Raw genomic sequence first — 110,754 nt, forward strand, 5'->3', positions numbered from 1 at the left:
AACACTGCGGGTTGTGAATGTGCCTCCCGCACGGATCACGTTCGCAACCCACGTTGTCCACTGTATATGTATTCAAACAATGAAATATAGTGGTACAGTCCACCTCTGTTTAGAGTTGGCACGTGTGAGCCATTCATGAATTTTGACATACCCACCAGAAAGCAATGCTTTACATTTCCTGTCCTGTGCCAGAAGGCAGGAAAACAAAGGTTGTATACACATTATGGGCTTAATGTCATTCTTTTTCTGAAGCTGGTTTTGGGGAAAACACATCAAAATGCATTATTTCACATGAAACAATGTGAAACATAAGAGAAAACACTGCTTCCCAAACCAGTGTTGAGAGTGCACTTGATCTAGAGTAATTGTATCTCATACATGTATAGTCTGTGCCAATGTTTTACATTTGTTTGACTACCTTATCTTCTTTTTCCACATTTGTTGGCATCAGGCTAATATTGTTTTTAAAAAGCAACCCTATATTATGAAATAACAATAGTAAATTTTAAGATTTTTATTGACTCACCAATTAATTATGCCAGTTGCTGTCCTTTTCATAAGACATTGTACCTCCATACCTTTAAAGCACATTAGAAGCGGATTTTCTCCTCAAAAAATTCTGGGCACTTTAGTTGGTTAAGGGCTGCTAGGAATTGTAACTCTTTGAGGGGTAAACTGCAGTGCCCAGGATTCTTTTAAGGGAAAGGTTGTGTTTTGAATGTGTTTTAAAGGTAAAAGTGTTTGTGCGGTAGTGTGCACAGGAGTACAAAAGCTGGGTCCGTTCACCCCAGAATGCCCTGAGGTAAGTGAGCAAGGCCCTACATTGGGAACAACCATCTCAGTATCCCATCCCATCCTGCACCCCAAAAAGACATGCAAATGGGCTCTTTGTGCGTAATCTGTGCCAGGGTGACTGAGGGTGGAGGTATGAAGCCAGACTGTCTGAAGAAAGAAAGGAAACTTGCCATCATAAAAGACTTGGTGTCGGTCTGGTTTTGGTCACAGAGAGATCCATCATTTACAAGAGCTCCCTTATGCTGCTTTTACACAACACTCAGGTAGGGTGTGTTGGATTGTGACAAGGCTGTTCCCATTTCAGTCACATCTTTCATACTACCCCTTTCCAGGCCTAGGCTGGCTTGTGTGGCTGGGATGTCCCCAGCTCTCAACAGTCAGTGACCTAACCAGCTGTGTGAGCTCCCTCCTCCCTGCCTCCTGCGCTGCCCTTTAAAGTAGGCAATCTGCCTTAATCCTCAACCGAGAGCTAGGGAACGAAGCAGGGAGAGCGACAGAAAGAGAGAGAGTGTGAGAGAGAAGCAGACACGAGCAGGGGCTCAAATCCTTTTCAGCGGGAGCACTGCTGTGGAAAGCAAGGAGCGCATCTACAGGGCTGGGAAGGCTCCTGCTTCTGCCCTCCCATGAGAGCACGTAGAGTTAATTTGGTCCTTCCTCCCCGCCCAGGGAGAAAGGCCAAAAGAATGGGAAGCTGCCCCTTGCAAGGGGAAGAGGTAGTTGGTCTAAAGTGCTAGCATCTTCTGGAGATTTCCTCATCTGCCCTCTCACCCCCTGCAACCAGTCAGCAAGATGTCCGAGTGCAACGGAGGACGTGAGTAGATGTAGATGCCTTTAGTTAACAAGGTAGGGACAAGCTGTTGGGAGGTGGGTAGGAGTCTTACAGTGCAATCCTAGACATGTTTACTCAGAAGTAAGTGTTACTGAAAGGAGTTTACTTAGTGCATTTGGGATTGCAGCTTTTAGGGGTGTGTTCAGAAGATACTGAGAGGAATAAGACAGTGGTAAGTAGGGGCTGGTAGAAGACGAATGATCTGGAGTCCAGCTATGGGGAGCATCAGGCAAACTTTTGCATTATAGTGGTTCTCAATAGTTAAACATTTGGTCCTAGGTTAGCAAAGGGGTTGAAGTAAAGGGTAGGAGGCTTGGACACTGTTTAAGATTGGAACAGCAGCTGAAAAAAACAGAGAAGTGTATGGCTTTGTTGTTGCAATCAGAATGAGGTGTTCTGATGTATAACTGGGACTGATAATGGAAATGAATGAGTGTGAAGTCCTGAGGCCAAACCATAGGTCCCAGGCAAACATCTGAAGTTTTATTTCAGCCTGAGCTCACAGAGGCCTTAGTCTTGGAAACGTCTCCCACAGTGGAACGTGCTCTGTCATATTTCTATATTAACCAACCTTTTTGTGTTTTTCAGAACCTTATTTCTTTTTTGTGCCTTTTCTAAGAAACAGGGCAGTTAGCCTTTAGATCCATCCTTAACTCCCCCTTGCCCTGTTTCCACCTTGCAGCAGCTGGCACCCCCGAGATCCCACGCTCGGCGGCCGAGGCTTTTGTGGAGGCAACAGGCCAGGCCCTGGCATGGACACTTGCTGGCGGGGGCTCAGATACACTGGGCTCTACAGGCAGCAATGCCCAGAAGAAGCGTCTCCAGCACAACAAGCATAAAACCCAGGGGACCAACGTGGTGCACCGTTCACCACGAGCCCTCTTCTGTCTCAGGCTGAACAACCCCATCCGCCGTGCTGCCATCAGCATCGTTGAATGGAAGCATCCTATTCTTACAATTTGGGAGACATCTGACTCAGGGTGGGGGTGGGGAGGCCCTCTTTTCTTCCTTGGGGGAAGGAGGGAGAAGAAATTCCTGTCTGTTGCCTTAACTGAATGTTCCCAGACCCTTTGATATCCTCATTCTTATGACCATCTTCGCCAACTGTGTGGCCTTAGGAGTCTATATCCCCTTCCCTGAGGATGACTCCAATGTCTCCAACCACAACTTGGTGAGTTCCTTTCCGCCTTTCCCAAAGCCTTGGAGGGAAGGGTGGGGAGTGGGGGAGGGCATAGTGCAATGGCAGAGCACATATTCGGCATGCTGAAGGATGCAGTGAAAAGGATTTTGGACAGCTGGAGACCTCAGAAAACTGTTGTCAGATAGTACAGGTACTGAACTAGATGGGTAGGCCCAGGGTCTGACACAGGAAGACAACATCATGTGAAGCTAGGAATATTGTCTCCAAGGTCTGCTTCCTTGCTGTAACCCACCACATGCCACCTTCCGGCTAGAGATACCCCAAATCCTGGATCACGCAGCTGCTCCTTATTTTTCTTCACCTTGTAGTCCAGTAAACTCCTTTGCCGTGGCCTCCTTCTTCCTTAATGATTCCACTTTTACATCTTGATTTCTGTCTGAGGCAACACGTTAATGCTAATTAAAACTATTATCTCTTAATAACCATTAATCCACCACCTGACTGGGGGCAGCTGAGGCAACAGGCTGCCCCCCTGCCCCCTCATCCCCACAGCTTCCTAGTTCACTCTGGTGACCGAGGGTCTTGCAGTGAGGCCACAGAAGCTCCCCTATGAATTTGAAGTCCTCTGCTGATTGCAGCTGGGGTCAGGGCTGGAGTTTGATCTCAGCTTCCCTGGAGTAAATCCAGAATAATCCATGACTGAAACTGGATGGGGGCCAGTTTCTGATCTCTGTTTCTCCCCTCTAGGGTAAATCCTGAAATGCTTGACACCAGAACTTGATCTCATTTCTCTACCAGACATTTTTTTAATAATTAATTTTTTTGTTACAGTTCACACAGTGCATATACTGTACCACTGGGGGAGGGCTTTGTTGTTTACAATGGCAGGACAGAGTCCAGAGATTCTGTTCTCATTGAAGGAGAGGATAACATTTACCGGTATAAAAGGAAAGAAGCAGAAAGTAGTGCTAACTGCACTGTGTTTCTGGTTCTCTTACAAGTGGGTCTCAGTAAAGATGTGATAGGGATGGCCTATTGATCGGGATTTCTGGGTTATGTGCTATAGCTCCACATATCTTTTCTTCCCTGTGTTATTGTGTTTGTTTATATTGAATTTTGCATGCTGTGAGTGACAAATGCACGCTCCTCTTTTCTGGGGAGTGTGTGTGCAAGTGGTCGCACTTATTCCTGTAGCCATGTATATGTGTGATACTCCCAACTCTTTGCTCTCCCTCCTATTTCCTTGCCCACTCTGTAAGCTGCTTGTGCTGGTGTTGGACTGAGATAATGCTAATCCAGAGAATTTTTTGCCCATTTCCCTTGATGGGAATTTCCAGTCTCTGTCTCTAGTGTAACTTTCCAGGACTGGAGCTTTCAAGTGGAGCTCTTTGGGATTGTCCTGACTTTGGAACATGTGACTGGTTTCAAATACCAAAACAGTGGTACCTCGGCTTAAGTATTTAATTTGTTCTGGAGGTCCATCTCAACCTGAAACTGTTCTTAACCTTAAAGCACCACTTTAGCTAATGGGGCCTCCTGCTGCTGCCGCATTGCCGGAGCACGATTTCTGTTCTCATCCTGAAGCAAAGTTCTTAACCCGAGGTACTATTTCCGGGTTGGCGGAGTCTGTAACCTGAAGCATATGTAACCTGAGGTACCACTGTAAAGTGATAGATTGCTTCTCAGGACACAAGCAGGAGAGGCTTGGAAGTATAATTTGGGCCTACTGGCCTTCTTCCTCCACAGGAGCAAGTGGAGTATGTTTTTCTCATCATATTCACGGTGGAGACTTTCCTCAAGATCCTTGCCTATGGACTGGTCATGCATCCCAGCGCCTACATTCGCAATGGCTGGAACCTTCTCGATTTTGTCATCGTTGTGGTGGGGTGAGTTTTTTCCGTGGCATAATGAGTGAGTGCAAATCACTTCTGCAGGTTGCCAAAAGTCCCAAGTAAAGCTCTCCAAATGGACTGCCTGGCAACAGAGAGAGGGGAGATTTGGGGAAACTGCAGTAGCACAGCTCTTCTGCAGCATCTTAATGCAAATAAGTCTGTATAGCAAGCGATTATTAACGAAGTTGAGGAATTAGATCCAGGTCCTGAGAAAAACCCTTGTTTCTGTAAAATGTGTGCCAAAGGATGTGTCCTTTCTTACCACTGTGATGGACAAAGCTGTCATAATTCTTTCAACCAAACAGTTAAAAGTACAGGAAGCCCTATTGGGGGTCTGTACCTGGCAATGTTAGTAGGAAGGGAGAGGCCCGTCTTGTGTTTGAAGGGACTTGAAATGGTCAACTAGCCAGAGCCAGTGCCCATAGCTAAATGCTTATGCTGTGAACATATGAAAAGGACTCTTATTGTAAATAGGCCATGCAGACACAACATCAAATAAAGTAGAAGGGAACAAGCAGAGCAGCACTAAAATGCGGATGAATTTTCATGAGGCCTTTAAAAAAATAAAGCAAACCGATGTTGAAATGTGAAGAGCTGTGCTTAAGCCTAGAAAATGAGAAACTGAAATAGACATTCACCCATCCCTACCTGTGACCTAAGGGGTGGTACCTGGTAGTTCAAAGTGTGGAGCCTGCTAAGAGAGGAATGAGGCCTATGATGGTCCCTAGCTGGGACAAGGGTTGACACCTGGCACCCTGGTGCCTGAAAGGGGAGTCTGATGGACATGAGGCAGGGGAAGGACATGCAAGTAATTGTAAAAGCTCTCAAGCAAAATAATGCACCACACCAAGCTGCCCATTTATGGAAGCCACCTGAAACGGGCTTCCCCAGATGCCTCTGCTGCCAGAGGTGAAGCAGCTGGAGAACATGGAGATGCTTGGTTGTGGTCCTCAGTTTGGGGAACATCCTCTCCAGTGAGTTCTGACTGGTACCTGCTTTGCTACCTTTTAGGTGCCAGTTGAAAACATTTTTCAATTATTCACCATGTCTTTTTTATATAAATTAATTTTATTTCATTTTAAATAAAATAAACAAAATGAGCAATTATCTTGCATATATGACCCAACAGAGATCATGTAGATAACACTTTATCCAAATTCACCGTGACTCTTAGATACAGTACATTTAAATTGTCTTATGCTGTTTTATTGTAGTTTTAATGGTGTTTTTGTGTGATTGCTAATTACCCTGGAATCAAAAAGTATTGGGTGGTATATAAAAGAGGACAATAGCCAGAACTCTTAATTCAGTGGGAGGGACCACACTTTGCACATGGAAAGATCCAGGTTCAGAACCAAGACCTCTGGTTGAAAGGATCAGGTGACTGGGGAAAATACCTTTGCTCAATAACCTAAAGAGCCCGTCTTGCACTGGGCTTGGCAGACCTACTTCAGGGCAGTTTCCTACACCCCCTGCCAGCCTGAGATCCTGCTGTACCTGGAGGTTTCTCTCCATCCCACTTGTTCATTTGCTTACAAATTAACCTATGACTGGTGTGGGGTATCTGTGGCCCTTCCGATATTGCTGAACTACATATTGGCCATACTTGCTAGGGCTGACTGGAGTTTTAGTTCGGCAACATTTGGAGGACCGAAGGTCCCCTACACATGGCCCATGCAATTCAGACTGTAATATGTGCTACATACCAAGCCACCCACTGGTGGAGGGGCGGGGGGATATTTCTCCTGGAGCCCTCAGGCAAGCCTTCTTTGCAGAAGTCCCAAGTAAAACCCCCTCCACCATCATCAAGGACATTTTACTACCCAAAATGGCTGCACGTCATTATATTAAATGTGCGCCCCAGGGCCTATTGCCATGGTGTGTCAGATGCTGGCATGGATCATGAGCCATCTGTTGAGCAGCAGTGTAGAGCAGTAGACAGTGTTGGGCATGGACCAGGGAGAGCTGAATTCAGATTTCTTCTCTGCTTAGCGGTAAAGCTCACTGGGTAAGCCCAGGCCACTTTCTCACTATTTTGAGGATAAAATGGAATAACATCGTATACGATGCCCTGAGGATTCAAGTGTAATTTATCAGATATGTGGAGGCCAGCTATTGTTGCTCAAAGGAGAGCAAAAGGAATTATGCTTAATTGCCTTTATTATACCCCACATTTTAGAGCCCAGCTCTGGTGTGTGTTTTTTTTGGGGGGGGGGAAGGCTCAAGCATCTCGCCAGACAATCCCCAAATCCTTAGTTCCCTTTGGGATTAGGTTAAGGGGAATGGTCTTGAAAAGGGGATAGTCCTTATAGCCTGAGGATCAATACTCTGAGTCCTCATCCAGGGAAGAACACTGATCTCTAGAATTAGAGAGGAGAGGAGAGACTGACCACCCCCTCCTTAAGGTAGTTTTAAAAAGGATTAAAATATAGGATTGGTCTATCAATGGCTGGCACCTCAACATTGTGTTTTAAATGTTGTAACCCACTCTGGGACCATAGAGTGGATATAATAATGATGATGATGATGATAACAACAATAATCCCCACCAGGGCCTGCTTCACACTGTTAACCCTAGAGAGTGAAGGCCATAAATGGGTCTGTCTATGGGGCTAGAAGCTAGTTTGTCTTTCTTTTAACTGTGTTTGGGTGGGCTCTTCATGGGAAGAAAGGTCCCCTGCCTGTCTCATCATGATCCTCTCCCCCCCCCTCCAGTCTCTTCAGTGTCATCCTGGAACAAGTTTCCCACAAGCCTGGAGAGGCTCATCACATGAGTGGGAAGCCGGGTGGGTTTGATGTCAAAGCTCTGAGAGCCTTCCGTGTCCTGAGACCTTTGCGCCTCGTCTCTGGTGTCCCTAGTAAGCATCTTTCTCTTTTACACACAGGGCGCCTCCGGACTGGTGTTTAATTGTTGGTGAACTTTCTGCAATATGTTCTTGACACAATAATCATACATGTAGTGGTTAATTGATTCTGCTTTAGTTTGTTGTGTGATGTCTCCCCAATGCTATCCCATTATTGCTAGGCAGAGGAGCTGTCAGCACAACAAATGGAGGACAAAAATAAACCAGAACATTTGGGGTATAAAAATTAAGGGGTTTCAGCTGGAAGTTACCGGGCATGCGCTGACTGGAAATGAAGCCATGTGACCACTACAAAACTTCTGCAGGTGCAAACAGTTTTGAAAGTGGGATCACATGTAACTGCCCCCAAAACATCAAGAGCGCAAATAATCATGATGTGCAATAAAAAGGATGTCTGGAGGGCCCCCCCTATGTTTCCTTGGTAGTAGTCTCTGAAGAGAGAAGCTGATAACAATCAGTGCACCATCCTTTGCACTGCTTTGGGTCAAATGGAGATGCCGTTGAGTTGATGCTCTGAGCTGCATTTATATACTGTACATATACACTACTGTATATGGTATTTCTGCTGTACCACATATTATGTGCCTAACTGTACATACAGTAATACCTCTAGTTATGAACTTAATTCGTTCCAGAGGTCTGTTCTTAACCTGAAACTGTTCTTAACTAGAGGTTTGCTTTCGCTAATGGGGGCCTCTTGCTGCTCTTGTGCCGCCGGCACATGATTTCCATTCTCATCTTGGGGCAAAGTTACTCGAGGTTACTCTTCCAGGTTAGTGGACTTTGTAACCTGAGGCGTTTGTAACTCGAGGTATCACTGTATTGGTTTTGCTGCTAGCTGCATAGTGGCTGCACTCTGCTTTGCTTTGCCAGAGTAGCTTATTGAGCAGAGAGGTGCTGTACCATGTGTTGTCGCAGTGTTCTTGTGATGCCATATCCACACTGCATTGTGCACAGTTGCACTGCTATACCATAGAGCAATAAAGACCATTCACAGCAATTTGGGGGCATATGCCACATAATGGTTGCCTTATTGCACCTCACTGCATGTCGTGGCATTAGCCAGAGTCACTTTATTTTGCCAAAACATATGCTATCATTCTGCACTAGATCACACTGCAGTATTATACTGCAGCTCATGTTTAATCTGCTACAATGCATACAGGTATTGCACTGTATGCAATCAGACCTGCACATCGAGCTTCATGTTGGCTTCCATGCAGACACACAGTATTACCCAGAGCATGCTACGTGCACAGATTTGCATGCTGTCTTGCTAGGCAGCACATTGACACATTCCATGTGATTGCATTATTGTGACTTACAGCCACTCTGCAAGTCTCCTTAAATACAGTTCCCACAAACTGCGTGCCTGCTGTGCAGGGCCACATTAAAACACCACTTGTATTTTAGTTCATGCTTCCACATTGTATTACATGCTATGTACAGCAGCACACAGCCGTATTCACCATGCTCTGCACTGCTGCAAGCACATTGCACAATGGATAGCAGGAGCAGCTCCTTCAATGTGGTGTATGAAATTTGACCCAGAGACAATTCATCTGCAAATGATTTAGCTTCAGGTTCTCTACAAATGTTCATTGTGCTGTGAAGGAGAATCCTCCACCCCTTCTGCTTGTATTCCGCTCCTGAGACTGAGCTCTCCACCTGCAGCCATGTGCCCCTGTATGCATGGCCAGTTGTGATTGCGCTGCATGCTGCAGCACTGCTCATCATGCTTCTGCAAAGTTAACACCATGTTCTGAATCCTCTCCACCAACTAGGCCTGCACATTGTCTTGAACTCTATCATGAAAGCCATGGTGCCCCTCCTGCACATTGCGCTGCTTGTCCTTTTCGTCATCATCATCTATGCTATCATTGGCTTGGAGCTCTTTATCGGCCGCATGCACAAGACCTGCTTCATCGTTGGTTCAGGTATAGTTCTGCAAGTGTGGGGGGAGGTATGTAGATCATTCTTGCCTCCTAAAATGTTAAATTTTAGGGAGAGAGACCAATCCAAGTGTGTGCAAATGAACTGCAGGGAATAATCCTACTCCTTCCTTCCAGAATGGGGCATAGCACTGCTGGGATGAATTTCTGTTGGATTCAGTTTTCAGTGTGAGAGCTGCAGTTCTGAAGAATGTGAAAGGCTTCTCTTTCAAACATTTTTTCATACCTATTTGCAGCTATCTTTTATCATCATCTGCTGCTTTGTTGCTGTTGTTGTTATAAACTTGAAAGAGCCTTTCACAATGTGATCAGGAGCTACATAGTGAGTTTCATGTGTTACAGGGAAATTGAATAGGAGAGGTTGAGAGACCCCTCCCCCGAGCCTTGCCTCATCACGAGGCAAGAACGGGGAGTCTTCACTGCACATTATCAAAACCTCATTCATTTGGGTTCAAAGCTCCATTCGCAAGGTGCCTGTTTGGTCAGAGGCTCCAGATCCCTGGCGGCAGTCCCTAATGTTGAGAAAAGGAATAACAGCAGAGTTTGCAGAAGGTGCCCACGACTCCTCACAGAGCCTCAGGCCTCCAACAAAGGAAAACAGGGGAAGTGTCAATACCAAATGTAGTAATTCACTGGTAAATGTATCTACGTACTGGCTCAATGAGAAAACTTTAGAAAGCCATAAGAAATTACTCATTGTATCAGTCTCAGTTCCAATGACATTTAGGACCCAGGGAAGTGAGGTATAAAGGGAGGGGTTAGTGAGCCCACCATAATCATGTCTGTCTGCAGGACCTTTGCAAGGAGTTTGTACTGTGAAAGAATATATTTGATTGACAGGTACATTCCTGGATCTCAGGTTCTACCTGTGACCACACCTTTTCTGTGATGTATCTACGATGTCTTGATGATGCTTCTGGAAATGTATTATGGGAAACTTTTAAGACTGACGTAACCATTGTTTGGGTCTTCTGGCTGCTTCGTCTTTGTGGTGGTGGAAAGTCTTGCAACAATAAAGATCAGGCCTACAGACCACTGTTTTGCTTCTAGCTCCTGGCTGAAGTCTCTTGCTTGTGACCCCTGACCTGAACCTATGGGAGCCAAGGTCAGGCAATTGTGGGTGCTCCAAGGACTCCCTTTACACATGCAACCTCTCTTAGCTCAGTTAGATAGTGTGTGTTGCTGATAACGCCAAGGCCTTGGGTTTGATCCCCATACGGGCCTCCTGCATATTCCTGCATTGCAGGGGACTGGACTAGATGACCCTCAGAATTCCTTCCAACTCTACAATTCTATGATTCTAACCCAAATAGCCAGTTTCATTTTCAGCAACATAAATGCATGACTGGATTTTAAAAGCTGTCTACTGATATGCTTAATTGCCTAAATGTTAAAAGAATATTGAACTATCAAGTGAATTTTTGGTGTGTGTATGTTTTAGTATTTGGGGGGTGGGGGGTGTTGGAAATACAGGGCACATTTTGAGAGATATGCAGATGTTTGTGAAACATAGTTTGGTTCAGCACTAGAATGAACCTGTCACTCTTCTCCCTGTCCGTCCACCCCCCCCCCCAAAAAAAAATTCTCTGCATCCCTTGCAGACCTGGAGGCTGAGGAGGACCCATCACCTTGTGCCTTCTCTGGACATGGCCGGGAATGCTTGACGAACAATAGTGAGTGCCGTGGGAAGTGGGAAGGACCCAATGGTGGCATCACCAACTTCGACAACTTCTTCTTTGCCATGCTGACTGTCTTCCAGTGCATCACCATGGAAGGTTGGACCGATGTGCTCTACTGGGTGAGGCAGCTTCCTCCACTAGTGGGGGCAGGGGGGAGCAGCACTGCCAATGGCTCATACAGAGCAATCCATATAAGTTTCTGCTTATTGTCCCTCTCTCTACTCCAGATGCAGGATGCAATGGGTCACGAGCTGCCCTGGCTCTACTTTGTCAGCCTTGTCATCTTTGGCTCCTTCTTCGTGCTCAATCTGGTTTTGGGTGTGCTGAGTGGGTAAGTCGGATTTGGAGTGAGTATAGCATGTGAATCAGCCAGTGTATTTCTGGGATGCCTTTGAGGGCTGCTTCTTGTGCCTACATACATGTGGTAATTGGATAGCTGGATAAATAGATAGCATGTAACCATTCACACAAAATGGTTCCACCAGCATTCAAATGGGGAGGTGACTTCTGTGAGAGATCCAGAATCTGCCAAAGGTAGCATGGGTTGCATTTGTACTTTGTAATATCTGTTGAATTGATTTTGCTCATTTGTGGAATTGTTATGATTCATTCATTGGGTGCTTAAAGTAATGTTAGCCCCACACGGGGTGTGAGGGGACAAACCCGTTCCCATGGGTTCACAGTCAGATAGGAAGAATGAAGCATAAGCAAAAAGAGGGTAGGAAGGACATAAAATAAAACCAGAAAATGTAATTATGGTATTGTGTGATGTCTAAATTGACAAACTATTGTTGGGCAAACCAAACAGAAAACTTGGTTTGAAGTACCGGTATTATATTTGTTAACTATGGTTTAGTATGATATCTGAATTAAGAAAGCATAGTTTACAATGGTTGCTTACCTTCTCAAAGACACACCTAGTAGAGTGAAGTTATAAACCTGAGTACTGATAAAACGGGAAATGGTAGCAGACCACCTCTCTAAACCATGACATCTCTTGTGTAGTTAACTGGTTAGCGTGAACCATGAGTTGGTATGATATCTTTTAGCCTAGCATATGCAAGTTAGTGTGTGCAATGATTGCTGGCAGTTGATGTGGTCCAGGTTCTATGCTGTACCCCCCCCCCCCAGCGAAGGGAGCAGAAGAAACTAGTGGGTTATGGATTTAGGGCCAGAATGACTGATGCCAGATGCCAGGCAAAGGGAAGAGCCATTCTGCTGAGATACCAACTTGTCAGGGCACTTTGATATAGTGTATAATAGTAGTGGTGACTGATTTTTTTTAGCAGGTGTGCACAGGTCCAGCCCTGCCATGAGGCAAGGTGAGGCGACAACCTCAGGCGGCAGGATCCACAGGGGCAGCAGACCCGCCCTCCAAGGAAAGCATCGCCCACTGTTGCCACTGCTGCAGTGGCAGCAACAGCTGCGGCACACTTCTTGGAGGGCAAAATCTCCTTGGCAAGCCCCCCCCACTGCCGCCGCCCAGTGCTGCCTCTACTGCAGCCTCTTTGCAAACAGGAGGTGCTGCTGGTCTCTTCCAGCTCTTGTTCCTGATATAGATCTCCCCCTCCCCATTGTTCCAGATGTAGATCTTCACTCACCCCTTCTTTCCTGGCCAGAGTGGAGGCACTATTTTGTGGTTCACTGCAGGTTCCAAAATGTCTTGGGGCAGCCTTGAGTGTGACACAAGCCATGCCCAAAGCATTAGACGTTATACTAGAGACCCCAAGTGGTATGGTGGTTAGAGTGTTGGACTAAGACCTGGAAGAGCAACAGTCTAGTCCCCACTTGGCCATGAAGCTCACTTGGTGACCTTGGGCCATTCACTGTCTCTCAGCCTAATCTACCTCACAGGTTTGGGATCCATGAGTGGGAAAGTGCTGTTGTGCTCATGTCCTGCTGTGGAATCTCCATAGGCATCTGGCTGGCCTCTGTGAGAACAAAATGCTGCCCTAGATGGGCCTTTGGTCTGATCTAGCAGGGCTGCTCTTCTGCCACCCTGTGCCTTGTTATGGTTTTGCCTCTAATCTATGGATCTGTAGAGCAGAGCAGTGCAGAACTAGCATATCAGGCAAGAATTCAGGCCTGACTCTCGTATGCCATAGCCAGGAGTGCTGCAGATTTCAGGAGTGGTTCAGAAGTGCCATGAACTATCACAACCCCATGTCACAGGTTGACCATCTGTGGTGTATTTTCTGTTCGCTGTCTGCCTGTGACATCTGTGGCCTAGCTGAGGTAGCCAGATCTGTGGGTAGCTGGCGTGTGGATGATCCTGACATTGGAGTGTATGTATTATATGTTTGTGGAGGTAGGTGGGAGCTTGTACTTAATTTCTCATTCCCTGCTCTGACTTTCTGATGTTTTGATTCAGCCCTGTGTGTCCCTTAAGCACCCAGAGAGCTTTCCGGCTGTGCCAAACACATGACAACCAACTGGATCAAAGGCTGTGCTACTGGCAGGCGGGCTTTGCACCAGTAGGTGTCTTTCAGCAGATGGCTAAGCTGGCCTGTGCGGCTAATTTGACCCATTTCTCCCCACAGAGAATTTTCCAAGGAGCGAGAGAAGGCAAAGGCCCGGGGTGACTTCCAAAAGTTACGGGAGAAGCAGCAGATGGAGGAAGACCTGAAGGGCTATTTGGATTGGATCACGCAGGCCGAGGACATCGAGCCTGACGAGGAAGGGGACGAGGCAGACGAGAAGCACACTCGTAAGGGCTCCGCCTGCCACCCGCTGCCAGCTTCCTAGCCCTGCTTTGCCAGAGACCAGTGCCCTGCTGAAGGAGGGGACAGTTTAGTCAGTGGCCTGGATGCTACCATCTGGGCCTTGTGGCAGCTCTGGGTGAGGGGATTAGGGAGGAATCAATCCAAGCAGCAGCGATGCAAGATTAGCGAGAACCTGAGCAAACTGGCAGCTGGGGAAGGGATCCTTCTTGTGGAGAGGAGGGGGGGAGTCGGATGCCGTGTCCCTACTGGGGAAGCAGGTGGATCTGGCAGTCGGGGGCACGACTGGATGGCAGGAACAGAAGAGAAGGGCAGGGCAGGCCGATCCCTCTGTCTCTTTATTTTTCTCCCTCTGCCTTTTGCTGAGGGAAGGGGTACAGGGGTTGTGCTCTTTCCTTCAGCAATGCCCAGAATTGGCCAATTAGTAGCATGCTTTTACTTGTGCGTACCCTTCCCCATGGCTATAATTTGCAGCAAGGGAAAATGGAAGAGAGTTCCAAGGGTAAAACCCCTGGCACTGAGTTAATTAGTTCATTGGGACCTCATTAGTTACTTTGGGGTCGCTGAGCAAGTGGTAAGAGCAACTAAGGTCAGCACTGTGAGTAGACAGATATTTATGAGTCTCCTATTCAGCTCATCTGTATTCCCTCCCCAGTCAGCTGAGGACAAATTTGGAGAATCTTGGTCCTTTCACCCTTCTGCCTCTCTGACTACCCTCTCAGGAATGGAGGCAACTTGAGGAGTCCCAGTTGGCTCCAACTGGGGCTTACCCACACTTACCTTTACCCCTGCTCTTTCCAGGCATAGGGTTCCTTGTGAAAACCTGCTCTTTAAAGCTGAAGCAATGCAGGTTTTCAGCAGATTGCCATTTACTCCAATTCAGCAGTAAAGAGTGGGTTTTCACAGGGAAAGCTTTGGCGCAAGAGAGAGAGAGAGAGCTCAGACACAGAGCTTTAAAGCACGGACCTATTGTAATTAAGGCAAAGTATATATCAGGGCTTTTTTAAAACCAGAACTCACAGGAACTTAGTTCTGGCACCTCTCAGGTCAGTGCCATAGCCATTATAAGAAAACAAGGAAAGCATTCATGGTGAGTACTAGCACCATTTTTTCTAGAAAAATAGCACAGGTACGTGTAATGAAAATAATCACAAGTGTTTCCCCTGCTTCCAACCCCCTCCTTTGTTGTTTCCTTATGTCTATTTTAGACAGAGCTATATAAATAGATAAATGAGGAAAAAGTTCTCTAGCGAAAATTTACTTTTTTAGAATTAAAAACGACATGTTGCCTTTTCAGTCAGCACCATTTTAGTGCCCCGTTTTTCCGTTTAACCCAGGTGCCCTGTCTTGGGGGGGGGGTGACAAGAAGGCGGGGGCTTGCGCTGCCGCCGCTGTGCAAGCAGCCATCACGCAGCCACAGCCACATGTGGAGGATCTTCCGTTTGCGGCTGCAGCCGCGAGCAGAGGATCCTGGTGCCATCCGTACAGTGCTGGAGCAGCACCGCTGGCAAACTGCTATGTACAGCGCATGTGCGGCATCGCTACATACGGTGCATGCGTCGTACGTAGCGACGCCACACATGCACCCGCTTAGCCCCGCCCCGGGTGTCCCTATGCCTTTGTTTGCCCCTGGATCCCCAGAAAGCACAGTATCAGCTGACGTGTGGAAAGCGCAAGTCTGCCCCTGTAGCTTTCAGTACTAGGAAGTGCAAATCGGGGTGGAGGAGCCCTTGCTTCTTTGTTTAATCTTGGCAACTTTGACATAAGAAAAAGCAATCTGAAGAGAACGAGAGAAACTTGTCCACTTTTCTCCATTGTCTTTGCTATGTAACTCACATTAGTTTGTTATTCTTCATTCCTTTACCCCTTTCCCTAAATTATTTCCTTTCCTATTCATCCCTCCATCCTGTCATTCATCCCTGCCTTGCTTATGGAAGGCGTGACTGTGGCAGACCTGACGGAGAAGAAGAAGAAGAAATGGTTCAGATACAGCAGTCACTCCACCGACACCCACAGTAATTTCCTCATTTTCTTCCATAAGTAGCCATGTTTCATTCTCTTTAAGAGCTAAGCAGAAAAATATATATTCAAAACGTATCATGTATTTCTGTCCAATCCCCCACCTATGCTTCATCCACAGCCTACTTTGATTTCATTCATATTTTCTTTTTATGTTACATCCATCTTCATGCTTAAGCTGGAGACAGGTTTTTGTCTTCCAAAGTTGAATGCAGTTTGAAAATGCTTAATATGGTTACACATTTCCTGATTTTTGCCTCTTGGGAAGCAGGTTTTTGAATTGTTTCAAACACCTGCAAAACTTGTTTAATAAGAGGTGGCAGTATGTGTACACCATTGGAAGAGAAGACCTTTTCAAACTACTTCTTACTTTAAAAAAAAAACATTTTTGTATTCAGCCTTAGAAGTACATTTGGGAACAACAAAAACAAAAACGAATTTCTTGTGTTGGGCTGAGCTCATGTTGTGGGATGTTTTGGAGTGCAGTGAATTTTCTGTCTCAGAGACGGACTCCCTCCTCCCTCTAGTCTGCATTATGCTGCTCCCAGTGGACAGCTGTTGGCAGATGCCATTCCTGCCCCCCACATGATGACATCCATCACTCACAAGGGCATTATGGGGAAAGCAAAATGCTGGCCCCAGCCAATGGCAACTGGGAATTTCAGCACCACTGTCACTGCAACAGAGGTGGTAGCCATGGAAACAAAAGGCAGTTTGCTTTATTTCATTAATTCAGCCAAAATTTTAACTTTTCAAACTTTCAACCTACTCTTATGATGATTGTGACCAATGTCACATTCATGACGGTGAAGGGAAGTCAATGTTGTGGTTTTAATGCCAGGCAGTGGGCCTGGATAATTATAAGAAATGGTGCAGAGAGGACTTTGTGCTGTTTTTGAAAATCCCACTTGCTTTTCTCTCTCTCCAGCCAGTCTCCCTGCCAGTGAAACCACCTCAGTGAATACAGAGAATGTTGGGGAGGAAGAGCATCACCAGAACAATTGCTGCGATGTGTGTTTGTGAGTTTGTGAGTTTCCTTAGTCAAAGGGAGGGAGGGCAGAATGGATTAGTACAGTAATGTTACATTTTCAGTTTCTTTGGGTTGGGGTTGACTCACAGGGGAGTTTACAAAAAAAAACAAAATAAAAAAAACCACCCACTAAATAACATAACGTATTAACAAACAAAAACAGTACCCGTCCCCAATTTAAAATGCCAAGGCCTAGGAGAAGAGGAACGTTTTTGCCTGGTGCCTAAAGATATATAATGATGACACCAGGCGAGCCTCCCTGGGGAGAGCATTCCATAAATGGGGAGCCACTGCAGAAAAGGTCTGCTCTCATGTTGCCACCCTCTGGATTTTCTGTGGAGGCAGACAAAGAATGGCCTCTGGTGATGGCTGCAGGGTCTGGGTCATTCATATGGGGAGAGATGGTCCTTGAGGCATTGTGGTCCTGAGCTCTTTAAGACTTTGTGGGTAAAAAACAGCACTTGACCCCAGGAACTCTCAGCCAGTGCAGTCAGGCCAGGATTGGCATTATTCTCAAATCGTCTTGCCCCAGTGAGCAACCTGGCTGTTGAATTCTGCACCAGCAGACGTTTCTGAACCATCCTCAGAGGCAGCCCCACATATAATGCATTGCAGTAATCTAACCCAGAGGTTACCAGAGTGTAGACAACAGAAGTTAGAGGCACAGCTGGGCCACCACCAGCTGAAGCTCATAGAAGGCACTGCCTGTTGCTGCTACCCTCTTCTTCCAGGTCTAGTCTGGGCTCAGTCACCTGGGCAGGTGGTCCTGCATGAAGTAAAGTGGGTGGGCTGACAAGCAAGAAGGCAGGTGGGCACTGCTGCTGAGATGCTCTGACAGTTCTCCTCTCTGCCAATGATTGTGTGCTGCTGCACCACTCTGCCGCCTCCTCCTCTGTTTCCATGCTGAATGAAGGAGGCTGAGTACCACAGTGACATCACATACTCTGTGTAAAATAGAAGAGATGGAGGAGTGGTAGAGCAGCAGTGGCAGCTAGGCAGCTGAGCGAATTAGCTCAGTGTGCTGAAAACAAGACTATGGGCAAATGTAGAGAGGCTGCAACTTTACCATCCAGATAGCTTTGATTCTAGATTTAAAATAAGCCTAGAAAGAGCTTCATAGTTTGAACCTAACCTACATTGCTAACCACTTCCTCCTGTTTACCACAGTGTGTTCTCTCCTTTCAGGCAAGAGTGCTTTGTAATGGTGCCCAAATCAGCACTGAAGGGCGAGTGTGTCTTGCCAGGAATGTAACCAGTCTAAGGCATTTTTAGGTCCTTAAGTTAAACATGACACAGTTCCTTTACCGCTGTGACTTAATATGGCACAATTTATCAGTGCTCTTCAGCAGCTTATATTCATTTTAGTAAGATTTGCACATGAGAAAGTCCAAGTGGATTGGGTCCCATATGTTGCTTCTTGCTGGGAGGAATTCAGAATAATGCTAAGCAGATTACTCTGTCAGTGCAAGCATTCCTGCTTGCCTGGTGGAATAATCTGCCCTCTCGTCCCCCTGTACACTGTTCTGGGGGTTATCCTGATCTCTGCTGAAGCCAATTTGGCGGGGAGGAGGGAGGAATGGGGGGAGGCGAGGGGAAGAAAAGCAGAAGCCCTTGCAGTGGCTTCGGTTGGCAGGACTAGTTACCTGCTGTCCCACGCTGTCTCCCTTGATAGCACTCAAAATATGCTTTCTCGGGCAACTGCCTCATCTTGCCTCATAGTAGGGGCACCCCTGGCAGCTAAACATGAGAAAATAATTGCTAGGGTAGGGCAGAATAGAGATGGGCAGAGGGGGAGACATATTGTTGGGCTGTCCCAACTCTTGATTGTTGCTTTAACCTCTGTGCACCATGGCTTAACCCAGTGGTTACAAGAGGTCAGATTCCAGCCCAGATCATAAAACTGAGCAACTGCGGTAAAGCTGAGACAACTTTAGAAGGTCCTATATTTACTATCTGATAGTAGAAACAGAAAGAGATAGGCTATTTTTTAGTGTTCTTGCCTGCAATCTTTTCTGAAGATGCAGTGATGGGAGACATTTTCCATCTGCTTCATTCTGCCTGTCAGGTTGCAGTTAAAGGTGTAGCATAAAGGCTAGCAAAATAAATCAATAAATAAAATGTCGGGGGTGCCACCTGGCAACCCTAATTTGGGTTTGGGATATCTGTGAAATGCTGACAGTGTCTGTGAGCCTCCTCTAAGAACTGCTGCCCCTGTATCCTTGATCAATTTGTAATTTCTCAGCTTTCAACTGCAGCTGAGAGAGAGTTGTGTTTCATTTTCTTGTTGAATTTCTCCTGTCTTCCACAGAGGCAAGCTCTCCAAGACCAAATTTGGGTGAGTAGGATGAAAGCTGCCTTTCCCTCTGCCCAGTGCTCTCCTGCTCTCTGGCTCTCATCAGTGATATCTGTCCCCCCCCCCCATCCCCCCTCTGCTTCAGCCGCCGAGTGCGACGCATCAACCGTCTCTTCCGGAAGAAATGCCGCCTGGCTGTCAAATCTGTCTCTTTCTACTGGATGGTCCTGCTCCTTGTCTTTCTCAACACTCTCACAATTGCCTCTGAGCATTACAATCAGCCTGATTGGCTCACGCAAATCCAAGGTAGGGTTGCAAGACACAGGGAATGTATACTAGCGCCAGCAAGGGAGTATTGTCCAGGAGTTAGCGCAGAGCAGGGAGAGCCTCTAAGGCCCATCTGCACTATGCATTTAAAGCAGTACCATGCCACTTTAAACAGAGTTCGCTGGGAAGGGGGATTGACTGTTAAACCACTCTGGAGATTGTAGCTCTGTGAGGGAACAGGGGTCACCTAACAACTCCCCACACTCAGTTCCCAGGATTCTTTGGAGCACCATTGCTGTTTAAAGTGGATAATGTATGGTATGGATGTGGCCTAAGAGGGTAGCTTAGTGATTGTGGTCAGGACTGAGAAGCAGAAACATGGTTTTGAATTAATTTTTAATATACAATTGGCTGAGGTGGGCGGTGGGGTTGTTGCCTCCCTTCCCCAACTATGGATTTTGGGGGGGAACAAAATTCGGTTGTTCCACTTCTCTTAAACAAAACCACACACTGGTTTAGAAATTCTTGACTGCCATCTACTGTTCTTGTTCTGTAGCAGGAGTGGCTGAACCATGATCCTCAAGGTGTTGCTGGACTTTTAACTTCCATCATCCGTGACCTGACACTGGGCAGCATGTGCTGGCTGGGGGCGGGGGGGGGGGTAAAGGGAGCCCACTGATGCCTCAAGGGGCACCGTTTCTCCATCCCTATTGTAAGGCAATTTTATCTGGCTCTTTCCTGCCCTAACAAACCTTTACCAAGACATAGCAAAAACTTTGCCCACAGTTCTATTTGCAAGTAAAAGAAAAACATGTCCAAGCCATAAGAAACACAGATATTCAGATATTTTACATTCCTCTCTTTAGATTTATGTGTGCCGAGTATGTAATATGTAACTGCATATGTTTGTATGCAATGCATTGCCTGCCCTGAGCACATGTTCTTCATAACTGGAAATCCTAACTGACACCAGCTTTGATGTGGAGCATGGCCGCTTACACATCTGTGCGCATTTCCTACCTCTGGATGGACTGATATCTGGGGAACAAATGATATGGTCCCTGAGAATATTGAAATTGCACATACTTGAGCTGATATGCATGAATTGTTTGGAAGTGCATAATATAAATCCTACAGCTGCTTGGTCAGTCTAGTTTGCGGGTTACCAGTTGACCACTCCTGTTTTGAACTTGTAGGCTTGCTGAAAAATACTTGGGCAGCTGATCTCATCCCCATCCATTCCAAAGTGCCTTGTATATGTGAGTTACTCTGTAGAGAAGGATCAACAGGGAAGTGCAGAAGATGGTCAAATGGAGAGCTGAGGAGTCTCCATTTACTCCTCTCTGCTCTGCCATTTTTGTCCAGCTCAAAATATTTTGAGTCTTCAACATATTATTCCCACTTTGCAGATGGAAACTGTGAAAAAGCACCTGTCCTCCAGTCTGTCTGACACCCAGTGTACAGTGTGGTACTTAATTAACATTGAGGACTAGGAGCATAAGGCTGTCCCATATACCTCTTGTTGACCCTCTACTCTTTCTTGCCACAGCTTATGCTAACAAAGTACTGTTATCGCTGTTCACCATGGAGATGCTGTTGAAGATGTACAGCCTGGGACTACAGGCCTATTTTGTCAGCTTCTTCAACCGCTTTGATTGTTTTGTGGTATGTGGTGGAATCCTGGAGACTGTCTTGGTAGAGTTTGAGATCATGCAACCTCTTGGAATCTCTGTGCTTCGCTGTGTCCGCCTCTTACGGATCTTCAAAGTCACCAGGTCAGGTGGTGGTCGTAGTCATGGGTGATTGGGTGGCATTGCTTAGGGCTGGGGCATGCACTCAGGGTTAGCTTAATTCAAGGTGGTTGCCTGCTAGAAAATTCAGGTTGATTTGCTTATGGCTTGAAGATATATTACTATAGAACCCTAGGCAGGTGGTCAGTATGTACTTATTGCACTTATATTAGCCTCTTCCCTCAGAAGCTAAGATCAATTTACATCTGCTTCCTCTACATCAGGGGAGGGGAGCCTGTTGCCCTGCAGATGTTGTTGGAGTACAGCTCCCATTGTCCCTTGACTATTGGCCATACTAGCAGGGCCTGGTGAGAGTTGGAGGCCAGCGAGGCCAGTTTCCCCATCCCTATTCTAGTAGTGCTGGTTCTTACCTGTGAGCTGAAGTGCCCCAAGTCCCTTGACCCATTTATCCATCCCTGGTTTGCTTTCCAGGCACTGGGCCTCGCTGAGCAACCTCGTGGCCTCCTTGCTGAACTCCATGAAGTCCATTGCGTCCTTGCTGCTCTTGCTTTTCCTCTTCATTATCATCTTCTCATTGCTGGGCATGCAGCTTTTTGGGGGCAAGTTCAACTTTGATGAGACCCAGACCAAGCGCAGTACTTTTGACACGTTCCCCCAGGCCTTGCTCACAGTCTTCCAGGTAAAAACACACATGGGGTACAAGTGGGGTGGCTGGGACCAGCCTTCAACAGGTTTGGGTACTTGCTGGGAACTGGGCTATGTAAGGGACAAATGGATGAAGCCCCTTATTTCCCACCTGGATCCCAATCCTGTCAACTTCCCCATCCCATCATCATCATCATCATCATTATTATTATTAAAAAAAACATTCAAGAGGGAGGGAATGGCAACAGCTGTCAATGCAGCTTCCCATGCCTCATGGGTGATCTTAGGAGCCACTTAGTTGTGTCCTTGAAACAGACTTAAAGAACAGCACAAGGAAGCAGTGTGATCCCTTCAATAATTGAAGGGTTGTTGACCCTGGTGCACAGAAGAAAAAAGAGCTTAAAGTTCCATAGAATCACATGTTACAGTTTCAATGGGTATCCATTACAGAACGAGAGGCAAAACTAGTATGCTCATAGCGGCTCTGTGGCCAATTGCATATAAGGAAGGAGCAGGTGTGGAGGCTGCCCTGCGCCAACCTGAGCTTTTAACCTTATTAACCTCTGCACCTCAGTTCTCTTTTTTCTTGGTTGGGACTCCAAAATGGGAAATATATCCCACCAGAAGTAAAACAGTTGGGGTGTAGTGGTTTCACAGCAAAAATAAAGAGTTCCTTTCAATCTCCATTAACCTTTCAATTCTTGCCCTGAGATCTGTATGCCATAGTCACTTCTAATTTAGCTGACCCTAAAATTCTAAAAATACAGGCCTTGGTTTACCCCACCTCATCACCACAATTATAATAATATTAATTATACATTCTGTGGGAGAAGCAACACAAAACTGTGACTGGTCCTAGCTTTCTGGGGGTTTTAAGTGTTGATAGGGAAAGAAAGACATGTATGGTGTCATGAATTTAGACTTTGTGTTCTCAGTTTATAATCATTTTTTTGGAAGCCCTAGGCTGCCAATTTACCACCTGTAGCTGATAAAAGCACTTTAACAAAACTGTGTCAGGTTCAATTTTGGTTTCGTATACAGTAACCAGGTACAAGAGAATATTTGCTTTCATCTTCTATTTTTATTACTAAACAAATACTTCTAATAACACATGGATATCAAAATATAAAGCATACCCACTAGGATAAGCAACAATAGTTCTGAAACATTTCTTACCGTATTACAGAGGCTAGGTATTGAGATTTCAGTAGTTGAAAATATTTTATTTTGTTATATTTTAAGCTCACAATCTGAACTATCTCATAGTCCCTAAATATTTCCAAGAATTTAACATAAATGATTACTGGTTTGCTCACAGTCATCCTAATTTTCTTGCTCAAAATTTACTTGGTGGTTAGACCAAGGGTTCTTCCACACTTCTGCTTATCCCATGCCTAGAAACATGAGTCCAACCGAGTGGTTTTCTCCTTGCCCTTCTTCCTTTCCCAGGGAAAACCCACTCTTTAACTTGGAGCAAATGTCAGTCTGGGGGAAACTTAGATTGCTGTTTGCTCCAACTGAGCACTAAGAGTGGGTTTTCCCCAGGGGAAAGCAGCAAGATGAGAAAGTATGAGCAAGTCTTGGGTCTGGTCTTTATGAAGCACATATTCTGATTTGTTTACGGGATGATTATATGACAGTGAGTATTTATCTTGCATTCATCTGGAGTGTCACAGGTTCCCCATCCCCGGAATACCACAAGGAACACTGCTGTAGAGTTGAGTGTTGTGCTAATTACATTATTTATTACCTCTAATTGATTTTATTATTGATTTGTTTTAAATTGCATTGTAATAAATGTATTGGGATAAATGTATTGGCGGGCAGCATATAAGTACTTTAAATAAGCAGTTAAAAAACAACAACATTTAATTGTGGAACTATCTTAATTAGATTTGCTGTTCCCTTTGCTCATGCCACAGATCCTGACAGGGGAGGACTGGAATGCAGTGATGTATGATGGGATCATGGCCTATGGCGGCCCCTATTTCCCAGGTATGCTGGTCTGTGTCTATTTCATCATCCTCTTCATTTGCGGCAACTGTATCCTTTGATTGGCGGTGAAGATCAATGGACCTTAAGTCCAAGAGGATTGATGCTAGGCTGCTAGATTGCTGATGAAAAATTGCTGAGTCTGCCCCCAAAGTTAATTCAGGTCCTCACCTTTCCAGACCCTGAAGTTAGAAATCAAGCTGACCTTCCCATGGTTACATTAGGATGGAATAGTGGTTGCTACTGCAGTGCTTAAATAGGGATCGGATGCAGGGCAGGTAGCAGGAGTAAGGGCATTTGCATCTGTGAATGCTGGGATACATGGTTTGATTGGGCAGCATATATTCTTTTTAAATGCTTATGAAACTGCAGATGAGGAGCATCATCTAGAAAGAGACATTCTCACTTCCCTGACACACAGGATGAAATGCCTCTCCTAAGAGGATGCTGACTAGGATACACTAGTGCATAATCTAACAGCAATTAATAGTATGCAACTTCTTTCAGAACTATTGCTTTTACAGTTTATATAGATTTGATTGCTAGAATGAACAAATAAAACTCGTATGATTAATCTGTTCACATGTCTTTAACGGGGGCACAGTGTGTTGGCTCGGGGTGGTTATTACCCCATTGCATCAAGTTACATTTTCCTGAACTTTCAACCCCAGATATTCTGCTCAATGTCTTCTTGGCCATTGCTGTGGACAATCTGGCAGATGGCGACAACATCAATACCTCCAAGGAGGGGGAACACAAGGAAAAGTGAGAACTGTAATCTAAGGGGAGGGGGGGTTGGCAGGTTGGAGAAGAAAGTGAACTGACCAAATGTTGCTCAGTTTCTAGCTTTGTTTTTATTTGTATTGTTTTTAAATTGCTCATTGTAAGGCTTCCTTCTGATGATCTTGTTCTGAAAGAAAGGGCACATTTAAAGAAACCCGCCTCCCCCTTGGGTCCTCCTCCCCCTGAGGCAGAGTCTAGATTTTCCTTTCTACCCTTTTCTATAACTCTCATCTTTCCCCCTCTTCCCTGCCACAATTCAGAGAGGCACCAGCAGAGGGGGAGCAGAGCAATGAGAAAGAAGAAGAGAAAAATGTGAAGGTGAGAACTGAAACCCTGACCTTCATTTCTGACCTTGTTGCTTCTAGAGATGCAAGTAGCCCTCCCACAGATCAGTAGGCAGCAATTCCACATGAGTAATAGATATATAACCGGGTAAAAGCCTCAGTGCCTAGGACTTGCCGATCGAAAGGTCAGCGGTTCGAATCCCCGCGGCGGGGTGTGCTCCCAGCACCTGCCAACCTAGCAGTTCGAAAGCACCCCCGGGTGCAAGTAGATAAATACGGCCAGTCTTGACAGACTCTAGGGTTGTGCGCTCATCTCACTCTAGCGGCCGGGAGCCAGCGCTGTCCGCAGACACTTCCAGGTCACGTGGCCAGCGTGACAAGCTGCATCTGGCGAGCCAGCGCAGAACATGGAAACGCCTTTTACCTTCCCGCCAGTAAGCGGTCCCTATTTATCTACTTGCACCTGGGGGTGCAATGGGAGCGCACCCCGCCACGGGGATTCGAACCGCTGACCTTTCGATCGGCAAGTCCTAGGCGCTGAGGCTTTTACCCACAGCGCCACCCACGTCCCTACCCTACTGAGTACCAAAAGTCGCCACCTGCAGAAGATCATTGGCACTTCAACCTAACCCTGTCTAGCAGCATGGACCAGATGTAAGGATTGCACTGTAAAGAAACACAGCCTGTTTCTGGGCTGTGCCACTTCAGGCAAAGACTTGCAAGACCAAACACCCCTTCATGCAACCCCCCACTCTCCATCCCCCACCACACACACAGCTATTATGACCCCCTATCCTCCACCCAGAGGGACGCGGGTGGCGCTGTGGGTTAAACCACAGAGCCTAGGATTTGCTGAACAGAAGGTCGGCGGTTCGAATCCCTGCAATGGGGTGAGCTACCGTTGCTCGGTCCCTGCTCCTGCCAACCTAGCAGTTCGAAAGCATGCCAAAGTGCAAGTAGATAAATAGGTACGGCTCTGGCAGGAAGGTAAACGGTGTTTCTGTGCGCTGCTCTGGTTCGCCAGAAGCGGCTTAGTCATGCTGGCCACATGACCCAGAAGCTGTATGCCAACTCCCTTGGCCAATAAAGTGAGATGAGCGCCGCAACCCCAGAGTTGGCCACGACTGGACCTAATGGTCAGGGGTCCCTTTACCTTTACCTCTATCCTCCACCCAAATACAGGCTTCCTCCAGGTACATAAAGCTCCATCCCCCCACCCCCACCCCTGGGGTTCATGACAGCTTCAGTGGAGTGGGGTCAGATCCAAAAATGGCACAGGGGAATGATAAACACCCAACACTTCACCTCTTATGATAACGAGCCATTGCTGTGGCTGCTTTTAAGGGGCTGGAGGACAAAGAAAGGCCTGGAGATTTAATTATGGCCTTTGCATCATGTCTGCTTCAGCCTCCGAGAGAGTGCCCTCCTCTGCCTATTTCTAGTAAGCACAGGCCTCAACCAGGTGTGCATGTGTGAACTGGCTAGCTAGCTCTTAGTCACATGGTGGAGAGCTGTAGTGGCTCAAGAGGTTGCATGGAGGTAACTTGCCCTGCTCCTCCCTAAAGGGCTTAAGCAAAGCGGCAGTGCAGCCATGTTTGCAGCTCACACGTCTGTTCTGTTTGAATCAAAAGCAGGAACTGGGAGGTCTAATTTTTACGACAAAAGGACCATGAAGGTGAGTTAGGCTCAGCACTGTTCTGATGGTAAAAGTGTGATGGGCTGAGGAGAAAAGCTCTGGTAGGAATGGAGTGGGAGTGTCTCATCCACACATCTATTTTGATATAAGAATTGGTGTTGCTTAAACTGCCCTCCCCCCAGCCTGCTTTAGACATGGATGGAGTAGACATATGAAGAAGGTGTGTTTTTCCTGTCATATTTTTTGTGGCTGACTCCTCATCTTTATTGCTTGGTGATAAAACAGACTCTGCAAGTTGTAGAAGACCAGGGCCTCTTTCTTTCTTTGCAGGCATATTGGTACAATAATAGTGCAGTAGTGGTGGATTTATACTGAACCACATCCTTCTGCTTTATGTGTTATTCTGGCACATTTTCCCAGTGTTACTGTATTATTGCTGTTTAGAGAGGCACTCTTGCCCCATAGCACAATAAAAGTGGGACAAAATAAATCCTAGAGCATTTATGGTACAAAAAATTACAGGATTTCAGTAGAAAGCTACTGAATCTGGCTAGAAATGAAGCAGTGTGTCTGCCCCAAAGCTTCTCCAGGCGCAGACAGGATTAAAAGTAGGATTGAGTACAACTGCTTGGAAACCATCATGAACACAGATTGTCATGGATCCCTAATAAAAAGGAGATCTGGAAGTGCCCCTGGCAGGAAAAAATGCATCCTGAATTGAGCTGCATGCTGCATGCGCGCACATGTACAAGGCAGAGGTGCTTGTCATGCCCTTCTCTGCACAGGCCCTCGTGCTAGCACAACAGTCAATTGTGCAATGGGTGACAGCCTGGAAACTTTTGAGAAGGATCTCTCTCTTTCATTCAGATCTCACCCCCACCCCCATTACACACACAAACACACACACGTCTAAGGCAGCCTCGCACTTGAACCCTCCTGAGGAAGTTTCCACCCCCCACCTCTAGGGTGGTGGCAGTCTGCCCAAGTCCAGGGTGGTGAAGTTTCCTGCCTTAGTCCTGAAGGTCAGAAAGGCTGAACTGGACACTCCTCTCGCCTCACTCTATCTGTAGCCGTAGCCAGCAAATACTACAGAAACTGTTGTATTAAGTCCAGTCTCTCCTGCTCTGCCCTCCATCCCACTCCAACGTGCATTGGTGATGCCCAGTCTGCTTTCTCCTCAGGTGGAATGTGGAGAGGAAGAGGAGGAGGAAGTAGAGGAAGGCAGTGAAGAAGCAGGTGAGGAAAGAAACGTTGTGTATGGTACTATGAGAATCACGAGGATTGTTACCTTACTGAGAGAAAAAGGCTATTTATGTTTTCACACATGAGACCAAAGAGGCTCTTGATTGCAGCCTGGTTTGTAATTGAATGTAAAACTTACAATTGACCAGGCTGCTTATTCTGTCTCTCCTCCTCCCAGCTTTTCTCTTCCACGTAAACAACTATCAGGCATCAACATAAATTGCCTTTGAGCTCCTCTGGGATATTTAAGCCTTAAGTATGAAAGGCAGCTACTGTATTGCAGTGAACCAGGAAGAGGATCAATGGCAACATGAGTTCAGGCTCTAAGCTTGGAGAACTGGCTCTAAACTAACACAATGGATTTCAATAGGGACAGAGGTAAGGTCCCTCACTTAGGCAGGAAGAATCAGCTGCAAAAATATAAGAGAAGGAACACCGGGCTTGCCAGCAGGGCATGTGAGAAAGATCTAGGGGTCTTAGAGGACCACAAGCTGAACATGAGTCAAGAGTGTGATGCAACAGCAAAAAAGCTAATGCTATTCTAGGTTGCATCATCAGAAGTATAATGTTCAAGGGACTTAATAGTACCGCTCTATTCTGCCCTGGTCAGAGCACACCTAGAGCCCTGCTCCTAGTTCTGAGCGTCACAATTTAAGAAGGATATTGACAAGCTGGAACGTGTGCAGAGGAGGACAACCAAGATGATGAAGGGTCTGGAAACCAAGCCTGATGAGGAATGGTTGAGGGAGTTGGAGATATTTAGCCTGGAGAAGAGGAGACTGAGATGAGATATGATAGCCATCTTCAAATATTAAAAAGGCTCTTGAATGGAGGATGGAGCAAGCTTGTTTTCACCTGTTCCAGAGGGAACCAAAGGCTTGATGTTACAAGAAAGGAGATTTTGACTCAACATCAGGAATAACTTTCTGGTGTAAGAGCCTTTTGACAGTGGAACGGGATCCCTTGGAAGGTAGTGGATTCTCCTTCCCTGGTGATTTTAAAGCAGAAGTTGGATGGCCATCTGTCTGGGATGATTTATTTGAGATTCCTGCATTGCAGGGGGTCGGACTAGATAACCTTCAGAGTCCTTTCCAACTCTGAAATTCTGTGGTTCTAGGCAGCCTCTTTCTCTCCTGCTGCAGCTCACTTTTTCTGTTAGCCTTTGCTTAGCCTATTGGTCCTCTTCCCACTACAGAAATGAAGACCTAAGTAGGTGTTTCTCTGCCAAACACATATTAATTCCTGTCTATCCTCCCCTCAACCTTCCTCCCTTCCTGTATCAACTGTTAAATTGTAAGTTTCTTGGGGCACGTGCACCTCTTCTCTGTTGTTACTCTGTAATGCACCATGCACGTTTATGGTACAGTCAAACTTCGGTTGTTAAACATAATCTGTTTCGGAAGTCTGCTTGACTTCCAAAAACTGAAAGTGGAAGCCTCAATACAATAGGGAAATTCAAAACGGAAGCCACGTAGCACGTTCAGCTTCCAAAAATCGTTCAAAAGCTGGAGCTGTTACTTCCGGGTTTTCGGCGTTCAGGAGCCAAAATGTTCCAAAATGGAGGCATTCGGGAACCAAGGTTTGACTGTACTATGTAATTATCAGATTGGTTCATAATAGATAGACATTATTCTCTCTCTCTCTCTCTCTCTCATTCATACACGCACACGCACACACTGCTGTAATGAATATGGCTCCAGAGAAATCCTTAAAACCAAATGTGGAGAACCTTTGACCTTCTAGATGTTCCTGAACTATAATTCCCATCGCCCCAGGCTATTGGCCATGCTTTCGAGGCTCATGGGAGTTGTAGTTCAGCTTCAGATGAGGGCCAAAGGTTCCTCAGTCCTTGCTTAATCCTACACCATGTCTTGTTTTCAGGTGAGGAGGAAGAGGAAGAAGAGGCAGAAGGAGATCAGCAGAGCTTGGCAGAGTCTCACCTAGACAAACTGGAGGAAACCCCCACAGAGAAGGTGTTACCAATTCCTGATGGAAGTTCCTTCTTCTGCCTTAGCAAGACAAATCCGTGAGTACAGAAAGGCATGAACCAAGGAGGAAGAAGGTGGGGCTGGCGTTCTCTTTCAGTGGAATGTGACCTCAGTTTGGTCATAATTCTCCAAGAGTTGTAGGGTAAGGTCCAGGATTTTCCTCTTCTGGTGCCAGGGCTGTGCAGGTGTCAGACCTGCAAGCAATCACTTGGAAAGGTGAAGGTGCAGCCTACTTTAGCTCAAGACCCAGAACATCAAACAAAGGTCACATACAGGTCCGTAGTTACGGCAGGCCAACGTGAAGGTACAGAACAGTGAACAGCCATCAGAAGGACTTGATGCAATGTAGTCTGCATGACTGTTCTAGCAGTAACTTTTTCACACTGAAAACCATGTTTGAAGCACCAGTTCTGTAAGGCCAGCCTGGCTCCTGTTGCCCCCACAGATTGCCTGGCCTGACTGGCCTGATGAGCTGCAGTACTCCTCTCTGGACATTATCTGGGTGGCACTGCAGCATGCCAAATACCAGGCCAGCAGGTTCCTCAATCTGCAAACAACCCTGGTAGTGCAAGGTGGCAGGGTCCCTGCGGCCAGAGTCCCTGGTGTGAGTGCCCTAATAACCTACATGTAGAAGCATATCTATGCTACCAATTTATATACCCATTTAACTGTTGTGTCTTCCACCCCAAAGAATCCTCGAAACTAGGTTTGGCAAGGGATTTCTAGTGCTGCCTGGATTCCTGGGGCAAGAGGGCATGACTAACCAGTGTAAGAATATGGTAAAAAATTGCCAGAGATCCTGTTTCATTGTGGTCCCACTTTGGGGACCCATTGGTTGAGAGCAGTAGGGGGCAACTCGAGGCACTGTCTGGCTATGCTTGGGCAGACCCAGACTTGCCAGGGTTCACGCTGGTGGTGGAGTTTTAGCCTTCTTCCCAGGTATCTCAACCCAAGGTCAAGGGAGTAGGCAAATCCCAAGGTCAACCTTTGCTTGGCTTCAGAGATTTTGCTGCTGGCTTTTCTCCCCATCTCAGTCCAGCCCACTTCCAAGGCACCACCCAGGCTCTTCCCTCTAATCTTGCCCACATCTGCCAGGATCGCCTTTTAGCTCCCCATCTCCACCTCCTGATTCGCAGGGGAGTCTGCATGTGCCTCAGGAAACTTGGCTACTGCGTGTTGCTGGCTCACTATGGTGGTCGCCTTTCTTTCTCTCGGCAGGCTTCGTGTTGGGTGCCACAAATTGATCCATCACCACATTTTCACCAATCTCATCCTTGTCTTCATCATCCTTAGCAGCATCTCCCTGGCAGCAGAGGACCCTATCCGAGCACACTCCTTCCGCAATAATGTAAGCCATGCCATATGGAAAGGTGGTTGGGTAGAATGGAAGAGAGAGGGCCAGAGGCAGAAGAGCGTCTCACCCTCCGCTCCGTCCTTTCTCTCTCTCTCACTCCGCTCTTATTTCCTCATTTTTCCATTCTCTTTCTTCCCCACCCCTCTCCTGTTCCCCCCTCTCGTTACACAGATTCTGGGATACTTTGATTATGCCTTCACTTCTATCTTCACTGTTGAAATCCTACTCAAGGTACCAGAAGATGAGGAAGGGGAGAGTAGCCAGCCCTCAGTGGATGTCCCAGTGGCCAAGTCTCTAGGGTTGCCCACACCTGCACGTGGGCCACGTCTGCAGGGTGGCACCGAACAACCAGACCTTAGCTGCTTCTGCTAGTACCCTCATAGTCCCATGGCTGGCAATCAGGTTTGGGGTTGGGGTGGAGAAGGGGGTCAGCAACTGCAGAATGAGCTGCAATTCATTGGGGAGTAGGGGGGTGGGAGAGAAGATGTGGCTCCCAGCAACAAGGAGGGAAGGGTCAGGGCTGCATTTCTCAGCTCCTGTCTAAAGGTCTTTGACTCTTACCACCCACCATGAATTTAGCTCCAACACAGTTGTGGACTGAGCAGAACAGTGGTGGGCATAAAGAGACCAAGATCTTTGGTAAACTGCAGACCGCCTCATGCCTGCTGGTTGCTGCGGTTCTTGCAAAAAGGATGGTCTTGATCGACCTTGTTAAGCATGAGTCACATAACTCAGGTTCACGTGACTCAGCTGAGTTATGCCTTAGCTGTTAAAGAGATCCTGAAGATGCAGCTCCGTGGAAGAGCATCTTCCCTTCACACAGAGCATCAATGCAGTAAGCCTGGGAATGCCTCCTTCCTGAAACTGCTGCCAGTCAGTGCAGACACAGGGCTGAGCTCGAGGGACCCAAGGGTCCAGCTTCCGGGGCCAGCTTCTTCTCTGGCTGCCAGGGAAAGAGGCCCTGGGTCCTCCCAATGTGTGTGTGGCACTTGGGGTGCTCAGCGCTCATTGTAGGCTGCACAATGTCGGCAGAGCCAGGGCCTCTTTTCCTGGCAGGCGCAGCAGCAGCAGCAGAAGGAGAAGGAGAAGCTGGCACTCAGGATGCTTGGTGCTTGTGCATGTGTGTGACATCACATCCAGGTGTGATATCAGCCCCCTCCCCAATCTGCCTCTTAAGGTAGCACATCTGCTCTTGAATATAAAGGGACTGAGCCTGGGTGGGGGGAAGGCAGGGTCACTTGGTTGGCGCAAGGCACCTGGGGACCTAATCTCTAAGCTTCTGGGTTCCAGCCACAGTTCTGAGAAAGAGGAGTTGGGTGGAGCCGGGGTGCTTAGCATGTCTCTGTCCTTAGATGACCGCTTACGGCGCCTTCCTGCACAAAGGCTCCTTCTGCCGGAACTGGTTCAATCTCCTTGATCTGCTGGTTGTCAGTGTCTCACTCATCTCCTTTGGCATCCAGTAAGTCTGACTGGGGAATGGTCAAGATACTTTGGGAGTAGGCCCCCAAAAGAAGAAGAAGAAAAGGATTGTGCTGGCCTGGTCCGGGATGAAAGGGCAATGTTGCGTAGTGATGCACCACCAACTGGGACCGTCTTCCACTTCCAGCCTCTGAAATACCACTTGCTGGGATTCACAAGCAGGGAGAGGGCTCTTGTGCTCAGGTCCTGCTTCCAGGCTTCTTGGAGGCATCTGGTTAGGCACTGGGAGAACAGGATGGTGGACTGATCCAGCAGGGCTCTTCTTACTAAGTTCTTGGGAGCTATTTTATAGGAAATGAAAAGAAGGTGTAAGCAGTTTGGTTTTTCAACCCCAATCTCTCCCACACCTCCCTTCCTCTTTCCACCTCAGCTCCAGTGCCATCTCTGTGGTGAAGATCTTGCGAGTGCTGAGGGTGCTGCGCCCTCTCCGAGCCATCAACCGGGCCAAGGGGCTGAAGGTGAGGGAGGTCTTCAAGGGCAGGTGGTGGATCTGGAAGGAGGTCCCACAGCATGGGGGCTATGAAGATGTGGTGCCTGTGTTCCCCAGCCCACTCAGGGTTGGCCCATCCATGAGGCAGGGCGAGGCAACTGCCTCAAGGTGGCAGGATCCACAGGGGCAGTGGATCCCAAGGTAGACCTTTATCCCCCCTTCTTCCCGATGTCAATCTTCACTCCCCGCTTCTTCCCTGGTGGGGAGCAGGACACCATTTTGTGGTTCACCTCAGGTGCCAAAATGTCTTGCACCAGCCCTGACACCCACAGGGTCGCCCTGTTGAGAACTGAAAAGTTCCCTCCTGGCCACCTCACATCCCTTGTGCCTCCCTGTCTGACAGCACGTGGTTCAGTGTGTGTTTGTGGCCATCCGCACCATTGGGAACATCATGATAGTCACCACCCTGCTGCAGTTCATGTTTGCTTGCATCGGTGTTCAGCTCTTCAAGGTAAGGAGTGCTGATTTATTTGGGGCGGTTTGGATTAAATGAGTGTGTGCAAGATGTGTATATGTGCTTGGATCAAGGACATGTTGAGTGTGGGCGTGTTTCTTTGGGGCTTGCACCCAAAACACTTCCAAATGCCATCACCTTAGCAACCAATCCTGTACCTCATTATAGACACTAGTCGGGTGGCTTATTTGCTTCAGCTGTAGGTCGTCACAAGGGGGGGAAATCAGCTCAAAGAGAAAGAAAGAAAATACACGTGCAAAGGCACAGTCATAGAAGTTACATGGGTAAACATAGTAATAATAATAATAATCATATAATGATATGTGGTAAATCATCTGCATCGCAAAGTGTTGCTCTTGTTTTTCAGCTAGTTGATTGGTAGCTCACCTCAGCACACACTGCCATATTTGATGAAGGTGGACAGTGAGCAAGAGAGGGAAAGAGAGACCGAGAGAAAGACAGAGAAGTATGGAGATCTTGTAAAGGAAAAGCAATGTGAAAAGAGCAGCTAGACATAATGCCCAACATAAGACTCTTGTGAACCTTTCTCTGTTAAGCTCAGGCAGGCTTAGGCAGGCCCTTCCCCACCTCCCACCTCCACTGGGCCAGCACGATCCCAATGACTTGGGGTGGGGAAGTACATGATATGATGAGGTTGAGGCAATTTTACAGGGAGATGGATGACAACCTGACACTGACCTGGGTTGAGCATAACATCTTGCTCTACCCTAAGATGAAAAGTCGATAGAAGTGGGTGTCTCATACAGGGCAGGGTAAAGGTAAGCCCTGACTGCCCCACCCTGTGTGAGGCCAGTTTGCTGTTTCCTCCATGCCCAGGGCCATGGGGGGCAGCACACAGGGTAGAAAGATAAGAATTCCCCCAGGAAGGATACCTTCCTTCCCCATCAGTGCCCGATCTCCAATCTCCTGCCACTTCTGTCTCCAGGGCAAGTTCTACAGCTGCACAGATGAGGCCAAGCACACTCCGTATGAATGCAAGTAAGTCTCAGCCCTGCCCTGCAAGAAGAGCAGAGCGTCCAGTTAACCTTCCCCAACCAAGTTCTCCAGGTGGCATTGGCATTTTAGCCTAATACCAAGAACACCAGCCAAGATGTCTAGCCACCCCACAGATCAAACTGGGGCCTGTTGTTAACATTGCTGCCTGCAGCTCTCTGGCCCTGCTTTCTTCTTGTCTTTTTCTTTTTTCCTCACTCCTGGACAGATCTCAACTGCCATACATTAGCATGGCAAAATGTTGCAGCAATGTAATGGATTCCCATGTATGGCTGATCTGAGATGAAAGCTAGATGGTCTAGTATCGTGTAATGGCCTGTGAATTAAGGGTTGTTTGTGGGTGTCTGTGAGGCCCAAACAAGACATCACATGGGAGATACAGTAATAACCTCCTACCTTTCTTCCTTCCCCTCTCCTGTTTCTTTTGCTGAAAACTAACCTCTGAGTCTGTGATTGTGACCCAAAGAGTAGCAGGGAGAAGGTGCTCCTTGACCCTTTCCTTTCCTGTTGTCTTTCTGCTTCCCCTCGCCAAGCTGCTGCTTCTCCCCCCCCTCCCAGAAACATAATTTTGAAGAAATAAATGGCAAAAGGGAAAGGTTAAGCAATCCCTGCTATTCTTCCGCTCAGACCAGCTGCCTCCATGTATCTGCTTTTCAGTTTAAAAATAAAGAGGCTTGTGAATTAAGAAAAGAGGAAGGTGGGAGACTATTAGCATCTAGTTTGTCCCTAAGATAGGAGAGAGGGGTCTGAGAGGCAGAAAGGAGGGTGGCTGGGTAGCTTTGCAGTAAAAGGAACTGTGGTTTTTGCAGCTGGGAATTGTGTTAGGGTTACACTCTGGGATCTGGTCTGCCTGTCTAAGTTCAATGACTCCCAGCTGCAGCCCATACTGATAGCTCCTTCTGCTCCTCCTTCCTTTCCTCTTCCTCTTCCTCCTCCTCCTCCTCTGCGCACAGGGGCACATTCATTGTCTACAAGGATGGAGATGTGGCTCACCCAATGGTGCGGGAGCGTGCCTGGCTCAACAGTGACTTCAACTTTGACAATGTTTTGTCGGGCATGATGGCCCTTTTCACTGTCTCTACTTTTGAAGGCTGGCCAGCGTGAGTTACTCTACTGGGGATTGTGCACGGGACGTGCACACACGTGTGTATATAATTGTGTTTGTGATGATTCTCACCATTCCCATAATTCTCTGGCATGTCACTATGTAAAACAAAAATGTGAACATGATAAAGCGTGACACAGCTCTTTTGCCACACGCAAGTTATCGTGTTGTTAGCTTTCTACCCGTTGTCTTCTGCCATAATAAAGAAGCTTGTGTGACTTATTGAAGACTGGAAAGGAAATCCACCCATTTTTCCACGCCTCTTCCTATGTCTGCCTTCTGAATCATCTCCCACACTTTTTGCAGTCTATAAAAATTCCTGACTGGATTAGACCAATAATTGGCATCAATTTCTGGGACTCCTGGGGCAACTTGGCCAAGTATTAGGAGGGAAGGCTCTACCAGACAGGTGGATCCACCAGAGGCAAGTGGCAAAGTCCAAAGCAGAGAAAGGCTGGCATTCTGAGAGGGGCAGCTGGGGAGCAGGGAGGGCAGGGAACAGGAACTTCACATTTGTGGAGGAGTTGCTCAGATTGGGCTGGTTCCTAGCATGAGGCTTTGTAGAGTTCGGTGGAGCCTCTGTCTCATGAACAGGGGCTGAGTCAACTGGGGAAGCTTGAATTGGTGCCTTGGTGGGAGTTCTGAGGAATACAGCTCTGCCTGCTGTTACTTGGGCAGGAAGACTATGCCTCAGTGGTATGGGAAGTAAGATGTAGGAGCCTGACTGCTGCAAGGGCTGCTTTGAGACACACTCACACCCTTAGCACTTTACATGAACAGAGAAAATGTATCCTGCACTGCTACCAGGAACTCTGAGGTGTGCTTTAACAGATCACAGGGCTTAGGTGTGCTGTCACTGCCTATCCACACCCCATGTCAAGTCACAGCCAAGATGGCGATCTTGGTCTTGGTCAGTGGGGCTCCTTTATGGGTGTTGGCCTGGAAATTTGGGTGCCAGGTCATCACCAACACTTTGAATTGTGCTTGGAAACGTACTGGGAACCAATGTGGATCCATTAAGACCAGTGTTTTATTGTCCTGGAGGCCGCTCCCAGTGGAACCACCGCATAACAGTGCCCCTAGCTCCCAACTCCTCTGGAGGGTCCAGAAGGATGTCATGGTCAATCGTGTCAAAGGCCACTGAGAGATCCAGCAGAAGCAGGAAACAGCTTTCACCTTTGTCCCTAGCCTGCTGGAGATCATCGGCCAGCACAACCAAGGCAGTTTCAGTTCCATGATGAGGCCTGTATCTTGATTGGAAGGGATCCAAATGGTCGTATATCCTGTCCACAGAATGGTAGTTCATGCTTTTTATGGGTCTGTCTCTCCTCTTCACTGTTATGCTCTCTGTTCATAGTTTCCCTCTCTTCACCACTTTGCCCTTGCCAGGCTACTTTACAAGGCTATCGATGCCAATGCAGAAAACGAGGGGCCCATCTACAACTACCGGGTGGAGATCTCCATCTTCTTCATTGTCTACATCATCATCATTGCCTTCTTCATGATGAACATCTTTGTGGGTTTCGTCATCATCACTTTCCGGGCACAGGGAGAACAGGAATACAAGAACTGTGAGCTGGACAAGAACCAGGTATCTCTTTCTCCTCACTTCATGCTCTGCTGGTGCAAATCACCATTCCCACTTATTCCCAACCTCACTGCCACCATGACCAACCCATCCTCATTGTTCTGCTGCCACATTAACTTCAGCAGTCGATTACTTCAAATTTGTGCAGTTCTGATGGAGCTGGTGGAGATTGTGGCTTTTTCCTTCTGTCTCTCTCCCTCCAGTGACTATCTCACAATTCCTTGTACTGGATAAAGCAGGGGCAGGGAACATTTTCTGTTGAGGGCTGAATTTCCTTGGCGGGGGGAGGGGGTGTAATCTCTCAGGGGATGGGACCAGAACCAAAAGTGGGTGGGACTATCCCTTCTCGCTCTTTTTCTCTCACCCTTATCCTTCACCCTCCACTCTCTGTCCCTCTTCTTCCTCCCCACCTAGCAATCTACAAGGGGAATAACAGGTTGCTCTTGCCAGAGGTCTAAACTGATTGCCTGCAGAGGCCTATGGTACTAGTATCTATTGCTCATGCAGCAAGGCTACTAGTCTCCTTGTGGCCTTAAGTCTATATCAAATGCCAACTTGGGCTCCAGAACCAATATCTCTGAATAAGACCTCCCTAACATGCCTGGGATCTGGAGAGCTTTCAAAGATACCTTGAAGTGGTGATGATGTTTATGGGGCAGTTAGTGCAGGGTTGTTCATTGTTTTCTAGCTAAAACTCTTCTACTTTCCACAGCGGCAGTGCGTGGAATATGCCCTGAAGGCCCAGCCATTACGGCGCTACATCCCCAAGAACAAATATCAGTATAAATTCTGGTACATGGTCAACTCCACCGGTTTTGAATACATCATGTTTGTGCTCATCATGCTTAACACCATTGCACTGGCTGTGCAGGTGAGAGTGAGCAGGTAACAATGAGAAGGGCAGTGAGGGTATGTGAGGGGGAGATTGGTGATGGAAGGCAGATGAGGCCAAAGAGACAGGACATTTGTCCTTCACTTGCTTGTCCTGTTCATGTCTAAAGCCAAAAAATCTACACAACAAAAAGAGCATGTGGACGAATGAAACTGAACCCTCTTCCCTTCCTTAGTTTCCTATGCTCCATTGCCTCAGCCTGGCTCCCAATATAGGAAACTGAGTGGGCTTGAAGCACAGTGAGATAAGATCAGGAGAGAAGAGGCACACATTACCTTCAAGCTCCTTTTGTTGTTTTTTAAAGAAAGAATTAGGCCCATCCACCTCACAATCCCCATTTTCAAACATCAGTGGAGCAGACACATGAGTCAACAAACAAGGCAGCCCCTGCCATGACTAGTTTGATTCTTAGTGAGAAAGGTGTGAGATGACAGGCACACCGTTCAGAATGTAAAGAGAAGTGGAGAGACCAAGAAGCTCACTTGGCAGAATAGGGCTCACTTTGGTGTGGGAGAAGTCTGTGTTGTGGGGAAGGGAATTTATGCTTAAACAACCCATACACAGGGTAATATTTTGCCTATTGTATAGAGGGACCTATTGTACATGCATAGTTTGATACTTGTATCATTTTTAAAACAACAACAACACACCATTGTCTTTATTTTAAATAGAGAGAGAAAAGGACTGAGGTGTTGGAGTACCAAGGCTTGTAGTGATGGCAGGAATCAGAACTTTGTCATGAGAACAAAGGGAATGTGATGCACAATGGCAGTGTTCAATGGCTGTGAGGTGCCAGGGCTTCAAGGGCAAAGAAACGCTGACTCTGGGGGAGATGTTCATGTGGACAGCTATTTTTGGTATTAAAGGAGACCATCCAGAAGAGCAGTGCTATTTTTTTAGAAATAGAGATGCTGGAACTCACCATGAACACCTCCCTCATTTTCTTAGAATGGCAATGGTGGCCACCTGAGAGGTGCTGGAACTGAGTTCTTTCAAGTTCCAGCTTAAAAAAAAGCCCTGCAGAAGAGTGAATATGAGCCAGTGGGACTTGAGGGTAGATCAGGATTCCCCCCACACATCCTGCTTTCTCAAAATACCTAGGACCAGTGAAGTGCATGGCATACTTATACTTTGGGATTTTGACCCCCAAAGGCAAGCATACTAAAGGAGACAGGCATTCTGAAGCTGAGGCAATATTCACTCCAAAGGGAACAACCCTTGAGTGGAACATGGGATGCTGGAAACGATGGGGAGAAGGCAGGAGAAGCATAGGTCACACCTAGCAACAAGGTAGAAAGATAGGTGATGGAGACAAGACAGAGTCCATGGTACAAACTTGCTGAAAGGTGTGTGCACAGACAGTGTGCCATGGCTGATCAGTAAATCAGGACCAGAGGAAGGGCCTCTGGCTGCCAACCAACAAATGTGTGGTGTGGTAGATAGGAGCCCAAAAGAACCTGGGAATGCTGGGTGGATTTTGAGAACAAGGTTGCAAAGCACCAAATCACAACAGCTCCCAGCTTGAGGACCACAAGATCCCCAAGGTGCTCCTACATGCTTTGTGTATTTTCTCCTTTTCCAGCACTACGAACAGTCCCAGCCCTTCAACTATGTCATGGACCTGCTCAACATGGTCTTCACAGGCCTCTTCACTGTCGAGATGGTGCTGAAGATCATTGCCTTCAAGCCCAAGGTTTGGGAGCTGGGGGTTCTACTCAAGAGATACTTTGCTTAGAGCAGAGGTGGGCAGCCTGCGGCCCCCCCAGATTTTGCAGAGCTACAGCACCCATCAAACCTTTATAATTGGCCATGCAGGCTGGAGCCCAACAATACCTGGAGAGTCACAGGTCCTCCACACCTGGCTTAGAGTCTCACCATAAACAACCATATGTTTTCAAGTTAATTCTGGAGCTTGGCAGGAATCTTGGCATTATGCCAGTATTCACAAGTTTCCAGCTGAGTGATAATAATCCCACAGGGTCTGAGGCTCTTAGTTTCAATCCCCTGCATTGATAATGATCATTTGCTCCAGCAACTAGTGTGACATGCAATTCTGACTCCAGGATGTTGTGGAGTATCAGGCAAGGCACTCTCAAGGTTGCCCATTATCCTGGAAGAGACAGGACATGCAATCCAAGAATTTCCTCCCACTGCCTCCTATGCTCTTTGGTGCCTGTGCAAAGTGAAGCCAGTGGCCATTTATCAGTTTTCAGGCCTCAGCAAATGCCTGACCTTACCGATCTTTGGATCCAGGCACTGGCAAGAGAGGTTCCAGAGTAAGTGAAGCCTTCTCTGTGAAAATGGCCTTTCTTGGTAGAAATCTACATCAGGGATTTATTGTATCTGCAGAGAGCCTCTTTGCATGAGATCCTGAAGCATATAAAAATATTGCAAAAGGAGCCTTCTGCATTTCAAGGTAACACTTCCAAAGAGTCTGAAAAAAATGTATGGTGAATGTCATTAGATACATAGCCCAACTCACACCAAAGGCCCAGAGTGCATAAGAAAGCAAACCAGGATCAAGTTTCATGTTCATTTCACTCCCTCCTCGCCCTCCACCTGTTTCCAACTTACTCCTGAGCTCCAAAGGCCAGCCCAAGCAGGTAGGTCTTGCAGCATTTCCCAGAATGCTGTTCACACTTGGAATTCAGCAAGTCTACAGTGGGAGGAAGCCAACCATAAATCAGGCTTTTCACTCTGCCTTTGACATTTGAACGGCCATTTTCCCCTTTGTTATACTTAGAAACAGAAAGCAGTTTTTACAGGACTTCAGATTATATTATTTTTTCACCAGCAGACAGATAAATATCTCTAAGACAGTTTATCTTGTCCCATAAGTATTTAAGAAGGAACCCACAAGGGGTTCTTACGTAGATGTCAGCTCCCCCACTTGCCTGCTCATTCTAACCTGCAGCCAAGCCCCAGGTGCAGACAGCAGAGATCAAAGGATTTGAGGTTCCTCCCATTCAACCCCTCTTATCTTCCAGAGTGATTACAAAAGTTTCTCCTCAGGGTCCCTTGCAACTCTTCAATTCAAAGATTTTATGATTCTGTATAATTCTAGAAACTATAGGAAAAAGAAGTGCATGTGGGTCTAGCTCTGGCTGCTTTTCCACAAGAATCTATGCAGGATTTGTTCCCGAGTGGTCTTTTCTCTCTCTTTCCCCCAGCACTACTTCTGTGACGCATGGAACACCTTTGATGCTCTGATCGTGGTTGGGAGTGTAGTTGACATCGCAGTCACTGAAGTCAATGTGAGTCATTCCCAACATGAAATGTGTCCTCTGAAACAACCTCAGCTTTTTTCTTCTGCTGGGAAATGTTAGCACACCTGCAGCAAAGTTGCTGAAAGAGTTTGGATGTGTTGCAGCACTGCACATGTATGGAATGAATACCCTGAATACTTGTATCTTTTTGACAGCATAACTCAAACATAGTACCCTGAGGTCTGGAAATCTGCTTTTAAACAAAGATATAAATTTTTTTGCTAGATCCCAGTTTAAGTTTCTAATTTTGCATATGCATAATGCAATAAACCAAACTGATTAGATGGTTTAAATGCAAAGCATCTTTTGGAGTTCATTTATTCATCCACCTTTATAATTGCCCGTCTCTTTGCCTTTTGTCTATCCATCTATGTATCCCTTCTGCTATTTCTCTCTCACTTTCTCACCTGTTCTCTGCCATGCCGCTGCTTCCCATTGGATGTTATGAACCCTCGTTTCGTCTTTGCCATCATCATTCCCTTCATTATCCTGCATTAGAATGGAGGTCATGTTGGAGAGGTATTGCACGTGTATTTAATACCAAGAAAGTTTGGAAAGGGGTGGTGGAAGGGCTAGCTGCATCAATGCTAAGTGTATGCAACAAACAGGTTCCTAAGAGAGCCGGTATGGTGTAGCGATTGTCAGACTAGGACTGGTGAGGGCCAGGTTCAAATTCCTACTCAGCCATGAAGCTGGGTGGCAAACTCTCAGCCTAATCTACCTCACAGGTTTGTTGTGAGGATAAAAGGGAGAGAGACACCACATATAGCTCCTTGGGGGAAATGCAGTATATGATGTAATGAATTAAGTGTTTGCAGATGGTGTAAGCTTTGGGGTAACAAGCAGTCTTGTGGTGTCAGGGTAGGGTCAGATATTGAGAGTAACTGGATGTCATGGGGGTCGCAAGTGATAATTTAAGGGCCTCCAAATTCAGGCAACTGTGTGCAAATGCTGTGTGTGTGGTGTGTGTGTATAGCTGTGAGTGTGCTATGTTTGAGTAATTGCACATATGATTCACCAGGTGTTGACAGCTGATGTGTTGCCAGACCTAATGCCCGTCAAGGTGGGGGAAGGCAAAACTGCATAATTACAAAGCAAAATTGCATATTAATCAGCACAAGGAGCAGCAAAGCCAGCCAGTCTGCCCCAGCTCTGCTTTCATAGGGAGTCAGGGACCAGTATCAATTGGTTCATTCTGCCTTTTGGCATCAGGGGGCTTTATTTGCAGGCGTGCTTGGTCTTTTGTAATCTTACGCTTTGGCTAGTGCTGGTTGCTGGTGCTCAGGCTGAACCCTCCCTCACCTGACACCATTCATCTACTGTGGCCCTGGGTCCTCCTGACACACCGTGCCTGCCCTTGGATGGGTGAACATGCATCTGGCATGCGGTTTCTGTGTGTGCAAAGGCAGCATTGGCCTGATGTGTGCAAGCATTGACAGGGTTCATGTGATGGAACTTCATCAAGGTAGTCCTGAGTGGTGGGCTGCCTGGATTTGGGGCTTTTGCTTCACCTTCGTTCTTGCTGAATCCAACCCCACTGCTGCCACTTTCACAAGCAGGCACTTCCTTATGTCACCCACAGCAGCAGAAAGGTGCCCAACAAAGGAGATGGCACAGTTGCCTGGCAACAACACAACCCTCTTCCCCTTGATCCTGGGCCGGGGCAAAGCAGGCAGCTCTGAACCTGGGAGAAGTTGCAGCAGGCCTTCCCATCAGATTGCTCTGCCTTCAGGGTGGATGCTAAAAGGGCTTTTTGTTTCCTTTGTCTTGTGTATAGGATGCCCTGTGGTTGTGTGAATATGGGTTCCCAAGATGCCTATGTCTTGCCTATGACAGCTATGTAGAGCTTCCCTGTGCAGAGGCAGTGTTCCTCCTGGCACCAGGTGCTTTAGACAGACAGCAGGGGAGACTATCCAGGCTCTGCTTATGAACTCCCACAGGCTGCTGCTGACCTGTGGATTGCTGGGGAAATGACCTGACCTGAGCCAAAAGGATCTTCCATACGTGGGTGGGTTCAGTTCAGGAGTGAAGAACTTCAGGCTCAAGTGCTAAGCATTCCCTTCCAGACCTCTCCTGGCCATGCCCCCTGCCCACAAGCAACCCCCCCCCCACACTGGCCTTGCTTTGCACCACAAGCATTTTTGCCTGTCTGGAATGTGTCCTTGAGCTCTGATCATGCCTCTTGCTGGTCTGGATGGAGGGCAGAAAGGCATGCCCGAGTGTGTGCAGAAACTAATCTACTGTACAAAAGCAAAATTTACATTTGTTGCCTTCCCAATTTTGCTCTTGATACAGCATGCGCCAGCATGCAGCCCCTGGAAGGTTGCCTAGAACAGAATGTGGCCCTGGGCCTGAAAAGGCTCCCTGCCTTTTGCATCTGCTGTGCACCAAGTTGCATGTAGCATGTCTATACATCAGACAGGAGTGGTGGGGAACCTGTGGCCCTCCAGATGTTGCAGCCCTCCAGCTTCTATCATCCCTGAGCTGTAGCCATGAGGACCAGGGTTGCTGGGAGTGGAGTCTATCAATATCTGGACGGCCACGATCCCTCATGCCTGACTTGCATGGAGTTCTTTGTTGTCGTCATGTGGGTGCTGCCAACCTGACTTCTCTCTCTGCCTCCACAGAGCTCGGAGGACAGCTCTCGCATCTCCATCACCTTCTTCCGCCTCTTCCGTGTCATGCGCCTGGTCAAGTTGCTCAGCAAAGGAGAGGGCATCCGCACCCTGCTCTGGACCTTCATCAAATCCTTCCAGGTCAGAGGGATTTCCTGGGATGTGGCTTTTCCCTCCCACAGTAGATCAAAGCATGCTGTGCTCCATCCAACACATAGGGAGGAGAAGAGCATGCTAGAGAAATGCTGAGCACAAACAGAAGCATCTTTATAGGCTGTGCTGTGTAGTGGGCTAAACCAGGCATGTTTGAGCCTGGTAGCTGGGTGGGTGGGTCCAGTACTCCCAGTTCACTCTGTGTTTGTTCCACCTCCAGGCTTTGCCATACGTTGCCCTTCTTATTGCCATGATCTTCTTCATCTACGCAGTCATCGGTATGCAGGTGAGCAGACGGAGCCTCCCCTACTGCTCTCCAAGCTTGCCAAGAAGCAAATTAATTCATGCCACAATTTGTGTGCTATGAGTGGGCTTTGCTAGAACTGTGTGCCTTTATTGTGCAAGGGGCTCTGGGTGCATCATGTGTGTGGGTACATGCTTTAAGAAAAGGGACACCCAGCACACTTACTTATACATGCACAAACACATGTGCATGCCTGCTATTCCAGCCGGAGTACTGCATAGGATTCTGTAGCATGCAGGCTGAATGAGTGATGTCTGTGAGAAACATTAAGTGGGCTTTCGCTTATCACCACATACAGGAAAGCCTTGGACCTGGTCCAGTGCTGTAAGCACCATCCTGCTTCCTGTCATAGTTCTAGCTGTGTGGTGCTGGTGCAGTTTCATTCTCCACTAGTTCATAGGAGAGGAGGGCTTAATGGTTTGTATTCCAGTTCGCTTCACAGAGATTCTGCAGCTGGAATCTGTTCATGACATCTTGGCATGGCTCTGAGAGTGCTTTCCTTGCCTTTCAGACCTTTGGCAAAGTGGCCATGCAGGACGGTACGCCAATCAACCGCAACAACAACTTCCAGACCTTCCCGCAGGCGGTGCTGCTGCTCTTCAGGTGCCTCTTTGCCTCCACAAAGCAAAAGTATTTCTGCATTTAACAACTTAAGCCCATTTTAAGACCTTCTGGTGGTCCCTCGGTGTGTGGAACCAGTGAGCTGACTGGAGAAAACAGGAGCCCCTGAGGAATAATAACATCTTCCTAAGTGCCCCCCGCAGCAAAGCTTCTGCCCCTTTCCCACAGGGTGCCTTGGTCCTTAGCCCCAGTTGCTGGCTTTCACCATGTTCTTTCCACCTCTCTCTTCCTCCAGGTGTGCAACAGGGGAAGCCTGGCAGGAGATCATGCTGGCCAGTTTGCCTGGCAAACGCTGTGACCCCGAGTCCGACTATGAGCCTGGCGAGGAGTTCACTTGTGGCAGCAACTTTGCCATTGTCTACTTCATCAGCTTCTTCATGCTCTGCGCCTTCTTGGTGAGACTCTGCAGCAGACTTCCCTCTGCTCTCTTCCACCTCAGCCAGTTCCAAAATAACAGATGCCAATCCTGCTTTGCAAAGTCAGGCTCCCAGTTGTAGCCAACATGTGAAAGCCCTTGTTTGCACCAGGCGGGGGGACTGCGGTGGGCCATTTCCCAGCCTTGGTCCCTGAAAGCCAAAGTGGGCATTGCATCGGGAATGGGCAGAATGTTTTTGGTTTCCTTTAAGGGAGAGCTCCTGCTCTCCATTAAAGTTTAACCCTTTACCTCCCTGCCATTTGTCCTCTCAAAATTCTCCTCCTCATCCCTTGGTTGCGTTCTTACCCAGAGATGTTTCTGCTACGGCTCTGCTTAACCAATGTGCAAGAGAACGACAGTGCAGGAGGAACAGCAAAGTGCCTGAGTCTGTGCCTTACACCATCCCTGTACCAGCACTAAATCTTAGGCAGATGGTCTGTGCCAGATTTAACCCATTTTTTTCACCACTGCCTCTAGCTGGCACTGGGCATTCCCATGCCATGCTTAATTACTAACACTATGACTCATCATAACCATCTTCTGACATGAAGGTTTTCCTCGCCAATCCTAAACATGTGGATTGACGGAAATGGGCTTTGCCCGTGCTCTCATGAGCTCTCCTCATAAGAACAGAAGAACCTGCTGGATCAGGCCAATGGCCCCTCTAGCTCAGCATCAGCAGGTGCCTGTGGGAAACCAGGGAGCAGAACGTGAGCATAAGAGCAGCCCTCTCACCTCCCGTGGTTTCAGAAGCATTGTCATCTCCAGTTATGGAGGCAGAGCATGGCCACGTTGGCTAGTAGCCATTGATAGCCCTCTCAACTGTGAATTTGTCTAATCCTCTTTTAAAGCCATTCCATCCAGGGGAAGTGAGTTCCATAGTCCAACTGTCTGAAGAAGGACTTTCATTTATCTGTCCTCAACATGGTCTAATTGTGCACATTCCAACATTGAGTCAAAGCCCGGAAAGCAGTTTCCGTAAGAGTTTATGAGCTCTGGTTCATGGAAAGCCTTCCAATGGTGGCTACAACTCAAAAGACACTTACTTGGGAGTAAGTCCTAGTGATCTTGATGGAACAGGCTATTTGCCTCTGAGGTCTGGCTCTCCTTGCCTCTCATGGGCTCTTTGGGTGCATTCACTGACCTTCACTCCATTTCACCTCTTCTAGATCATCAACCTCTTTGTTGCTGTCATCATGGATAATTTTGACTATCTGACCCGGGACTGGTCCATTCTGGGTCCCCACCATCTTGATGAATTCAAGAGGATCTGGTCAGAGTACGATCCAGCTGCCAAGTAAGAGACACATGTCTTTTTTCTGCAATTACAGTAACTACTTACAGGGAAACGCAATGGAATGTTCCGATCATCCAGAAATTCTGGAACTTTCCACTAGGGGCAGCAGAGAGAAGTTTTGTCCTTCTCCTGGTTTATAGCTTCATTTGCAGAGGTCCCGTGATACAATATCTTGAAATCTCAGGCAATAAGAGGGGTGTTATTTTAACATTTTTGCCAGTGTAATTGTGTGCCACAAGGGGCCCTAAACAGCAGGGCCATCTTAAGCATATCTGGCGCCATGGTGCAATGCTCCCTCTGGTGCTCCGCTGGCGGGGCTGGAGGAGGCAGGCAGCGGCTGGAGGGCGGCTTCTCCGGCGGGGAAGAGGTGGAGGCTGGACACGGCACCTCCCGACTCAGCTGGCCGCTTCGTGCTGCGGTGGCCACGGCAGACGGAGGCTCCGGGCGTGGCGCTGCTTTGGCGTGGCATGGCAGAGTCAGGCGAGGGCGGCGAGCTGATGCCAGGAGGTGCCGTGTCCAGCCTCTGCCTCTTCCCTGGCACCCTCCAGAACTTGGTGCCCTGGTGCCCCGCGCCACTAGCCTCTATGGGTAAGATGCTCCTGCTAAACAGTGTACTTGGATCTGTCACTTCCTGACCCAGAGGAGCAGAGCTGGAGGAGAGCAATGGTTTTGCTTCACATAGTTCACATAAGGAACAGGGGTCTTTTCTAGGCCATGGCTAGTCTGCCACCACTCATAGTCCCATTGAGGGAAGCAGCACCCCACCTATCCCACAGCTCCTTACCACCCACTTGAGATGCCAATGTGGTGCAGTGGTTAGAGTGTTGGACTAGGACTTGGGAGACTAGGGTTCAAATCCCCATTTGGCCCTGAAGCTCCCCTTGGAGTCAGTCACAATTGCTGTGGGGATTAAATGAGGAAGGGAAGAACCACGTACACCAACTTGAGCTCCATGGAGAAAAGAGTAGAATATAAATGCAATAAATAATAGAATCACAGAATTCTAGAGTTGGAAGGGATCCTGAGGACCATGTAGTTCAACCCCCTGCAATGCAGGAATATGCAGCTGTCCCTTACAGGGATCAAACCTGCAACTAATAAATAAGTTCTCTTCCCCAGGGGCCGCATCAAGCACCTTGATGTAGTGACTCTACTACGCCGGATACAGCCCCCGCTGGGCTTTGGGAAACTCTGCCCCCACCGAGTAGCTTGCAAGGTAATCTCAAGGGTGCCCACCTGAGTGTGACTCCTGGGTTCTCGCTTCCTAGGAGAACATTGTGGCCGGGTTCTAGCTCCAGAGCCTATCAGTCCTCATGGGTTTCCTTGGAGGACTTTATGAAGGGAATGAGGTGGGTGGGGCTACAGTAGAGAGGTAGCTGGGGAGGACAGGTGACAAGGATTCTTGCTTTTAATTCATTTGTCTCTGCAGAGGCTGGTGGCTATGAACATGCCCCTGAACTCAGATGGAACTGTCACCTTCAATGCCACTCTCTTTGCCTTGGTGCGGACATCCCTCAAGATCAAAACAGAAGGTGAGGTACAAGACGGTTCTCATGGCGCTTGTCCTCAGTATATGCAGAATTGTTACTAGCTGATGAGAAAGAACATTTTATACTCTCCGGGAATGATGTTTTTTCTCCAAGCACGTAACTGGATTTATGCAAATCCACTTGCCCAGTTGCTAGTAGCAACTGCAACTCCCATCTTATGCCACACACCTAGCTGAAATACTCCTTCCCTGGAAATCCACAGAAGAGAAAATGGAAAGTTAGAAACTTCTCTCCTTTCCTGCTAGGCTTTTGCAGGATTGTGGAAAGAAATACCTTGAAAGGGTCAATGGTGGCCACAAATAAAGCAGGCTATTCAGCCAAACTCTGCAGACCCTACATTCCAAATTCCAGGACTAAGACCCAGCATTAAAAATACGATCTGGTCCCAAGCTTCACTTCTCCTTCCCCACCTCCTGCAACTGTCCTTTGGGTCAGACCAGAAGGCCTTGCTTCAGCCACCTCCAGTTTCCACTGCCCCACCTTCACCCCACTCCGCTTTGGCTTGGACCCCCACCCACCCACCCTATGCGCACCTCGTTGTTCACAAGGCACCCCCAGTGGTGACCCTGGGCATTTGTTTGTTCGCTTGCTTGTTATTCATTATCTTTGTATTGGGATTGCTCATCCAATCAAATTTCTTACATAATTCATAAAGGTAAAGGTACCCCAGACTGTTAGGTCCCGTCGCGGATGACTTTGGGGTTGTGCGCTCATCTCACTCTATAGGCTGAGGGAGCCAGCGTACAGCTTCTGGGTCATGTGGCCAGCATGACTAAGCCACTTCTGGCAAACCAGAGCAGCGCACGGAAACGCTGTTTACCTTCCCGCCAGAGTGATACCTATGTATCTACTTGCACTTTGATGTGCTTTTGAGCTGCTAGGTGGACAGGAGCAGGGACTGAACAACCGGAGCTCACCCCGTTGCGAGGGTTCGAACTGCCGACCTTCCGATCGGCAAGCCCTAGGCTCATTGGTTTAGACCACAGCACCACCTGCGTCCCTTTACATAATTCATATAGACAACAAAATACAAAACACAATTTAAAAAAACATTTAAAGGCACAAAAATGCAGCAAGAAACATAACTGACTAGAACCCACTGCTCATATTCCACAGAACATCTGCCTAACCACAGAAGCAGGCAATAGGGGTGATCTGTGGGGGGCATTTGTCACCTCCCCACCCCAGTCATATGTATAGATGGAGAGAATCATGTAAGCGGGACTAGTTCAGTGGAACAGCCATTGCAAGGACTTGGGCTTGAGCTGCAGGGTCCTGAGAAGTCACAGGCAAACCCCAGAGTAGACTGCAAGGGCACGGATTGGTGCCAAGGCATTACTGTAACCCCCTAGTGCAGGAATCTAGAAGAGGGGTTTTGTTCAGATCCACCCCACAAACCTAAAGCACATTTAAAGGATTTGGGGAATTGTAGCTCTGTTGGGCGTAAACTATACTTCCTAGGTTTTTGTGGGGGAGCCATGTGCTTTAAATGTGTGGTGTGGTCCTCATTCTCCCCCCGCTCTTGTAGGAGACCTGGATGTGGCAAATAAGGAGCTTCGTGCTGTAATCAAAAAGATCTGGAAGCGGACCAAGCCCAAAATCCTGGATGAAGTTATCCCTCCACCAGAAGGTCAGTGCCCCTTTGTCCTAGCAACCGGACTCTGTCCCATCCCCACTGCCCAGAGATAAAAACTGAACTAAGCACTCTTGGCTTTCCATCCAGAACCTACTCTGAGTCCCATTTAACAGGGTGCTGGTTTGCTCTCAGGGCTGGTCCAAGCACTGAAGTAATCTCTAGGTTGCTTAGGGCAATTTTGTGTAGCAACCAGAGGTGGCATCTGCTTCACCTTCTGAGGGCCACCTTGGCAAGTTCAACAAAGGATAAGGAAAGGAAGCTTGGAAGACATGATGCCGTAGTGATACTTGGGATTCCTGCAGCAATGACGCAAGGAGTTCAGTGGACCTAGGGGACTGGGAGAGCACTGTAGCTTGGCAAGCATCCTGGAGAGTATTGAGTGTTTGCAGAGCACCAAGTAAGTGATCTACAGCAGGCACTGGGCAAAACCACACCATGCTTTAATGTGTCCTACCCACATACCTCCAGAGTATCAAGAGAAATGGGGAAGTCAGAGGCTGTGTTGGCTTGATGGGCACTTTCAGCAATCATGGACCTTGGAGCAGGTGCCAGTCTTGCCCATTGCCAGCCCTGTTTATGAAGGATCTTGCATATATAAAGAATTTTGCAATAATAATAATAATAATAATAATAATAATAATAATAATAATAATAAATTATGTATACCCAGCCCATCTGGCTGGGTTTCCCCAGCCACTCTGGGGGGAAATAAAGACATATTGTATTTGGTGCAAGATGGAGATCATCTTTAGGAAAAATAGACCTTCAGATCTGCAGAAGAGCCATGTTAATCTGTTTCAGAGGAAATAAAGGGGCTCCTGTGGCACCTTCAAGACTGCCACCATAAATTAAGGTTGTACTCTTTAAGATGCCATAGGACACTGTGACCTTTAAAAACCAGCCCACCTATTCCATGGAGCTTTCTGGAAATACAGATGTTCCCCCAAACAAGCCACAGATTCCTAACAAGAGTGCACTTGACGTCTTCCCTTGGCAGAGGAGGAGGTCACTGTTGGAAAGTTCTATGCCACATTCCTGATCCAGGATTACTTCCGTAAATTCCGTAAGCGGAAGGAGAAAGGAATGCTTGGTCCCGATGGGTCCCCAAGCAACTCTACTGCCTTGCAGGTGAGTATCCTTCTTTTGCTGTGGGCCTCTTAGCGGCTCTAATGAACAGAGACTGCAACATGGATACCAGGCTGGCTGATCCTGCTGCTTTGGTGCTTCTCTCCCATTCAGGCTGGGTTGAAAAGTTTGCAAGATCTGGGGCCTGAGATCCGCCGGGCCATGTCCTGTGACCTGGAAGAAGAGGAGGAAGCTGAGGAAACTGTGTGTGAGGAGGAAACCGTGACCTATAAGGTGAGCCTTTGGTCTAGTTTTCTCCATCTGGAGTGCACCACTTTGGACTGAACATATGGAAGAATCATATGACTGAATGCTGCTCCATATCAAAACATTCCCTGCACCTGGAAAACACATGTTAGGAAGAATGGTAAAGTAGAATTCTACTTTCTGGACATACTAGTTTTCTACCTGTTGGGATTTCTCTTTTTAACAGAGCAGAATTCAGTCATGGCAGCTCCCATGGTACAGCCCAAATATAGGTTCATCACCTCAGTGATGCCTCCTCTTTGCCCACTAATTGAGCAGGGCAGAAAAGCAGACAGAGTATTGGCTATCATGGACTACTACCATAGGGATAACTGATAGCTGGGAAACACTGGCCTGCATGCACTCCAGCTGGAAAACAGCCTTGACTAAAGGTGTCATGGACTTTGAAGAAGCTTGAACTTAGGACGAAAAGGAGAAATGAGCTAAGAGGAAGGCACACTTGGCAATCCCTCACCTTGATCAACTCCTGCCCAGAAACCTCTGTCCCCACTGTGGATGGACATGTGGATCCGGAATTGACCTCCACTTACAGACTCACTGTTAAGACCGTTTTCATGGAAGACAATCTTACTTGGCTACGAGTGATCGCCAGAGAGGAAGATTACCATAGGGCCAAGAACATTGTCCACTGGAGTTCAGAAGGGACATTTCACTCCACGTTCACAGTAGTTATTATCAAATCTCAGGTTGGGAAATAATTTTCTAGAGGTGGAGCACATGGAGCAGCTCAGTGAGGAAGGCAGTGGAATAATAACCACCAGGGGCCTCCTTGCCAGTTGCCAGGAAATCTATAGAAGAGATAGATGAAGTTAGACAAAGCCTAGACAATGTGAGAAATCCATGGCCTTCCGGACATTGATGGAATGTGCCTCCCATCACTCTTGTTTATTAGGCCCTAATGGCTGGGGATGGCTGCTTTAACTCAAGGCACTGCATAGTCTCTTGTTTCCTCTTGGTTTTAATTTTGTTTGCTACCACCCTCCATTCAAACTAAAGGATGCCAAATTAATATTTACTGTATATAAACTTCCAGAACTGTATTCTATTCAGTTATTATGATAGAGTGTCATAGTATATCTAATTAGCAGATTTGAAAATAATTTACAGAATCATTTTACGTAAAACGTGATGGAGAGCAAATTCTTTTGAAAGGTAAATCCTGGTTTCTGCTCTTTCAACCATCTTCCCAGAGATCTTAGTGTGGAATGCCAAATTGGAAATGTTTCCACTAACCAGTTCTCCGCTGCTTTTCCACGCCCCTTGTTCTGTTCCCAAATTGGAAAAGGCTGCAACTGAATCGCTGAGAGAACAGATGTGTGTACAATATGTTGTTCCAAATTCCAGAAGAGAAGAAATTACAAAGGTTGTGAGAGATTTGGAGGAAGGAAATAAGAATTATTTCTGCAAAGTTGTAAAGTGCTCCTGGCTTGTCAATACCGACTCCAGAAGCTCAGGCACTTTTGTGCTGACAGAAACCTGTGACAACCCCAGCACTTCCACAGGCGCAATGGTATTGAAAGCATGGTTGCATATAATTGCAGCAATAGCATCATGAGAACAAATCATGATGAATGCTCAATAAAAAAAGATGTCTGGAAAGGCACAGAGGTAGGAAGATGTTAGGGTTGCTCATAGCCCAAATTCCCATTATAAAAGGGAAGCTGCCTCTGGCTGGAGTAGCCAGAGAACATTAGCCTTGTTCTCAGCATGGGATCTCTCTGGCATCCCTATATCAGGGCTGGAGATTTGCACTGGAAGTCATAAAGAAAGCCAGTTCAACTTCATATTAGAGCTGCAAGTAAGGATGGTCCAGGCAGAGTAGTGAAGGAGAGAACATCGGAGGGCAGAGGAGCCTCAGGAGGGAAGGACTGGCAGAATGCAAATTTGAGGAAGAAAGAATATGCATAAGTGGTCAGGAGCCGGAGAGATGAAGGAGATCAAAGTTCACACATTCATATTTTAAACAAGCAGCCAGATTTTGTGCTGCAGACCTTCAGTGCTCCTGCAATGTGTGAAGTGATCTGAGGGCAGCAATTGACGGTTCAGAAGCACTGTTGGTTTTTATGACATGCCCAGGCTTCTCTCTTCCCACAGAGCTCTGAGGCGTTGTATGGCAGTGCACCTGACCACCACGTCACAGCTGCTTCACCAGACGGGGAGAACAAGACTCTGATGAATGGCCTTGTGGGCTCCCGGCACCCCTCAAGCGTCAGCCTCTCCCACATGACTAATGGACCAACCCACTATGAGGAGAATGTTGGGGGCAATGATGAACCTGCTGAACTGCCCAACATCCCCACCCGGCGCAGGATGAGCAGGTGCTGGCCGGGATGAGGTCCTGGGCTTGCGGGGGAAGGAAGGGTGTGGTGTGGCTGAGTGGGGAGGCAGGAGCCAGGATTCCAGAGTTCCTTACAGCCCTCTGTACCTCTTCAGGCGGAGCTCTGACAGCAGCGGCATCCCACCTACAGTGCATGAAGAAGCCACACACACCGAAGACTACAGGGAGGACACCTCAGTGGAGCAGGGATACTATAGCCGGGAAGAGGACTCTGAGAGCCTGGCCTCCCGTGACAGGTAAGAGTCAGGTCCTAGGACAGAACAGAGCAACTTTGGACATGGCCCTGACCTTATTTGCAAGTTGCCATAACAAAATGACTGCTTCCCTGTTGTCCAGTTCCACATTGTTCCAGTTAACATCTCAGTGGAGGAATAATGTGTCTCCTTCTGCTGCAATCCTGCTCCTTCATGCAGAAGTCAAATAGTAAAGAATCACATAATTTCCTCCATCCGCAGACCATAACTACGTGAAAGGGGCATCCGGACCCAATGTCGCCACTGAGGGACAGCACAGACATTGGTGTCTTTATGATATATGGCCCTCATTGTTGAAGGGCCACACGGTATGTGGACAGTAAGTGATTGTGGCAAATCTCAACACCAGGAAGAAATTCCTCACGGTGCAAATTGAGGGTGGAACAGACTGCCTCGGATGGTAGTGGTGGACTCATTTGAGGTTTTGTTGACCACCTGTCTTTTTTTATATATAAATAATTTTTATTATTTTCCAATACAAAACAAAAAATACAGTTGTACCAAATTTTCGCAAATTTTCACAAATTTGTTGCTTTTTGGACTTCCTTCGGATTCTCTGAGAATCATCCATATTTACTTCTCAGTTTACGCATTTCTCTGTATATATTGCCATTCAGCTTCCCTCCCACTCCTGTTTGTGTTTTTAACAATATATCTCTGTTTTCACAGTGCTTCTTGAAACCCCACCAGTGTTGTTTGCACATCACATGTTCTTTTCAGATATTCAACAAATTTCCCCCAGTCCTCGATGAACTTTTGGTCTTGAAGATATCTAATTTTTCCGGTTAATCTGTCCAACTCTGCATAGTCCATCAGCTTCATTCTCCATTCTTCTGTTGACCACCTGTCATAGTGAATTTCCCGAACTGGCAGGGGGTTGGATTTGATGGCCATTTCAAATCCCTTCCAGGCCTTTGCTTCCTTGGGGGCGGCATGCTCACTCAGCGCTGAGGCTGCAAAGAACGAGGGTTCCAGGGCCATTAGGAACGAAGGCTGTTTTGTCATTCACTGATTTGTGTGCTTTCTTCCCTATGCAGGCAGCCCTGTCTTCACACTCCTCAGCCCCATCGCCGTCGTTGGGACAACAGCTATGGCGGCTCTTTGCCCCTCCCCTCCCGGCGCATCAGCAATGGGATGGTTAATGGCATGCTGGACGGCAGGCAACCCAAGCGCAGGCGCCTCCTGCCTCCCACACCCACAGGTCAGGGTGACAGGGAACTTGGGTTACCTGGGCAAGTGACTCTGGGAGTGCGTAAATGGAGGAGGGCTGGATTGCATGGCTCCCCTGGGTCATAAATACACCCCCTTTTTAAATACAGTGGTACCTTGGGTTACATACGCTTCAGGTTACAGACTCCACTAACCCAGAAATAGTACCTCAGGGTAAGAACTTTGCTTCAGGATGAGAACAGAAATTGTGCTCCTGCAGCGCAGCAGCAGCAGGAGGCCCCATTAGCTAAAGTGGTGCTTCAGGTTAAGAACAGTTTCAGGTTAAGAAGAGACCTCTGGAACGAATTAAGTACTTACCCCGAGGTACCACCGTATATGCTGCAGAGTCAAGCAGAAAAGCTTTTCATAGACAGTACTTCTTCAGACTTTAGTTCAAACTTTGGTTCAAAGTTCTCCTGGGAGTGGGTGGGTAGCTTCTTGCAGACAGAAAGCTAGCAGGGAGAAGTCTTCTGTCAGAATGCAGCTATTTTATGCACAGGGAGTTTTCTTCATGAGAGGAGCATTTAAACACTGATAGAGTTACATGCTTGATGCATCAGGGGAATGCTGTGGACATAGAGAATATGGATCAGTAAGGCTTTTGAAAAAGTTCCCCATTATATTATTGCAAGGAAGCTGGTAAAATGGGGGCTGCACAAGCTAACTGTTAGCTGAATTTGTAGCTGGTTGACTGACCAGTGCTCATTAATGGTTCCTCAGGGTTCGCCTTGGTACTCGTCCATTTTGGCTCCCGAACACTGCCAACTGCAGTTTGCGAATGTTCTTTGGAAGCCGAATGCCTGATGGGGCTTCCGCAGCTTCCGATTGGCTGCCGGAGCTTCCTGCCTTGGAAGCCGTGCCTTGGTTCCGAATGCTTTGGAGGTCAAACGGACTTCTGGAATGGGTTCCGTTTGACTTCCAAGGTATCACTGTATATATGTAGAGAGAGACGGTATTGCATGACACTCCAATCGCCAAGCAATGTGAGATTCCAGGGATTCTCAACACTTACCCAGGGTTCAATTTATTTGGAATGAGGGGCAGCAGACATATATATCTTCTAGCCAGATCTCACAACTCTTTTCCCTTCTCACTACCACTACCAGACAGGTGAGGGAGCAGGGACAGAGCAGCTTCCTCACTTATACTAATGACCCATACTTAGGTGGCCATTACAAAGAACCTGGCCTTGCTATTCCTTGCTGGATCCAGGAATTGGAAGAGACTCAGCAATACGGCATACTCACCTCCGCCCCCCCACAACTCACACTACCTCCCTCCTACAACAAGACATTTCCCCCCAGATATACAAACAAACAACAGGCCTTTTAAACCACTATAGAGTTATTGTCTCTGCTGTGTGTTTTTGTTTTTTTGTCTTTTGTTTGCTTTGCTGTCCTTCTGTGTGTTATTGTGGTGTGAGAGTTTATGTTTCTTGGTGTGTGCTTGTTTTTTAAAAACCTTTTTAAAAACATTGTGAGCCCCTCTGAAAACACTGGTGTGTAATATATCATATGAACAAACAGTTTGGTGGTCAGTGGGTTCAGCCAAATGCGCTGGTGTGGCAGAGGGCAGCCACCCCACACTTGTGGCCTCTTATACCTCCTCTGGCCTTCCTTTCCCCACCTCCCTGCTTTTGGTAGGCCGCAAACCAGCCTTCAGCATCCAGTGCCTGCAGCGTCAAGGCAGCTGTGATGACATCCCCATCCCAGGCACCTACCACCAGAATGCGCCACCCTGCCGAGCACGTCCACAGGTAATTCTTGCACAGGGTGTGTGTGTGTGTGTGAGAGAGAGAGAGAGAGAGAGAGACTGACTTAGTATGTACCATACTTCTGTTCTACTGCTGAGGCCATCCCATCCACTGGCCATCTCACCAGCTCTCTCCTCTGTACCAGGCCTATGGCAGCTCTGACTCGTGGCACAGTGGCAGCCACTCCTCAACAGCATCCTCACAGTCGTGGGCCACACCACCTAAGCGGGGCCGGTTGCTCTATGCCCCACTAATCCTGGTGGAGGAGGATGGGTTGCCAGGGCACAGCTGGGAGAAGAACAGCAACAGCCTTCCGCCCATGTCGCGAGCGCGCTGGTACATGAATGAGCCTGAGCTGCCCTACCGCTCTTATGGCCAGCTGCGTGTGCCCGGCCCACTCAAGCACAGCTACAGCGACAAGCCTGGCAGTGCCGACAGCCTGGTGGAGGCGGTGAGTGCAAGGCAGACTTCTCTGTCTCTGGGATGCAGCTCTTTGGGACCCACCTTCCACTGCCCCCTCATCCCTCCTGCAAGAATAGTTTTTGTCAGCCTGATTGGGGTGGGTATGGGTGAATCAGTGTTTCTCAAACTTGGACCCCCAGCTGTTGTTGGACTACAACTCCCATCATTCCTGACCACTGATCCTACTAGCTCAGGGTGATGGGAGTTGGGGACCCAAGTTTGTGAAACACTGGTATGTATTTAAATCCTTTTGTTTTCCCTTGGTTATTCAGCCTCATGCAAGTGTGCCTACAACCACACATAAATACAATGTGGGGGATGGGGGTGGCAAGTTGTGCCTTCCCTTCAGCTTGTGAACCTTTCTTACTTAAGGATATCACCAGCCCCAGTATGGAAAGCTCCTCTGGTTTAGTCCTCTGGTATGCTGCTTAGGGCAGAAGAGATTTTATCGCTAGGAGGGTTGTATGTGTGCTGCACTGAAAATTATTTCAAATTACATGCCAAATAAAGTCAGATTTTGCAGCCTAAAACCAAAAGTGCACATCAGCTGGTGTCATCCTTATTATGCAGAGTTTGTTCTGGTTCTACTAGCAATGGCAGAATGAGAAAGAGCCAGAGCCTCACTCCTGGCTGCCTTCTAAGGCTGTACTGGGCACAGCTTTACAAGTTTTTTTAGCGCATCCCCAACACTGTGCAGGCTAAAATCAGGCATTTGCTTTTAGCAGAAATATGTGATTCTCAAATTACTGGATTTGATATCCATTCTAGTGTTTTGCTTGTGGTATTAAATGTTGGAGGACGGGAAATGAGCAACAGTTTCACCTATGAAATCCACTGGCTCTTTGGGTCTCTCACCTATGGAATCCACTGGCTCTATGAAGACAGCATGCCAATCCATGAATTGTGTTATCTATAGTTTACAATCCAAACCATGGTTTGAACTTCCAAATATACAACAGGCTGGCCATGGTTGCTTATCTGGTTTCATAAGTGTGCTCCCACCTCCATTGTGCAGCAGCTTCTTGAGGCAGAGTGATAACCATAACTATGGTTTGTCAGTTCAGGAATCATCCTAAGCCACAGTGAGCACAAACCATGGTTTTCAAGGTCACTTCAAACCATGATTTCTATTTCCAGTTTGCCAGCTGACTGAAACTAGTTTACCAATTTAGACAACATAGGTAAGCTTACTTAACCATGATTTGGTGTGATGTCCAAACTGAGCTACTGACTTGGTTGGTTGTGTACTGCATAACTTTGACTAACAGAACCCTTTCATCTTTCTTCTTCCAGGTGCTCATCTCTGAGGGTCTAGGCCTTTATGCACGGGACCCAAAGTTTGTGGCCTTCACCAAGCGGGAGATTGCTGATGCCTGCCACATGACCATTGATGAGATGGAGAGTGCTGCCACAGACCTGCTGAGTCGCAAGGTCCCTGGTAGCGAAAGCAGCAGCCGAGGTGGTGGTGGTCACGCCTTGTACAGCAGCGACGGGGAGCACAGTGGGGCTGGGAGCCTAGGTCCCGTTTACAGCGATGAGGAGCCCTTCCGCTCCCGTGAGGAAGAGGACTTGGGTGACGAGATGGCCTGCGTCACTTCTTATTGACCAGGAAGTGCCCCCTGGCGGGGCACAGGAATAGAACTGCTGCAGCGAGATACCAAGCACTCTGCAACCTTTTTAGTCTAAAGGCATAGGCTTGCCCAAAGCTGTGCTATGGTGGGATTGACTGCGGAAAAGAGAGGCCAAAGGATGGGAGACAAAATGCTGCCCTCCCATTGGCTGATATAAAAGCAGCTGCTAGAAACGTTGTCCTACTACTTTCCTGGTTTAGGCAGTCTGCTCCTTGCTGCCCCTTCTCCAGGCTTTTGACTCCTTCCCAGTGGTCCAGAAAGAGAAAGGGACCTCTGGAGTTCTTCCTCTGAGCAAGGATTGTGGATTTTGAAGAGGTTGGGGGGGCGGGGTTCCAAGGTGATTAGACAATGTCTTTTTCTATCAGAAGCAATAAAAAGATGCTTTGAAAGATGCTGCTGCCTCTTTATATATATATTATTTTATTCTTATAAGACTATGTGATGCACATCAACCCAAAAAGAAGAAGATAAGAGAGGCATCACAACATGTTTAGGATTGCTCCCCTATTCATACCCTATTCAGCCATAGTATCACATCCAATATGGGGGCTGGCCTAGTGACCAGGGGCTGCTGTCGTTTCATCCCATTGTGTCTTTCCACAGAAGTCCAGGCACTGAGGGGGTTGCCAGTCATGTTCCTGCCAGCTATGTACATAATAAATCATAGTTGCAGCTTCTAATAGAGGGGGGGGGGATTGAAAAAATAAGGTGTTCTTCTCCCTGAGTTTCCCACTTTTCCTTTTCTTTAACCTCCACCAACTCTTTGTAGAATAAGGTGTTTCATAAATGCGATCAAAATTTAATCAAGTATACTTTATGGGGCCCTTGTTTTGTACTCACGTACATGGAGAGCAGGGAGGGTCCACCACCCACCTGAAGGGATAATCGAACAGGACACATTAGTGGTTTTCAGTTATATGGCTAAAGGTTGGACAGAATGCCTTCCATGAGTCACCTACCAATACAGACAGATGTTCAGTGGACTGACCACCACCACCAATCCCCACAAGGAAATTACACAATTCCCCTTAGTAGTGGGGTTTTGTTTTGGTTTTTTTTTTTTTTTTTTGCTAAACTGCTTTGCTGGGGAACAATCCTCCCATCAGCTCCATATGCAGTGCAGCCAGTTTGGGTTTCATGCCAATTTCTTAATTAGACTAGCTATAATAACAAAGGTGGGTTTGTAAGTTACACTGCGACTTTGTAAGTCCACATTTACTCATAAGATCCCACCCAGAAGGCAGAAGATGCAAAGCAGGACCACTTTTCTCAATGTAAGACTGCCTGGAAATCTAAGATTGCTGACATCAAAACTCCCAGAGTCAAAGAATTACTTTGAACGCATATATTCGTAAACAGCCAGCCTTGGCTGCTGCCTCTATAGGACCCCGCTGGGTTTTATTAAACTTGCGTAACTCTTCCTAGAAATGTCTGAGGCATCAAAGACACCTTTGTCTCTGCACTAATTGCTCCACAATGGACTAAATTGGGCATCTGTGTAATAGTACAGGCGCCTCTGAAAGGAAAGGCTACCTGCTAAGTCCTGTTTCCCTTTGAAGTTCTTTCTGATACGCAGAAAGAGGATGATTTGGCCTTCCCTTTAGGTATGGTTGAACAAAACCCCGAAAACTGACGTCACCAGAAATATGGAAGGTATTGTACAGTGACTGGCAGAAGTGGTTTGCTGTGCCACTTTATTCATCAGTTTTCCTATTATTTATTCTTTTTATCCTACCCTTCCTCCAAAGGAGCTCTGCGTAATATGCACGATTTCTCCCTGCTCCCCAGCACATCTCCATGCTAACAGATTGGAGCAACCACATCCCCCTGCTCAAGTTGTGCAGCTGATAGTTGTAGTCCAAAACATCTGGAGGGTGCCAGGTTGGCAAAGGCTGAAGGTAAAGGACCCCTGACAGTTCAGTCCAGTTGCGAACGACTCTGGGATTGCAGTGCTCATCTCACTTTACTGGCCGAGGGAGCCGGCGTTTGTCCACAGACAGTTTTTCCGGCTCATGTGGCCAGCATGACTAAGCCGCTTCTGGCAAAATCAAACACCGTTTACCTTCCCTCCGGAGCGGTACCTATTTATCTACTTGCACTTTGATGTGTTTTCAAACTACTAGGTTGGCAGGAGCAGGGACCGAGCAACGGGAGCTCACCCTGTCACGGGGATTCAAACCACCGACCTTCCGATCAGCAAGCCCTGGGATCAGTGGTTAAGACCACAGTGCCACCCGTGTCCCTCTGGCAAAGGCTAATGTAGAATAAATAGACTTCCCCCCAATGAATTTAACTAATGGAAGCAAACAAATATGAAATAATAATAAATAATAATTTATTATTTATACCCCGCCCATCTGGTTGGGTTTCCCCAGGCACTCTGGGTGGCTTCCAACAAAATATTAAAAATATATTAAAACATCAGTCATTAAAAAGTTCCCTAAACAGAGGTCCCTTCAGATGTCTTCTAAAAGTCAGATAGCCATTTATTTCCTTGACATCTGATGGGAGGGTGTTCCACAGGGCAGGTGCCACTACTGAGAAGGCCCTCTAGCTGGTTCCCTGTAACCTCACTTCTCGCAGCAAGGGAACCGCCAAAAGGCCCTCAGCACTGGACCTCAAAGTGAACAAATAATGAAGACATAAAACCCTGTTTCTCCTCTTTATAAGTTTGTCTCTTTTTCTGCTGTTGTTATCACTCCTCATAAAGTTACAGCCAAGTATATTCATAAATGCAGACTGAAGAGTAGCACTCTGGCTTATGGGCTGCCACATAGATGGTGGAGCAAATTGTTCTCTTTTGCTCCAGCGTGTAAGACCCACACCAACAGCTTCAAATGGCAAGAAAGGGAACTTTGCCTGACAGTACAAGCTGTTCAACAATGCAACAGACTCCTGGTTTGGAGGGCTGCAGATCAAGTATGCTCTAGCAGTGGATCTACTGCATTAGCAAGGTGTCTGGATTACATGACTTCTGAGTACTCTTCCAACCCCACAGTTCTCCTCTGGGTTACCTTCACAAAAAGAGATAATGCAGCCATGTTGAGATAACGTTCTCCAGCTGTTGCTGATGCAACATTTTCTTGGCAATAAGAGCTTCTTCATGGATCAAAAGATCCCAGAATTTAGAGAGCCAATTCTCCACTCCATTGGTTGCTTCAGCTCTCAAAATCTAATGTTCTGTCCCAGGCAGGGGTCAGGTTTGTATCCTAAGTGGTGGGTGAGTGTGCTAGGCACATACTACAGAGAAACAAGGTCACATGGCTGGTGCCTGTTCAGGATCTCATAACAATGTCTGGTCAAGTAGAGGTCAGGTTCTAGCAGGGCAAGGTCAAAAGAGCTGAGGTCAGATTCCAAAGAGCAGGATCAGGTGAAACAAGAGGCCAGAACCAGTTCCAATGTCAGTCAAGCAAAGCAGAGAGCACGTTCAGGTTAGCAAAGTCAGGCAAAGTAGAGGGCAAGGTCCACCTAAGCTAACAAGCAAAGAGGGCAGCACCCTGGATAGCTCCCAATGGAATCGGCCGGGGAAGTCAGACAAGAAAGATTTGAAAGTTGCTTCAGCAACCACCAAAACCTGGCTGAACCGTAAGTAGAACTGCAGCTCCCTCTAGGCAGCTAGAGCAGTCTCCTCAACCTGGTGTCTTCCAGGTGCTTTGGTCTACAACTCCCATCAGCCCCAGACAGCATGTTCTCAGGGGTTTATGGGCGTTGTAGTCCAACAACCTCTGGAGGGTGTTGGGGAAAGCTGAGGTCTCCCCCCAACAGAAATCGTGGCTATGCTCATGCAGACACAAGCAATCATGTCAGCCCTCTGGCCATTTGGGGGGGGGGGTGGCAGAAAGGGTCTCAAATGTGATGATCCTGTTCCACCCATCGCTGGCTTCCTCATCGCCTGGAGGCAGCATGTGGCTCCTGCCAGATTCCCTGCAAGGGAATAGGTATGTCCCTTGACCAAAGAAAAAGGTCAGCCAAACTGCAAGTCTGACCATGTCTCTTCACTTCTCTCCTCTTTTGTACAATGGGGGTTACTCCCAGGTAAGTGGAGTTAGGATTGCAGCCTCAGAGTGAGTATCAGCTCCCACCTTCTTGGGAGCAGGACTGGAAATTACAAGTGAAGCAGCTTCTAGGCTTGCCATATTTTAGTCTAGCAAATCACGGACCATTGTGCAGCTCACATCAGTGAAGCAAAATGGCACCCAGGGGCCTGTGTAACCCCAGTGCCATCCTGGGCAGGTCACATATAGCTGGAAAAGAGGCAACCGATGCCTAACAGTCGCTGTCGCCCTGTCATTTCCTACACAGCACTGTTGCTGCAATAGACAGAATGAATGCACAGCATTTCCATACACCCTGCAAAATTCCTCCAAGCTAGCAAAAAGACCTAGAAAACAAATACAATGTGTGATGCAGCATAGTTGTCTTTTTATAATTTTAATAAGCCGCCAGTCCATTTTGCAGAGAAACTGAACGGAACAGAGCACCTTTCCCCGTTGACCTTCCCTCGCAGCTCCCTCCATTGCCGCCCCTGGGACTGTAAGGGTCTCGGGGCACAGACCTGCTTCTTGCTCGCCGCTGCCTTCTACATATTGAGGGCTCTGCATCAAGCACCACGAGGGTCCTGCTCCTTAGGGACACGGGCCAAGACAGACGCCCCCCCCCCGCCAGCCTCCATTTCCCACGGCCCTCTTCTCCCTTTGCCCACGAAGGACATGGCTCCCGCTCAGCTTCGCCCGCCCGCCCTGTGACGTCAGCCTCCGGCTCTCCAGCCCCCCCGCCCCTCGCCCCGCCCTCCCAGCTGCCCCCCCCCCGCCCCAGCCAACCTCCCCGACGCTCTGCCGCGTCGCGCTCGCCTTCCCCGCAAAGATGGAAGTCGTCAACCAGGTGAGCCTCCAGATCAGACCCCGCGAGCAGCTCCCCGACGCCCCCCCGGACCCCCCCGGCCGGGCTGCTCGGGGGCCGGCGCGGCGCCGCGGGCAGGAGCCCCTTGATGGGGGGGCTAAGCCAGCCCCCCCCCCGCGATTTGCAGCAGATGCGCGGAGCTCAGGGCGGGGGGGGGCTGCGGAGCAATTGCTGCAGTGAAGGCGGGGGGCGGAGGCTGCTAGGATGAAAATGCCCTCGAAATAGCTGGAGTCCCCCCCCCCCCGCTTCTTCCTCCGCAATGGCTTCGGAGAGGGGGCTGCAGTATCGTCGGCGCGGCGAGGCGAGAAGATGCTGCCGTCGGTCATTGCAGCAGACCGGAAAGCGGGCGGGGGGGGCAGGAAAATGGCTGGGCGATGCAGTAAAGCTACGCCCGGGGGGACGGCGCTGGGGGAGCCGAAGGACGCGGGGGGGGAGGGCGGGATGCTCTCCGTAGCAGTAAACAGGGGCGGGGGGAGGGCGATCGCTGCCCCCCCCCACGCAAGACCCGCCGCCGGCAGAAAGCGGGGGGGGGAGGGGTATGCGGGCCGCAGCAAGTGTACCCTGCGGGGGGGGCAGGAAGGCAGGTTGGGGTGGGCAAGGGCTGGGGGGCACGTGGAGTTGTTTTGCAACAGAAGGGGGGAGTGCAGGTTAGGGGTGGGGGGCGGCCTTTCACGGCGGGGAGGCGTCGGGCAGAAGGGCCCCCTCTCCGGCTGCTGCAGCGGCAGATGGTGTTCGAGAAGCATCAATATGGCTGCAGAAGAACCTCAAGGCGCAGCGGGGGGGGAACGGGGGGGCTCTCTTCTCTTATTTTTCCAGGATCTGTGGCAGGACGAGGTGGGAGGCGGCTGTCGGGCAATCAAGAAGGTTGGAGGGTCAGGGTGCAATCTGGCCGCCCCGTGCTGCGAGCCCGAGGGGGCTGGCAAGGAGGAGATGCCGCGGAGGGGCGTCTTCTCACGACTCTTCCCCAGAGCAACCGCAGTCAGATGCATGGGGGGGGCGATTTTGCATAGGATGGGGGTGTCGCTTTCAGAGCTGCGGGGGTTGCTGCTCACTCGCTTGGGCAGCTGACCTGGGGGAGGAGGTGCAGTGATGTATAAGTTGAGCACAGGGAGGTGGCATTCATGTTTGGGGAGGGCACCCAGAAATTAGGCTGGACTTTTGGCTTTACAGTGGGGCTACTAGTCAAGGAGTCAGAGGGGTGGGGTGTCTGGTGGTGGCCATTTGCAGAACTGCTTGGTAAGGAGAGTCCAGAAATGGGGAGTTGAGATGTCAGTTTGTGTTGCATTGGGAGAGGCTGCGATCCTGGGCAGTTTCTTTGCATTAAGACTCTCACAGCTCAGTCTTGTGCACATTTACCCAGAAGTCAGTTCCTCTGCATTTTGGAGGGTTTACTCCCATACATGGGTGCTTAGGATCACAGTCCCCCTCTCGCTTTTCTCACTTAGAAATTTCACATAGCAGACGAAAAAGAGAAGACATCTCCATAGACCTCAAAAGGTGTTTGGTCAGTGAATCTCAAAAGCTGCTTTGGGGTTTGGGCAGCATCTGGTAGATAGAATGTACCCAAATTTGGTATTGTTGGGCTTGTTTTGTCTTTTAAACATGTGTTAATGTTTGTGTGCTTTAAGGTGTTATGATTTCAGATCTGGAACTGCTTGATGTGCCTTTGCTTGCCAAACTGGCCCAGCTAGAGAGGCAAAAGTGTGCAGCCCTTTAAGGGTGTCCAGGAGCATCTGACTCCACTATGTTAACGTCTTGGGAGGGGGAACTGTTAGCTGTGCTTCTGACTAGATCCACTTTCTCAGTGGAGCGTGATATATGTCAAGCAGGGGTGCTAATTGAGGTTACTGGTGATGGTGCCCAGGATGGGTTGTTCTGAATGTCTTTTTAGGGTTAGGGGGGATGATTTTGTGCAGGTGCAGCGTTGTGCTGGGTCATGAGCTGGCTGTTAATTGCTCATGGCAAGAGAGTTTTTTGCTCTGTTTTGCAAGGAGAAAATATAGACCGGTGGTTGGAGGACAGTTTGGGTCTTGGGCGAAGTGCGTAGGCAGTGTTGTCGCATTGCCTCTGAGTGTGCAAATCAGGGATATGTGTGTCATAACTAGAATGGAGCTTGCCAACTGTGAACCAGTATATAAGCATGAGAGATGATGCATGGTGGGGCTACGGGATGCACAGACTTTGAAGTTAGTGGTGATGTTTTTGTGGGTAGAGGCTGAGAAGGGGTTTATGGTTTATGTGGGCGGTGCTTCTGTTGTAGTTCATTTGACTTTCACCCCCTCCACTGGAGTGTGCAGATCATAGAACCTTATGGAGAATGGCTGTTTTGGATGGATATTGTTTCAGCCTATCCCAGAACAGATAAACTCTCGAGGTGGCTTAATTAAATCACTGTCCCTTCAGCTCTGATCTGTGCTATGGGGACAGTAACACTGGCCTACCTTACATAGTTGTTGTAAGCATTACTTTTATAAAATGCATGAACACATGGAAATGCTAAGTATTATTTCAGTAGATTGTGAATTGCTTCCTTCAGAAGCGCAGAGTGTTTATTGTTGCGCAAGGGAGGAGAGACTGATCTCTCTTACAAGTTGGTTTTTTCATGGGTGTCCTGCAGGAATAATTGCGCCAAGAGAAACATCAGGGTAGAGGATGCATCTTGCCTTGCTTTTTGTGGAAATAGTTCTCTGTGGCAGCCTTCCCCAACCTGGTGCCCTCCAACTGCTTTGGCTATGATGGCATAGTGCTTGGTATGTGGTTCCCTCAATTACGGTGGTATTAGAATCAAATTGCTTGTTCCTTGAGGGCATGTGTGGACAAAGTTCAGGAGAGAGCCAGAGGAAAATATGGCCAAGTCAGGGGCTAACCCTGAAGCATACCAGGGCAAGTAGATGCGGTGGGAAAGAAAACGGCGTTTCCTTGTGCTCTGGCATTTGTCACAGTGTTCCGTTGCACCAGTAGCTGTTTAGTCATGCTGGCCACATGACCCGGAAAGCTGTCTGTGGCCAAGCGCAGGCTCCCTCAGCCTGAAAGTGAGATGAGCACCGCACCCCATAGTCAAATTTGACTGGACCTAACCATCCAAGGATCCTTTACCTTTAACCTTTTTACCTAACCCAGGAGGAAGCTGGTGGATCATTGGGTGGAATCCGACAGATAGAATCAAAGCCAATCAATTCAGAGATTGAGCTCGGATATTACTGGCTTTTTAAACACCAGCACTGGTGGTTACCTGACAAAACTCAGCTTCACTGGTCAGGCAAATAAAAGGCTAACAGGTTAGCAACCAAAGTTATTTTGGTAAGAAAATATTGTTGTCTTTGAGTCCAAAAGAGGTTATGTGTGATATGGTTAAGATGTGATACATTAGAGAAGTGCTGCGCTAGATATTGGTGGTAAGAATGGCTGAATATTCAAGACTTCTGTATTCCACAGGCTTTTTAATTGGATTCTTGATTTTATAGTCATAGCACATTTTTTGTTCCATTGTATTCCATATCTTGTACACTGCTTAGAGGCAACTCTAATTAAGTGATATAGAAATTGTCAAAATAAATAAACATAAGGTGCAAAGGTTTGGTTTTAGAGCACATAAGAGGAGCTCACCTTCTTATCGCTCCTCATGAGTCACTGATTAAAAGGGGACAGGCCAGAGCAGAGACTCACACAGAGACATGAAAGGGAGTTTCATCTGAGAGCTGGTAAATGTGCTGCATCTCTGTGATTTGGGAAAGGTTAAATGCTTCAGTTCAAACTGTGCCAAGGTGGGATAAAACCATTTGCCCCCAGCACCGCAACCCCAGAGTCGGTCACAACTGGACCTAATGGTCAGGGGTCCCTTTACCTTTACCTTACTGGTGGAGGTTAGTTGGAAAGCCAGTGCAGTTAAGAGGCAGCCTCTTTGGTGGCTTGGTATTTTGGGCCCAAAGCAGACTCAGGGCTATGTTGTTTTTATCACCTCCCCTTCCTTGATGCTGCTGATTATGCAGTGAAGGCCAGGACTTCTGGGATATGGGTAGTGCCATGATTCAGGCATGATTCCAACTTAGCTGAATTCCTGCCGTTCTGTGCCCAATTGCCGGTGGGGTTCCAGCAACAAATTCCTTTTTGTATGCCGCTTCTGTGAAAAATGTAACCAAGTTAATTATTGTTTGGAGAACGTTTGTGATAGATCAGTCTTCACCAGCCTGGTGTGCTCCAGACGCTTTGAAGTGCCTCCACAGTTGCACTCAGATCCTTTTTGGGATTCTCCCAGCATAGCCAGATAGCCTGTGACCCTGGAGGGCTCATTGAAGTAGACGGGACTTGCCCTGATCACTAGAAGGCAGCAGCATCATATACAGCTCAGTGAGAGAGCGTTTGCATCCAGGCCCCAGCATTTCCAGATGAGGCTGGGAATCCTCTGCCATAAATTCTGGTGCTCAGAGTAGACAGTGATGACATAGGTGGAACACCGCAGAAGGCAGCTTTCTAGGTCCCTAGGCAGTTCCTACAAGGCAACAGCTTCTAAACCAAACTTGTCCTTTCTCTCCTCACAGCTGGTGGCCGTCGGGCAGTTCCGGATCTTCAAGGAGCCTCTAGGCTTTGTGAAGTTGCTAGAATGGGTGAGTCCAAGTCCTCTACTTAGTCACCTTCTGTGTGGGCCAAAGATGGGCTGGGAAAGAGGCTGTCCATTCTGTTCCTCCCATTCTTTGCTGGATTCATCATCATTATCATAATTTTATTTGTATGCCACCTTTCCGTAGTTAAAACCATGCTCAAGGTTGCTTACATCATGAAAAGATTTTCATAATTACAAACACAACAAAAGGAGCTATAAACAATAAATGAAACACAACCAAAAGTGCATAACCAAATTGCACAATTTCCACATCAGTCATAATATCTAAAAATAAAGGTATGAAAATTTAATATCCATAACAGCAAGTTCTCCCACTTTTTACTATCTGTCAGTCTTTAGGTTGGTTGTCCCAGCAGGATTAAGCTGCTTAATGCAGAGTGCTTTGAAGTATGGAACAAGGACCCCATCTTGCTTTACCCCCCCCCTCTGTCCCAGCAGTAAGAGCAACAGAAGGAACTTGTGGCGCCTTAACATCACGTGAGAACAGAAGGATAGATAGCAGTAGGCTTCCTCTCCACATTTCAGAGGTAAACTACTTTGCTGGCAGGCTGCTACAGGTCCAGCTGTCCTTAACGGCACAGGAGCAGGCCAGGCTCTTATTTACCTGCTCAGCTGGCATTCCCACATGCCACAGTCACTGTGGCAATCTGGCAGGAGGCATGGAAAAAGCAAAGGGCTGCATCCTGGAAATGATGGTGGTTTTGATGTAAAGACAGGGTGCATCTGTTAAAGTGGTGTCACAAGAGGCACACACCTCAGGCTCAGATAGGAAAGTGTCAAAGAACAACACTGTGCTGGGGGAGGAATGGAAGTCCAAGCAGCTCATTTCACATGGTGGAGAACAGATTGTAAGACTTGAGGGGGGAAGCATTTACCTTGTTCCTTGGCCTTTTGATCTCAAGTAGAATTAATGTTGGGACCAGCCACAAGATGTTCTGCCACTTCCTCTGCAGCAGCCAGCTTCTATAATAAAGCTTCTGCATTGCCATTAAGCAGGACATTCCATACCAGGAGTGGGGACCTCAGGCCTAGTGGCCAGGCCTGTCAGTTTGGGCCCTAGGACTTTCCCAAGGCCTCCACTGGCCCTCCACTCTGCTCCTCCAGTTCTCGTGCCTCCCCGGAATGTGTCTGTGGACTGCAATGCTGCCTTTTGCTTGCCTGGATAGAGAGATGTAAGAAAACTGGGATGGTCTGTATGAAAGAGTCACATTCATTGCCCCTCTCACCACAGACGTGCACCCCCTTGCCCCACCCCAGCTTGCCTATGGGGGAATGTGCCACCAAGCTGTAAAAAAGCTTTCAGTTTCTCTTCTATATGATACAATGAATGTCCAAAATTTGACTGCTGATATTCACATGTGTCAAGAGTCCCAGACAGATTTTGCAGGTGTCCAAAAGCTCAAGATTAAAATGTGATTGTTGGAACCCAATGATATATGTGCTTTAAAAAGAAAAAAAAGACACACTTCCACCTGGTTTGGAACATCCTTGTCACCTGAACTCCCCATTCCGTTGTCCTCTCCTCTCCATTGTTCAAGCAGAGATCTGACATGAGCCTGTGGCCTCCCCCACGGGTTAGGGACTGGCTGTCTGCAGTGGAGAGCCTGCTGTGCTCAAGTAGGCTCCCAGCACAATTTATTAAAACCCTGATCTTTCTGGGTTCCAGATCATGCAGAGAAACTCATTGAGTTCAGCCCCCAACATATAGGGGACTGCGGGAATGGAGATGTGCAGGAGTGGGCAATGGACACATCCTGCCCTGCTCTATGCCAAGGGAGTCACAGGGCTGTGGGAAACCCAGCACATGGTTTAGTGCAATCTCCGGTCCAAATTTCTGAAACAAAAATGTCTCCTTCATGCAAGAAGGGAAGCGCTACACAGCTTTTACCTAACCTACTTTAATATTTGGGGAGGACATCTGGGGCTGCTCCTTAAAATCATGCTTGAAAAAGAGCTTTCCTAGGCAAGGCCGGTTCACTTAAGTGCAATGCATTCAAGCGGGCAAATGAGATCATTTCTTTATATAGCACTATCTATGCATATCGGAGGTGGGGAATCTTTGATGTCCAGGTGTCATTGAACTCCCCGGTCAACATGTCCCCTGGGATGTGGGAGTGGGTGTCCAGCAACAACTGGAGGTCTGTATTTGCAACAAGCAGGTTTGACAGGTCCTTATCCCTGCAACACTGACTTCTGAGCCAGTATTTGATTCATCAATCTATACATCTGTCATTTGGGTCTCAAAGATGGGCTCACCTTGCAGCTTGAGAGGTTGTTGTGAGCTCTGCTTTCACACTGCCTCTGTCTTCACCCAGAGAGAGAGGTTGCACACTCCCATCTCTTATGGAAGCTGCCCACCTTCACCTTCAAGTATTCCTAAAGCTTTTCATAACCAGTGGCACATCTAGACTGCCTTCTTGGCTGTGTGGATTTGAACAAATCCTGATTCTGGAGAAATACTTGATCCTTTCCCCAATAAAAGATGGAGAGGGCTTTTTAAAAAATTCATTCTTACACACATGTCCTGGAGCATTTGCAGACAACAAGCACAATAACTATTTTAAACAATATCAGTATTTGAAGAAATAGTCTCTTATCCACTGTGTATGTGGAGAGAGAGAGAGAGAGAGAGAGAGAGAGAGAGAGAGAGAGAGAGATGATGCTAACATGCCTTCTTAGGATTACTGAAAACAGATTTATTCATTTACTTATTTTTGCTGTTGGCACATACCTGTCATGTTGTTTTCCAAACAATGAAGCATGCAGTACCTCTTGTGCAGTTCCTGTTCATTTGTACAAAACAAATTTCTGGTAGATTTTGCCCTCTGCTCAGCATTTATTTATTACATTTATATGCCTCGTTTTGTCTGAGGAGCTCAAGACGCTGCATGTGGTTCTCCACACACTCCCCCCCCCCCCAAGTTTAATCCTCGCAAGAACTTTGTGAGGGAGTTAGCGGAGAGTGACTGGCCAAGGCTACCCAGTGAGATTCATGGCTGAGGGGGGATTTGAAGCTGCCTTCTCCCAACTGTGGCCTGACAAGGGTGGCTTGTTAAGCAGAATGATCATCAGTAACCAACAGCAAAGTATCATCAATGTAGAAACAAATGCCTGCAAGAACAGCCTTTCAAAAAGCTGGGAGGAGCTGGAGTGTTTTGGTGTATGAGATGGAAAATCCAGGTGCTCCTCCCTAATTGACAGAGGACACAATCCTCTGGGAAGTAACCTTGTCTGCCTGAAAGGAAGGGGAGCTGTGCAAGAGCATAGCAATAGGTCTTGTGCAGGATAATTTCCTGATGGCTGGCACCTGTGAAGGGTCCATTCTGTCTGTGTCTCTCTGTCATTCCAATTCCACTTGCTGGGGCCTCATACCACTGCTGCCCTGGTCCAGTTTCCTGGGTCTTTTGTTGTGCTGGTGTTAATCTGCACATAGCAGCTCTTTTGCCTCGTCAGATCAGCTTGTTTGCCATGCAGAGGAGACCAGAGAATCAAGCTTCAAGCATGCTGTGGATTAACTAATCTGCCTTAAAATAGACCCAAGCAGTATCTATTAGCAGTAATTCTGATCCAGGAGCTCTAACCATGAGAACAGAACTGGTGGTAGACTAATTACATTAAGGTGAAAATACATATGTAATTTTATCTGGAATGTTTTCTTAGCTACAACAAAAGGGGTTCAAACCCCTCCTGTAAGTACAGGATTTGCAACTGTGGTGCAAGAACCAGCCATTTTAGATCCCAAGGAGCAGAATCAGGAGTAATATCATATATTTTCCCCACTATGCTTAGAGTGATCTTAGAGCTCAACACAACTGCAATTCATAGCCACATCTGATACAGATCTGATAAAGCTAAAGCATTACCTTCGTTTACAGAGTCATGGTCACAGTTTGTTAAATAGGTAAACCACTGAAAAGGGAGACAATAGAAATTGCTTTTAAAGGCTTAGAACAATCCACAAAATAATGAAATAATGCTACAAGCCACAAAGAACAGCTGTGGTCGAGGCATGTGGGTCCTGTGGCCTCTCTGGGTCTCCTTGCAATGCTGCTCTCACCAGCCTTAGCCAGATGGCCAGTCATGGGGGGGGAGGGGAGTTGTGGTCCCCCAACAGCTGGAGGACCACAGGTTCCCCAGGCCTCTCCCTCTCAGATAAAGGCAAGATATAATGTAATCTCAGGGTGGTTCACAACACAAAATTACAATATGAAAAAGACAAAAGACATAATCAAAATAAGAACAGAAACAAATAATCCCCCCTTCTGACAACACATTTAAAGGGACATTGGCTGTCACTGAGCCAAAAGCCTGGTTGCAGAGGAACCTTTTCTCCTGGGGCCTAAATATGTATAATGAAAGTGCCAGCCAAACCTCCCTGGGGAGAACATTCCACAAACAGGGAGCCAGTGCAGAAAAGGCCTCTCCCTGACCTCGTGTGGAGGAGGCCCATGGAAAAGGGCTTCAGAGGATGATCTCAGGGTTTATATGGAGAGAGGCGGTCCTTGAGGTGTAACTTGAGGTTGTTCAAATTAAACAAACATGCACAAAGAATCAAGAGTACAAAAGTCCAGAAAAAAGATCCCTCAGTTTCCCTAATTTTCAGGGAACAAAGGAGGAAGCAAGGAACATCAGAAGAGCCTCCTGGATTAGGCCAATGGCCGACCTAGTCCAGCCTCTGGCCAACCAGATGCCTGTGCCAAGCCCCAGAACAGGACCTGAGCACAAGGGCCTTCTGCCTTCAGAGGCCTTAAGCTCTGACAGTGGAAGTGGAAGATGGCCGCTGTGCCTAGTAGCCCTTGATCACCTTGTCCTCCATTAATTTGTCTATAAGAAGAACATAAGATAAGCCGTGGAAGGTGCTTGCACCCGCCAAATACGCACCAAGCACAACAGAGGGAGACAAAGGACCTCCATGGCGCTGTTGTGTGATGAGAAGAGTATAGGGCCACAGGTTTCCGCTTCCTCTTCCAAAGAGCCACAGTGTTGTTGGCATCATTAAACCTTAAGTAACTACTTCAGCTCACACAATGTGCCCTAAAAACGCATGCCCATTCTGAACATTTTGCTCCAGCGCCTCCAAATGCACACACAAAGGAGAGAGAGAGAAAGGACACAGTTGGGGAACTGCTGTAAAGCAGGGAACCGTGGACCAAACTGAGCTCTAATCCTACCACAAATTGAGAACATCAGCTTTCTGGGTGAAGCTTAAGCCTTCCTAGAATTGTAGAGTTGGAAGGGAGCCTGAGGATCATCTAGTCCAACCCCCTGCAATGCAGGAATCACAATGAAAGCATCCCTGACAGATGACCATCCAACCTCTGCTTGAAAACCTCCAAGGAAGGTCCGCTGTCTCCTGAGGAATCCTGCTCTGCTGTCAAACAGCTCTTACTGTTAGAAAGTTCTTCCTGATATTAAAGTTACTGGTTCGAGTCCTATCCTTCAGAGGAGGAGAAAACAAGCTTGCTGCATGTGACAGCCATTGACATATTTGAAGATGGCAATCATACCTCCTTTCAGTCTCCTCTTTTCCGGGCTAAACACACCCAACTCCTTCAATTGTTCCTCATAAGGCTTGGCTTCTAGACCCTTAATCATCGTTCCAGCTTGTCAACCACCTTTCTAGATTGTGGTGCCCAGAACTGGACACAGTATTCCAGGTATGGTCTGAACACAATGATACTATTCCCTTGATTGGGAAACTAAAGTTCTGTGGATACAGCCTAGAACGTTACAGCTTGTCAATATCCTCCTTAAATTGTGAAGCCCAGAACTCCAGGCGTAGTCTAACCAAGGAAGAACAGAGTGGTAGTATTACTTCCATTGACCAGACACTAGACTTCTGCTGATGCAGCATAGCATAGCATTAGCTTTTTTGGCTGCTGCATCACACTGTTGGCTCATGTTCAGCTTGTGGTCCACCAAGACCCCTAGATCCCTTTTACATGTACTGCTACTAAGCCAGGTGTCCCCTATTTTATATTACTGCAGCTGGTTCTTCCTGCCTAAGTGCAGAACCTTACATTTGTCCCTACTGAAATTCATGTTGTTAGCTTGTGCCCAGTTCTCCAATCTTTTAAGGTCAATTTGAATTCTGATTCTGTCCTCTGCAGCATTAGCTACGTTTGGTGTCATCTGCAAATCTGAGGCGCATCCCCTCAATTCCTTCATCGAAGTTGTTTATAAAGACATTGAACAACAATGGGCCCAGGACAGAACCACTGGTCACTTTTCCCCAAGATGACAAGGAACCATTAAGGAATACTCTTTGGGTTTGGTCAGTCAACCAGCTACAAATCCACCTAACAGTTACCTCATTCAACCCACATTTTACCAGCTTCTTTGCAATGATATATACCTGTATAAGTAAACCCTCAAACTCTGGTGTGGCATCCTTTGGGATCCTGCCACAGTCAGCATATCTCCTGATGCTTGTTTTCCAATAAGTACAACTATGCTGGACTTAGGTAGAAAGCAGGAGGATAAGGTGGTGGTGGTTGGGAAACTCAGCTAACACCACTTCTTGTCATTCCTGCAGTAGAAAGAGAAAGAGGAGTGTATAGCAATCTGAGCATTAACCACAACAGTGTTTGGAGACCTTCTGGGCTTTTGATACTCCACTATTTCGGGCCTTTTGGCCCCGTCTGCACTATACATTTAAGGCAATATCAGGCCACTTTAAGCAGTAATGGCTTCCCCCAAAGAATCAAGGGAATTGTAGTTTAGGCTGCTGAGATTTGTTAAGAGTTGCCTATTCCTCCCACAGAATTACAATTTCCAGAGTTCACTGGGAAGAAAAATGGATAGTTAAGTCACTCTAAAATTGTAGCTCTGTGAGGAGAAAGGGTGTATTCTAACTGTGCTCTGCATCCTTCATAAACTACAACCCCCAGGATTCTTTGGGGGAAGCCACAGCTATTTAAAGAGGCAGGATCCTGCCTCTATCTCAGTAGGGTCTGGAGCAACTCTAGACCTCCCTCACTGGCAAAATCTGCAGCTGCCGATGTTTTCCCTGCCAAGTAGTGCTTTGGCACTTCACCCAGAAGGACTTGAGCAATGGCAATGGTGAGCCCTCCTTAGTGCTGCCACCTGGAGCACACCTAGACACCTTCCCTGGTTTGTTCTCTCGCAGATGCATGCAATTCTTGCCACAGAGGCTTTAGATAAATCCTAAATCCCTTTATCTTTCAGGCCCACTGGCAATTCTTAATCCATCTTTTATTGTGTGCCATGCAGTAAGTTGTCTAGAGAGGCACATCTGCATGAAGATTTTGATAGGGTTCGTCAGTACCTTTAATGCCCTTGCAATTCCTCTAGGGCACATGAAGAGAAAGTGCAGCTTCTGCAGGGGCCTCAAGCACCTTCCCAGTGGTTTTTACCAGAGAAGCAGATCTAGGCTGCAGAAGGGTGTCCTCCAGTGTAATGCTTGTCATACTATTTAGGATTGATGTACGTCACACTTACTGCACAAAGGTTTCCAACAGTCCTGCAAACTTATGAGAAGCTAAACATGCACATAATCATGTAAATGGGCCCAGGATGTTGGGCCACTCCAGTCAGCTGCAGGGCACAGTCCTCACCATGTTGTAAAGAGTACAGGAGTGCAATGCTCAGATTGCACACTGTTTCACTGGCACCTTTGTAAATGTTGTCACCCCAAGAAACAAGCTCAGGCTGCTTGTGCAGTTCAGCCAATCCTTCCACTGCGCTCCACCTAACCTGGAAGCCGGCTTCATATCCAGGTGCACCAAAAGCCCCCTAACACTGAGTGTGAATGAGTGCACATGAAACACAGGTGTGCTGATGTTACTCCTTCCATTTTGGTCAGCCATGGCTGAAGCATTACAACTCTGCTCATCCTCCTCTGGAGCCGTCCTGCCCTGTCTCCCCCTCTTTTACTGATTTATCCTATACAGTATATGCTAATAGCAAATTCTTCAAAGATGGATCCTTATGTAGCCATCACAGCACCATCCACACAAGAGGTAGGTATTTGTAGGTTTCAGGGAACCGCAGGATTTGCCGAAACAAAATGTTAGGTGGAAAAAGCCCCAAGAAACCCAAAACCACTCAATGGGACCCGAACATGTTGCACAGGCACAGAATGCCAGCTGACTCTGGAAGGCGAGGTGGGGAGGGGATCCTGAAAGGAGACCTTCCTGGCTGGTTGGCATCCTGAACAGCAACAGTCAATACGTTGCCAGTCCCATTTGTTCACTGTAATTGCTTCTTTATAAACCACTTAATTAGAATGATCTTTAAGCTCCTCGCTATAAAATTCACAATGACATACTTTAAAAAGAAAGAAAGAAACCGGTTTCATCAACCATCAAAGCAAAGCATGCACTTAAAACCCTGGGTCTCTCCTTCCTCCCTGAAGCGTTCTTCTTCTGCACTCTGTGCTGAGCGCAGGAATGGCGACACAAACTCTACGGGTGGCAGACGGCAAAGTGGGTCAGGTGCTGGGTTAATATCTGGTCCCTGCTCAGCCACTGGAAGGAGGAGATTAAAGGGAGGGGGAAGAAGACTCCCCTCCCCTCCTCTTTATATCTCTCATTTTATACTGAGCTCACGCTCAACTCTAAAAATACCTATGATTGCACAGTGAGTTTCTCAGCTGATCCGGGATGACCGTCAACCAAAAGCCTCCCCGCCCCCAGGCTGGGATTACTGCTCAGAGCCCCAGAAGGTTGCAGCAGCAGCAGCAACAGCCACAGCTGGAAAAGAACCATCTGTCTGTTTGCTCCCCAGGGCCCCTCCTGCTGGCCTAAGAAAAGCCAGAAGCCCAAGAAAGTCTTGTGTTCCTCTCCACAGGGGCTGGTCCTGCCTCCACAGGAGAGGAGGCAACTGGTGCTCAACTCTGTGACATGATCATTCCAGCAAGAGGGCCTTTCATGAGAAAGGAGTGTTTGGCTGTGAGAAGGGAACATCCTCTAAAATGGTGTGTGCATACATTGTGTGTCAAGAGCCAAGGTACATAAAATGGCACATGGTGCTCTGCCTTACCACTCAACTCAAATAAACGTCAGAGAAGAATGATTAAGGTATCCTTCATTAAAAAACCCTGGAGGCTTTCCTCCTGGGGATACCAGGCCCAGACATCCCTAGAAAAGCGAGAGAAATATTATTGTATGCCGCGGTAGCTGCAAGAATATTAATCACTATGAACTGGAAAGGAGAGTAAATTCCAACTAAATTGGAGTGGCAAAGTAAACTGCTAGAGTGCGCCGAGTTGGCAAAAATGACAGAGAAACTGAGAGGTCATACTGACCAAACATTTATTTAAAAATGGGACATGTACAAAAAATACCTTAAGGACTATTGTAATAATATGACATCAGTGACAGACCTCAAATGACTTCTGTGGTATGATTGATAATTATATGACAATATATTACTGATGAAAATTAACAAAGGAAAATGAAAACAAACAGTGCGCTAGATAGATTAAGTGGTAGATGCACAGTGGGGTGATGGGAAGTCATTAGAAATGCAAGAAGACCTTATTGTGATATGATGTAACAAATATTACCATTTTCTTTTCTTTTTTATGGATAAACCTTTTGTTCTTTGTTTCCTTTTAATTTCAATAAAGCATTAATACAAACAAAAACAAATAAACATCAGAGAAACTTGGATGTGCTCCAGATATTAAGTGCCGCCTCATTCCTTTTTAAGGCCTAGTTCACACAGAGATGGTTAATCTGAAACTGGGCTGTACATCAAAGGCAGGAAACTTGGCCCTACAGATCATTCTTGAGTATTTTATTTACATATTTATTTATTGCATTTATATCCCACCTTCCTCCAAGGAGCTCAAGGTGGCATACAGAGTTCTGCTCCTCCCTGTTTTATCCTCACCAAAACGCTGTGAGGCAGGTCAGGAGGAGGGTGAGTGACTGGCTCAAGGTCGCCCAGTGAGCTTTGTGGTTGAGTGGAGATTTGAACCCTGGTCTCCGAGATCCTAGTCCAACACTCTAACCAACAACATCTTTCCCATCCCTGCTGTACAATGTCAGTACCCACGACACCATGGCATACACAAAAATCCCTTCCATATAGAAAACCAGCATGTCAGCAGAAGCGGGTTCTCATGGGGTGTGTAAAGTTAGGAAAATAAAGCTTAGACAAGATTGGGTCTCTCTGAATACCGTCAAACCTCAGTTGTCGAACGTAATCCATTCTGAAAGCCTGTTCAGCTTCCAAAACGTTCGACTACTGAGGCACAGCTTTCAACTGGTTGCAGGAGCTTCCTGCACTCAAGCAGAAGCTGCGTCGGACGTTCAGCTTCCAAAAAATGTTCGAAAACTAGAGCATTTACTTCCAGGTTTTTGGCTTTTGGGAGCTGAAATGTTCCAAATGGAGGTGTTTGGGAGCCAAGGTTTGACTGTACTGCCACTCTGTCACCTGGATCATCTCTGTTTCCGAGTGCTTAGAATATGCCTACATCAAAGGCATATAAGTGGTTCAGTATTTATTCCCTTTAAAGAGGGTGAAGCAACTGTGTTCCTGTGATGGCAGAGTGAGGCAGCGTTGGGATTCTCTAACAGACTTTTCAGCACCCTCAATGAGCTATAATTCCCAGGAGACTGGGAGAAGCTGTGAAAGATAAGTTGTGGTTATAAATCATATATGTAGCAGCAGCTGACACATATTTTCTCCCACTACCACCACCCTTAACAGCTTTAATAGCTAGAAATGAAAACTCATATTCATCTGTTCACATCAGAACCAAAGTTTAATCTTTTTCCTAGATAACAGGGGAATGCAGCTGGGGGGTGTCAGTTTTGAGTGGAAAGAATGGCTGAACAGAGAGAAGATTCATGCTTGTTCCAAGGGGTTTCTACCCGCTCTTAAACCACCTCGTTGATGTTATAATATGCACATTTGTGCACTGACACCCGCTGCCGTATTTCCCATGGCCACTGCTTTGTTGTTGGAAGCTTCCAGTAACTAGCAATGATCTTAGGTGCTGCCAGCTACAATTTTACAATCTTGTTTCCTTTGTAGAACAGCCTACACTTTCTCCAATAAAATAACAAGTGTTTCCAAAGGGAGTTCTCGTTGCATTTTTAAACTCTTTTATAACTCCTTCCCAGAAGTGCAGATTACTTATACATGACCACCAAGTAGGTTTGAAATCTATGCCATTTCATACCACACGTCAACTTTTTGCTTGTGCAGTGCCATACTTTTTTTTAACCATTGCTGATGTGTAGTGAAATGGGTACAATCATTTATGAAACCAGTGGGTTTCTGTGTGAACATTTCTAGGCCTCTTTCCTGCAGCTCCTCTTCCTGTCTCAGGCACCACTAGTTGTCTTCCTACACGGAATAATACCATGCATATGTAAGTTGTCACATGTGATAATGCTAAATGGTGGTAAACCATGGCATTAAGACACAGGGATTTATGCTCGTGTAGAATTGTCACATCAAACTATGCTGGGAAGTCAAGCAGGATCCTTTGTTGATCAGGATCCACGTAGAAGATCAACGGGTTGTAGTGAAATTGCCCAGGATCCTCTGAGCACTGACATTTGCTGCCTCTCTCTCTCCCCCCTCCCAGTTCTTTTCCATCTTTGCATTTGCAACATGTGGCAGCTACAGTGGAGAATTCCGCCTGAGTGTTGAATGTGCGAACAAGACTGAGAGCGATCTTGATATAAAGGTGGAGTTTGCCTACCCCTTCCGGTGAGTTGAATCCTCAGCAGCGATTATTCAGAGGCAGATCCATACAGTTTTATTTATTCATGTATTTGAAAATTTATAACCCGCTCTTTCATAAAATATAACAAGGAAGCTTACAGCTTGTAAAATACAATTTCTTGTATTTTTTTATTTCCATTTATAACCACTTACTGTCCAAAAGATCTCAGAGTGGTTTACAGTAGATAAATCCATAAGCTTATATATACTGTAGCCAATAAGCACCATGAAACCGTGTCAGATGAGTCACATTACAAAATATATAAGCAATGTCCATATACATAAAGGTAATATAAAAACAGAACAAATCAGAGCGCGCCACAATACCAAATTTCCATCTATACAACATACAAACACTCACCATCCATTTCACACAACCATTCCCTGTCTCAGGCATCACCTCCATCAACCACTCATGCATAATCCACTCACACCCAACAACATCACAACCCACACACAACAGGTCATTGCCAACCACACACACATGCTCCTAATCTCTGAAGCACTAATGGACTCATGCCCAACCCCCACTGAAAAATGTAATACTCCTCTCCCATCTCTCCCCTGAGGGCCTGCACCAGAGCAGGTATAGCGCTGCTTCCATCCACTCACTCCCAACTACATAAACATAAGATGCATGGTACTGCACAACCTCAAAATCTGGTAAACACACACTGGTAGCAGACACAAACATCAAGCTCACACTCAGTAAGCGCACACAGATCCTTGCAAACCATGGGGGGGGAGGGCAGCCCCCACTATGGTGTGAGAAGGGCAGCTAATCCACCATCCAGGGCAAGGAATTTCTCCAACCACAGTGGAAGTGGTGACTGCAACACCAAGCCCATCTGTTGGGAGAGGGGCTGTTCTCTCCACCTCCTGCCTTGAATTTATTTGTTGTTCATTTAACACTTATGTGTGCAAAATGCAAACACAACCCACAAGCAATTCCCCAAAAGCAATTCTTGGTGCAATGCCTTAGCATTGTTTAAAGAACCTCATATAAGAAGGCTGGGAAAGACCTTGGCTTGAGAGGTGCTGTCAGTCAGACTAATCAGTCATTTGGTATAAGACAGGGGTCTGCAACCCGTGGCTCCGGAGCCGCATGTGGCTCTTTTACACCTTTGACGCGGCTCCGGGGCGGATACTAGCGAGGGGAGGAGGCACATTGTGCGCCCTGACACTCCCCACTGTGGCGGGCGCTGTACTGGCTGTGACATCACATGGGGGCGGTGCGTGCGTTAGTCACGCGTACCGTCCCGACGTCACCTTCCCGCCCGCCCGCCCGCCCACCCGCTACATTGTAAGGGGCATGTACGCTGGTCACTGCATTGAAAGGGGAGTGAAGAACACACACACACACAAAGGTAACTTGTTAATTTAACGTTTATTTCTATGAGGGGGAGTAATTCTGAGGTGTCAAAGAAATAAATAATAAAAAAGTGGCAAAAAAGTTATTTTTATAATGACGAGTTTTGCGGCTCCCAGTTTTTTTTTCTTCGGAAATGGGTCCAAGTGGCTCTTTTTGTCTTAAAGGTTGCAGACCCCTGGTATAAGATATATTCAAGCACTCCTCCCCTAAGTCATTCATAATTGCACAATCCTCTAACTCAAAATTCAGCTTCTATTGGCACCAGATGTGTGTTGCTTTGGTGCAGAATTCAAACAGCAACAGCCTAGGGTATGTACAGCTCTGATTGGAAGGTGGTGGACTCTCCTTCCTTGGAGGTTTTTAAGCAGAGGTGGGATGGCCATTTGTCATGGATGCTTTAGTGGAGATCCCTGCGTTGCAGGGGGTTGGACTAGATGGCACTTGGGGTCCCTTCCAGCTCTCCAGTTCTGTGATGCTATGATGACTCTCACTCTTTTTCTCCATCCCAGGCTCCACCAGGTGTATTTTGAAGCTCCTACTTGTAAAGGGAACAAGGATAAAGTTTTCTTGATTGGAGATTGCTCCTCCTCTGCTGAATTCTTTGTCACCATTGCTGTCTTCGCCTTCCTCTACTCCCTTGCCGTTATTGTAGTCTACGTATTTATGCAGGACAAGTACAGGGAGAACAACAAGGGACCCATGATTGTGAGTGCCCAAACTCCAGGGTGTGATGCAGCATAGACATGTGGCTGAATGCAGGGACCCTTTAGGCAACTGCCCCAAACCCTGACACTTCCTAACAACCAGAAGCAGACGTCACAGCAGCACATTAGGAAAGCCTCTTGCCAGGGCCACCTCTGCCGTTAGACCAATGGCCATTAGCAGTGTCTAACTCAGTACCGTCAAAGAGTAGTGGCAACATTAGGAGATAGTTATATTCTGGGCAGGGTGCTTGTTTTCCTGCCTCATATGCTGCAACATCAGGACCATAAAACTTGGTCTAGGGATGGAGGGAATAAGGCAGGGTTTCTAAAGTATTTGGACTAAAGGAAGAAAGTTGAGTGAAGAACTGAAGTTCTGAATATTGGTGTGCAGCTGGACCTTAGGGTGATGGTGACCCACCATGCTGGGTGCAGCCAGCAGTGATGCATGAGGGGCTCAGCAGGGGCTTGACAAACCATTTGTGTTTGTTGTGCTAGCTACCTGGGGCTTTAGAAACAGTGGCTTGACTGTGACCAGCTGGTTAGTTTACTGCACACCAGAAATTCTATGTGTGTTTCCACCAATTCTGAACAGACCAGAAGGTCCTGGGAGCAAGTGTGAAGCAGGAGGCCCAAAGCAGCTAAGGAGCTTTGCAACAGGAACCGGGTCTGGATTAGGGGATCTGGACAAGTGTGGGGGAGGTCCATATTTAGCCCAAGCTGAGTGAGACACATCCAAATGGACAAGTATCACCAGCGCAGTGGTTTCACAGTGGGCCCTGGTGACTCCGCCTCTTCCTGGATTTTCTTTGGACACTGGGCAGTGTCTTTGGTCCAGGGTCTGAGTACCATTGGGTCCTAACAATCCACTGGTAGCCACTTGCTTCTCCTACAAGGACCTGCCTCATCTTTTGGCAACCATAGTTGTAACCTCTTGCCCTCCCTCACCCCCCACTGCAGGATTTCATCGTCACGGCTGTCTTCACCTTCATGTGGTTGGTGAGCTCCTGTGCTTGGGCCAAGGGCCTTTCAGATGTCAAGGAGGCCACTGACCCTGACAATGTGATTGAAGGCATGGCTGTGTGTCGGAGTGAAGGCAACAAGTGCAATGAGCTGCGGGAGCCAGTCACCTCCGGCCTCAACACCTCTGTGGTTAGTCCTCCAAGCACTTACTCTGCTTGCTTGCTTGCTTGCCTGCTTGCATGCTTCAATGTTTTATATACCCCTTAACTACTATAATCTCGAAGCAGTCTGCAAAGATACAACCCAAAAACAAAAACAAGTTAAAACTGTACAATGGAACCTCGGTTAGAATACCAGATGGAATTTTAAAAAGTCTTCAGTAGGTGCCAGAAGTTCAGTGGGGAGGTGCTCTGTCTGACTTCAGGGGTTTATGGAAGGGAGTTCCATAAGATTGGTCCCACAATACTGAAGGCATGGCTCCAGGTTGATCTAAGTCAGGGGGGATTATTAACAGTGATTCCCCTGAGGATCTCAGTGACTGAGCCTAAGGGCAGCCAGGGCAGACTCCTGAGCCCTGGAATCAAGGAGGGTGGGATGCTGCTGAGCCATAGGAAGGGCAACCTGTGTATATTTGTACTCTGGCCTCTAAGAAGGCATCTTATAGCCTGTGCTTTCAGTACCAGTTCCAGATTTTAGAGAGCCCTTGGGCAAAACACCCTCTTTCAGTGAGTCAGACGCCACACTAATGTTCTTGCTGTTGCTACTTGCTGCTTGCTTGCTTGCCAGGCGATTGGTGCCCCTCCTGCTCCTCCCCTTCACCACTCCTGTTGTCTGGGCCAGAGCAAAAGGAGGGTGAGCAGTGAGGCGGTGGCAGGGGTGGAGAGAAGGAGCAGGTCCAGCGGCCTCATGCCAGTTGTTCAGTATGGGCCCTCTGCCAGTGCTCAGCCATGCCAACCCTAGATGCCAGTTCTGGGTGCTTTTGAGCATTCAGCTGCTGTAAAGGTGCCTTATGTGTTTTGTGGTGGTGGTGGTGTGTGTGTGGTATTCAGGTGTATATATGTAGTTCCGTATTTTGTAGGGTGGTAGATCATTCATACTGTTATGTTTCCTCAAAGTACCGTATTTTTCGCCCTATAAGGCGCACCGGCCCATAGGATGCACCTAGTTTTCAGGGGGGGAATCAAAGGGGGGGAAATGATTCCCTCCCCCGGCAGCTCTGGGAGCAGCGAACAATTCCCTCACCTCATAGAAAAGCCCGCAGAAGCCAGGCACCCTTTAAAGAGTGCGTGGCTCCTGCGGGCTTTTCAAACCAGCTTGTGGGGTTGGCGATGGGGGGGGGAGCGCTGCTTTCGCCCACCACCAGCCTCAAAGAGCAGACTCTCCTGGCTTCAGCGAAAGCAACGTGAAGCCTCCGGAGCACAGGCTTCGGAAGCTTTGCGTTGCTATCGCTGAAGGCAAGTAGCCTGCATTCGCCCCATAGGACGCACACACATTTCCCCTTCATTTTTGGAGGGGAAAAAGTGTGTCCTATAGGGCAAAAAATACGGTAAATCTGCGTAGGACACCGCATCTTTAATTTGGTTTTAAAATTAATCCATTTGAAACTTTAATTGAATAATCATTGGGGCTCATTTTAATCACTGGCAACAACTTTTTATCAGTGGGACCGAGAGTTCTTTAATTTGGGTGAGTTTTGCTGGTGTTCATGTTAGTGTAAGAGAATAACAATAATCTATGCATGCAGTATTATGTGGGTATGTGTGTTTGCCAATTATTGATTGATTGATGTTCTTTATCCACCTGTCAATAAATATTCTCTGGGAGACTTACAACAAAATGATACTAAAATATGATATACAAAGAATTATAAACAACAATAAAAATAAATTACAGCAAGAAATAAGAGGAAAAGATGTTTGCTTTCTGGACAGAATTGCTTTTGTTCATTTATATACATATTGCATATTTACTCAAATGTAGATCCCACTGAGTTCAATGTGGCACAGGACCTCAAGCAGACTTGAAGAAATAAAGCCTTAAAAGAGAAGCTTGGAACATTCTCTAATCTTATTTTATAATCTGCAAAGTTGATGGCACAGCTGCTAGCTTTCAGAAGAGTAGCTGTGTTAGGGGGAACTGACAGATGTCAGTGCTCTGTAGGTAGTGCTTGAAGATGAAGTCCATAGTTTCCCAGGGTTGCCAGAACAGATCTCTCCCTCTCCAAACTGGCTGATGTATCAGTGGGGTGGAGGGGAGGTAATATTTGGCTGCTGTCTCCAGAGCAGTGACCAAGGGGGAAAGGGAAGACCCTCATCTTACATCCTTATCAGAATGTTTCAAGAAGCAATGGCTGAGTCTCCATTGCCCCAGTAAGGCTAGGAGTCTTCCTTCCCTTGCCGCTTGGCCATTTACTGTCTTCTGCCTCACCTCATCAGTCATGTTGACCAAAATAAAGCCAAAGTGATTCTTCAGATGAGATATAATCTGGTGTATGTGCTTATATAAATCAGCCTTCAGTTTGCAGCGGCAAAAATGAGTGAATGATGGGAGGCCTGAGATTTACAGTGGTGCCTCGCAAGACGAAATTAATTCGTTCCGCAAGTTTTTTCTTCTTGCGAGTTTTTCGTCTTGCGAAGCACGGTTTCCCATAGGAATGCATTGAAAATCAATTAATGCGTTCCTATGGAGACCGCTTGCCAGGCTGGCGGTGCGGAGAAGGGCTTTTCTCCCCACTGCAAGCCTTCAGCACAGGTCCGGGAACAGAGGGGAAGGCGCACAGCGCTTCTCCTCTCTTCCCGGGGCTTGCGGTGGGAGGAGGGTTTTTCCTCCCCACCGCCAACATTCAGAATAGCATTCTGAATGTTGGCGGTGGGAAGGAAAACCCTCCTCCCGCCGCCAGCCTTCGGAGCAGCCTTCCGAAGGCTGCTGGTGGGGCGGAGAGACCTCCTCCCGCTGCCAGCCTTCGGAGGAGCCTTCCGAAGCCTGGCGGGGGGAGGAGGGCTCTCCGCCCCATCGCCAGCCTTCGGAGGAGGCCTCCGAAGCCTGGCGGGGGGAGGAGGGCTCTCCGCCCCATCGCCAGCCTTCGGAGGAGCCTTCCGAAGCCTGGCGGGGGGGAGGAGGGCTCTCCGCCCCATCGCCAGCCTTCGGAGGAGGTCCGAGGACAGTGGGGAAGACGCGCTGCACTTCCCCGCTGTCCCCGGAGATTTCCCTATGGGCTTTCGTCTTGCGAAGGAAGCCCATAGGGAAATTCGTTTTGCGAAGCGCCTCCAAAACGGAAAACCCTTTCGTCTAGCGGGTTTTCCGTCTTGCGAGGCGTTCGTCTTGCGGGGCACCACTGTAATTTTTGTGAATGTGGCTGTTGGTGGGAGCCATTCCAAGGGAACAGCACTGCAGCAGCCCTTTAGCTGATCTACTTGCGGCTAAGCACCTATGAATAAGTGAGCTGCAATGTTTATGAAATATTAGAGCAAATGGTAATCTTCAAACTGTTCCAGGGAAAGCTTTGGGGGTTTCCAAGGAGAAGGTCCTAATAAAGGACAGTCTTCCCTGGTGGGCACTTGCCCACTCGCACCCCTCTTGCCCTGTAAACAGGCAGCATCAGCTGAGCATTGGACGTGATCCAAGGGCAGGGGGAGGCACACACAGTTAATGTGGTTGTCTTCTTAAAACAAAACTATGCTCTAAGAGGCTCTAGGGTTCTTCCAGATTCTCTTCAGTGAGAAGACTGGAAAGACAGCAAACAGGTAAAGCATCTGGTTTCAGGTTTGATCCCCAGCATCTCCAGGTTAAGTTGGGAAAGACTCCTGACTGAAACTCTGCTGCCAGTCAGTGTAGGAAATACTAGATGGGCTAAGATCCTAAGGGCTCAACTAACCTGATCTTTATCACTGAATCGGAGCAAACGTCAGTTGGGTTTTCTGCAGATTGAACTTTGCTCCAATTCAGTGGTAAAGAGCAGATTTCCTTGGGGAAAGTGGCAGGGCAAATAGGAAACTGCTCAGACCTGTGCTTTCCAGGCACGGAAGAAGTGGAAATGGGGACAAGCCCTAACTCTTTAGTAAAGCAAACTTGTGTAGGTTGCAGCATGTATGCAGGCAGGGTGCCCATGAGAGTTTCTTTGTTCTGCAAATGGGCTTCAAAATTTCCCCTGTTTTGCAGCATTAACATGCACACCCACCCAGGGAGGCCCAAGACATTTTGCTGCTCGAGGCAAATCAGAAAATGGCAGTCCTCCCAGGAATGGTACTTTGCTAAGAGTGCTTCAACAGGTGGCAGCAGGAGCAGCAATGGTGGCAGCAGTTAAACTCCTCACCCGGCTTTGGGTGGGGACGAAGCTGGGGACCAGCGCAACTGAGCTAGTGGCTGAGGGTGGCAGGAGTAGCGGTGGCTGGGCCCACGCACCCCTCCGCCTCTGCCTCCTCTGCACTGTGGGGTCACCGGGAGAGGCGCTGGGCCCAGGCAGGCATCTAATGGCATTGCATCCACAGCTGAAGGAGGAGTAGCAAAGGCACACGAGATGTCCCTCTCTTCCCTTTCCAAATCTGCCACTCCTCCCACCTGTCTCCAGCCTACCACCTGAGGCGACTAATGGGCAGCCCAGCCCTGTGTGCATGTACACACACACACACACACACACTCTTCCAGACAAGGCTTCTCAAATAGCAGGGAACTGGGATTGGTGAGGAAGGCTCTGCAATTAACTGTCCTTTCTCCACCCTGCTTCATTTTGTCCCCAGGTTTTTGGCTTCCTGAACTTGGTGCTTTGGCTGGGGAACCTGTGGTTCGTGTTCAAAGAGACGGGCTGGAGCACCCCCTTCGTCAAGTACCCACCTGCCCAAGAGAAGCCGCCAGCACCTGAGGCCTTTGGCGACGCCTACAACCAAGCGCCAGGCTATGGGCAGCAAGACACGTATGGGCAGCAGGGTGGCTACCAGCCTGATTACAGCCAGCAGGGCTATGGGCAGCAGGGAGAGTATGGGCAGCAAGGTGTGCAAGGCGGGCCCACTTCCTTCGCAAACCAGATGTAGGCGGGTGAGTTGTGCTACTGGCTGGCTGGACAGGGAGCGGGGGGGGGGGGATTCTCTTCTCTCGCCCTTGAATAAGGCTGTGCAAGCAACATGTTAAAAATATTACTCTGCAGGAAAAGCTGAGTCCTGCAGTCGAGACCCATGTTCTGCAAATTAAGCATTTGTGTCATTTATTATGGTTTTGCTGGTCATGGAGGAGGAACAAGGAGCTATGCAGGGCACTGAAGCGTCACTCCTTGACCACTGGAACCTGATCATCACACACCAATTTTATGAAAGGGACAGTTTGCAAGTCAACCTGTAGTTCTCATACACAGTCCTGACACCCTTTAAGACATGAACAACCCTCAGAATGTGGCACCCCAAAAGCCGTTGTGCAGAAGAGTGCAGAAGCACAGGTGCCGGCTGAACAGGAATTGGGGGTGTGTGTGATTATAGGGAGAGGAAACCCAAAAGGTAATGTGCATCAGGTAAATACATCCGTGCCCCTTCTGCGATGCAAATCTGGCTAGAAACACACCCAGATGAAAGGACCTCACTGCGTTTCAAGCTACTAATGTGAGCATACCCATATTCGAATGCTTCCCCACATCCAAAGCATGCCAAAAATAATAATAGCATGCTGCTCGCTGTTATGCTTTGTGAAGTAACATGGCATTTAGTAACAAATGTGGTCTTATTTGGCAGCTCACGGATATTTGGGACATGCACCTTTTATCCAGTTGTATATTATAGCAGCGTAGACCCTAATACACAGTTGTGCCTGAGGCTGAAAGGTGTGGAATCTAGAGGAGAATAACATCCTACACATCTGGATTGTGAGCATCTAATTCAGGTGAAGGGAACCTTTGGTCTTACAATGTTGCTGAACTACATCTCCCATCAGCCCCAGCAAGCGTAGCCAGGGATGATGGGAGTTGTAGTTTAGAAACATCTAGAGGGCCAAACATTCCCCTCACCTGATCTGGATTGCTGACATAATGACCGTGATCCCTGATATGAGAGCCTTTTGGCTACTGTTGAATGGTCTGTTGGTCTGTGTGTGGAATTTGTTAGTCTGTAGGTCTCTAGGCACATTTGCCCCAGATATCAGGTTCAGATTTGAACTCCATCATGGACTACAGAAGCAGCTGGCTGCTGCTAGGACTCCTTCCCCTCCGTTGGTCTTCATGGCCAGAAGCCCTTAGTGTGTCTCCTTCCCTGAGGAGTCGTCCTCAGCTCTTGGTGCACAGAAGGCAGCTTCCTAAGCCTGGCCACGGACCTCCGAGAGTCGAGGCTTTCTCAAACTGCTCTACAACACACTCTCAGCTGATTCAATAAGCAAAGAGTCCTTTGTCAGGATGCAAATGAAAGCAAGGCCTTGTCCTTTGCATGCAGCCGTAAAGAATGATGTCAAGATTCCTTTGTGCAAATTTATATATGCCTTTGGGTCAAAAAGTTCATAGCCGCTCTCCTACCCACCCCAAATGAAATTGGGACTGTGGTACTTAGGGAGTGAGGGATTAAATTCATTTCCAAATTGAGCTTCCCCCTCCCTCACTCGCTACACACCCAAGCTGCAATTTGCACCATGTCTTAGATGTTTTGCTCTGCTGACAAACAACAACTGAGAGAAATGAATTCTTTTAATAAGTAAAATATCATACATGTGTTTTATGAGTTGGTGGGGGAGTGATTTTAATTGGTAAAATTGTGTATGCCATGATCCCAGCCAGAAAGAAAAACCCTCATAATCAGAAATAAGAGAAAATTGGCTGCATGTCAGTTTTCTTTGTTAACAAATACTGATTTGCACCAGATATTGAGCTAAGACACTCTTCAGAAGAGCTGTGGTAGGGGGAAAAGTTTGCCGGCTCAGCACTCATGCAAGTAGTCTGATGAAGTTTGGGCAACTGAGCCTGATGCTGCTCTCTAGCAATGGGAGTTTATCTTATTTATTTTAAAACAGCTGGGCTTCTTGTCAATAAAAGCTAGCCCATATCTGAAATCCACTTAGTAGAGTTTCATGTCTTAAAATGCATTTTGTATACAACTTCCCAGCGTGGAAATAAAACTTTGCCCCTTAACCATTCAGACTCAGGAAGCCTATAAATTTCCGGCCAGGGCTGCCACCATTTGAGGGGAACTTTCACCAGGGGCCTTCCAGGCTCTTGCCCTAAGCAAGCTGGCCAGGGAGCGGGAGGGTGGGTGGCGCTGCAAGAGGGGCAGCCCAGCGCTGAAAAGAGAAGTACTGAGCAAAGCAGCTGCAGCAGACGCCGCCATCTTACCTGCCCCAGAATTCACCTGGGGCCCTACCCAGGGCTGGCTTGCCCATGAGGCAAGATAAGGCTGCTGCTTCAGGCAGGATCCACGGGCGGGGGGGGGGGGAGGCCCAGAAACAGGGAAAATAGGCTACATCAACATAAAATTAAGGTCCTCCTGGGCCTCTGCGTTTGCCCTGTCATGCCAGGCCTGCGAGGAAGACAATCATTGCTTGGCACCCATCGGCCTCTTGGCTCTGGGCTGTATGGTGGTCTTCCAAGGCTGGGAGGGGTAGGGGTGACAATGCCATGGTTGGGGACAACCCCTCCCCTAAGCCGCTGAGCCAGGAAGAGCCCTTCCCTCCACCCACATTGGAGAAACACTTCAGAGATTTTTCAGTTCTGTTTAGTTGCTCCTGGGGGTGTTTTGTGTGCAAGTGTTGCTTCTGTCACAGGAAAGCTTCCTTTTTTTCTGTGTTCATCTACTTTCTCTCCTCTCTTTCTCTCTCTTTCCCCACAGGTCCCTACCCCCAGTAGGAGGCGTTGTGTGGAGGAAGCTACCATCCTGTCCCTGCCCCCCATGTCCCCTTGAGCAGGGGAAAGGGGGGGCTGGTGGGTGCTTGCACTGGGAGGGGGCTGGTGGGGTGTCATCCCTCCCCCTCCCAAATGAATGTAGATGTTTGTGCTGTTTATATATATATATTATATATATATGGGAAACTACAACTAGAGATAGACCGCCCCCTCTCCCATTGCCTCGTGCGCACACACTCTGCCCGATCTCATTTCCCACCCCTGGGACAGCTCTGTGACTTTACATGGCTCCCTTTTTACCCCTGCCATCTCGGCTCCAGACCCCCAAACTCCCCAGCTACTACTAGCTCTCCCGTCTCCTCTCTAACCTACCCCCGCCATTCCCTTGGAACCCCACCCACCCAATGTTGTGGAAAGCATGGCATGACTCTCACCACTCTTGGCACTTCGCCCCCAACGCGTGGCAAATGCTCCTCCATCTCCCCTCCGCATGCCCCCCAGGAACACCAGCTGGTCGTGGGGGAGGGGTCTGAGATTGGAGGAGATTCAGTTGCCATCTTCAGTGTCGGAATGCCCGGCAGATTTGGGGTTTATTAAGGGGTTTGGGGTTCAATATTATATTCAGCGCTTTAATTAAGGTTTTTAACACTCACTTCTCCATTCCCAGCCCCTCCTCCCAAAAGTTTAAGGGTCAGGATAGAGGGCAACCAAAATATTGGGGGAAATTGTCTCCTGCTTCTCCTCCCTGTTGGTCTGTATTAGGGATGTGGGGTGTTAAAAGGAGGGTGATCCTAACGGGGGACCCACAGCACTGCTGTGTTTGTTACGGTTTGGAGGTTGTGTGTGTGCGTACGTAATCTCTGCAGAAGGGTTTATTCTGGAGGGGAGACAAAGGGCAAAATGTGGGGTGGGGTATCATTCCCACTGAGTTGTATTTCTGGGGGCTACATTATTCCCCCCTATACCAGCATGTATGCCATGATCACCAGTGCAGCTTGAGGCCCACAGCTCAGGGCGGGGGGAGGACCAAGGGGGAGACTCTGTTATACATCCTTTCTCCTTTCCCCCCCTCTTTCCTTCTCCTTCTAAGATTGCATATTCAAGATACTTGAAAGTGGAGCCACCTGGATCCCTTTTCTCAACTCATTGTACTGACAGGGTGATTCAAGTGTGTCCCCACGACCTTAGTTCTGAGGCCGTTGTGAGAAGCGTGTGGGGTTTCTGTCAGGCAAACAGCCCAACAGGAATTGCACAGAATGTACAGATTGTATGAACTGACACCTCCACACAGAACCTGTATGTAGAGCTGCCATGTTACTTCTGAGCATCTGTTGTGGCTCAGAAATGTCTAGGTCCAACGGGGAACCCAGGCAGCCTGGGCCTCTGCACAATTTCCACAGGGTACTGAGCCCGTTGGTGGTTCCACATACTCACAATAATTTATTATTATTATTATTATTATTATTATTATTATTATTATTATTATTATTATTATTTATTAGTATACTGCCCTTCATACACAGAAAGGAGGCCTATGGTTAATATGGGGGTTTTGCTGCACCATGACAGTTGTGAGGAAGTGTTGTAGTTATTCTTGATTAATTCACATAGAATTGTAGGGTGTAATCTTGTGGTTGTGGTTTCAGGTCGTAATCTTTAGCAGTTAGCTGGAAGTTGGTTCCATCTGGGTTTACTTCCAAGTAAATTTGTTTAGGATCAGGATAATATTGATCTCCCCCCACCCCACCTCTTCCCTCCTTCCCCCAGTCTCCAGTTCATTTCACTGTCTTATTTACCCTTCTCCCAATCTTCTTTTTCACCTCTTTCTTTTTCTCATCTTTATGGTTCTCTTCCTATGGACCTATTTCTTTTCCTGGCCTAACCCAAAATTCCTGCTCCTGTACTCTTAATCTGCAGCCTGTGGCCTCCAAACCAACCTATTTTCCATAGCAGCCAAAGCATCCCCTCCCCATCTCCCTCTCCCAACATTCCCAGAGGCACTCTGACTATATATTACTCAGTGTCTGTGTATCTGATCGTGCCGTAATTGTGCGTTTCAGTTTGTCCGGCTCTTTGCCCCGGTCGATATCGTGATTTTTTCTTCCATCTTTAAATGACAAAAATACCAACGACAGCAGCAGCAAAATGACAGGAAAAATATGCATTAATCCCCCAAATCTGCCCCCTCACCCAAAAGGTATAGAGAAAAAATGGATAAAAACCAAATAAAAAGGGAAAGAAAATGTATTAAAAAATAAGTATTTGAAGTGTCCTTATTTTGTGTCGTTATTATCATGTTTTATATCTCTTAAACTCAAATGTAAGAATGAACTAAAATGGATGTAACCACCTATGTCCTGCAGACCTGTCCCCTCATGCCCTTGTCCAAGTTTGTACACCTGCTCAGGTAATGGATGCATTAGCAAATAATGAATTTGCATTTGTTATTTGGGAGCCCTATGTCTCCCAAAATCCTCCTAGTGAGATGAAATTGCCAAACCTCTTGGAGAAAGCCAAGGCCCCTTTCATAGCATCCCTCTGGTCTCTGATTCACCCAGTCACTTCAGGTCAGTGTGAGGACTCGCCCACACTTCCGCTTACCTCTTTAGCACCAAATCGGAGCAAACATCAATCTGGAGAAAACCCAGCTGACATTTGATCCCATTCAGCAGTAAAGATCAGGTTTCCTCGGGTGGTGGGGGAGAAAGCTGAGGGGACAAGGGCAAGTCTGGATGAGCAGTTTAAAAAAGTATCTGCCCACCATAGCTTTCAGAAGGGTGTTTATGGTTGAACTGGTGCTGCTCACAGCATCCACACGATGCTATCAGCAATGAAAGTGCAGTCTGAACTTTTAAAAACATTTAATCTCCCCCTCCTTTTTTACATTTTATATCCCTGCCCCCTGCTTAATACAGAACATTTGATAAGTAAAAATAACTCAATATGCATCTGAAGTTACCTCTGGTGTGGAAGCAGGTTATTGCATTATTTTTATTTTTATTTTTGGTCATGTGGGTGGTAAAATTTTGGTTGGTGGCCTCTATTGCCACACCCTTCCCCTGCGCTAGCCATGTCCCCCCGGGATCCAGTCAGAAGCCGGGGGGGGGAGCTTCTGTAATGCTAGGATGTCCTGTTTAAAGCAGGATAATTGAGAGGTACAACACTACAGTCTTTACCTTGACAAGGTTACTGTGCAGATAGAGCACAAGGATTCATCCCCATTTATGTAAATACAAGCTTGCATGCTTCTGTGTCAGGTAGGGGCTGCTGAAAAACAGAAGGAACACCCTAGCCAGGCCTTTGCTGGTCATGCTTTACAGAAGTAATTTTGAGGAAACTGTGCCCAGGGTTTCTTAATGTTTCCTCACAGCAGTGCTTCTGAGCAACACCCATGTGTTTCAAATAGTCATGTGCAGGAAAATCCCATGTTGTATCGCGCCCAATTGAAAGGTGAAAAAATAGCCTTTCCTGACTGACTGATTTCTCCATTAAGCCCTGTTTGCTAAGGGCTGGGAGGAGGCTTTGCTGTAAGGCACAAACAATAATGCCATCAGCTGTCCTTCCAGAAACGCCAGCCACTTTGAAACAGCATTACATTTAAAATCTGGAACTCTGAGGTCATTTTGTTCTTCTTGCTTAGGTGTTTGTGAAAAGTATTGCAGGGAACCCTGAACCCTTGAACTTATTGGGGGTTTTCAGTGGTACAAACAGAAATGCCAACAAGCAGCCGTGAATTATAGTTGACTATTCCTCCTTATCTTCACTTGCAATAAACCAACCAGAAGCTGGCTGGAGGCCTCCTTGTTGCCATTCAGGGGGTCAGGGGCAAGACTGACATCCATTGGGGCAGGGCCAGCACCCTGCATAGACAAAATATGCATGCAGGGGTGCCTGGAACAGTTGTGCAAAAGACACTGCGATACTTTGGCTGATGTGCACGGTTCTTCAGCATTGGGGTACTTGTGCAGGGCTGGCCGAGGTATATTGCTGCCTGATGCAGAGCAACAAATGTTCCTCCAGACACATAGTAGGTAGCCAGGGCCAGTCAAGTTTATTTGGGGACTGGAGATGGAGAATCGCACATCTCACTTTGCCTAACAGTAGAGCTGGTGCTGTGGAAAGGCTTTCTGAAAGTACAAGGTGAAACGTCACTCTTCCAACCTGAGGTCACAAGCTAAGAAACAGTAAAATACAGATGTAAGAAAGAAGAATCCAGCACTTCTGCAAAGGAGTTAGGGGTGCGGCAAATGCTTCTCTTTTTTCCATTTGGTTTTCACAAGCTTCTGACATATGCTGGGCTGGGGCGATGATGAGGGATCACTGAGGATGAGCATCACTGAGGGAGCTTTGTGATTGATTGGGGATTTGAACCCAGGACTCACCAGGCACTCTAACCCTACTGTACACTGACTCTTTTGGTAATTTTGTCTTGGTATCACAAGTGTGAGAGTTTCATGTATTTAAACATGAAGCTTGTTAGGCGAAGAAAATCAGGCTGAAAATGTGACTGCATTATATGCCTTGCCTCTCCCCCCCCCCCCGACTCAAAAACCTCCCCCTCCCCCATTAAAATCCATTGAGTCAGAATGTGAGGTGCCAGACAGACACTCCTGCCATTTTAATCTGGAAATTCAGAGTGCTGATAAAGCACTAACTGCCAGTCCACTAATTTAGGATGGAGAACAAATGGGCCTCTAGGTACATTTTTTGGGACTACATCTCCCATCATGCCTCCTTACTGGTTATGGTGGTTGGGGCTAATGGTTATCAAAGACTGCCCTAATGCACGAGAAGTAGGAAAATGCCATCTGTGACTGACAGATTTTGTAAGTACCTGCATTAAAAACAGTTTTTAAAAATCTGCTCAGTCAGGCACTACTTTAATCTACCTGATTAACTGACTAAATGTTGTACACCTTTGGCCTTGGCATTTGACACTGCAAAACATAAAGTAGAAGACTAACAGCAATTTTAAAAAGAGCTTTTATTGGGCATTGCAACAGAATAAATGAGAGGCACACACAAGAAATCAGGCCACTAATGAAATATATAGGCAACAGGCTTACAGGATAAACAGGAAGTATATCCTAGGAGGAACCCACAATTATTTATGTAATTCACTGCCCATAAGATGTTGCAATGGTGAGCAGCACAAATGACTTCTTGAAAAGTCTTAGTTAATCCAGCAGCAGATCAGGCCAATCAAAGCATGATTCAATAGAGACAAATATAAGGCACTGAGGCAGGAAGATAGCCAGCTGTAAATACTCCTGAAGAGCCAATACTGACAACCAGCAACTGAACATGGAAGGCACCTGGTGGTAATGATGAGAGCATAGCAGCGAATAGACTGAGCTGTGAACTAAGAAGTCCCCAGTTCAAAACATACCTCAGCACAAACTATTGGTGTCTATGCAAAACTAAGTTCATTGAGGAGTTCAACAGACTTACTCCCAGGTAAGTGAGTATAGGGTTGCAATTCCAAGCGGTAAGCCGCTTTCAGTCTGCCCCGCCCATATTCTGCAATTCATTGTTAATATTTTTTTGATGCATTCATTCAGTTAAATTAATTGTATATAGCCAAAGCCTTCACACACAGAGGGCAAAAGCAAGGCATTCCCCTAAAATCACAAACATAAGTCTATAAAAGTCTACAGCATAGATGCTTAGAACACAAAATTTAAAATCACAATGCATTAATATAACAAGCAAAGCTTCTTAGCTGCCAGAGCAATTTGGCTACAGATAAGTAATTTGTAGAGAGTTTAACTATCACTTCCTGGGGGTATCAATCTGAGAACCAATAAAAATAGGAGATAAAAATTCTCTGGGCACCGTATATAAGGGGCAAATCAACAAATGGTGCAAGACATCCTCGACCTGATTACATCCATAAGTGCGTTTCCCTGCCATCTGAGGTATTCCAAGGTATCTCCCCTCTAAGGATGCTGAGGGCATCTGCTGAAACCGAAGCTCAACAAAGGCCCTATGCAAAGGCCCTATGTGGGGAAGTCAGAATCCCACGGTAGTGAGGCCTTGAATGGCTGTCCTTAATTTAAGGGTCCCAAACAGAATAACAGGCAGCGATTGTGAATGCTCTGGCTTGCTTGGCGCCATGGTCAAATATCCAATTTCTAAGTTCACTAAGGGATAAATATTTCCCCGCTTGGAGATTTCAAGCCCTAAGCTTGTCTTGACACTTTTGTACCCAACCTCCTGTCCTTAGCTGCTCCAACCAGCTGAGCTTGGTGAGAATATGGTCCCCAAAGTCTATGCCAGTAGCTAAGATAGGCTAGATCAATTCTGGCCGCTATTGAGGGGAGACCCAACTCAGCTCTCGGATGAGCCAAACAGAGTCCCAGGAGGAAGCCCCAATACCTGCCTCATAACTTTCTTTTGTAGGACATCTCGTTCAGATTTGACACCAGTTCATCAAATTTCAGCCCCATAAAGCACTGGTGTGCATTGATAATAATAGAGAGCAACTTTACAGAGGACAGTGATTAACAATGTATTTGGGAAATTAACACTCTAAAATGCTAAGTATGATTACTGTCATGAGACATAAGTTCATTATGGCAATTCATATGTAACTTGGTATGTTCTGAATGTTTTAATTAATCGTAATACTTAAATAGCTGCTTTATACAATGATTAATGACGGGACACCTAAATTATACCCTACTTCCATATAACCTCAGGAAGAAAAGAAATCCTTGGCATCTGTTGTCTTTCTGTAGGTAAGAAGGGACAATGCAAAAACCTCACAATTGTTTATAATGTAGAGTTGTAGAAAGATAGCCATACATGCACATTTCAAAAATAATTCTCCCTATCACCTTTTCACCAAATTTAGTGAATAGACTTTTTACTTCAGTAAATACAGTGGAACCTTGGGTTGCATACCGTCCTCCTTACGAATGCTTCGGGTTATGAACTCCGCTAACCTGGAAGTAGATGCTCCCGGTTGTGAACTTTGCCCCAGGATGCGAGTGGAAGTCATGCTCTGGGGGTGCAGCAGCAGCGGGAGGCCCCATTAGCGAAAGCACACCCTGGGTTATGAATGGTTACGAATGGACCTCCAGAACAAATTAAGTTCATAAGTGGAGGTACCACTGTAGACATATGGGAGAAGGTTGTGCCTTATCCCCCCTCCCCTCCCAAATAAAAATGAATTCCCCTACAAAAAAGTTTAGATAAATTATTCTTGTTAATTCGTTTTATCACATTCATACCCTGTGTTTCCTTGGCAGTGCAATCTGAGGCATGTCTGCTCAGAAAACCCCACAGAACTGTGTGTATGGGACTACAGCCTCAGAGTTCAGAGCATCATACATGGGGCTTCCAAGCAGCCCACCCAGGCACTGCCTAATGTTAGCAACGTGGCTGCATCAAAGTACCTTTAGACCAGGGACAGGAAACCCTGATGTTGCTGGACCACAAATTTCTATCATCCCTGTTGGCCATGCTGGATGGAAAGTATGGAGTCCAAAGATTAGCCCCCCCCCCCCCTGCAATAGGACATGTCTGGAGTGGGAAGAATGTGTCCTGGGGACTCCCTCTATCTGAAACAGGGAAGCATCACTGCTAAACTATACTACCAAATATCTATTTAGTACCTTTCATCCTTATGACACTCCTTTGCCATACACTCCAACATTTCTCCAATGAAAAGAGGGACATCCTAAGAAAAAGCAGGACGTTCTGGGATCAAATCAGAAACCAGGACGGCTTCTCTAAACCCCTAAGCTATTTCAAAGCAGTTAACCTACTAAAATGTAGCTGAAACTCGTTCTTAGGCAACGCTGGTTTCACCTTTTAAAAACTGCGCCCATCAGGCATGAGAGGCAGTGCCCAAAGTTACTCATTGAGATTGATGGTGGAGATGTGACACTGAGCCCCACAACTCCAAGCCAAAGACTCCAACTGCTGCATCTGCCTGGCCTTCCGAGGCTGGTCACTGCAGCGTGTTGCCAACAGGACTGGTTCTTTTACTGGCTCCAAATGCAGTGACCAAACCCATGAGTGAAGGATAGGAGGTGCTTATCCTAGCTGGATTACAGACAGAATAAGCAATACTTGTGGCTCCTTCAGACCCTAGGAACCCCTCAGAAGGGCAGTGGATGGACTCCTATAGGGGCTGGGACGCAGGTGGTTCTTTCCAAGCCCCTGTTATCTCTTACAAACAAACATTCTCAGAGACTGTATGGGATCCCAGTGCTCCTTTAACAGGCAGCTGACCTTGAAACCCCACCCAGAGCCAAGTGATAGATAAGAAATTAGCCACTTTATCAACAGGTGTCCAATACAAGATTAGAAATGCTGCAGGCACCCCCCCCCCAAACCAAGGTCTGGGCACAAGAAGAGTCCTTGCCGTACACCACTAACTTCTCACAGTACAAAAGTCCATTTCCACTGCACACAGGAAGCAGCCCTGTACAGGAGGACACTTCAAGGTTTGATCTGTTGTTTTTTTTAAATTTAATTTTTATTCAAATTTCCAATAACCATTCCGTTTATAATTAAACATCCAATTTAACTTATACATTCTTTTCGACTTCCATCAGCCTATCTGACAATTTTCATATTTATCACAACTTCTCACATTTCCTAAATTTATGTTGCACTTTAACAATCCTTATTTTATCTTCTCTTTTAAGCGACATTCCAGTCTATTTTTTCACAGAGCTTCTTGGAATCCAATAAGCGTTATTTCCTGATCACACACAGTTTTCATATACTCTGTAAATTTATTCTAATCCTCGGTGAATCTCTGATCACGTTGGTTTCGAATTTTCCCCGTTAATTTGTCCATTTCTGCATATTCCATCAGTTTCATTCTCCATTCTTCCCTCGTTGGCATTTCTTCCTGTTTCCATTTTTGGGCCAACAAAATTCTGGCTGCTGTTACTGCATATCTAAATAACTTCACATCTTTCTTTTCAACATCATTACCTAATATACCTAGTAATAATGCTTCTGGTTTCTTAACAAAAGTGTATCTCAAAAATTTTTTCATCTCATTATAAATCATTTCCCAAAAGCATTTCACCACATGTGATAAAATGTTCCTTCTGACATTTCCAACATTTATTACTAACTTTAAACATCTTTCCAAGTTTCACTGGAGTTATATACCATCTATATATAATTTTCATGACATTTTCCTTTATCGTGGTACATGCGGTGAATTTCATTCCCTCACTTCAAGGTTTGATCTGTGTGGATGTGCACTTGTGGGGAAAGAGGTCATGTCATCTTTCTTGCTATCAGTTCCTGCTTCTGCTTAGGAGGTACATAGGCCGAATCTCCCCCCAGCTCTGCGCATTACGAGCTGCCCATGTCATTAGCTCAGGGGCTTTGGCAAGAAACACTAGCAGAAGAGTGACCACATCACCTTCAGCTGAGTGGGCCCTAATAGGCTCACGTCCATAGAAATGTCGGAACAGTGCCCCAAGCTGGTAGCTCATGCCAGGAGATCTTTCCAGCTCCTTCAAGGCTGGCAGTGTGTCCAGGCAGCCGGTGCTCGGGGGCAGGTCAGTGTCCACTCGCCACAGCTCTGCACGAAGCAGGGGGAAGTCAAAGCCAAGGCCATTGTGAGCCACCAAGCAGATTGGGCCCATTTGCCGCCACAGAAACCCTTTTAGTATATCCACCACACCACGGTTGAAATCTGCTTTGCAATTCTCCTCCAGGTTTTGGTTGCTCAGCCCAGTAATCCTCTCTGCTTCAAGGGTGAAGGGCTTTTGGGGATCAACGCAGAGAGTGAGCTTGTCTATGATGCGGGGTAGCTGGGGGGTTCCCGGCAGCGGAGAGCACTGGAGTGAACGGCGGTGCACAGCAAAGAGGCAGAGCTCAGCCAAGCGAGGCTGGTCATGGGGCAAGCCGGTGGTTTCAAGGTCGAGGAAGACAAATGTCTGGAAGTCCTGCAGAGCTGCCATGGCTGGCTGGCACAGAGGAAAAGAACATTAGAATCTTTATATACGCAAGCAGGATTAAATCCACACCACCAGGCCATAAGGAAAAGCAATAACATGAGCGCAGTTCTCCCCTACATGTGGAGAGACAGAGCTTCAGCTCACACGAATGCCACAGCAGTCTAAGCTGCACTGCCAAACTTCAGAAGTCGCTCATCTCTTCACCAGGGGTAACAGCTCCACCCAGGCTTGCATGCATAACACTTCCATGCACAATTCATCAGTCCCCCACACCAGCAGTGAACAGACTGATAAAGGAGAAATTACAGCCTAAATACAAAAGTACAATAGAATAAATCGTCAATAAAGATATAAAACAGCAGATACACCACGAATTGAGCACAAATTGCATTTCTACTCCCACCACAAAACTCCTCTCCACACCAGAGGTTTCTCCCTGGAAACAGCTGCAAATGCAGCAAAGTTCTTATAATTGCTCTCCAGGGCAAGACTAGCCCGCTCCACCTCCTGGCTTTTCAACAGGCAGCAGTACAGCTGGTGCAGGAACAGGAGCAGCAAAGAGGGGCCAGGGAGGCTGAAGTTGGCATTTGCCTCCCAGGCAGCAATTGGTTCAAGGTGCCATTTGAAGGAGCAAATACTTGGTATGTTGACACTCTCTGTGGGCAGAGGTGGGGCATTCTGTCACTGTGGATAAACTCTTAAATACACCAAAAAGGATTGACTATGGGATGAAGAAGAATGTCCCTCTGCGTACTACCTCTGGCCACCCCAGTCACAAAATCAGACTGAGGCATGAGCACAGCCAAGGTGAGGCAGGGGGACAGCTGCCCCCTCCCTCTCAAGAGTTGTTGAGGGGAAATCATGGGTAAAAATATCCCCCCAAAAGGGGCAGACTTTGGTGGGGGGCACAACCTCAGTTAACTGAGTACTTTCAATGCTTTAAAATGATTTTTGTCATTTTGATCGGGAGCGGCCTCTGCCCCCCCCCCCCGGCTATGCCCATTCCTGGAGCGATGGACAGGAGCCCTGGACCGCAGACTTCTCTCTCAGCAATCTATAATTTCACGTCAGATCCAATAGGGTCCAAATCCACTGCCCATAAAGGGTTTCTGGAGTCACAGTGAAAAGCTTTCTGAAATGTGTTGTTCTCATCATCTGGCAATGGAAAAAAGCTCCATTCAATCCTAGTTCAAAAGGCATGCAAGAATGAAACAGCAGGGGGCATAATGTGTGAATGTAGCATGGAAACATGTAGAATGCTCTTCTTGTCACATGCACACACAACGTCACAGAACTAGAGAGTTAACTCAAAAGGACAACCCAGTGATGAAGGGAGTGCAGCGTGTTCCAGAACAGAAGTGGCTGCTGCTTTAAAAAAATAAGCAGAAAACGACAACAGGAGAGGATGAGCCTGGAGACACAACAAACTGCTAAAACTGCACTGAGGGGCAATAGGTATTTTCCTCTCCTATTAGCAAAACTTACTGGGTTGTATCCAATGTTTGCTTTGAGAAGACCCATTGAAATTAATGGACCAGCACTAATCATGTCCTTTAATGTCAATGGTTCTACTCAGAGTACAGTATGGCTTTATGTTGGATACACTATTCAATCTATTTATCTATTGGTTTAAGCTGTTTCTAAGTGACCTTTCAAGACAGTAACATTTCCAAGGCAACATACATTGATAACAAGTATACCATTCATGAATCTCAAAGTCCAAAACATACAATTAAGTTGGCTGACAGGGGTTTCAGGATCAACAGCTATGCGAGCCAAATGGAGCCCCCGGTCTGGGGCAGCAGACCTTGGAATACTGTGCTAAGGAGCGGGAGCGGGACCAAGAACAAGGGAAGGTCCTCACTGCCAGGCTCTGCTTCGTGAGCGCCCACAGCCAGAGAAGTCCGGCCGGCCGCCACCGGAAAGCGGGAAGGCTCACCCTGACGGACTTCGGTCCAGGAAAGCGATTTACATGCCATAACCCCCAATGCACACCCACAAACTCGGGAGCAAGCGCAGGAGATCAGTGGGACGCGCTTCCAGAGCGGGAAAGCAAAACAAACCCGGGTGGCAAATCGCCCTCCTCCCAGGAGAACCGAAGAGCAGAACCTTGCGATTTCCCTCTCCGCAGTTCATTTCCTCCCCCCGCCCCCTTGAGCACTGGAGGACAGAAGGAGAAGGAGAAGAAGGAGAAAACTCCCGGGGTCCCGTCCCCCCCCCAGCTGGCCAAGTAAGACTCACCGGGTGATCTACAGCTCCCTGACTCGCCCAACAAAGGCAGCGAGGACTTGGGGCGGCGCGCGGGAGGCTTCTCAAGGCGGACTGCGGGGAAACCGAAAGCAACATGCTCGGGCAAGCCCGGCCAGCCCGGCCAGCCCGCCTCCGGACGTGACGGCGCGGGGGGGGCGGCAAAAGCGGCAGCTCCCCCCCCCCCCGCAGGGACCTGGAAAGCGCATCCATCAGCTCAGCAGCCAAGGGACGGTTGGATGCAAGCCCCTCTTTGCCCTCTAGAGGGCGCTTGCGTAAAAGAGCCGTTCATCTGAGCCCCTAAAATGGGCAGATGAGTCACGGAATCCGGGATTGATGATCATTATCATCATTACAGATTGATTGATTTATGCCCCTTCTTTTCCCCGAGGGGTTTTTAAGTGGTTTACATTCAACAACAGCAGCAGTCATGCGCTCAGACCTGAATCAGTAGAACCTTTTACCTTAGCGTTTGACAATTGACTTGAGATATATATATATATAATATTATTTCTTATTTCTTTTCTTTTTTTATTTCCAAAACCGAAAAAATAAAAATTACAAACATCAAATTCAACATCCATATTCATTTTCTAACGTAAACCTATTACATAATTAACTAAATTTATATATACCTAATTACTCTAAACTTCTCTTTGCTGTATACAAATACAACAGTTAGAAATTTTATATTAAAGCTTTTATATTATAAATAATATTTCAGATTCCCCTATACCCCCATTCCCCTCCACCCATGTGTGATCTCAATTTTTTTTAACTTCTTCCGTCTTGTTGTGTTATTATAATTTAATTATTGTTCAGCTGATTCTTTTATTATTTCCTTGCTTACCCCTGCAGGTTTCCTCCCCCTCCCAGTTCTTTGCAATCAGTATTCTGGCTGCTGCTGTTGCGTAAAGGAATACACTTTTATTATCTCTGGGAATGTCATTTGATATTAGGCCTAACAAAAACGCCTCTGGCTTTTTGGCAAACGAAATCTTGAATAATTTTTACATCCCCACCATGTGTGATAAAAGGTTCCCTCTTACATCTCCAGCATAAGTTTGACTGCTTTTTGTAAATCTTAGCCAATTTTTCCGGAGTGAGGTACCAGCGGTAAAACATTTTCATCATGTTCTCTTTTATCATATAACAGGCTGTGAAATTGATATCCACCTTCCACAACCTTTCCTAATTTTCCAGTTGGATTGTATAACCAAAATCCTTTGCCCACTTTATCATTACTTCTTTGGTTGTTTCATCCCTCAGTTCCCACTCTAACTGCAAATTGTACATTTTAGAGATGGTCTTCTTTTTAGGTTGTATTAATTCACTTTGTAATTTTGACAAAGGCTTCCACTTCCTCAGCTACACAGAGCTCAACTTTAGATGATTTTTTCTTCACTTTCTTTTACCTTCTTTTCAGTCCCTCTCCATGACTAAGGCTGCCCTCCAGGAACCTCTGGGAAACAGAAACAAAAAGCATCCCAGAAGAATAGAAACGAAAGTGAATAACAGAAACAAAAGACGGCGGGGGGGGCAAACGCGGCAGCTCCCCCCCCCCCCCGCAGGGACCTGGAAAGCGCATCCATCAGTTAAGGGGCGAAGGGACGGGAGCTATTCGATGGGATGCAAATCTCTCTTTGCCCTAGAGGGCACTTGCGTAAAAGAGCCGCTCATCTAGAGCCCCTAAAATGGGCAGATGAGTCACGGAATCCGGGATTGATCATCGCTTGCTTACTTACTTATGCCCCTGACTTACTTTCTTTTCCCCTGAGGGGTTTTTAAGCACAAATTTTCAAAGTGGTTTACATTTAACAGCAGCAGCAGCACTCAGACCTGAAACAGTAGAACCTTTTACCTTGGCGTTTGACAATTGACTTGAGATATATATATATTTAGGAGGCACCCTAGTTTTGAGATTTAATGTTGTTTTAAATTGTTGCTAATGTTGTGTTTAACATTGTTGTAACCTGCCCTGGGACCTCAGGGTGAATGGTAGGGAAGAAGAAGAAGAAGAAACTAAAATAAATTAAATTACCAGATTAATAGGAAAAATCTTGCTGTTGTTGTTTAGTCGTTTAGTCGTGTCCAACTCTTCGTGACCCCCTGGACCAGAGCACGCCAGGCACTTCTGTCTTCCACTGCCTCCCGCAGTTTGGTCAGACTCATGTTTGTGGCTTCAAGAACACTGTCCCACCATCTCGTCCTCCATCGTCCCCTTCTCCTTGCGCCCTCCATCTTTCCCAGCATCAGGGTCTTTTCCAGGGAGTCTTATCTTCTCCTGAGGTGGCCAAAGTATTGGAGCCTCAGCTTCAGGATCTGTCCTTCCAGTGAGTATTCAGGGCTGATTTCCTTCAGAATGGATCGGTTTGATCTTCTTGCAGTCCATGGGACTCTCAAGAGCCTCCTCCAGCACCATAATTCAAAAGCACCCATTCTCCGGTGATCAGCCTTCTTTATGGTCCAGCTCTCACTTCCATACATCACTACTGGGAAAACCATAGCTTTTACTATACGGACCTTTGTTGGCAAGGTGATGTCTCTGCTTTTTAAGATGCTGTCTAGGATTGCCATCGCCTTTCTCCCAAGGAGCAGGCGTATTTTAATTTCGTGGCTGCTGTCACCATCTGCAGTGATAATGGAGCCCAAGAAAGTAAAATCTCTCACTGCCTCCATTTCTTCCCCTTCTATTTGCCAGGAGGTGATGGGCCCAGTGGCCATGATCTTCGTTTTTTTGATGTTGACCTTCAGACCATATTTTGCACTCTCCTCTTTCACCCTCATTAAAAGGTTCTTTAATTCCTCCTCACTTTCTGCCATCAAGGTCGTGTCATCTGCATATCTGAAGTTGTTGATATTTATTCCGGCAATCTTAATTCCGGCTAGGGATTCATCCAGCCCAGCCTTTCACATGATGAATTCTGCATATAAGTTAAATAAGCAGGGAGACAATATACCGCCTTGTCGTACTCCTTTCCCAATTTTGAACCAATCAGTTGAGGATCCCCTTCATGGATCACTGCCTTGCCGTGGCGAAGGGGCTTTAATAACTCGGAGAAGCTATGAACTATGCCAAGCAGGGCACCCAAGATGGACAGGTCATAGTGGAGAGTTTTGACCAAACGTGATTCACCTGGAGCAGTAACCGGCAAGCTACTCCAGTATCCCTGCCAAGAAAACTCCATGGACAAAGACAACAGGAAAAATCTTACCTGGTACCTAAATCTTGTGCACCAGATGTGTAGCCCTGAGGATAGAATCCCATTTTTTTGGAGCAACCAACATTCCCCCAGGTGTGGCCCATTAACACTAAAAGTGCCAGGGAGTATGGTCAGTGGTGAGGGATGATGAGGAATTGGAGTCCAACAACTGTCCCCCACAGGTCCCCCACCTCTGCTCTGAGTCACAGAAGCCATTTCTCTTCATATCCAAGAGATTGTCTTCTTCTCTGTGCCCCTCTAAATGAGCAACCCTTGACAAGGCCTCCAGCGCCCAAGGTTTGTATGGGAAAAACACACGTCCTCAGTATTTGATCCACCACAGTTATTAAAACGAAAGCCTCTTGGTCTTAAGCTGAGCATTTCCCATAAGCATTGTAAAACCTTTTTGTCAGGACCGAGCCTGGTCCAGAATCGGTGGAGGAGGAGGAATCTGTGTCCAAAGACCAGGGGACCCCAATAGCCACTAGGGATGCTTCCCCCAAGGTCAGGGGAGATGGCAGACAAGCAACCTCAAACATCAAGCAAAGTGATGGGTCCAGATGTCAGATGATGCCACACTCCTCACTGGGCAGGAACTCAAGCTGCCAGTTCCCTTGGCTTTTCCCAGCATGAACAACAGCCACAAGCAGGCATGAGGATGGCGCTCTGCAGTAGAAGTATACAAATCACAACCCAGGCCCTTCCTCTGGCTTTCCAGTGGAACAAGGACTGGGTAAGTTCTGGCTGGCTGAGTTCCCAGGGTGAATTCACTAAGTGGTATTCTATTTGGATGTGTTGCCAACCATTCTCCTCATTGAAAAAAATACATCAAGCCTCACAGTAATTTTTAATATATGGTATGTCCCAGCCACCAGTACCACTGTCCTTATAACAAAAATATTTGGCTGTCCTAGGGCTTTTATTTTGAAAATATCCTATCCTCTCTTTTTTGCCATCACTGGAGTATATAAAGTAGAGCCTCTATTGGCAATGTGTAAAACAGAGAAGTAAATTTTGGAACAGCCATCATTTTAATTGTTGAAATTCTGCTAGATAAATATAATTGCATCCCCCCATCTTTTAAGATTGCTCATCATCCCTCCCCCCGAAAACCCCCCAGCAACAACACACACAATATTCTGTAATTCATTATTAGAGACTTTTTAGGATTTCTGGTGATCTAAAGCTCTTATTAGTCAGAGGAATGTCTAAAGATTTTGATAGTTCTAATTGTTCCTGGGGAGGGGTATGTTAAAGCACCCTAGATCTAGTGTATTAAAGTTTACATGTAATTCTGCTAGTACCTCAGATTCTACGGTCTCCCTTTTAAAATTCAGGCTTCAGGCTCTTTTCCTGCCAGACTACTTCAAGGGTCTAGAAACCAAGCCTTATGAGGAATGGTTGAGGGAGTTGGATATGTTTAGCCTGGGCAAGAGGATAGCATCCCATTTTTTTGGAGCAACCAACATTCCCCCAGGTGTGGCCCATTAACACTAAAAGTGCCAGGCCACATGGAGTTGGATGGCCGTCTGTCATGGATGCTTTAGTTGAGATTTCTGCATTGCAAGGGGGTTGAACTAGATGGTGCTTGGAGGTCTTTTCCAACTCTACAATTCTATGATTATATTAAATGCCGCATTTGCTTCTACGCTACACACAAGAGCCTTCCCTTTCCTCTTTTTTGAGTCATTAAACTTGGATAAAACTCAGAAACTCTTCGCATCAGCAATAATATAGGAATCAATTCCAATAAAGAACTATGGGTGTCCTAAATGTAATTATTTGTGTGTGTGCACATCCAGCTAGTCAACCAGAGGTTTAGAGTGATCTCTGAGACCCAGGGGCGCCGACTTATAAAAAATATTGGGGGGGCCCATACCGGGGTCCTGCCCCGGGAAGTTTTCTAAATTTTAGATGAAAATTAGTGAGTTTTAAAGTTTTTAAAAAGTATTTTAGAGTCATGTGATCAACATTAGAACCCCGAAAACTCGACTCTCTATAACTCCACACTCCGGGAAACTCGACAAGCCTGAAACACTTTTTGGCTTTGAAAAAAGAAACAAAACATAAACACGCACGGTATTTTCGTAAAAAGCTAATTTAATTTACAGTAACAATTATGCTTATAGACTATTACAGAGCAGTGAATTTATAGCTCTGAAAAGACTGAAATGATATTTAAATAAATCCTAAACTATCATTAAAAGAATAAAACATAAAATATTGCTGTCGCACTTTGATTACTAAGTGAAATAGCTAATTTAAGCTTACTTTAAATAAGGCTGAGGGTTCATTAAATAAAAATAATATCTCAAAGTTAATGCTTTAATACAGTTAATAAAGTTAATACAGTATGCCTAATACTGTATGTAAATACTGTAATACTGTATGTAAATAACGGGCTTTAATTGGGTCTTACACCCTAAAAATATTTAAGTATTTGAAAATAACTAATACAGTACTATAGTAATATAGAAATACAGTACTAAACTAGTACTAATATTTCGAAACTGAAAATTTAACATTCTGTATGTATTTAATTCTCTATTTTATAAAGATTTTTAATATCTGACAGTGAGTTTGGAGTAGCCCAATGCAAAAATCCTGAGGATCCATGTGGATCCATGCTTTGTAACCACGTTTTTGCACCACTGTGACCCTAGGCAACAGTGGGTGCGTGATTTCTTTGGTGCAAGATGTAGCCATGGACATGCTATGTGATCTGATGGTGAATTTGGGGTGACCCAATGCAAAAATCCTGAGGATCCATGTGGATCCGTGCTTTGTAACCACGTTTTTGCACCATTGTGGCCCCAGGCCACTGTGGGTGCGTGATTTTTTTGGTGCAGGCTGTAGCCATGGACATGCTATGTTATCTGATGGTGAATTTGGGGTGACCCAATGCAAAAATCCTGAGGATCCATGTGGATCCGTGCTTTGTAACCACGTTTTTGCACCATTGTGGCCCCAGGCCACAGTGGGTGCGTGATTTTTTTGGTGCAGGCTGTAGCCATGGACATGCTATGTTATCTGATGGTGAATTTGGGGTGACCCAATGCAAAAATCCTGAGGATCCATGTGGATCCGTGCTTTGTAACCACGTTTTTGCACCATTGTGGCCCCAGGCCACAGTGGGTGCGTGATTTTTTTGGTGCAGGCTGTAGCCATGGACATGCTATGTTATCTGATGGTGAATTTGGGGTGACCCAGTGCAAAGATCCTGTGGATCCATGCTTTGTAACCATGTTTTTGCACCATTGAAGCCCCAGGCAACAGTGGGTGCGTGTTTTTGTTTTTTGTTTTGGTACAGACTGTAGCCATGGACATGTAATGTGATCTGATGGTGAATTTGGGGTGACCCAATGCAAAAATCCTTAGGATCCATGTGGATCCGTGCTTTGTCACCACGTTTTAAATGGGGAGGGAAGGAAAAACACAGAAGGGACAAGAAGCACAAGAGGGGTGTGCGGAGAAGCAGCTGGCTAAGAATGCAGGCGAGGAGTTTAACGGGGTGGGGGGGAGGAAAGGAAGGCAAAAGTCGTCCCCCCCAAGCCAGCCCTCTCTCTCTCTCTCTCCCTGCACGCAGTGTGACTAGGAAAGAATTAGGAGTCGATCCTTTCCTTAACCCTCTGCTTGCCAGGAGGGCAGGGGATTCCCTGCTCTTTGTTGAGTTTGAGCAAACGCAGCAACAGAAGCGGGTGGGCAGTAAGACCCTGAGGCAGAATGCAGGAAAGCATTCTGCCTTCCCTCGCCCGACCGACCGCCCGATCTTATCTTATTTTTCCCTGATTTTTGCCGCTGCGCTCCGGCTCCAGGGACCACACATTCACTCAATAATTTTCTTAAATTATTGGGGGGGCAGAGCCCCCCCAAACGAATTTTTGAGGGGGCTCGGGCCCCCTCAGGCCCCATGGAGTCGGCGCCTATGCTGAGACCAGTGGCTGCCAGACAGCGTTTTCTGGAGAGGAGCCTTCCAGAGTCATCAGGCAGCTCCGCTGAATGCTGCTGCTAACATTTGAAGATTTGGAAACCCAAGAAATACAAAGGTAATGTGTGAACAAACGAATGGTGGTGCCTTTTCATGATCAGAAACTGCCAAAGGGTTTGACTTCCTCAGCTACATAGAGCTCAACTTTAGATCCTCTTTTCTTCACTTTCCTTTACTCTCTTTTCAGTCCCTCTCCATGACTAAGGCTGCCCTCCAGGAACTTCTGGGAAACAGAAACAAA

The 110,754-nt window shown here is 47.2% G+C and overlaps 3 protein-coding genes across 3 annotated transcripts; 2 read left to right on the forward strand and 1 right to left on the reverse strand.

The window, feature by feature from the left end:
• Positions 1-726: 726 nt before the first annotated feature.
• Positions 727-59,463, forward strand: CACNA1F (calcium voltage-gated channel subunit alpha1 F). Its single transcript, XM_081895044.1, has 48 exons — positions 727-1,606; positions 2,307-2,565; positions 2,690-2,795; positions 4,512-4,651; positions 7,373-7,515; positions 9,306-9,458; positions 11,075-11,271; positions 11,380-11,483; positions 13,693-13,859; positions 15,810-15,887; positions 16,820-16,910; positions 19,230-19,256; positions 19,360-19,520; positions 21,031-21,256; positions 21,704-21,911; positions 23,800-23,920; positions 24,541-24,634; positions 24,913-24,970; positions 27,754-27,808; positions 29,696-29,840; positions 31,021-31,150; positions 31,328-31,387; positions 32,509-32,615; positions 33,006-33,093; positions 33,469-33,576; positions 34,526-34,578; positions 35,547-35,693; positions 37,088-37,289; positions 37,999-38,157; positions 39,761-39,871; positions 41,349-41,432; positions 41,943-41,963; positions 44,072-44,200; positions 44,433-44,498; positions 45,028-45,119; positions 45,373-45,532; positions 46,722-46,849; positions 47,969-48,065; positions 48,279-48,381; positions 49,928-50,029; positions 51,033-51,163; positions 51,275-51,394; positions 53,522-53,745; positions 53,861-54,001; positions 55,057-55,220; positions 56,872-56,984; positions 57,127-57,432; positions 58,737-59,463. Exons 1-48 carry the CDS (start codon positions 1,585-1,587, stop codon positions 59,046-59,048), a joined length of 6,213 nt encoding a protein of 2,070 aa, XP_081751170.1. The 5' UTR covers positions 727-1,584; the 3' UTR covers positions 59,049-59,463.
• Positions 59,464-63,880: 4,417 nt separating this feature from the next.
• SYP (synaptophysin) lies at positions 63,881-93,395 on the forward strand. The gene is made up of 7 exons (XM_081895078.1): positions 63,881-63,955; positions 68,512-68,577; positions 80,161-80,285; positions 82,182-82,377; positions 83,334-83,525; positions 88,073-88,367; positions 91,124-93,395. Exons 1-6 carry the CDS (start codon positions 63,938-63,940, stop codon positions 88,361-88,363), a joined length of 888 nt encoding a protein of 295 aa, XP_081751204.1. The 5' UTR covers positions 63,881-63,937; the 3' UTR covers positions 88,364-88,367; positions 91,124-93,395.
• A 6,953-nt stretch (positions 93,396-100,348) lies between these two features.
• LOC309360527 (three prime repair exonuclease 2-like) lies at positions 100,349-103,462 on the reverse strand. Its single transcript, XM_081895079.1, has 2 exons — positions 103,317-103,462; positions 100,349-101,084 (listed from the first exon to the last, which is right to left on the reverse strand). The coding sequence occupies exons 1-2, from the start codon at positions 103,419-103,421 to the stop codon at positions 100,407-100,409; spliced, it is 783 nt and encodes a 260-aa protein (XP_081751205.1). The 5' UTR covers positions 103,422-103,462; the 3' UTR covers positions 100,349-100,406.
• Positions 103,463-110,754: the final 7,292 nt, after the last annotated feature.

The sequence above is a fragment of the Podarcis melisellensis genome (assembly GCF_964234715.1).
Source record: "Podarcis melisellensis genome assembly, chromosome: 17".
Lineage (NCBI taxonomy): Eukaryota > Metazoa > Chordata > Lepidosauria > Squamata > Lacertidae > Podarcis > Podarcis melisellensis.

What these genes read in the sequence shown, in the direction of transcription:
- CACNA1F (XM_081895044.1), top strand. Translation starts at nt 1,585, where the DNA reads ATGTCCGAGTGCAACGGAGGAC. An exon ending in GAGGGGGAACACAAGGAAAA is followed by an intron (nt 24,635 to 24,912) that starts GTGAGAACTGTA and finishes GCCACAATTCAG; the next exon opens with AGAGGCACCAGCAGAGGGGG. An exon ending in CCATTGCACTGGCTGTGCAG is followed by an intron (nt 38,158 to 39,760) that starts GTGAGAGTGAGC and finishes CTCCTTTTCCAG; the next exon opens with CACTACGAACAGTCCCAGCC.
- SYP (XM_081895078.1), top strand. An exon ending in TTGTGAAGTTGCTAGAATGG is followed by an intron (nt 68,578 to 80,160) that starts GTGAGTCCAAGT and finishes CCCCCCTCCCAG; the next exon opens with TTCTTTTCCATCTTTGCATT. An exon ending in CCGGCCTCAACACCTCTGTG is followed by an intron (nt 83,526 to 88,072) that starts GTTAGTCCTCCA and finishes TTTTGTCCCCAG; the next exon opens with GTTTTTGGCTTCCTGAACTT.
- LOC309360527 (XM_081895079.1), bottom strand. Translation starts at nt 103,421, where the DNA reads ATGTTGCTTTCGGTTTCCCCGCAGTCCGCCTTGAGAAGCCTCCCGCGC. An exon ending in AGGGAGCTGTAGATCACCCG is followed by an intron (nt 101,085 to 103,316) that starts GTGAGTCTTACT and finishes CCTCTGTGCCAG; the next exon opens with CCAGCCATGGCAGCTCTGCA.